This window comes from Hydra vulgaris, chromosome 06, assembly GCF_038396675.1.
Source record: "Hydra vulgaris chromosome 06, alternate assembly HydraT2T_AEP".
Taxonomy (NCBI): domain Eukaryota; kingdom Metazoa; phylum Cnidaria; class Hydrozoa; order Anthoathecata; family Hydridae; genus Hydra; species Hydra vulgaris.
In genome coordinates this window covers 25,493,718-25,637,896 of record NC_088925.1, presented here as the reverse complement: position 1 = coordinate 25,637,896, position 144,179 = coordinate 25,493,718, and the positions used below count along the sequence as shown (strand labels likewise).

General features: G+C 28.4%; 5 protein-coding genes across 5 annotated transcripts in view; 1 reads left to right on the top strand and 4 right to left on the bottom strand.

Moving 5' to 3' along the window:
* The window catches only part of LOC105846383 (EEF1A lysine methyltransferase 2), a 40,183-nt gene extending 26,025 nt beyond the window's left edge, over positions 1 to 14,158 (bottom strand). Inside the window, exons 1-2 of the mRNA XM_065799708.1 lie at positions 14,021 to 14,158; positions 10,197 to 10,262 (exon numbers count right to left, since the gene is read on the bottom strand). Coding sequence (XP_065655780.1) covers positions 10,197 to 10,262; positions 14,021 to 14,064 — 110 coding nt within the window. The 5' untranslated portion in view covers positions 14,065 to 14,158. The remainder of the gene's footprint in view (positions 1 to 10,196; positions 10,263 to 14,020) is intronic.
* Positions 14,159 to 41,383: 27,225 nt separating this feature from the next.
* On the bottom strand, positions 41,384 to 84,847 carry LOC100207659 (glucose-6-phosphate exchanger SLC37A2). Its single transcript, XM_065799706.1, has 4 exons — positions 84,709 to 84,847; positions 73,895 to 73,981; positions 49,158 to 49,646; positions 41,384 to 42,532 (listed from the first exon to the last, which is right to left on the bottom strand). Exons 3-4 carry the CDS (start codon positions 49,630 to 49,632, stop codon positions 41,526 to 41,528), a joined length of 1,482 nt encoding a protein of 493 aa, XP_065655778.1. The 5' UTR covers positions 49,633 to 49,646; positions 73,895 to 73,981; positions 84,709 to 84,847; the 3' UTR covers positions 41,384 to 41,525.
* LOC136081301 (uncharacterized membrane protein-like) lies at positions 71,418 to 81,188 on the top strand. Its single transcript, XM_065798608.1, has 4 exons — positions 71,418 to 71,700; positions 71,871 to 72,019; positions 77,218 to 77,379; positions 81,102 to 81,188. The coding sequence occupies exons 1-4, from the start codon at positions 71,418 to 71,420 to the stop codon at positions 81,186 to 81,188; spliced, it is 681 nt and encodes a 226-aa protein (XP_065654680.1).
* A 22,149-nt stretch (positions 84,848 to 106,996) lies between the features above and the next one.
* Positions 106,997 to 109,352, bottom strand: LOC100210175 (high mobility group protein 20A). The gene is made up of 2 exons (XM_065799705.1): positions 108,732 to 109,352; positions 106,997 to 107,697 (listed from the first exon to the last, which is right to left on the bottom strand). Exons 1-2 carry the CDS (start codon positions 109,084 to 109,086, stop codon positions 107,114 to 107,116), a joined length of 939 nt encoding a protein of 312 aa, XP_065655777.1. The 5' UTR covers positions 109,087 to 109,352; the 3' UTR covers positions 106,997 to 107,113.
* A 27,111-nt stretch (positions 109,353 to 136,463) lies between these two features.
* The window catches only part of LOC101237421 (voltage-dependent P/Q-type calcium channel subunit alpha-1A), a 171,320-nt gene continuing 163,604 nt past the window's right edge, over positions 136,464 to 144,179 (bottom strand). Inside the window, exons 37-40 of the mRNA XM_065799704.1 lie at positions 142,123 to 142,228; positions 141,130 to 141,234; positions 140,836 to 140,933; positions 136,464 to 136,896 (exon numbers count right to left, since the gene is read on the bottom strand). Of these exons, the coding sequence (XP_065655776.1) occupies positions 136,864 to 136,896; positions 140,836 to 140,933; positions 141,130 to 141,234; positions 142,123 to 142,228 (342 nt within the window). The 3' untranslated portion in view covers positions 136,464 to 136,863. The remainder of the gene's footprint in view (positions 136,897 to 140,835; positions 140,934 to 141,129; positions 141,235 to 142,122; positions 142,229 to 144,179) is intronic.

Genomic DNA, 144,179 nt, shown 5'->3' with positions numbered 1-144,179 from the left:
GAAGGTAAATGATTTAGTTTGTATGGAAAGCAAGTTGAAAAGTTGACTATTTGAGTTAGGGATTGCGAAAGGCAAAAGTTGTGGGCTTCAACACCTACAGAGTCACTGACACTAGAGTCAACCCATTCACTGTGATGAGCATTAAAGTCACAACAACAAAAATATTGGCTGATGGATTAAGAGAGAGGGCTTGGTCAATTTGATCAGAAATAACATCATAAAGAATGCAGTCTTGAGATGAAGGAGAGCGATATAGAACAAAGAGAAAGGCGATAGAGTGAAGTGGTGCTAAACGAATAGTCGGTGGATTCAAACATAGTTTCCTGTCAAATGAATAAATTCTTACGAATGTAAATGCCCAGGCCAAGCATATGACTATTAGAGTCTTTACGAATTAAAGGAAGATAACCATCAACACTAAGATCACAAGATGAGACAGCCGAACTCAAATTAATCTCACAAAGAGCAAAAAGGTCTGGTGAACTTTGCAAGAGATAAGACTCAACAGAAGAAAAGTTACTTCAAAGACCACAAATATTAGTGAATGATAGGTTTAGAGGACTTGATGACAATAGTTTTTTGTGTTCTATAGTTTTTGGTACTTTATTCATATATAAATTTGTAAAAGAACTTGACTCAAAGCATAGATAGTACTCAGTACACTGTTTAATAGCCCAAGCAATTGCCTCATTACTTTTAATAAACCCTAAGCCATAACAAAGAGCTTCTAATGGGGCCTTGGCAATGCACACCAAATGTACAAACAGGGACACCATCCATGCGCAACATGGCACTGTTAATACTTTGATATTTTTCAGTTGTTGATGGAATCAGCCTTTCGGTGAGCTACCACAGAGTTCGGGAAACCTGACTACCAGCTGGCTTAGAACCATAAAACTGAGTTTTAGAGCTGTACCCTCATTAGAAGATAATAGATTGAGTTGTTTAGTCATAAAAACAAAAACTCAAGCAAAATCCATGCAATGAGTCAAGAAGATCCAGGATTCAACACCCTAAACTGGAAACAATCTAATAAAAATACATCTGCGCCAGCCTAATAGATGAGGAAGGGGTGCGAGGCTGGTCAACAGATAGAATCTGTTTACCCCTTAATTCTTAGCAGTATTATTGTCAATTATGGAAGATGCATGTCTGAGTTTGTATGCTCTAACTCTTCATCATACAAAGCAGCAGAGAATGCTGTGTTAATGGGTGTAAATGAAATCAGAAACCATATAAATATATATATATATATATATATATATATATATATATATATATATATATATATATATATATATATATATATATATATATATATATATATATATATATATATGTATACACACATTAGGGTGGTTCAGATTAAGGTGGAAATTTTTTTTAAACTAGAGCAGAAGCTTATAAGGTGCGCCGAAACTTGTTTAATTTTTAAAAAGTTTAAGGGTGGCACACGGCACCAAAGTACTTTTAACATTTTTTTGACATTTTTTGACCCTTTTATTGACAATTATTTTTTTCTATATTTATTCTCACAATGACTAATATTAAAAAAAATTTGACACTATTTTTATATATATCTTTTTAAATTCATGTTAAAAAAGTTGTGTTAGAATAAAAGACTCAAGACTGACTTTTTTTTTAATTTAATGAAGTTTTTTTATTATTTCTGTAAACAAAAGCATTTCCATGACAGTGGTGTGATTTCATTGTACTAATGTATTAAGCATGCTCAATTATCAACATCTGTTGTTTTAATAAGATTTAACAAAACTTAAACATGGGTAAAATGGTTCTTGCATGATACTCAATGAAGTTTGTTTTTAGAATTAAAAAATATATTTAAATTTATGTTAATAATAAAAAATTGTTATGAAATAAAACGTAAAATAAAGTTATGCCAAAATTTTTTGGTAAAATAAGAAACAGAGGCAAAGAAATATTCTTAGTTAAAAAAAGCTAGGATGAAACTATCATTTATTCAGTTTTCAACTGTTGAAGAAATAATCCAGTATTATCTTTGCCTACAAAACTCCAAACCATCCATTTCTTTTGAAAACTTTGTTCAAACAAAGGTTCTACATTAACACCAAATTGTCCAGAAGTGGAAGAGAACTGCTGCATCATATCTAAGCTAAAGGTTCCCTGGGAACTTGGAGGACACAGAACTTGTAGCATACAACGCGTTCAACCAAAAGGTATTTTGATTGGGACATGGCAAAAAAATCATGATTGACGAAATAACAATGGATAGAAAAAGAACAAAAGAAACTAAACGTATGGACATTATGTTTTTGAAAATGCATAAGGAAAAAAGATATGGTTGTCTAGGCTGTTCTAATATTAGCTAAAAAGGATGCTGAGAGATCTGCAAAAAAAAAATCTAAAAAGAAATCCTCAAAAAAAGTAGAATTGTATCTTATAGCTCAGAAAGTGATTTCACTGGTTATTTATGCTCAGAATGCATGAATGACTCTGTTAAAAATAAGCTAAATGATAATACCCACAAAGAACAACAAGTATTATATTGTCTAAATATATTCCAAAGTGTACAGTGATAACTGTAGTAGAAGGACTGTCTGCTGTAGTAGAAGGACTTTCTGTCAACCAGCACACTGCTATCATAAGCAGTGTTATAGCTTTCTCATGAGGAGAAATAAATAATTTTGTATTATCTGAATCATCATCACATTTCAGCTACAAAAGAAAGATTAGCTGTACTAGTGATTAGGAAAAGCTACTAGGCATTCCTCATATTGAGTCAGGTGCTGTAGAAGTGCAGTTCAAAGCAGTTTAAAATCTAATAGAATCTTATAACCTTGGTTATTATACAAGGTGTATATGTTTCGATACTACTGCTTCCAACACTAGAAAGCACGACAGAGTAATAGCAAGAATAGTGCACAAGCTTGAGCAGCCACTACTTTTCCTTGCCTGTAGACATCTTGTTTTAGAAAGACATATTACCCACTTTAACAAGATTTCTTCCGGTAGAAAAATATTTGGTCCAGACGATCAGTTCTTTAAACACATAAAATCATTAAAGGCAGTTTCTTAAAAAGAGAGGTTCAAATTTTATATTCCTGGTCCATTGCATTATGCAAGAGTCATGGCAAAAGCATTGTATTACCTTAAATTATATTTACTGTTGGAAATCATTCCAAACTTAGTTAATTAAATTAACTAAGTTTGGAATGATTTCCAACAGTAAGAATTAATCTAATTTTGTTAAAATATCTTGTAGGACATGAAAATGCTGTGGCAGATGAAGAGGTTCATGGATAGCCTTACATATGGATTCCTTAGTTTTGCTTGCTTTAGCAGATAAACATTGCCTGAACAGAAAAGATGTTGCCTAAATATTGTACAGTACACTTCCTGCAAAACCTAAAGTAAATCCAATTGAACATGTTATGGTCAATAAATAGCTTCTTCACTCTCTAGATTTTGCACAAGATCAGTCTCCATCTCTTAGCGCTCTAGTAAATGAGCAATCTTGGCTTATCTTTAATGAGATTAGACATAAAAAGAGTGAGTTGCAGTGGCTTAAGATTCCTTCACAGTTCTGGAAGTTTAACTATTTTTATCTTGAGTTTGAAATTAATATTTAATTCCTTGATGTGGTCAATGACTAACCAGAGAGGGCCATTAAACTAGTTAAAGAACTGATTGCAAAAACAACCAAAGGAAAAAAGACAGGATTTTTTTTTGTTTGACCATTTTTACAAAAGGAGTAGGCATGAGGAAAAGAAAAGAGATTTAGCATCAAACACAACTGATGGTATTTTTAATCAATAATTTGTTATTAATTTTAAAAAAGTTTAATATTGCGTTAATTTTGTTTTTCTCACTTGTCCTCCTGCAACTTCAAAGAAAGGTATATCAATAGGGGAGAGCTGATCCACCTTTAGATACTTCACTAAGTTTGAAAGTTATAATAATATAGCATATTTTAATAACTTATTTACAATTTGACTAATTAAAGTGGATTTTGTAATAAAAAAGACCATAGAAATATGGAAATTTTTTTTTGTCTACTTTATTACTTTTTCTATAGTTGAGAAAACTTTGTAGTGTTGAGAAAAAAATATATACCGAAAAAGTGCCTAATTTTTTTAAATATAAGTCATCAAGAGAATAAACATATAAAAAAATAAAATATACATATATATATATATATATATATATATATATATATATATATATATATATATATATATATATATATATATACATATATATAATTTAGGGGTATGACTAAAAAGCACATTTCATTTTTTCGGAAATGGCATAGTGGCAAAAGAAGAACTTTTACTTGTATCAACTTAAAATAATAATTCTTTTTTCCAAATCAAAAAAACTCCCCCACCAGTGCAGATGAAAATTTGGTTCCAGCTGTCTAAAAATGCAAAAAATTCCAGTTTTTGCATTTATAGTTGGGGCAGGATCACTTAACAAAATTTCAAAAATAAAAATACCATGAGAGATTATTTTTGTAGCTTGATCTATCTATTTTTAGTTTATGTTTTGATTTTTGGTAAAAATGATGGCAAGAAATGATCTTAACCATTTGCAATCATGTGTCTATTGGAGAGGTTGGGGAAGGGAGGGGGGGAACTTTATAATTTTTTTTTTCATGTACTTTAAATATAAAACATCATTGTAATTGTACATTTTTTATTTCAAGAAAGACTGTTTTATGGTTTTTATCCAAGATTTTTTATCAGTTGTTTTAAATTTTAAACAATGATAAGCTACAACCATTAAGTTTACTTCTCCATCTACTTTTGTTTCTAAAAATTTCAATGAGGTCTTGATTATAATTGAACCTGTCATTTCAAAAAGGACACAAGTCCATTTACTAAAACTTTTCAAAATCAACAAAAATATGATTTTTATTAAAATAATGTCTAGGTTGCTAAAGAAATTCAACATAGAAGTAGATAAATAAAGAACGTATATAACTTATGTATTTTTTATTTTTAATAAAAAAAACATAAATCATACAGAAATTTTTAATTCAAACTCATAAACTAACTGTTAAAAGTTTTGGACTTATATCCTTTTCGAAATTACGGGTTCAATTAGAAGCACGTTCTGCACTGTAATGAAGAACAAAAAGACCAGAGACAAATTTTTTTATAATCTGGAAATAAGATATATACACATAGCACATAGCCACAACAAGTTCCAGTTTGATGAACTGGTTTTCAGCCATTCTGTCTAAAGTAATGTCATTTTTAACAAATCAAAGAAAAATCAGTTTTCAGGTCTAAAAATCTTTAATTGTTATATAACTTGCAGACTTTTCTGTTTGAGCTAATTCAAGAGCTAATTAATTCAAGAGCTAATTTTCTTTACAGAATAAAAATAGAAACAACTTTTTAAATTTGCTAAAAGGCTGGAGATACTGTCTATCTTATTATCTCCGTTATTGCAAGTATCTAAACATTTTATTTTCTCCTCAAATTTTTTACAAACTAACCTTTGCTTGTTTCCTAATGCAGTCTTATAACCTTTAAATTTTATTCTTACTTCACTTTCTACTTTGCACAACATTTTTTGAACATGCAATCCTGATCATTGAGAAAATTTACATATTCTTGTCAACTTTTTAAAACTTGTGTTTCATCTTTTAAGACGATGAGTTTTTTTTATTTTTCATTAAATATATCTTAATTTAAATTTGGACTGAATAGTAAATTTATAAGAATTTTACTATAAATATAGTAAACATCTGATATGTTAGTCAGTATTTTCTTCACCTAAAAAAGGGCGCATGGTAAATTTTTTTACCATGAGACAACCTCCTAACTCAATACATTAAGCCATAAAAAAATAGACATAAAGCTGTAGAAATGTTTGGAAAATTAACACATAGGATAACCTCTGTAATACAGTTTTCTTAATAAGCCAGTGTTATTGGTTATATATTATGTGTAATGCATTATATATAACTTCAATTCTTTTTCCAACATGAAAAACTCCAGAATGAGATATTTTGTTTTAAAAATTGCTTGTTGACATTTTTTTTATTTACAAAAAAATTTAAAAAATTCACATAATTCTTTTTTAACTCCTCCCCCTCTCAACAACCCATTGAAATGTTTAGAAACAAAAGTAGATGGAGAAGTAAACTTAATGGTTGTAACTTATCATTGTTTAAAATTTAAAACAACTGATAAAAAAATCTTGGATAAAAACCATAAAAAAATCTTTCTTGAAATAAAAAAATGTACAATTACAAAAATGTTTTATATTTAAAGTACATGAAAAAAAAATTAAAAAGCTCCCCCCCACCCCCACCCCACCACCAACCTCTCAAATATACACATGATTGCAAATGGTTAAGATCAACTCTTCTCATTATTTTTACCAAAAAACAAAAGATAATCTACAAGATAGATTAAGCTACAAAAATAACTCTCATTGTATTTTTGAAATTTTGTTAAGTAACCCTGCCCTTACTATAAATGCAAAAACTTGAATTTTTTGCATTTTTAGACAGCTGGGACCAAACTTTCATCTGCACTGGTACGGGGAGTTTTTTTTTCAATTTGGAAAAAAGTATTATTATTTCAAGTTAATACAAGTAAAAGTTTATCTTTTGCCGCTATGCCATTTCTAAAAAAATGAAATGTGCTTTTTAGTCATACCCCTAATATATAAATAAAGTTCTTGAAAATATTTTTTGACGATGCGTTTACAGTTTTGTATGGTAAAGAATTCCAATCATTTACGACACGGTTTGTGAAATAATGGAATTGTTCAGCACAGTTTAACACATTCTATTTTTCCACGCCGAGGTTTTGGCCACATCAACTTTTTCAAAACCATGTATTATTTTATACTATTGTGTAAGATCTAAATTTTATTTTTGCTAAAACAATAATAATAAAAACAAATGACCAGACTAAAATTATCTTAATTCTAAAGAACTCTTTTTATGATTAATTTTTGAATTTTAATTTAGTTGATGCAGCTTCCTGGTTGCAAAATAACTACAGTTGTTACTAGTGATGTACCAATTAATTGGCATCGGCTTAATTGGCCACATTTTGCACAACCAGAATTGGTATCAGCATCAGCCTTTTTTTATTAATTTACTGATTTTCCAACCGATGGCATTTTAATCTGTTTATCCTGCATTATTATAATAATTAAATAATAAATAACTTAAACTTTTTGCATTACTTAGAATTTTTTTGATAAATTTTTATTTTGACTTTGTTTACAGGCAAAAGCTTTAAAAACAACCTATTTAAGCATTGTTATCTATATATTTTTTTTATCTTTATTTACTCCTAACAAAGCTGCATGAACCACTATTAAGTTGAGAGTTATTAGAAAAAAAGAATAGAGTTAAAGCAAGAAAAAGAAAAAAAGAATAGAGATAAAGCAAGGAAATGGTCGACAGAAGACTTATAAAGTTAAAGGTTGTATGAGTCAGGAAAACATGAAGATGGGAGAGAGTTCCAAAGGGTTAAAGTGCGGAGAAAAAAGCTAGAGGAATAGAAGTTTTTGGAGCATACAGGGACAGATACAGTACAAGAATAAGAATTTGATGAATGGCAAGTCAAGCGAGAATGAGTTTTAGTTGATGAAACTAGAGATGAAAGCTCCTTTGAGCCATGAAGAGCCAACTGAAGTGGCTACAAGCCACTTCAGTTTTTGTAGAAAAGAGAAAGAGATGCAACTTTACGATGATAGGAAAGAGGCTCAAGCTTAGCAGATAGACCGGGTTCAACTCTGTTTACAATTCGTTTTTGGACCTTGTCTGGAAGAGAAAGAGCATCATTAGAAGAACCAATCCAAATATGACAACAGTATTCCATACAGGGACGAATAAGAGATTTGTAGAGGTCAAGAATGGAATCAGGAGAGAGAAAATGGCAAGCAAGATAAAGATAAGCAACCTTAGCAGATGCTATTTTAGCAATCGATTGTATATGGTTTCCATTGAAGGTCAGTAGTAAATGACAATCCAAGAAGATGTAAAGAAGAGGACACAGTGAGAGGGTTACCATTCATCAATATAGGAGTGTCGACAGCACTGCGATAGTTGTTTGCAGTAAATAACTGAGTTTTGTTGGAGTTATAATTTACAAGCTACTGTAAGCCTTAATCAGTTACAGATGTGAGATCAGATTCAAGAGCAGTTGTCTGGTATAAGCGAAGGAAAAGAGAAGACATTTTGTCAAAGCATGAGTTGAGTCATCAGCAAAAAGAGCTACTTTAGATGTAAGGTTGTCGGGAAGATCATTAATGTAGATAAGAAACAAAATAGGACCAAGGATAGAACTTGGAGGTACCCAAGAATTTACTGGAAATAAAAAAGAATGTTGACCTTTGAGGATGACTTTAATAAAGCAGTTAGAAAGAAACGATTTGAATCTCAAAAACTTTCCCAGATACACCATATGAAACAAGCTTTTGGAGAAGATCAACATGCCAAACTTTGTCGAAAGCCTTAGATATGTCAAGAGCGACAGCCCTAGCCTCCATCTAATGCCCAATAAAATCTTTCAGTCACAGCAGTTAGCAGGTCAGCCATAGAGCGAGAGGATCAAAAACCATATTGATTGTCTGACAGCAAGTTTTTTGACTCAAGATCCAAGACTCAAAGAGAACTTGACTTATAGTTTATCAAAGACTCAAAGAGAACTTGACTTATAGTTTATCAAAGACTCAAAGAGAACTTGACTTATATTTAAAAACTTGCTAATAACAAAAAGAAGACTGATTGGACGATAATTGGAGGGGTCACAATGTTCACCAGAGTTTTTGAAAATTGGAACAACAGATGCCATCTCCGGCAGGCAGGAAAACTAGATTCAGTCAAGCACTTATTAAATAGTTTAGAGAAAATTAAAGAGAGTTCTGGAGAACAATTTTGTAAGACTGTGACAGGAATGCTGTGTGGTCCACAAGTCGTAGAAGAGTTTAATCAAGATATAACTTTAACAATGGAGGCTGAAGTGATTTGAAAGTCTAACAATTAATTAAAATAGAAGTTAGAGAATGACCACAAGATTCGAGATTCGAATTAGAAGAGAATTTCTTTGCAAATAGTTCAGTCTTAGTTTATGTGTTCATTTATATCAGAGGTGTACACTTCTGGTTGCCCAACAGTACCAGACAACCAAAATTTGTGAAGGGCGACTAAAAATAATCTTTTGATGCAATAAAGTCACCCAAAAGGACGACTATTGATTTTTATCTGCAGTTCTAGTTAGTGTTTTTGTTTTTTTTAACTTCAAGAATTTTATAAAAAGAATTATAGAATCTAACAGATTCTATCAATAACTTTTATATTAGTCTAAATGATTTTTAAAGCGGTTTAAAATTGAATTGAATTACAACATAGTACTTTAAAACACTTTTAAAATATCAATAGTTTTCAGGCTCCTGTAACAAATAAGATCTTAACAATTACAACAATAAAAACAAAGAGTTTTAAAGTATTTGTAGTATTTTTATATTTTTCAACACTTTAGTTGTAAAGAATAGCGCTTAATTTTTATAAAAAATAAGCGCTCAATTCAAGTAAAATAACTAATGGCAAAAACATTGGCATGGTCTTTATCTGAAAGTAGAAAAGTCAATGTTGTCAATATTTTCAAATATTACTTTTATTTACACAAATTAACACCAATGAATGCAAAAACTTTTATAAAAAATAGCCATAAGCAACTTAAAATGTCAGCAGGTGACCAAAAATAACAATCTGCATACTTTCAGCCACTTTCCTGTGGACCGACGAAAGGTTCGAGTGTACACCCCCTGTATATATACATATACCACCCTCAGAATTAGGAAAAATGAGGTCGGCAATAATTTGCCAACCTCAATCTTTTTGAGGTTGACATCAGGTTGGCAAAAAAAATTTGATACAAAGGTCTTACCGTAAGACATAGAATCGAGGTCGGCAATTTTTTGCAGATCTCAAACACTTTCAGGTCGGCATTGCCAAATGCCGACCCTAATTCTGAGGGTTGCATATATATATATATATATATATATATATATATATATATATATATATATATATATATATATATATATATATATATATATATATATATATATATATATATATACGACCTATGACTTTATAACACCCCTTGCACAACAACATATGAATAAATAAAATTTTGGTAAACAATACCAGATTATAACTGTTATAAGTAAATTACCATATCTCGCCTTCATCTCTATTTTCCTTAAAATTTGACAATTCTTTGGAATAAAAATCATCCCAGCTAAAATTAAAATCAAAAAATAAATTTATTCAAATAAGAGAAATAAACTTATCAAATATAGAACAAAGTTTTTTTTTCTTAATTATCATTATATTATCAATGTAAAATGATATGATATGTAAAATGAGATGATTCACTTAGATTAAAATGAAGATATATCTAATGTTTAATTAAAAAAGACATTTTTTTAATTAAACATTAAGTATATCATTTTTTAATGTTTTTAAATAAAACTTAATTTATTATAAAAACTTTACATTAAGCGAAATTAGAAATATAATGCTAATCATTATAGGCTGCAATTGCTACTTTTAAAGCCAATTGTTTGTCACAATACCTTCTAATAATACACCAGTTTACACAAGAGAATATAAAATTACCGATTTTTTAAGGAGAGGAACTTGTACATAGTTTGCTTCTTAAAGAGCATTATCAACAGACTTATTACAGAATTATTGTATCGAAAACTTACATTTTTATTATTATTTTATATCTAATCTACCACTATTTTATCTTATTTTATTCAATCTACCACTAAAACAGGCCAAGGACAACAGATCTTACATTTATGACATTACGAGACAATTGAAAAAAATATTCATATATAAATGTTTATATTTATATATAATATATATATATATATATATATATATATATATATATATATATATATATATATATATATATATATATATATATCAAAAAAGAGTTAAAATTATAATGTCAATTAATTAGATTAATTAAACTTTATAACTCATAACTTCTTACAACTAATAATATGAGAATCCTGAAAAATTGTACCAATATAAATTACAACTTAGTTGGAAAAAAAAATCAATTTCTAACTAGTATTTCAAGAGATATTTCAAAAGAAAAAAATAAAAATTTTAATTTACAATGGTCTATTCTAAAATCTGCCCCTGCCTATAATAACATTTCCAAAAAATGTATGCTATGTTTGCATAAAAAATTTGAAATAATCACTCATTTAAATCAAGAAAATTTATTAAATAAAAAATCTGAATTAATTTCTAAATGTAGGCACGAAAATAAATACCTCTTAAAAAATTATAAAAACAAATGACCAAATTAAACTATCCCCAACTAACTTCCTGTTAACAAAAAAATATAGTAATTAAAAAATTTTTTATAATAATTTATAACTTCCTGCAAAATATTTTTTTCTATAAATTGAATTTTTTTTGAGATTTAGTAACTCTTTCTGATGATCCAGCAATGGTGAAACTTAAAGTAGAAGATAAAAGTCAGATAAGTGTTTTCTACTAATTTATTATTGCTCTGTTCTTTAAAAACATTGAGCACTCTATTTGTAAAATACACTAACATAATTTACCTATATATATATATATATATATATATATATATATATATATATATATATATATATATATATATATATATATATATATATATATATATATATATATATGTATATAAACTTTTTGTTAAGACAAGAGTATAAAGTTGAGGCATCAGCAAACTTAAGATGTAAGGTTGTCAGAAATATCATGAATCTAGATAAGAAACAAATCAGGACCAAGTAAAGAACCTTGAGGTACCCCAGAAGTTACTGGAAATAAAAAAGAGTCCAAGCCTTCTAAGATAACTTTAATAAAGCGGTTGGAAAGAGATGATTTGATGATTTGATAACCACAAAAACTTTCCCAGATGCAAGCTTATGGAGATATATAAGAAGCAAGCTTATGGAGAAGACGAGCATGTCAAACTTTGTTAAAAGTCTTAGACATGTCAAGAGCAATAGTCATAGTCTCACTGCTTCCATCGAAAAAACAATAAAATATTTATGTCACAGCAGTTAGCAAGTCATCCAAGTAGAGCAAGAGGAAAAGAAAATGTAGAAAATCATATTGATGGTCTGACTGTAAATAATTTGACTCAAGAAGTGATGTTAGAAATTTGTTGATCAAAGATTCAAATACCTTGCTAATAAAAGATAGAAGATTGATAAGACAATAGTTAGAGGGGTCAAAATGATCTCCTGAGTTTTTTAAAATTTGAACCACAGATGCCATTTTCCAGCAGACAGGAAAACAAGATTCAGTCAAGCACTTATTAAATAGTCCAGAGAGGAATGAAGAAAGTTCTGGAAAACACTTTTATAAGACTATGACAGGAGTGTTGTCTGGACCACAAGCCATAGAAAAGTTTAATTGAGATTAGCAATGGAAGCTGTTTGAATGTCTAACAATAAATTAACCTATTTGATTGGAATGGAAGGAAAAGTATGGGATAAGATTCAAGAGTCAAATTAGAAAAAATTAGAGAAGGTTTCCATACCTGCCTGAATCCAGGAGGTTATGTAGAAAGCGCATTTATCAGTGGAGAGAGTAAAGACATCCGCCCAAGGACCATCACGAAGAAAATAGGGTAGTAGTAAGTATAGGTGAGTCCGAAGAAGTGTGACATAAAAAATTTATAGAAGTAATTGCATAGTCTGAACCATCTCAAGGAAAAAAAAGAGAAACTGAACACAAGCTAGGGTAAGAGACAAGACACAAATCAAGGAGTGAAGGTAAGTGATTAAGGTTATCTGGAAAACAAGTTACAATGTTAACTATCTGAGTAAGAGACAGATTATTAACTATGTATGCATCTGATTATTAATTAAGTATGCATTATAGATTATTAATTTGTTTGTATCTGATTAAATTTTTGTGTAAGGGTGTTTAAGCTTGCATAAAAGCATGTGGTGGTTTTGCAAAATACTGGATTAAAGCATGACTTTATATTTTTGACACTTTTTTTTTTTTTACTTGATTCTCTTATTGAAATAATTTTTTAAATATTTTATTTATTTTTGGTATTTAATGTATTCCAAACAAAAATAAAAAAAATCAATCTTTTTTTTTATATTTTTTAAAAAGCTTGAAAATAATTTTAATAAGTTATCACTAAAAAATCTAAGTGACATTATATTTTCAAAAGCCACTAAATATTCATATAGTTCATTCAACTCAAAAAATTAAATTAGTATTTGAACATCTTTATCTTGGTTTGTCTGTATTTGCAAGATTTTCAAAATATGCTTCTTTCCTTCCTCCCCTGTTTGCCTTAGCACTCCAACAACTTGACAGATGACATTTTTTAAATCATCAAATAAATTATTAGGATTAAAATGTTGAATTTTAAAAAATTTCAAATTAATAACACCTTTAAATGAAAAACTTCTATCGAACTGAAACTGATTATATTTTTTTAGAGTAATCTATCAAATATTTCTATCCCAGTAAAACTCAGGGTTTAGTTGTATTAAGTAGATTACAATTTATTAAATTTTACTAAAAGTATTTAATATATTTCAGATTAATTTCTTTCTTTAAGAAAAATTAAAAAACATTCAAGATCTTTCTACTTAAAAATGATGAATTTAATCTTTAGTATCATTGTAATATTGCTAAAAAAATGTTTAGTACTATGTTATGCATATAATATTTTAAGATCAAGACTAAGTTTGAATAAACTAAACTAAATCTTCTATAACTGAAATTTGAAGTACCAAATTTCAAATATACTCTTTGAAAATCAAGAACATATTTTATCACCAAAAAAAAATTCAATATTTTTTGTTTAGCTTATTTACTTTAGCCTAAAGTAAAGGAAACGAAAATTCCTAAAGTTTAGGAAATGCATATAAAAAAATGAAAAGCTCTGACCGTACGTTTGAATAAAAAAGTACACTTCACGTTGACATAACAATCAATAATTTAATATCTTACAAACGTTCTGTACCAAGCTTTGAGCTAGAAAATTCTTCCATCATTCTTTTAGTATTTTTTATGATAAACTAATAATAATAGAGTAAACAGGTTGTTTGTTTAAAAAATAAATATTTTTTATTTAAAAACAATTTTAAGGAAACATTACAACTAAATAATAATAATAAAAAATTCTTTTTTATTATTATTATTTAGTTCTATTTTAAAATACTTTTTTTAGTAAATTAGCGCAATTGTTATGTTCCGTGCAAAACCAATACAAACAATGGGGGGAGTGGGAAGAAGTGGGACGCGGGAGAAGTAGGACATCTCAAAAATTCCAATTGAGATTAGTCCTTATTCACTGTTTTCTTAAGTAAACAATGAGCTTTCTTCCCCTCTATTTAGCAGACCTCGCTTTGTCTTCCAGCATGTAGTAAAAATCACATTTTTGAAAAGTACCCATAAAAACAGTTTTTTAGAAGCCGATGTGGACAAAGAAATTTTTTTTGTTTAGTTTTTTTTTCCTTTTTGTTTACATTAGTTTGTCGTTGTACAATTATATAGAAATAATAATAAATAATAATAATAACAATTACCTATCACAAATTTACAATGATAAACTATATAAACAAGGTATATAAACTATATAAACTGAAAGAAGCTCACGAAGATCTTGCCATCAGAACCTAAAATAAGCCGTTTTTTTTTACTGCATCAATAAACTTCTAACAATAACGAGATAAAATAAACTAATAACTCTCTTACAATGATGAAAGAAAATTAACTTTATAAAGTATATAGACTAATACAAAAAAAATATATAAACAAAGTAAAATGACTTAATATAAACTTTAAAATAAATTGTTTAGTAATAATAGAAAGTTTACAATTTCAAAATGTTACTATTAGTAATACATAAGTTCGTTGTCCATGGAAAGTATAAAATTTTTAAGTTTAGCTTTAAAAACAGGGTAAGAAGGCAAATCAAAAATTTTGCAAAATAACCTTATTCCAAAAGATATGGTGTACAATAATCAATACAAAACTGATTAAACTTGGTTCGACAAAAAATTTGGTTAAACAAATCATTATTTCTAAGGGTATATTTATTGACAAGTTTTAAAGTAAAGATATTTGTAAAAATATTGGGAACTAAATTATTTTTCCATACATATATGAAACATAGGATATTGAATATATTTAGTTCATGTATATTAAGTAATCTCATTTCGTTGAATAAAGGCTTCGAATAAGTAAAACGATCCGCAAAATTAATAATACGAATTGCGTACTTCTGACAGTTACAAAGACGTTTCAATCTATTTTTATTAGTACTTTCCCAGGCAATATTTACATACTTTAAATAGTTATGGATAAACGAGTAATAAATTTGGGACGAGCTCTTTTTATTTAAATAATCTCTAGTTTTATACAAAATTCCAATATTTTTAGAAATTTTGATATAAATGTAATCAACGTGATATTTCCATGTAATGTATTTATCCAGGAAAACTCCTAAAAACTTTATAATACAGTCTCTTTTAATCTCAATTTTGTCGATAAAAATTGGAGGCAATTTTATGGGTAGATAATGGAAAATAGTATATTTAGTTTTATTAATAGTTATAGTTAATTTGTTACATTTATTGTAGAAAAAAGTTTTTAAAAAGTATTAGAAAAAAATAGGCTAGTGTCATCCGTAAACATAATACTAAGTAGATTTGAGGATTTATTTAAGTCATTTAAATAAATTAAGAAAAAAAGTAGCCCTAATATAGAGCCTTGCAGAACAACACAACTTATACGTAATAAATCCTTTTTGATAAACATCATTACAGGAAACATGTTATTTTCGGTTTGATAAATATCTTTCGAACCACTTTAGTACTCTGTTATTAATTCCATAGTACTTCATTTTATGAAGTAAAATGGTAAAATCAACTGTATCAAAGGCTTTTGAAAGGTCAGTATAAATACCAAGTGTGTATTACGAATTTTTAAAATAGTTTGATATCTCACGTACACATTGAATAGTTGCATGTTCAGTAGAACTGTTTTTTTGAAGCCAAATTGGTTGCTATATAATAGTTATTATAATGTAAATAGTTATATACTCTATTATACATTATATAATTAATCTCCCACTTTTGCCCCATTACTGTTGTGTAATTGTAGTGCGGAAACCTCTAGAATATTTTGATGAAAGTTGTATGGTTTACGATTTTATTAGTTTTGAAGTAATAAGTTTTGCTAATACGTCGTTGATTATTCGCATGCCACACTTTATCCCACACCTGTCCCACTTTACCCCAACGGCATGGTTCCACTTTATCCCACACCTGTCCCACTTTACCCCAATGGCATGGTTCCACAATAATCATAAAAACTTATACTTTATTATAACTTGCTATTATATAAAAAAAGTAGTAAAAATATTTTTTTATCCCACTTTTACCTACTCTCTTATTTTAAGTATACTTATGGACGTAAGATAATATTGTTAGACGTTCGGCTTTAACGGAGGAGAATGCAGCTAAAAAATCCAAAGCGAATTAAAAAAAGCATTAAAATATGGTAATCTTTATTGTTGATCTTGCAATATTTTCATGGTTAATTTTGATCTTTAAGTTTTAACTGCCGCCATATATTTGTAACGCGAAAATATATGCCTTAAATATATGTATTTATCTATATTCTATTATTATTTAATTAATTTTGTCATCTTTTTTTTTTTAAAGGATGTTGAGCTTAGCAAAATATTGAATCTCACATCTATTAATTGTGAAACATTTAACAATGTAATTTATTTACTAAATATTATTAGACTCTTATTGAACAACTTAGAGACACAGTTCAAGTTATATATTTCACAGTTTAGAGAAAGTTTATCAAACGTGCATCCCATTGAATTTTAGGAAAGTAAAATTGCATTATGAAATTGAATTCACACATTCACCCTTTTGTTTAGGGTAGAGTGGAGCATTTGCGAACAGCTAAGCGGGAAATCTAAAAACGTTCTACTTAGCTGTTGTTATCGGCCTCCTACTGGAAAAACTGAACACTTAAGCAACTTTTTAAAATATGACTTGATTGACATGAAATGACATGAAAAAATTTATCAAGAAAGAAAAAAATATCGCATAGTAGGGGACTTCAATTTGGACTGTTTTGAGTATAATAAAAACCAAAACATAAAAAAATTTTACAACGACTTATTTGAAACGGGAACAATATCAAAAATAAATAAACCTACAAGAATAACAAATCATTTATCTTTCTTAATAGATGACATTCTAACTAATGATTTTTTTAACAAGCTGCTAACTGCTAAAAAGTTATTGTTAAAACAGATGTCTCAGATCGCTTTCCTATTTATTTTTTTTTTGTATAAATGCAAGTTATAAGTTAAATCTCCTGAATAAAACAACTATAAAAAAGCGTGTATACAATAACAATAATTTGACAATCGTTTAAGGAACAAATTTCGAATCAAAACTGGAGCAATATTAACTTCAATGATGATATAAGCCTGATTTACGATTCTTTTTTTTAAACATTTAAATCCATCTATGACGCATACTTCCCTATTCGTAAAATAATCCTTAACGCCAAGGACGTATCATATCCTAGGATAACTAAAGGACTTGAAAAATTATCGAAAGTGAAACTAAAACTGTATATTAAATATCTAAAATATAAATCAGTCAATCATAAAATCTAATACTCCGACTTGTTTGCAAAGCACAAACATAATTTAAAGCGTATTCTGCAACTAATGAAAGAGATCACGGGAAAAAATAAGAAAAGTACAATATTAGTATCAAATTCAATAAAAGTTAAAAATAGATTATTTAATGACCCTAATAAAATTGCTTCTGAGATTAATAAATTTTTTTCTTCAATCGGAAGAAGATTTTCAAATAAAATTCCTTATCTTAATGACAAATCAATTGATGAGTTTATAACATCACCTAATTTAACTTTAAATTTTTCCAACCTAACATACAGTGAATTTGAAGCAGCGTTTAAATCATTAAAACGAATAAGGCAATTGGGGCTGATTGCATCAATGGAAATGTTGTAATAGACTCCTTTGACGTTTTGAAAGATATACTCTTTAAAATTTGTAAAGCATCTATTGCTCAAGGATCCTTAGTAACTTATTGAAGCTCACACAAGTACAAAGAGACACATTCTCTTCCTATAATTAGAGAGAACTAAGATGCAAACAGACAAACTCAATTTTCAATGGATTTATGTATTCATTGAATAGTATTCTTGCAACATAAATACATTTAGTTTTTTATTTGTGTTATAAAAATGCTAAAGGATATTGTTCCAAAACTGCAGTATTAATGAAAACATGAGCTCTTGCATCTTCTGAATAAGGGTCTCAACTTGGCGTCTTGTTTCTCCATTTTTATTCCTTTCTTCTTAGATGGCATCTAGGGCGTATGCAATCAGTGAATACCGTTGTTTTACGCAAAAATAGTTTTAGTAAGTGCTTCACATTGTGTGTTTGAAAAGCACTTCACAATAGTTAAATCATTCAAATGAAAATTGAGAATTGTCTAACGGTATGTAGAAGCCGAGAAGAATGTGTATATGTTCTGAATAATACCGAAAAAGCTGACTGCTTCCAGACAACGGTAATTATTAGGCGCGAAGATAAATCATTAAAACTTTGTAAGAATTGAAAAAAACAAATAATTTATTCCAATTCAATAGTAATGTTTCAACCAGAGCCGTGACTAAGCTCCTCCACACCCCCAATTGAGGGACCCATTTAGATATTTAGGGGCGCTTTTGCAAATTTAAGGAGCTTTTTTTTTTTAGTAACACCTGGTGGAAAAATTTTTAAGATTTTAGGGCCCTAATGGCAGGTTTTGGGGTAAGGGGACCTTCAACCAACTAGCCATTGAACTGGTTTCAACAATTTTTCTTTTTATTCCACATAATGTATATATATACTTTTTTAACAAGGAAAGATTGACAATTCATATTTTTTGTTTTTAAAGTTGATATTGTTTATAGACAAAAATTAATATTATTTTAAAGTCTGTGAAATTTGTTGCAGAAATTTGTTTTATTACAATAATTATTGATATTATTAGTACCATTTGATGACAAAGATATATTGCAGTAACCGTTATGAAAACTTAAATAATCAAAGATTATTAAAGAAAAAAAAAACACTTTATGTTAAGCTTTATTTGGAATAGCGGTGTTACAAAAAAACACCGCCATTCCAAATAAAGCTTAACTTAAACCAAGAATAATTTGATAAGAATGAAATTGCTGAAATTTTTAAAAAATATTTTATAAACATAATAAAAAATTTTGCAGCAGATATATCACCTAGAAATAAAACATTTCAATCTTATTTGAAAAAAAAACTCACTATGTAATGGATGAGTTGGAACTGTCTGTAAATGAACTTCAGGCATCCTTTAATTCACTGAAAATAAATAAAAGTGCCGGGTTTGAAGGTATCAATGTTAATGTTCTATAAGCTGTTTTTGATGTTATCAAATTACCTCCTTTTTATCTTTAATCTTTCAATATTAACTGATTTTTTCTTTGTCAATTAAAAACAGTTTAAAACATCCGATTGCTCAATTTAATAAAGAGGACCTTATTTTATTGTTACAGTTTATCATATCTTACATGGCATACTATATTCACGGCCGTATATCTTATATTTTTGATGGGGAAACTAAGAGGCCGGTTTTAAAAGCTTTAGACATAAAATACGCTAAAACATTATTTTTAAAAACATTCTTCTTTCTGAATTTACTGACTTTTAAAGACTTTATATTAAAAATGGTCAACAAATGTTCTGCACTAAAATGTACATTAGGATACCTAAGCGACAAACACAAACAAAATGCAACTTTTCAATATCCAACAGATCAAAACTTAAACGGATCAACTTTGGATACGATTTGTTAATCGTTAAGATTAGACTCCAATAAAACATTCCATTTTATGTAAACTTCATTTTGAAGATAAATGTATAATTAGAGATTATAAATTCACCCTGAGTTGGCTTTTAAAACCTGAAAATTGGCTTTTAAAATCTGTTCATTCTAAGTGTTCTTGTGAACCTTTGCAAAAAAAATCATTTTAACAGTTTTAAAAACTTCTCGAAGTCCTCCTAAATTAAGAATATTTCAAAAAGATCAGTTTAAATATTTAAGAAAAATGATACAATGACAAATGTACATGATTTAAATGAAGCATTAGCACCACAAGGGTTTCAATTTAAACGATTTGAAAAAGGTGTTGTATTTTACAACATAGTATTTCATGAACAGACTTATTTTCCAACTAAATTAAAATCAATAACAGTTGATGTAGACCTAAATGTACGTTTGCAACACAAAGAAACACCACTTCAATTACCAAGTTGGTTTGTTAAATGACATAATGCAAAACTTGATAAAATTGGTATGCTTGAAAATTTTCGTTCTTATATGAGAAAGTACACATTAGAAAATCATAACAATATTTTAGATGAAATTAAAGATAGAGAGCTTTATCAGTCACAAGGCAGGCCAACATACTCAGCAGAGATGATTCGATATGCATTACTTTTACTTTTACGAAATACATCTTTGAAGGTATACAACTACTACTTAAAAAGTTTTCTATACCATCAATACCTTTATTAAATAAAGTTCAACAAGTAGGTATGGATTTTATATAGGCTTTAAAACTTCAACGTGAAAAAGGAAAAATTTCTCCTGATTGTACTATGATGGTAAATGAAATATATTTACAAAATGCAGCACAATATCAAGGAGGAGAGTACGTTGGTGCTGACAAAGAAGGTAACTTTTACAGAGGAGTTATCGCATTCATGAAAATAGGACTAAAAGAGTCTGTTTCTTTTATGGTCCAGAAGTCATATTCTCTGGAAAATGGCTGACAACCTTAAAAATCTAATAGGTGCTGGGTTCACTGTGCGTGGTGTAGTGACAGACAACCATTCCACTAATGTTAATGCATTCTGATTGTTAGTAACAATTTTCAAGTATGAATCAAAAAAATTTATTATTCATCCACAGAATCATGAAAAGAAGACATATTTGTTTAATGATAGTGTGCATTTAGTCAAAAACCTTCAAAATAGTTTAGTAAATGGTAAAAAACAGACTTTAAATACCATAATGCGAATATCAGTAATGATTGTCCATCAGGATATATTATTTGGGATGATTTATTCAAGGTTTACCATAATGATCTGAAAGGTCTGATAAAGGTAAACTTAGATATATCATAATGATCATAATGGTCTGCAAGGTAAACTTAGAAAAGCTCCAAAGCCTTCATATGAGCTATAACATCCTAGAAATAATAAACAAAGTGTTCAATTTGCATTAACAATTATACATAAAACTACAATTGCAGCTTCAAAAAGCTATTATCTAAATCAAAAAATGTTTCAAATTTTTTAACTATTTTTAACACTTAGTGGACTATTGCTAAATCTCAGCAAAGGCTGATTGGATCAATCAGTGATCCCTTTTACCTGCATTCACACTCACAACTAAACTGTATCAGCATTTGTAAATACCTTACATGCTCAAGCACTGCATGTTGAGGAGCTCCTGAATGACGGAAAAAAAGTATTTGACAATACTTGATGAACTGTTTGAAAATTGAAGTGAAGAAGCTATGAAAAGTTCCCTTGTTTATAACAGTCAATAAGTGGCAATAACTATAGCAGGCAATTTTGCAAAAAATTGTCAAAAAGCTCTAAACGTGAAATCTGCAAAGCATGTTTGAAAGCTGGAGACATTGATCTTGAAAACAACTCTTATCTATCTCTCTTATCACGTGGTGGGCTATTTGTTCCATGCAAACAGCTTGCAGAATTTGTTTGTAGTGTATTTGCTATTTTTTCAGGTATCATTAGTATGTCAGGTCAGGTTTTGTTATCGATATGTCAGGTCAGGTTATCCTGCTGCTCATAACATGTAACCCAGTACAACCTGCTTCATGTTCTGCTGCCTTGTAGGATACGCTTTTTTAGGCAAAGGCTAAGAGAAGCCAACTTCGATTTAAAACACCCCCTGCCTTGGAGGTCTTGGTTGGATAAAGGCTAGAGATGGTATCTCGATAAAAATACTTATCTTGGGCAAATGTTAAACGCATACGGCTACTGTCTTGTAGAAGGCCTCTTAGGCGAAGACTTAAGGGGTAAACAGATTCTATCTGTTGACCAGCCTCGCACCCCTTCTTCATCTATTAGGCTGGTGCAGATGTATTTATAAAACATTGTTTCCAGTTTAAGATGTTAAATACTGGATCTTTATGACTCAATGCATGGGTTTTGCTTATATCTCTGTTTTTATAACTTTGCTTATCATTCTAATACTCCTAATAAGGGTACAGCTCTAAAATTCAGTCTTATGGTTCTGAGGTCGTCTGGTAGTCAGGTTTCCCAAACACTGTGGTAGCTCTCAGAAAGGCTAATTCCATCAACAGCTAAAAAATATCAAAGTACTAACAATGCTCATGGATGGTGTCCCTGTTTGTACTTTGAGTGTGCATTGTCGAGGCACCATTTGGAGCCTTTTGACACAACTTAGGGTTTATTAATAGTAATGAGGCTTGGACTATTAAATAGTGTACTGAACACTATATGTGCTTTGAGTCAAGTTCTTTAACAAATTTATATATGAATAAAGTACCAAAAACTATAAAACACAAAAAACCATTGTCATCACCAAGTCCTCTGAACCTATCATTCACTAATATTTGCGGTCTTTGAAGTAACTTTTCTTCTGTTGAGTCTTATCTCTTGCAAAGTTCACTAAAGACCTACTTGCTCTTTGTGCAACTAATTTGAGTTCAGCAGTCTCATCTTTTGATCTTAATGTTGATGGTTATCTTCCTTTAAGTTGTAAAGACTCTAATAGTCATATGCTTGGCCTGGGCATTTACATTTGTAAGAACTCACTCATTTGTCGGGAAACTATGTTTGAATCCACCGACTATTCTTTTATGCGCCTTCGTTTAGCACCACTTCACTCTATCGCCTTTCTCTTTATTCTATATCGTTCTCCTTCATCTCAAGACTGCACTCTTTATGATGTTATTTCTGATCAAATTGACCAAGCCCTCTGTCTTAATCCATCAGTCAATATCGTTGTTGTCGGTGCTAATCACACTGAATGACTCTAGTGTCAGTGACTCTGCTCTGTAGGTGTTAAAGCCCACAACTTTTGCCTTTCTCAATATATAACTCAAATAGTAAACTTTTCAACTCGCTTTCCATACAAATCAAATCATTTAACTTCTCTACTCGACTTATGTTTTGTTTCTGATCCTAGTCAGTAATCAGTTTCTCCACATTCAACCTTAGGTACTTCTGATCACGTTTTAATCTAAAACTATTAACTTCTTCATCATCATCATCATCATCATCATCATCATCATCATCATCATCATCATCATCATCATCATCATCGGAATCCCCCTATCATCATACCTCTTACAACTACCTTAAAGCTGACTGAGACTCCTTCCGTGGTTTTTTTCGTGATGGCGTATGGGTAAAAATCTTTCGTCTTCCTACTGACAAACGTGCTTCTTATGTAACTTCTTGGTTTCAGGCTGACATAGAATCTTTTATTTCTCTCTCAACAATTCCAAGTCAAGTCTCACTCTTCGCATCGGTTTAACTTACCTTTTGCTGCTACAATTTCCAATCGAAACCGTTACTTCCATATCAATCAGAAAAGCAATTCTCCCGAAAACAGACGTCTGTTTATTACTGCTAAAAGCCATTGTAAAAAGATTTTGTCTAATGTCAAAGCCTGCTATTTTCAAGTCATGGAATCTCGTAATATATTTAAAAAATTAGGCTCTCGTGACTTCTGGAGAATCTTTAACATTATCAATAAAAAGGGCAAATCTGTTATTCCACCTCTCTTGTACAGTTCAGATTTTTTTACCTTACCTTAGGACAAAGCTTAGTTTTTTGCTAAAAACTTTTCATCAATATTATTTCTTTATTCCACTAGTTGCGTTCTACCTGATATAGCCAAGAAACAGGTTGTTCGATTGCTTGACATTCATAACACTCCAGCTTCTGTATCTAAAGTGATTTCCTGCTAATACTCTTCTGCAGCTTGTGTTCCGGACAACATACTTGTTGTAGTCTTGCAGAAGTGTTCTCCGGAGGTGTCGTCTATACTTTCAAAACTTTTTAATAAGTAATTATCGGAGTCTTGTTTTCCGTTATGCTGGAAAACGGCATCTGTTATCCCTATTTTCTGAAATTCTGGAGTGTGATCTGACTTGTTTAACTACCATATCATTGGGCTTCCTTCTATCATAAGCAAGGTTTTTGAACTTTTATTTAACAAACACTTAATCTCTCATCTTTAATCTAACAACTTACTTTCTGACCATCAATATGGATTTCGATCTTCTTGTTCTACAGCTGATTTGCTTACAGTAACAGCTGATAAATATTATTGTTCATTAGATAGAGGTGAAGAGGTTAAGGCTATCTCTCTTGACATTTTTAAAGCTTTTGGTACAGTTTGGCATGCTGGTCTTCTCCATAAGCTTTCTTCTCACAGTGTATCAGGTAACGTTTTTAAGATAATTGAATCCTTCATTCCCAATCGTAGTATAAAAGTTGTCCTCGATGGACAGCACTCTTCTTCATATCCTGTAACTTCAGGGGTTCCTCAACGTTCAATCCTTGGCCCTTTACTCTTTTTATTTTACATTAACAATCTTCCAGATATTCTCATCTAAGGTGGCATTGTTTGCTGATGATACTACCATTTATTCTTGTCTTGATAAGAAGCCAACACTCTCTGATTGCTTGGAGGGGGCAACTGAGATTGAAGAGAATCTCACTTCTGCTACAGCATGAGGCTCACAGTGGCTGGTGAACTTTAATTCATATAAAACTCAATTTTTTTTAGCCAATCATTATCGCAATAATCTAGATCGTCCTATATTTATGAACGGTAATGTACTCGATGAGGCATCTACCTAGGATTAACTCTTACTTTTGATCTTTTTTGGAAACCGTATATCAAATCCATCGCAAAATTAGCAGCTGCTAAGGTGTCCTTATCGTGCTCGCCACTTTCTTACTCCGGATTCTATTCTTTTTCTCTATAAATCTCAAATCCGTTTATGTATGAAATAATGTTGCCATATCTGAGGTAGATCTTCTAATGCTGCCCTTTCTCTTTTAGATAAAGTGCAAAAACGCATTGTAAACATAGTTGGACCTGCTCTTGCAGCCAACCTCCAACCATTATCGCATTGTCGTAATGTTTCATCTCTTTCTCTTTTCTACAAGTACTATAACAGGAACTGCTCTAAAGGGCTAGTGTCTCTTGTGCCTTCTACTAAGATTCACTCGTGTGTTTCTCATTATTAAATTAAGTCTTATCTTTTTTCTGTGACTATTCCTAATTACTCCACAAACTCTTATTTTTCTAGCTCTATAGTTCGCTTCCTTCATCTTTCTTTTCTAATTCATATAATTTGAAATCTTTTAAGTCGTCTGTCAATCGTTATCTTGCTCAATAAACTTCATCTTTTCTCTCCCAGTAACTTCCAACACTAATAGTTGTTGCTTGCAGTCTTGTTGGAAGCGAAGATGTTGAAAATAGGAAAAAAAAATTGGATTTAATTAAGAAAGAAATTTCATCTCGATCATGTCAGTTGCATAGCATTTGTTTATATAAGTTTAATAAAACTTACTTATTATTCAATTTCTTTGAATTACTTCTTGACATTTTTTTCATAATGTTAAAATATACATGAATATAGATATATATTATAGATATATATAATATGCATTGATATAAGTGTTTATTGATTTGAATAATTTCTGTGACAATCCTCTAACAAATATTACACAAATGTCTTTAAATCTTTGATACCTCTTTTATCTTAAAAAATATATATGATAAAAACCAACTGCCACTTTTACATTAAAAAACTTTAAGTTAAAAATGAAGATTTGAGTTACTTTTTAAAAGTATTATATTCTGCGCAGCCATTTTTTCAGTAAAAGTTGGCCTTTTAATTTCCCCTTTAAAAATGTAAGATATATGGCCGTGAATATAGTTGAATAAGTATTGGTAATAGTAAATAGTTTTATAAGTAGGCCATGGTATCTTATTGTAACTATGTATTAACTTGTTTTATAAAATGAGTACTTGTAAATTTATATAATGAGAAATTTGTAAAAATACTTTACGCTCACTATAGAGGCTTGATGACTAGACTTTTGTCTTATAATTGCTCTTGTCTTTCTTAATTTTTATTTAAATTTTATTGATAAAACTTGTAAATTGTTTATATATGACGAAATAAGTAATAATAATAATAATAATAATAATAATAATAACAATAATAATAACAATAACAATAATAATAATAATAATAATAATAATAAAAGATTTAGAAATATATAAAAACACGAAGATTTAATAGTTCATATATTAAAAGATAATTATATTATTAGTAAAAGGGCCAATCTTAGACATAGGCATACTAGGCAACTGCTTAGGGTTTTCCGATTGGTTGAGGCTCTCAGTCGCACTAAACTCAATAAATTTTGTTTTTTCTTTTGAAAAAGTAATATTGTTGAACTAGTTGACAGAGCTAAAATAAAAAATTGAATTGGTTTAATAAATCTGGAACTAACCCTTGTTGCTTTCTTTTAGTGAAAATATTAAAACATTCCTTTGAGTCTTGGGCATCAAAACGCAAAAAAAAGCGGCGAAAGAGGCGTTTTTTCCAACACAGAGAAATACATTATAAAATTTTGTTACTCGCAAGCCGCCACAAAATTCGGTAGCATTAACTGATGTTCAGAATAAAGAGGATACACAATTATTTTTTATGTTGTCAATGTAGTCAGATGACTTTAGAAGAAGTGATCAATGAATTGGCTTATTTGCAGGAAGAAGTCATGAGCACAAAAAATACAGGTTCAAGCAGTGCAAACGAGAGCCAGAATGTTGATTTTGGTCAAAAAAATACAGATTTCTGGTTATCTTTAATTAGCAATAAAAAAAGTGTTTACTTGGTCGAAAAAGGTCGTTTCGTGACTCTGGAACAAGTAAACACAGAACTTAGTGTAAAAAGTACTTGAGAAGTATTTCAAAAAGAATTACTTGTGCAGTTTCTTGCAGAAAGGAATTTAGCACTTCGTGGCATTGTGGATTGATTGTTTCAAACAAATTATGTAAATATTTTGGCATTGTTAGGAAAGGACGATTAATACCTAGAAGATCATATACGACTTTAAAAAAACAAAATTCATGTTGATTATCTGGGCAAAATAGTTTAAAATGAGGTAAGTAAACTAATTGATGATGCTGCATTGCATAAAATTATAAACAATTTTCAAAATTCGAAATATTGTTCTATCATATTGAACTGCACTCCTGATGCGGGTCACCAAGAGAAAATGATTATGATTTTGTGAATATGTATTAAGAGTACACAAGTAGAAACCAATGAATTCTTTACGAGATTCCTTCCTGTTAATGGCAGCACTTTTTTAAATTTTACAAAAGCGCGTTCAAACAAGCTTTATAATCTGACTTTAAGTTTGCAAAACTTCTGAGGCTTCAAAAACGTATACTTGAAGTCAATCTGAAATCAATTTATGTGCCATGTAGCTGTTACAGTCTTAATCCAATTTTTGGAAAAATAGCGTTTCCAAAAATTGGATTAAAAGATTGGATGAAAAAACTGAAGACTGAAAATTGAATTAAAAGATTGGATAAAAAAACTGAAGATTTGAGAATAAGATCTCAAATCTTCAGTCGTTGCAAGACACTTTTTGGTTTTTGGAATCAAATTTATCTTATGTTTGCTCTTCATCACAAAGGTGATTGATCTTAAAAGCTCATATTAAAACCTGAAAGTAAATTCTATATCCGATACATTCTGGAAATGCAGGATTAATAGTGTGAAAGCTGCTTACTTTTGAATAGCAACAGTGTACAATGTGTACAAATCAAAAATTTCCATTTTGAGTTACTTTAGCCATTTGGAACAACTTATTGGCTCAAATGAATATTGTAAGCAAGTTGATGCAATCAAAAAACATGCAATTCGGCGTTGCACTTAAATCTATAAAAAGTGCAACCGAGTTTATAAAAAAATGCTAATAAAATGGATTTGTATCCACCCAAGTTTCAGCCAGAGAATTAGCTCAAGAATTAGAAATAGAACCAGATGAAATCATATTTCCAGTTGCCATAAGCTTGAGAAGAAAGAATACGCACAAACAGTTTGAATATGAAAGCATAGATGAATCACTGACAGACACAAAACAAGATGATAAGTTAAATTTTTTAATGTTTTGTTAGATCAAGCAGTTATGTCGTTAACTACACGTTTCAAGCAAGTGGAACGTCACTTTGGCCTCACTGGATTTCTGCACAATACCAAAAAAAAAAACTTACACCAGAATCATTTGATAAAATGTTGTGTGGATTTAAATATTATACTCACAAATGCATCGATTCAATCATTAATGATCCAAAGGATTTGTGTTATAATTGTAAATATTTCCCAACACTGTTCCAAAGAGTGTCTTGTTTTCTCTTTATTCTTTACGTTTTATTTATGATTTAGGTTTAAATGCTGCTATCCTTAATGTCGCTATAACAATTTGATATAGATTTATTATAGTTTTGACAATCATTGTTGCATCGGGTAATTCTGATCATTGTTGGATTGGGTAAAATAAATTTTTCAAAGTTAAAATTAATTAAAACCTTTTTCAGAAAGACCATGACGCAAGTACGCTAAAACAGTCTGGGAATGATATCTGTCAAACCAGATAAAAGTCTTTACATTACTCACAAATAATTTGAGACTTTTCTACCATGGAAGAACGAAAAGTTTATTTTTGTTGAATGTTTATTAAATCTGCATGAACATGAAATTTGCTGGTGTGAATAATCCAATTTCCGCGAAATATAGGACAAAAAATGTATATGTTATTTATGGAGAAGTATAATAAATAATAATAAAAAAAAATAAAGTTTTTAGTTCAATTTTTTACCTCCAACGAGTTTCTATCTACAATTTTAACGGGCAAGACGAGGAACAAGCTCCAGCCCTGAAAACTCTCTTGTGCTTTTGTCCCTTAAGCGGCCTCTTTGCGTCTGGATAGAAACTTATTTTTTATTTCAGGCCACCAGTATTTACTTTACCACTAATTACCCAATGCCGAAACTGTAACTACTGAGAATAATAACTAAAGTTGTATAACTAAATATACTAAAGTTATAGGAAACTCGACAAAACCGAAATAAATCTAAATTTCAAGTATACTTTTCGGGGATACTGTAAATTGCGGCTAATTGGAAACAATGAGACTATTTGGAAATAACTATTTTTTTTTTACATAAACTGCTTGCTATATAAATAATCTTTAGATCAAGTAGTTATGTTTGCAATATTTTATTAAACTACTTGTCTGCTGTTAAAATAAAAAAGTTATCTTTATCCGCATTCGGCTTGCGAGTAAAACAACCATATTTTTAAATTTGAAAAAAATTACTTGACTAACTTTATTCCTGAGCAATAAATAAAGAAATGGTAATATTTTAAAGACCATTTGATAAAAATGTATAACAATCCGACAATTTAAATTTGACAGTGTATTTAAAGTATAACAAAATAGAGTATTCAGTAAATGAAGTAATGAATTGAAGTAACGCTCTTTCATTTTTCTAAACTATTCTCTCATTTAAGTTAACACATTTTCTATAACCCTGCAAAATTTCGTTGCAAAATTTTCAAGCACACCCTATTTACTCGCGCACTTTTGGTATCTAATTTTTTTTTTTTTTCAAGCTCAATGGTGAGAGGTGGTAGGGTGGGGTGGGGGGTTCAAAGTAATAAAAAACATTTATAATTTAAGCAATATAATATGATTTTGATCAAATGTTTACTCTGTACCCTTTCATTGTAGACGAGTGCAACGCTAGGTATTTATTAAAAACTATTTAACATTTTTAATATATCAATAATTGAAATTTTATAAAAGTTATAAATTGCATATAAACTTTCTACAATATATTTAAATATATATATATATATATATATATATATATATATATATATATATATATATATATATATATATATATATATATATATATATATATATATATATATATATATATATATATATGTATATATATATATATATATATATATATATATATATATATATATATATATATATATATATATATATATGTATATATATATATATATATATGTATATATATATATATATATACATATATATATATATATATGTATATATATATATTTATATATATATATATATATATATATATATTTATATATATATATATATATATATATATATACATATATGTTTTATAGTTATGTGACACAAAAATTTAAAACAATTAAAAAATCGCATAATAATTTATTTGCAATTTTAAAAATTCACTATAAATTTAAAAAGATATTAGTCACACCTACCTGCAACCACTTTTTAGTTTTGCGATTTGACCCCGGACAATGTCATACATTGTTGGATTTGTTACAATGAGTAGATTTAGGTTTGATATGTCACCGAAATCATAAAATTCCTTTTAGCAAAATATTTACGCTTTAGGGGCCAAAAGGGCCCAATTTAAGAATATTTTCCCGAATTCGTGGATTTTTTTTGTTTATTTTTTTAAATAAATTTGTTTAACAAAATTATCAATTATTTAAAAGTTATAGTCATTTAATTTGTCAAAATAAGTCATAAATAGAATATATCGTTTGGATATGACTGTCATGAATATGTCATTTGTAAAATACAACTACATTATATATATACAAACCATTAAAATTAACTTATGTTTTATATTATTAAGATTCTGCTTATTAATAAACATATTTTTGTGACATTATCATAAAAAAGTTATAATTAAGTAAAGTTAAAACATAGATTCCCATTTGCAATATTTACAAGGTTTTTTCCGTTAAAACTGATAACAGCTTTTTTCAAATGTTCAGAAAAGTGTTACTTTTGGAAACTTTGAGTCTATTCCAAGATTCATTAACAAAACTGTAATGAATTGCTTCAACAGCTTGTTCAGAGTGGCAGCCTAATCCAAGCCCTCTTACTGCACAAAAAGCACCTATATGTTTTACAAGAAAATGAATTTTCAATGAAACGGTTATTCCATAGTCTTCAACAAGTGTTCTGTAGTGATCTTCAAAGTTTTTTAAATGTGTTTGAAAATTGTTATGAAGTTTTTTGTCCAACCAAATTGTTTAAAATTCTAAGCCCCTCTGTTAATGGCTTTAAGTTAATTGGCAATGCACCCATGTACTTATAATAATTTTTAAGAATTTTACGGGAGGCGTTGCCATTAAAGGTATTATTCTGGACCTCTTTTGAAATGTTTAAAATCATTGATACTTTGGCCACTTCATTTTCACCACCACATTTCTCTATATGAATATAAATATGATTAACATCTCCCTCCATTAGGTGTAACTCTGGCGGGAAAAGATAATCTGCCACTAAGTGGTCGCTTGTTTCTACGTGTATCAATGGAGGATTAATAACATTGCAAAATTCTTTAGCATTACGTTATATTGCACCTGATTGAAAAAATTTTGTGTACTGTTCCTTTAATGAACCAAAAGTTCTAAGCTCTCTACTTTAAATGGTTGCATTCGTTTCCATTCGCATATATGGCAAGGTTTGTAGCCATAGCGCTTGGAGATAAACCACACATTACTTAACAAAGCTTCAGATCGGCTACAAATGAGTTTTTTTTTTTTATCTAAATTTAGACAGTTCATTAATATAGAAACATTGTACGGACTTTCTGGAACATTCGAAACTAAAGCTAGTAAAAAAGAAGCTTTTACAGAATTTTCTTTATATTTTGAATTCTGAGGTTCTTCATATGTACTCATGGTAGCTTTGTCTTCATGATTGTATTTGTCAAGTTCAAAACCTTCGCTCTCACAATCTGACAATAGGTTCAAACAGATCTAAAATAAGATATTTTTTATTTTTACAATTTTTCTATAGTTTTGACTGAATCATAATTCTCATAAACATATTTAGAATGAAATTATTTACCTTCAGAAAGCCTCTTCAAATTCACCTCTTTAATCACAATAAGCAAATTTACAAACTCCTCAATATTGGTGCACTTAATAATAGGGAGATTTTCCTTTACTTTTAAATTTCCTTTTTTAAATTCAAATTCTTGATAATCAATTATAAATAAATCTTCAAGTGCACTATCAATTACTGGAAGTACTTCTTGTAGGTTTGTTTGTATGCAAGTTTTCCCTTTAATTTGATGTTCTATTAAAAGTATATATATACATTTAGGCTAACTATACATGCATAAAAAGAGTAAGAAATACTTTATTTAAAAATCGTTCTTATCTGAGTTCTTTTGCTAGCTGTATTAGTTTCTTGTTGGACAAAGTAAGTCTTGATTGAATTCTTAATAAATCAGTCAAGGTGATCTGTCTAGGTTTATTTTTTAAGGGCCCCACTGATATTTGTAAAGGTTTTGCATCTGTAGAAAGTTTAATTCTTTTTGATCCTTGTTCATATGATTTTTCTGAGATGACTTGAAAAGCAATTTGATCCTTAACTTTAGCTGAGGTTTGAAGTTTTTTATACATTTTTACAGCTAAAGTTTTATTTCCACATTTGTGCTTCTTTCCCTTCCCAATGTTTTAAAGACAAGATTTACATACTTTTCGTGGGGTGCACGCGAAAACTTACTACTTCTTTTTCCTGTTCCGTTTTTCCACGTAAACTGGTTAGTTTGTATATTTTACATTGACAAGTAGTAGAATTTTTGGTTAAAGGTGTAACAACATTTTTAGTCCAGTCTATCACTAAATCCGGCAAGTAGTTTTTTCGACATATATTACTTTTACATTTATCACATATGCCGAGTGGATTTTTTGTACCATTGCAATCTAAATCAAAAGTGGACACTTTCTCTTTTATCGCTTGCTTATTTAATAGTCTTGATGTGAACGCAAAAATAACAAATTTTTGTGAACGCAAAAATAACAAACTTTTGTGAACGCAAAAATAACAAATCTTTTTTCGGTTTGTGTCACGATCACACTTTTTTTGTGGATGCGACATTATAAGTATTTTTATTTATCTACAAAGAAAAACAAATATATATGCATATGTATATGTATATATATATATATATATATATATATATATATATATATATATATATATATATATATATTTGTATATATATATATATATATATATATATATATATATTTATATATATATATATATATATATATATATATATATATATATATATATATATATATACATATGTTATATATATATATATATATTTATATATATATATATATATATATATATATATATATATATATAAAATTTTCATACTACTTGCGTCCTGAATTTGGGGGATAAATTCCTAAATGGGGCCTTTTTTTATGTCATACAAAAAACTTTGTCAATCTAAACAACGGTAAACTTTGCTTAAAGAACAAGAGGAAAATTCCTGATATGACGACTAGAGAAAAAAGTGTCTCTTAATGGTTAGGGCTTTACTTATAATTATTTTACCCGCTAATAAACAGCCTTGCCTCATTGTAGTCAGCTGTTTAAGAATATTAATTTTTTTTAAAAGTTGAAGGAAAAAATTGTGGAAAAAAATAAGATTTTGTGAAAAGTAATAACAGTATTTGAATTTGTGAAGATTGATATTTAAATAGTAACAAAGATGCAAAAATAAAAAAAACAATACATTTTGAGGTATCTGAAGGTGCTACATATGTATATATGTATAATAATGAAATAAAGATTGTGCTTTCATTTTTTTTACACTTTAATCGTTAAACGCCAGCTTGTTTAGTTTCTCCTCCTTTTTTATTTTATTTTTTTTATATATTTTGCTGTTCATACAATAATATAAAAAAATTGTTCCATAAAAAAAAGAAATATATGTATATTTATATAGACAGACAAGGGCTCAAAGAAGATATGGATGACCAGAGTCACCACAATCTTTTCATAGAGCCCCTATGTGAGCTTTAACAAGTGCAAAGAAAATAAAGTTATTATAACAAAATTAAAAAAACAAAATAAAATAAAATACTCCGTTAAAATTTTTTAAAAAATAACAAAAAAAAATAAAATAAAAAATAATAAAAAAAATAAAAATAAAAAAAAAATAATAAAAAAAATAAAGAAAAAAAGACAATAAGAGAAATAAATTTCTTTAAATATATCAAAAAATTTGGTTAAAAAACGATAATGTATATTAAAAAACGATAGCGTATATGTTAAGTCACAAGCTGTTCAAAATTTCTTTTTTTATATAAAACTTAATGAATTTACTGTTTTCACCATATTGATGTGGTTATATTTAAAACTGTTCCATGTATTAGGCCCTATATTATATTATATATATTATCCATATACTATACTTTAGTCTTTGTAATTAGTTAGTTTACAAGGTAGTGTGTATGTGAGCCTCTCATTTGATCTCAGAGAATAGTTGTTGTTTTGATTTATCTTAAATTTTTTTTATAAGTTTTTCGGTGTTAGATTTTTTAAATGGTAATACATAAAGATCATGTGTTGAAATCTATTTATCTCGTATACATTCATCATCTTCATTTCCCTTATTAATGGCTTTGCATTCTCAAATTTGTTTTTCCGTATATAATTCTGCAAGCATGTTTTTGTACACTAAATATCCACTTAAGTTTAGAGGGTTGTGTGCTTGCCCGCGCAATGTTACCATAATTATTCCTGTTATACACGTTATATTATGTTATATATATTATACACGCAATATTACGATAATTAATTCTAAAAAATATATAACTTTTTATATAAACAATGAGTGGTGTAAATATTCATACTACTATACCAAATAAATATTAAATTTTTAAAATCATGGTCGCTTGAGCATAGAAAAAAAACTTATATAAAACAAGAAGCTTTTCCTAATTGTCTTAACATCAAAACCCTATTTAGAGCAAAAAAAATAATAAAAAGTTTGTTAATTTTTAAGAATGAGATTGGGGCACGTTTTTATTTTAGGGGTAGTTAACAAATTAAGTAACCAGTTATTAGCTTGTCCCAACCCTGTTATCAAGCAAAACTATTTAGTAGACTACAAAACCCACCCACCCTTTTTCCGCGAAAAATAAAAAAATTTATGTCATTAACTATTTATTAACATTATCGATTCTGCAAACAAATCAATTTAATAAACTATTTTTATTAACAAAATCTTACATTGAAAAGCTGTTATAGTCAACACTATGGAGTTTTGACTCACCAAACTTAAATAGTATTTAACATTTTTTTTAACATTTAACAGTACAGCATTTTTTATATTATATATTATAACAAACTTACTCTTAAAAATTTAAGGATTAAATAACTTGTAAAGTTTAGATTTTAACGAAAAACAAGAATAACCTTTTACACTTATACTTGCTGTCATTATACGACAAATTTCATTTAAATGTTTCAACTATTGTGAAAACTTTTCAAACACACAATGGGAAGCCCGCACTAAAGCCATTTCTGCGTAAAACAATGGTATTCACTAATTGAAGATGCAATCAAACATTTCTATTTTAAACTTCAATTGTAATTTATTTTTTGATTGTTTTAAATATAAATTGTTGTTATTAAAATTTTTTTTTTATTATATAAATCCAGCTATTATATGAGTATAATATGAAAAATGTTCTTTAAATAACTTCATATTAATAAGATTTACAATCAATTTCTGTAAATTTATTTATGAATATTGATATTTTGATGAAAAACAATCCATATAGTACTGCACTTACAAGTTGCCCTACTGTCGGGGTTATTTGGAAAGCCAACAAAAAATTACTTAATTCTTTAAAGTATAATTTGTTAAATTTTGAAGTGTAGCTTGAACTTAGTTATATTCAAAATAGCTGCTTTTTGCGATTGTAATTTACTTTTAAACAAATTATCTTGTATTTATATTTCTTTTCAAATAGCCTCGATTACCCGATTTTGATCCGTATAAAACGGATCGGATATCCGTTCCGCCTTTTCCGGTTTAGATATCAACATTTTTGAATTTCTTAATTCGATACCGAACCGGAAATTAGAGTTTCCGGCTATTCAAATATTTTTGCTCACCCCTAATTTTTAAGATGCGGATGAACATGCACTATTTACTAACTAAAGAGTTAAGTAATTTGTGAACGATGGGCTTAAAATTTCATTTAGAAACGGTAAAATACTTAGTGGATATTGTCAAAAATAACTACTTTTCTAAATTAAATAAAAATTTAAGATATTACAAAAATTTGAGTTTTTGGTATGTTTTCCAATTTCATTTAACTCGCCGTTTTTTAAGCTAGTTAAAAAGTTAATACTGGCATCCCTCCTATAACATTGTACTTGGATAACACGTTTTTGATAAAACACAGTACCAAGTTTACGACAATTATAACACGTTTTGATTCAATACAGCAAAAAAAAAAAAATTGCGACTATTATTACATGGTTTTGATACAACATGAACATTTTCTTATTTTTCATAAATTTTGCTCATATGTATGTATATATATATATAGCGAACATGTACGTACTTCAAAAATTTTTAAACCGGCCAAATAATTTGAAGGTTGCAAAGCAAACTCTGCGTATGTACATCGCTGAAAATTGCAGCATGTTGCAGCATGAACATGAAAGACAAAAAGACATGTCAAATGAATGAAGATAAAAATTCACATACGGCATATATTAAACATAGTATGGCATATATTAAACATAAGTCGTATAATAATTTTGGGAAATTCCATAATTGTTAGTAGTAACACTAATGTATTAATGTAAAAAGACAGTATCTGCTTTGTTCTTGGTACATGAAAACGTGTTCAAAATATTATTATACAGTTCTGTTTATAATATCTAAATTTTTTTGATTTATTTTATTGGAAATTTATTTAATTTATTTTAGTAGAGATAGTGCTTAACAAAATAGTTTGTACACTAGGGATATGAAATTTTGGTATCTTGACCCTTGATTACACACTGGCTCCCATATATCAGTGAATTTTTTTTCTTCAAAAGTATATCAACCTGGGTCTCAAAAGAACCAGAACTTCATAAAGGTTTCAGAAATAATAATGGTTTTAAATAAAAATGATTGCTGAAATTTAATATACAAAAAACAACAATTTTAACTAAAAATTGAAAAGGTCGTTTTATATGACATTTTGTTTGCAATATTTTATTTTTTAATGTTTCAGTAGAAAAGATTATGAATTTTGAAATCACTCCACTTCACTTAAATAGCTCCACAAAATTTGCTTAAGGTCATCCGGTACACCTGCAGATCTATTTCAAAAAACCAATGCCAAACAAAAGCATGCATATATATATATATATATATATATATATATATATATATATATATATATATATATATATATATGCATATATATATATGCATGAATATATATATATATATTTATATGTATAGTATATATACAATATATATACTATACATATATACTATATATACACACATATATATATACTATACATATATACTCTCTCTCTCTCTCTCTCTCTCTCTCTCTCTCTCTATATATATATATATATATATATATATATATATATATATATATGTATATATATATATATATAGTATATATGTATAGTATATATACAGTATATTTACAGTATATATATACTATAAATATATACTATATATATACTAAATATATATATATATATATATATATATATATATATATATATATATATATATATATATATATATATAAATATATATATATATATATATATATATATATATATATATATATATATATATATATATATATATATATGTATATATATATATATATATATATGTATATTATATAGTATATAAATAGTATATATAGCTAACATAGCTCAAAGTGAAACATATTAAGTTGAAGCTGTGCGAAAAGTTTATTGTGTTTTGTTGTCTTGGGAGCAAACTTCTTGTTTAACACTCTGTTTTACAGGCTATAGGTTTCAGAATTTGTTTTATGATATGAAAAGTTTGCTAAAATTTACTTGTTAAGTAAAACAGTAACCAAATATGAATACAATGGGTATGATGGACCTAACTGTCACAAAGTTTTGTATTGTTTGGATGAACTTAAATATGGCTCATTATACCCACATAATACCTTGCATTGAAACATTGAGAAAGTTTAGAATAGGTAAGAATGCCTCCGCATATAATACCTTGCAATGAAATATTGATGAAGTTTAGAAAAGGTGGTATTACATATTAATTTTAGATAATAACTGTAACATATGTTTTAAAAACGTATTGATCATAAGTTTCTAATTTTTGCTTTTTAGCCTCCAAGGTCTGTTTTAGAATGAATTGGTGCAGTGTGCACTAGTTATCATTAAGTAACACCCAGGGCCGTTCGAGAGGAAAGAGGGGGCGAAAGGAGTGTCTAGCTCCTAATCGGCAAATTGGACATTAGAGTTGGCAAAATCGGATCAATATCTTGCATTTGGCAACTGCAAGATATAGATCCAACTGGGAGCTTTTTTTTTTTTTTAGATCGGTAAAAAAAATTTTTTTGGCTTTAGTTTTGGCAATAAACACAAACTTCATCTCCCCTCATTTAGACCTCTTTGGTACGGCCTTGGTAACACCTTTTCTAATTTTCAATTTTTTCAGCAAAATATGACTCAAGCTTCAGTCAGATTGTTTATATAATTCAAAAATTTCTTTAAAAAGATGTTGTTCTTGCAGCTTTGAACAACGATATTGGAAGATTAGGCAAAAACACATCGTATCTCTTGTTTCAGGTCTCACTTGTATTGAATTAGTAAAAAACTTCTTTCCCCTTTTATTTCCTGCACAATGTAGTTCTGCACGATTCACGATACAATGTAGTTTTGCACAATTCTGCGTAATGTAGTGCTGCACAATTGCACGAAGAGTACTTGTGGTACCCGAGAATCACTGATATTGATCTTGGTTTTGTACAGTCGGCATATTCGATCTTCTCGGAAAATAGTGTACTGTCTTAAACATTTTTTCAGACAAAGCAAGTCCACAAATTTTTACATGTGAATAAGTATGAGTGTATAATTATTTATGCGTATATATATGCATGGTTGTGTATGTGTGTATATATATATATATATATATATATATATATATATATATATATATATATATATATATATATATACAAATATATATGTGTGTATGCGTATATATTTGCATGTGTATATAATATATACATATATAATATTATTAAATGTGTGTATATCTATTTGTGTTTGTATATGTGTATGTTAGTATGTGTTTATGTATGTGTGTATATGTACGTGTGTGTATATTCATTTATTTGTGTATAGTATATATGAATCTACAAATATGTGTGTATATTATGTATGAATATAAATATACATACCTACATTTTTTATGATTATTGTAATTTTTTTCATTTTATTTTCATTATTATCATCTCACTTTTATCATTGTATTGTTATTATTGTTACTTCTACCACTTTTATTATTATCATTATTAGTATTTTTACTCATTCAACTTTCAATGTTCGTTTTGTTATTGCTATACGATTAATATTACTATTAGCATTAACAATATATTTATTAGCTTTTATTTGCAAGGTTTTTACTTAAGATTAGTACATGTACTATTTGCAAACTTTCGTGAATGTAACAATTTCAGAATAAATATATGAATTGATTGATACCATTTTTTATTGAGACTTTTATAGAATGAAGCATGTTAGTAAAACTGATAAGTTTTACTAACTAACTTATATTAAAATACGACGAAGTATTTTCAGAACATAACTTCGCAATTTGCAGATTGTTTTTTTCTTTGTTTTAAACTTAAAAGAAGCGGTTTTTTAAGATTTCTCCCAATAAGTTTTGCGACTTTTTTTTCTGGTTTTTTCACTGTTGAGTACACCCTTTCATTAGACATGCAGGCAGTTCAATTGGTTGTTTTCTGCTTAAGTAATTTATTTAAGTTCTAGAAGTTTATTTATAAAAAAGTATTTTGCAATATTTTAAAGATCTATAAGGGAAAAAGCTTACCAGCCAGCTGGGCATTGAATAGTGGTGCTACGCAAAAAAGATCTGTGTCGGAATAGCCGTCAAGGATGTAACTTTTCTAACTCAAAATTTAAAATATTTTTTCAACCCACGTTAGGGGTCATCTGTAAAAAACGTACGCAAACTTGGAGAAGGGGAAGTTACCTAAACACGTACGAACACGTGCCAGAGGGGAGGAGGTTAAAGACACCAAATACGTACGCGATTTGATCTCTCGTTGCTTATCTCTAATAAAACTTTCTTTTTTTTTTTGTCAACAAAAGCACTGAATTTCGCGAGTTTAAAAAAGCAATAATATGTTATGTAACAGAGAAATATCGAACTAAAAATTTTTTGTTTTTAAAAATTTGGATTGGGGAAGGGGTGGTGATTTTGTAATAAATCATGCGTATGTACGCAGAGGGGAAGGAGAAGAGTCAATGAAAATACACAGATACGTACAAGAGGGGATGGGGGTCCTAAATCAGTGGTTTTACTGCAAACGTACTTTATGGATTTCCCCTTACCTAAAATGTTAATCACGGAGAAAAAAATAATAATAATTAAACCAAAAGATCTCATAAATATGTTTATAAATCTCTTCACAAATTCAAATATCATATTATTTAACACAAAATATCCAAAAATGTTTGTTTATAACAAAAAAGAAAAAAAAAAGTTTATAATTCATTCAAACGCGACCTAAATAGAAGAGCGTTTTTCTAAAAGGAGCTAAGTCACACTTTCGTTTGAAAAAAAATTTATAAAAACAACTAATTATTAAGCGAAGTATCTTTTTAAACCTCAATAGTTTTGTAATCGTAAATAAAGATGATGAACTATTTTTTTATTCATGCTAACATAGATGGATTGTACATTTTATAATAAAGAACGCGAATATTGAAAAAACTCAATTTTGGAAAAAATGGCTCTCTTTTAGAAAAACGCTCTACAATTCTTGTTTGTTTTAACTTTATTTGAAATGCTTTAACTTAATTTTTAATTTAGTTAACTTTTTATAAATTCAGGGCATTCAAAAAATGCAAAACCTAGATTCAGTAATAAAAAAAATCTTTAAATCTAAAAAAAAAATTTTTGACTTTTTTTTCAAATGTTTAAATTATATATAATATATAAAATAAAATAAAAATCTTGATATAAATCTTGAGTCAACAAGTCTCTTTTTTAATGAATCTTATAAATTACTTCTATTACAAAAAGATTTTATACAAACAAACAAAAAAAAAAAAAGTGAAAATAATTATAATAACAATTTACACTTTTAATAATAATTTCTAACTTTAGAAATAAAAATATATTTTGTAACAAATTAGTTAATTTTCATTGATTACCAACTGATTTGAATTGATTTGAGATTTATTTCTACGACCACAAATAGCTTTAATCTCACAAAACAACTGTCTACTTAAAAAAAGTGCTGCTAGCACATCAGCTAAAATAAGCATATAAAAGACAAAAACCCATGAATTCGTTTTTGATGAAATGACACCAGCTAATAGTGGGCCGACCGCTGCACCAAGAGATCCTGTGGCGTCAATAATTGACGTCACAACCGCCATTGCTTTTGTATTACCGTGTAAACAAGGATGTGCGCCTAAACTTGCAGATACTGCAGTAGTGATTAATGCATAAGGACCGTTTACAAAAAATCCTGTCATCATTAGATAACCTATAAATGTTGATAAACTAGTTGATCCATAAATTTGTAACAACAATAAACAAGGAGCAGCGCAAACCAAGAACAAAAAATTTACTAAACCAGGTCTGCCAGATAAATCATTTAAAGCACCAGCAACAACACCACCAATAGCGCCCCCCACATCAAATAATGTAGCGTAATCTGCAGCTTGAGATTTACTATAAACTTTGCCTTGTATAGAAATACTGCCAATGTAAAAGGGTAACCAGAATAAGAAGGTATAACTTACTAACTTAGCAAAAAATAAACACATTGAGTATTCAATAACACCGGGAATCCATAGAGCTTTCCATATTCCAATTGGGTGATCATTAGAGCCAGCCTTAAAGTTTTCTTTTTCTAATAACATATCTTCTTCAGAATATACTGTATCTTCAAGGTTTGTCATATTAACTTCACGAGGATCTGGGACTAAAAAAAGAAACACTAAAATTCCAATTCCAGCAATCAAGCAGCCTGGAACAACAAAAGATAATCCCCAGTTGTATTCAACAAAAGGAGCAGCAAGAGCTGTTCCAACAATGTTTCCGACAGATATATGGGTATTCCAAATTCCCATTATTAAACCACGTTTACCTTCTGGAAACCATAAACCAACAGCCTCAACAACGCATGGCCAACCTACAAAAATTATTTTTTGTGAAAACAGAAAAAACTTTTCATCTTCTTTATACACACTTAAAGCATTATATCACATTTACACTAAATGTCAAATTAAATTGTCACAATAACAAAAGAAAAAAAGGGGTAAGTTGGCGCAAGGGGTAAGTTTTTTTGAGTACTCGGGAAGGCCCCAAGATTTTTTTGTAAACAAATGTAAATTTTACCCAAATTCATACTCTTTGAGACTACACTTTAATATTTTCAAAAAAATTTGCTGTTTGGGCTACAGAGCTCATAGAGTAAAAACCGAGCCAACTAGCCCCGGTCTCCTCTATATATATGTATATATGTATATACATATTTATATATATATACGGAAAAAGATAATCTCTAAAAGAAACACCAGAACCTTATAGAGAAGAACTGCTAACTTCTGTTTTAAGCTATGGGAAGTTAAAACAAAAAATAAATTTCTTAAAGGCCAAATTGAGGACAAAAAAAAAAAAAAAAAAAAAAAAAAAAAAACAGTTAAAAAAACTCAATTAAAAACTAAAAAAGAAACAGTACAAACTCAAAATACTTTTATCACAATTTACAGTTGAAAGGGTTAAGCATAGATAATAACATTTCAAATTTTAAAAGGCTTTAAAAATTTTGAACTGTTTTAGAACCAGAAATGTAACACTTAATTATTGGGGCTCAACATCTATAATCGCTGATGATTTTAGTGAAACTTCTTTATCTAAAACAAGAAGAAGGACACGTTTATTAAATGTCAAGAAGAAAATTTTTTAATCTCAACAAGTATTAACAGTTGGATATTAATTACTTTGTATGACCTTTTGGATATCAAATTTAGATCAATTACAATCTGATCAACAAGAAAAATCGATAATGAAACAGTGCCTAGTTGCTTTAAAGATTTATACCCAAACACTTGTGTTATTTGTATAGTGTTTGCATCAACATAACTGACCCTCACAAACACAAAATTATGTATTGCAATCTTTTTTGGTTTTAGACTGTACATAAATTTTTACTATGATGATAACTAGGTATCGCAGTCAATCAGCAATGTTCAAAACTCTAAATATCATCACACACAGTAAAGGGTCTGATTGATATTACAACGAGTGGCACATCAACATTTGCTTCAAATTTATATGCCAAAAGATCAAGCAATGAACAGATAACAAAACACTACAGCATACTAAAATTATTAGAAAAAGGTTATATTTGGATGGCATATCAAGGTTTTGATTTGATTTAACAAACGAGTTACCTAAAGAAAGAAATTTCAACATAAACTTATTCTTAAAGGAGATTGATGTTAAAAAAAAATCAAAAAAACCAAAAAATTGCAGTTATATAAATTCATGTTGATTGTGCTTTTGCAAAAATTATTAACTATGAAATTTTATAAAAAACATATCCAATCTTGACAACTCCTAACATGAACAAAACATGTTATTTAGTTAACTTTCTAACCTCTCTAATTGAACCTGATGACTTTAAAAAGACAAAAAAAAAGTATTATATATATATATATACATATATATATATATATACATATATATATATATATATATATATACATATACATACATATATATATATATATACATATATATATATATATATATATATATATATATATATACATATACATATATATATATATATATATATATATATATATATATATATATATATATATATATATATATATATATATATATATATATATATATATATATATATATATATATATATATATATATTGTAAATGTTTATTTTGTTTTGAATATTTCGGTTGACATTAGCTGAAATAAAAATCTGTTAACTCAGGAAAAATTTAACTGTATTCCATAATACTGCATTAAAACCTATTATTTCAAGGTGCAATAATTTTTCTGTGTAACCAATTCATTGAATTAATTGTTTTAATTTCTGTTAGTTAGACTCAGTCTGTTTCTGTTTTAGTTGCCTTGACACAGGTTATAAAATATTGAGTATATTTTTTTCTACCTATTCATTACATTACTAAAATTTGACACAATTAATCATTTGCTTCTTTCTTGATATCATTCATTACATTACTAAAATTTGAAACAATTAATCATTTGCTTCTTTCTTGATATCATTCATTACATTACTAAAATTTGAAACAATTAATCATTTGCTTCTTTCTTGATATCATTCATTACATTACTAAAATTTGATACAATTAATCATTTGCTTCTTTCTTGATACCATTATCTACTTTTGGATTTCTTAACTGTATCAATTTTAATATCTTTAACTTGCCTAAATGTCAGCGCCTAAATGTAAGTATAAATGCTTTTTGTCCTTATTTTTTGTCAAATAGATAAATAACTAACCTGTTGTCTTTTTTGCAAAAAGGTTCTGATATATCATTATCTATAAATGTTGACAGAGATGAATTAAAAAATGTATGTCTCAAATTTGTTATCAAGAATTGTTGCTTCTGCAACATGTATCTGTGTATACCCCTGGCAGAGATTTTCTAAACCTTCACAAAGTGTTTGAATTTATGAAGGTGAAGTTTCATAAGAATTTAGTAATGAAAAATATTTATGTACTCCTGAAACTAAAGGTGTTTTTTGAGTATTATTTTTGTCTTTATAAGAATCAGATTTTTCAAAATTTATGTTTGAAAATAAAACAGCTTTCGAGTTGGTTGATTCACCTACTTTACAGATATGGAACATGCCATACCTGTGAAATCTCAGTGCATGTTTTACTGAGACCACTGCCTGACTCTTTATATTCAACTAGTTGGTACAATGATGCAGCAACATGCATAAAATAGCTCCTCACACGAGTGCAATCAATTACAATTGCATTCAGTGTAAAGTACTTCACCAGTAGACTGGCACAAGTACTTAAGAACTTCCTAATGCTTACATTTCATAGAGGAAACATACAATTTATACATACTTACAACAAGCAAACTTATGGACGTAGATTTTTTACATCTAATGTTCTTTAAATAAGCAATAGCCATGAACTTGATGCTTTTTGGCGCCTATTTTACAATCATGTACAGAAATAGTCCTATAAACAAAATAATTCTTGATGTAATTGTGAGTTATATATGGTAAAAACAAATTATTATTGACTGCAACAAGTTCATTATGTTTAAGTTCACATAAAACAGCTTTATATGGCAGACAAGAACTTTAAAAAAAAAACAGCCACAATTTTATTTTCAAAATAAGCATCACTATAATGATATTTACTTCGAAAAACTTTAATCGGATTGTTTAGATTTAAATAAATACAACTACCACAAAGCATTGCGTGTTTAACGATTTATGGGAAAGGGCTATTAAGCAAATTTATTGGAAAGGTCTATTAATCTTCTTGGTATGTCAGACTTTTTGAAAAGGTTTGACTAGTCAAAATAAAAAAAAAACCACATGTTCTTCAATAAACATTCATATTCTTCAATAAATCAGAAATAAATGTGTTTCATATACTGACATAACTCTTTTTCAAACAGCTTTAAAGCATTCAAAGCTAGTTTTCCAATTTCACCACTCTGAGTAAACATCAAAAAATTGATTAGTATAACAATGGTTTTATGAATTTTTTCAGTTATTGGTTTTGTCATCATTTCATAAGTATTTTCTTTTTTTTCTTCTTTCTGCATTTTTTTCTTTAACTACCTTAACATATCTTGAACAATTTTTTCTGTCATTACTCCTGCCATAATCAAAACATCTTTGTCAAACAATATATCTTTAAGTAAAGTCATTCCCAACAATATCTTTATCACTTTATCATAAATGATCTATATAAACTTTTTTAATGCAGAGAAGTATTCATTATCTTTGTTGGATACTCCTTCCATAAATCCTGTTTACAAAAGCAATTCATAATAGCTGTTTCTGACACTTCATTCCTAGAATAAACTTTTTCATAGTTTTAAGTATTGAGATTGAAGGCATTTGTTGTCTGTTGCCAACAGCATTTATAAGCTTGAGATTGAAGGCATTTGTTGTCTGTTGCCAACAGCATTTATAAGACTAAGGTAGATACATGCAAGTAAAGTTTACTTGCAATAAAATTAATGTTGCTAATTAATTGCTACAAAAACATGCAATAAAATTAATGTTACTACATTAATTTTATTTTGACTATTATTAGCGCTGTAAGAATCACATTTTTTTGAATTTCTCTTTATTCATCATAACAAAACATACTTTTATTGGAATCAACTACCTACTAAGATAAACTTGAAAAATGGATTTTAAATAATATACCATAAATACTTTTTTTACAAGAAAAAAAATGATGAGTTATTAGGAAAATAGAGAATTAAAAAAAAGAGAACTTCATTTAGGAAAAAAGCGAATAACTGGGAATCCTTTGGTTTTAAAAACATAATTTTTTGTAGAAGATAAAATCTTATCAAAATTCAAAATACACAAGAAACGCGTTTGATAAAGGAAAATTGTTTTTGGAAGGATACCAAAGAATAGTTAGTTAAAGAACTTTAATTTAAAATTTAAATTAAAAATTTCATAAAATAATTTATTGTATGTAGTTTTGAATTAATAAATAAATATAAAGTTAAAAAAAAAATTAAAAAAATCATAAACTTGCTTTCACATTTGGGGTAGGGGTGTAAGCAAATATTATATACCAGGAATTTTTACATCATAATGAGCTTATACAACTCAGTCATGATATGCCAAGAGACAAAGTAAAGAGGTAGATTTAGCATTTTTAGAAGATCAGAATAATGGAAGCAAGATTGAACATAGACAAAAGAGGGGTAAAGTCAAGGTTAGGGTAAAGAAGACTAATCTCAGAACAAATAACACTAAAAAAAAAGAAAACTAATAATGCACTGTCAATGCTTTGATCTGATTCAATCCTTGTCAATAATGAAAACATATTTACATAACAAAGTCAAACAAATACTTACAAAAGATAGAATTGTCAGTTGATAGTTCTGAGTCTCAACTAAGGACAATCACATCTTAGGAATTGTTCCAAATGATACAGGTAAAACACCTGATCAAGCTTTAAAAATTTAAAATTTATTTCAAATTTTAATGTTTCAAGGTTTCAAACAGAGTATTTACTGCGTGTTGATAATTCAGCTACCAACACTGGAAAGTGGGTAAGAAAGAGAGTGCAGATACAATATTGAAAAGAATATTTCAGAAACTTTTATTATAGCTATTATGCTGGCTCCACATAAATGAAATAAAATGAAATACATATAAATACAAGACTATATCTGGAAACAAGATAAAGAAAAAAAGACACAAAAAACCTCTTACTCAAATTTTAAGAAAAAATTGGTAAAACTCTGTTCTGTTTTTTTTTTTACCTTCTAGTGTCACTTTTTTTAAAAAAAAATTTGATAAGAATACTCTCATAATTGATTCTGGAATTCATAAATTATATTTGGAGGTAAAGACCTATATCAAATTTGATCTTGAAATTGATATTTCCTTAAGAAGATTATAGGCATCTTAGGGAATACTTAGCTTACTTCTTAGCATTCTGTCTGACAAACTAAAAACTTTTAAAATTCACCAAGCAGGTGGCTGCCATAAAACTAGATTCATGCTAGATGCTCTGTATCATATAGCTTTGGAATCAACACTACTAGTCATTTACTATTTAAATCAAGACAAACAGATTCTATTCTCTAGAGTTTACTTCATTACTATACTTTATGCTCCAGAGTTTTATAAATCCAATCTTACTCAACATTTAGTATTGAATGACTTCAATTCAATAAATGCTGCAAAAATCATAAACATTGATGTATTTTATTTCACGCTTAATTTAATAACTTTAAAAGGTTTCCTGATATCTTTTACCTCAAGCACTTTTTATGGCTCTTTTTGATCCCTTGAAATTCAAATGAAATCTCACATTTTGAAGGCACTGTTGAGGCACAAGGTTCCTAACACGTGTAAAATAAAAAACTAAAAACCCCTTTCTGTTTTAGTAGATAAAATAGCCTTTTAAAAGAAATTTGTATTTTTATCAAACAACTCATTGTCTCAAAGGATTATGATGAAAGGAAAATTGAAAAAATAACTTTTTAAAGCTCATGAATTTTTCACACTTTGTTGTTCAAAAAAAAAATCAAACACAAATTTCAGTACATAATTATCAGAAAAATTTTTTTAATTAAAAATAAATATTTTACTTGAAATACAAATATTAATCATTTGGTAAACTTTTGTCAATACTACTAATAATAAAACAATTAAACAATTTACCAATGCTTCTGTACATATGTTTGTTATTAGCAGAAATAATGATTATTCAAATTATTGAAAAACCACATCTATCTGTTTCTATGATCCTAGTAAGCTAAAATTTTCAATATAAACTAGTACATAGAAAAAGAGAAAAAAATTTGTCACTCTAGTGTACATGAATTGACTGTGGGTTTTGGTATAAAATATATTTCAATAATTATTAGTTTAAAACTCCAATTAAATTTTAGAATCTTATTTTTTATCTTTTTTTATCATTTTAATAGTTCAAAATAATGACATTTGCCAAACCTCAAAAAATGTTTTAATATATACTACAAGATATCAACATGTAACTTGAAATATATCTCAATATATAAAAACTTTACCTGTTGATTGTGTAATGCCAGTGAGAATTTGAATCAAGAAAAAGAAATATAAGGAATGAATCTTCAAAAAAAAGCCCAAACCAAATAAACTAGTAAAAATTCCAGTAAAGAACATCCCTAAACTTAAGTAAATACGCAAATTAGTGTGTTCTGCAATGTACCCACTTACAAACATGGCCAATGCATAAGTGAGAAGAAATGCACAATCTAGTAAACCAAACAAATCTTGTGTTTCAGTTGGATTTGAAAATGGACGCCATGCAGTACATGTGTTATTAATTGCTGTTATGGTGCAGTTTGGATTCAATTCACCTTTAACAACGCTGAAAGGTCGTTTGGCTGCATGATATGACATATAACTAAGATATGTTATTCCAATAACTAAAGCCTGGTAGGTGACTAACTTGAATTTTGGTGTTTTATGTTGTAAAAGGTAATTATAAATAGGAACAGCTGGTGCTTTGTGAAAAACCATATTTGATATTGTCACTAAAAAACAAAAAGATGAAAAAATAATCTGGTCTCAGTAGCTCCAAAATATTTAGATTCTTATAGTTAAAAAAAAATGTCTTAAAAAATTTTTAAGTGATTTTTAAGAAACAATCTGATTTATTGACAATGTATGTCATTCACAGAACAGAATGAGAAATTATTAACAAAATGGGAAATTATTAAAACTTATAATCTACATTAATAGTACAAAAAAAAAAAAGTATTTAGTAACGTTAAAGTTCTTAAATTCCAGGCTCAACATGGGTTTCAAAAAATAAGCAAAATTAGACATTAACAAAATTATAAACATTATATTGCTATTGCTTCTGCACCTAATTGCCAACTTTTTTTTCCTTTATGTTTATTTTAGAAATCTTTATTTTCTTTAAGCACACCTAATCCAAATGAAGCTCTTAACGATAGCTATTCTGTTCATAGCTGAGCAATATAGATGAACAATATTGAGGCATTTAATGCCTCACATAAACATCAAAACATTCAATCTGAAAAAAAACTGATAAAAAAAAAACATAAAAAAAAAACACTATGGATCTCTAAGTAACAATAATACTACTTCCTCATATCAATAGAACCATTAAAGTGAACTTTAATGGTTCTTTGACAACTTTTTTCTACTATCGACTTTCATCGTAATATGATGAATTAGATCTTCCAAACTGCATCTTTCTAACTTATCCTATAACAGTCTCTACATTTTAATCTCCGGAAATTAGTAAACGACTGGGGTTGATTTTGACCGGGGCCGGGTTTGATAAAATATAGCAGGGGCCAGGTTTGTGACCAGGGCTGCATAAACATTTATGCATCCTCAAGTATATTTTTTTAATTCAAAACTCATGTTTAATTTTTCATATATATGCCTATATAAACATCATTATGATCAACATGATCATCATTACCATCATCATTATAATCATCATCTGATCATCTTCTCTTTCGGCAAATACCACACCATATAAATACTAAAGTTTATATAAATATGTAATATGTATTGTATGTCAGCATCTAAATAAATAGCAAACATGTATGTTTATATCCATAATATGTATGCATAAAGCATACATATTATGGATATAAACATACTTGATGGAAATCTTGTGCTCCAGACAAGATTTCCATCAGTCTTAAAAAAGTGTTCTCCAGAACTCTCTTCAATTTTTTCTTAATTTTTAACAAGTGCTAAAAAAGTGGCTCCAATTTTTCAAAACTCTAGAAAAAACTTTGACCTCTTCAACTATCCTACGATTAGTCTTTACTCTGTTGTTAGTTTCTTTATTTAAAGGTTTTGAGATTAGTTTCTTACTTTCTAACTGCAGTATTAAAATTATTCTATCTTTACTCCTGTTTTATTTCTTATCTACAATATCGATCTTCATGAAAATTTTACATCTAAAGTGGCTCTATTTTTAATCGCTTAGAACAAGCAGCCGATTTTTAATCTGATCTCCTTCTTGTAACAGCCTAAGGCTTACAGTGGCTTATGGATTTAAATTCTGGACTTGAAATTCACAATTTTTGTTAGACAACAAAACTCATTTATTTATTGTAAAAAAATATTGCAATAATGTTGGCATTCCTATATTGATGAATAACAACCCTTTTACTCAGACAAAGCACATTGTAAATGTAATTAGACCTGCTTTATCTGCCAACCTTAAGCCACTCTCCCATTGTTGATATGTTGCATTTCTTTTTTTCTACAAATACTATCACGGTGAATGCTTAAATGAGCTACCTCTATTATGATAAGCTAAAACTCATTCTTGCTTGGCTTCTTATTCAACAAGTTGCAACCTTTTACTGTATCTCACTGTGGGTCATGATGTACCAAAAGTCAAAATTATTTTTATTCAATTTTTGTATAAAAAACTATTTAATGAACATAACATTGATTTACATGAAAACATAAGGATTGTTGATCAAAAAATGTGCCTTAAAATTTTTTAATTTTAAGTTGTCACCCTAAACAATTTTTTATGCGGTCAAGCGCTTTTCTAAAAAAATTAAAAATTTTTTTTTTTTAATGTGTTGCCATTTAATTTTAGGTAATTTATATTACTACGAATTTAAATTGTAAATTTAATACATATGTCGGCTATTAATTAGCATTTCTGTTTATCTTCTTGAACGAATTTGAATCATTTTATGTTCAATCAAAGATTGTGTGTTTAATGGTTGAAATAATTACTTTTTTTTTGCTAATATAATGCTTTTATTTTTTCAGCCATATTTGGCCAGGGTATTGATGGCTGATATTTACTGAAAATAATATATTTAATGAGTTAAAAACAGTTTTGGTTGCAGATGTAGACTATGTAACAAAAACATTACACATGATTTTATACCGTGACAACTGTCAATAAAACATTTTTTTTTAATATTACTATATATTATTGATTATACAAAAACCCTATATAAATAGGTTGCTTAGATATTGTTAGTAAAATATTCGCCAACTGTATTTAATTTATATTATATTAGATTATGCACAATATGTTATGCACAAGATCCAACAATTTATGATCAATTAGTTATTAAGTTAGATTAATATGATTCTAAAAATATAAGAAACAAATATTAATTGTATTCTTAAAAAAATGCTAGAGCATTTGAGAAAAAGTATGCAAAATGGTTGGATTCTGACTTACGCCTTCTGCATATGTTTCACCTGCTACTCCAACAATTCTTAGCACTCCTCTTGGTAGGCCTACTTTAAATTTTGACGAGTCCTCTTTGAGATCTAAGTATAGAAAAGTTGCTGAAATTGATCAATACTCAGCTAGCCAACTATTATTTGCGACTTAAGTCAAATTTGGAAAAAATAATGAGCCTAAAAAAGCCAAAGTAGCAGAAAAATTGTTAGTGGATACTATATCTCCATCTTATATGTCTACTGATGAAGCTTAGGCACTTATTTTGAATTGTAATTTGACAAAGGCATCTTATCAACTGATGAAAAGGAATGTAATCTCTACCCAGAAAATAATAACGTAAAGTAGCAAAAGATTGATGCTATCCTAAAAACATTTGTGTAATTGACTACACTGCTAGTGTTCCACTTCAAAATCTACTGGATCGCACTACAACAAGACTTTTGGAGACACAGACTGGTGTTGTAAATGCAAATGAGTATAATAAAGTAACTCTTATATACAAAGCTGGTTTTGATGGCTCAAGAGAGCATAGTATTTATAAACAAACATGTAATGATAATGAGTGTACTAAGAATCTGAACAGTGAGGAATCTCTGTTTATTACATGCTTTTATGCCTTTAGAGCTCTCATCTATTGTCAATAATAAAAATATCATTCTTTGGAGAAATTCTAAACCATCATCTATTTTGTACATCTATGTTGTACTGCAATATAAATTTGTAGAGGAAACTGCAGACCTTCTTCATAGTGAGGAATTGACATTAAAAAATGAGATCAAACAGCTAACTAAAATAAGCTCCAACTTAATGGTAAGTCTATTGGTGTCCTACTTAATGGTAAGTCTATTGATGTTGACCATAAAATTGAAATTACTATGTTTGATGACAAAGCCTATACTGCATTATCAGATGTAACTGACTCATCACAGTGCTGCTCTCTATGTGGTGTTAGTCCTAAAGAAATGAATGATATTGACAAGGTATATGGCAAATATTTTGTACACAGGTATAAACATTAGTGATGTACCGATTAATCGGCATCGGCATCGGCTTAATCGGCCACTTTTTGTACAATCGGAATCGGTATCGGCTTTTTTTTATTAATTTACCGATATGCATTATCGATGGCATTTTAATACTTTTATCCTGCATTTTGATAATTATTAAATAATAAATAATCTAAACTTTATGCATCGCTTAGAATTTTTAGAAAAATTGTTTATTTTGACTTTGTTTACAGGCAAGTTTATTTATTTGGGTCCAAGTATTTGTTTACCAGTATGGATTACATGAAAAAATTTACCCAATTTAAAGCTCTATGGCTTTATATCTTCAAAACTTTAATAATTAGTTAATTCATCGGTATCGGCCTTTTCCTATCCATCGGCATCGGCCGAAAAAGTGTTATCGGTACATCACTAATAAACATACAGTATCAGACAAAACAAGTGCAAAGAAATAATGCTAATTTAGTTTCTTTATATAAAAGTGCTGCATTTTTTCAATTTAGAGAAATAACTATGTAACTGTTTAAAGACAAAGTTCTTCAAGTTTTATTTAACACAAAGTTCATTATTTGTACACGAAAGTTAATAAATTAATCAAAAGTATTAAAAAAAGTTGATTTCCTTCTCGACAAAACGTTGACAAAGCTGTATTTCGCTATCAATATTTCGTGGCGAATCCTTTGTTGTTGATCACAGCCTTGCATCTTCGAGGCATAGATTCGATCAGGTGATCAATGAAACTTTGTGGAATCGCTGCCCAGGCCTTTTTTTTAATTCTGCGGTTGACGATCTCCCACAGGTTCTCGCTAAGGTTGAGATCCGGAAATTGAGGCAACCAATCCATCACCGATAGGTGGTTGTCTTGAAACCACTGCTTGACTACTTTTGCAGTGTGTTTCGGATCGTTGTCTTGCTGAAAAACCCATTTTATTGGCATATTCCATTCAGCATGAGGTAACATAACATCTTTCAGGATGTTATGTTACCTCATGCTGAATCCTTCTTGACGGATCTGACGATCATAGAATCCTCACTAGAAGTGGTGGAACGCGGTCTTCCACCTTTGTTATCTGCTGCCAACTTCCCCGTAGTACGATATTTGGAACATAGTCTTGATATGGTCCATTTTTTCAAGCGATATTTATCACAAATACTTTTTTGTGACATTCCACTTACGTAATCGCCAATAATTTTTTTTCTTAGTTCCAATCCAAGACTGTCGGGAGCCATTTTTGCACTTTAAGTCATAAAAATATTAAAAACAAATAACCACGCTTCTCAAGACTTACCGTGTTACATTTACCTTGTGATGATACAATAATGCTCTGTGGAACACAACGCCTTGGTTTGATGTGGACTGTATTGATGTAATGAAACACTTAATGAATTTCACTTCTTGTATTGATGTTCTTCGATAAAACACTTTGATAAAACTCACTTCGATAAAGTATCTTGGTAATACTGACTGATTGACTTCCAGATGCTTTTTCTGGAAACTTCTGGAATCTTCTGCATGCTTCTGGAAACTTCTGGATACTTCCTTTAATTATTAAAAACTTTCATGACGTTGACACGGACCAGATTTAAGAAAATGAAACAAACCAAAAAAGTTGCACTTGTTTTGTCCGCTGCAAAATGGCACTTGTCAACGAAATTCTGCCTGTGTGTTGTCACCTGTCAGCTGAATGCTCATGTCATGGTATGCTATGACTCCAGACTCCTGAACTGTTTGCTGTGGTAGTATAGTTCGTTTTGTTTTTAAGACATGTAAAATTAGGAATACTTTTTAGCATTGTTCGATGTTGGTTGCAAATGTTTTGTCCAATACTGTATGTGTGTATATATATATATATATAAACACATGTATATATATATATATATATATATATATATATATATATATATATATATATATATATATATATATATATATATAAAATAGTATAAAATCACTTAATAAAATTATTTCATTCAACACTGTGCTTCATCAAGAAGGACTCATCAGAAATGATAATGAGCCAATAAAAACTCATCAGAAATGATGCATTTCTGATGAGTCTTTATTGATGAAACACAGTGTTAAATGAAAAATTTTTGTAAAGCGATTTTCTACAAACTTAATTTATTATTGCTCTGTCCTTTTAAGAACATTGAGTACTCTATTTTGTAAAATACATTTAAAAAATTGTTTATATATATATGCAGGTAATTATATATATTATGTATGTATGTATGTATGTATGTATGTATGTATGTATGTATGTATGTATATATATATATATATATATATATATATATATACAGGCCTTGTTAAGAAGCATTACGCAGCTCGCATTTTGCTTGCGAAAAGGCGATTTGCCAACGCGTTCAGCAGTTTTGCGCTACGCAAAAACTTATATCTTTTAGAATATTTAAATTATCTTTTGATTGTCGTTAACGTGACGTAACGTTTATTCAGAAGAAATAAAGTCGTAAGTAAAAGCATTTAACCGCAATTGTAAACTAATAGATTTTTTGTTAAAGAAACAGTTTGTTTTATAATTTTTGTTGTTGTTATTTTATTTGTTTTAACTAATTTTTAATTATTTAAAAAAAATAAAGTGTTTTAAGTTTTATCTTAAGGAATTAAATATATAAATTCCTTTTAAATATAAAAATTATTTTTAGTCATAATAGTTTTAAAAATGCACGCTTTTGATGTAAATATTTTATTAATAAGATATATTTTGTTTATTGCTAATTCAATAACGTAAAGTTTTAAAGACGTTCGTTTAATTTATGAAAGTAAATTATGATCACGAATATGTTATCGGTAACTGATAACAAAAAAAAAACTCTTTATTGTTTAAAAACATTATTAAAAAGGGTTCACAAATTAAATAAGAAAAAATTTATTAACAGTTAATAAAATAACCAAAAACCAACTGTAAAATCATAAAAAATAAACAAACATTATTTTACGTTTCATGAAAAAAATATTTTTTTTCAAAATAAAATTTAGTTCTTATTTGAAAAAAATAATAAAAATGATTTTTTAAATAAGAACTTTTATTTTTAACTTTTGTTATAGTGAGAAAAAAACACTGTTTGTACGATTTTTAACGCGTTAATAAAATAACTTTAATTACAATGCGGTACTTAAAAAGACGCTAGTGAGCAATATAACTTCTAACGATGCAAAATATATTTGCTGAGTTGAGTTACTTAGAAATGCGTTACGCATTTTCGCTACGCAGCGAAATCTCGTAACAAGACCTGTATATATATATATATATATATATATATATATATATATATATATATATATATATATATATATATATATATATATATATATGGCCAATTCCATAGTTCAGTGACGCATCATGCGGAGAGATTTTTTTTAATAGAAATTTTTCTATAACTCAAAAATAATTTTTTATTACTCTAAATCAATCTTGAATTAAAATTTTATAATATAAACTAAACACAATTGCATTAACATAACACTGCTACATAGCAAAAATTAAAACATGAGTTAAGTGACGAAACGCGGAAAAAAGTGTTTTTTTATCAGCATACTTTTAAATGGAGTTTTCGCTGAAATTTTAATTCTTGCTTGACTTATTAGATTTTTTTGTTGTAATTTATTCATTTGGCAATAAGGTAGTCATAAAAAAAGCCACAAACAATAAAGTTTTCATATCGTTTTATTTTACAGAAAAAAAACTATCAGTTCAGTGACGCAACGTTCAGTGACGAAACAAAAAGACGAAATAAAAATCATTTAAAAAAGTTTTGTTATTTTGTAATAAATTTTAATTATACTCAGGTGAAAATAGCATCGGAACAACGTTATTATTCTGAACATAAAAATAATGTGATTTTGATATATCTTTGATTTTTCTTGAATAACTTAAAATTGAATTGAATCCAAGTTCATTTTTTTGTTGTCTTGTATCGTTTTCTGACATGTGAATTACAGATATTTGCAAATCTTGTAACGCTAACGCAAAATCTGCTGCTGACCTGATTTCGTATTGATTAGTTTTAACTCTCAGGGCTGCGATTCGCTTAACAGTAGCACCTATTCCGTCAACCACTCCTTTCCTGTGCATCGCTGCAAAGAAAGGCCAGAAAAATTTTTTATGAAAACATTTTCAAACACAACCATTGCAGCCATAATGCTTTTGTTTTTGAACTGAGAAGTGGCATTATCGCTGAACATGTGTACTTCATTGACTTGATCAGGAATAAAGTGAAGGATTTTGTCAATGTACGGTATAACGGAAGACTTAGTATGATCAGTTGAATCTGAAACTATGGCAAATGTTTTTAACTCAATGTTCCAGGTCAGGATAGAAACCTGATTTTGACCAAAATGAGCCACTTGTGGCTCATTTTGATAGAAACACCTAGTGTTTTTAGCCCAGTCAACTTGGATTACCGCAATTTCAGAATTAACACTCATCGAAACCTCCTTCAGTTTATTAAAAATTGTTGATTGGTTTTTCTTTACAAATGCGTGTTTAACGGAACATCCAACACATATCACGCATCGCTGATATGTGTTGGATGAGTTCTGTTACAGTAGACTTTTTTGAAATTTTTTCAATGTTTGCATATGTTTTAGTTTCAGGCTTTCTCCACTCAAAACAGTTTGCAAGTGTTTATCGAACTGTTTCATACCTTTGCATGCAACGCATTTGTCATAGGCGCAATCGTATGTGTACGGTTCACAAACAAAGTTATTTATCATTTCAGATTCAACTTTGATTGAAGGCGCTTGAACTGATTTTGTTAATGCATTTAAGGCAAATCGCATATTTTCATGCAAACTACAAACACAAACATTATGCGGAAATTTTGTAACTGATTTTACATTGCGTGGACGAAGGTCGCAAAATTTGCTGAGTCCAATTTTTATGTGCAGATGCTTTTCCTTGAATAACTCGAAAGCTTCTTATAGCGTATAATATAAATGACGTATCTGAATATTGTTTGCTTTTCCGTCAGATAATTGAATTCGAGCGACATCTTTTTTGTTTGGTGATATATGGGAAACTTCATCTTCATTATAAAAGTTTACAACTGCTAAAACATCGCTTTTAGAAAGACCATACAGCTTTGAACATGCTGGAGGTAGACCCGAATTATCTTTACAAGCAGAGCTATTTGAAAGAATAGAAAGAATTTCAGATTGTTTCTCCTTTGAAGTTGGTAGTGCTTTTAAAACTTTTTTTAATGCTTTTCCTCTTTGTTGAACTTTTTTAAAAGATGAGCTTGGTCTTTGATATTGATTTAAAAGTTTTGCTTTTAAAGCGCAACTTTTTAAAACTCTTAATTTTGCTTTAGCAGCATAAGCTGCTTTTTTATTAGGATTGGCTTTCAATTTTTCTCGATATCTCTTAGATCTAACTCTGGACGTTTCTTTTTATCAGCATTCCGAGAAACATAATTAGCTTGGTATTCTGCATAACGTTTTTTTTTTACTTCTAATTTTGATTCCATTTCTTAAAAATTTACAACTTTATAAGAAAATGTTAACATAAATCCAAAAGTTTACTAATATTTACTAATAGCCCTTCACAATACTAAAATGCAAAAATTTATTTGAATTTGAAAAATTTGAAAACCCACAACGAAATCTGAACTTTTGGATGATATTTTGACTTCCTTACCGCACTATTTTATAAAACGCTAATTATCCCGTCGATGGGTTCAGTGACGCAACAGCTTTTAAACTATAACTATATGTTAATACAATGCTTTTTGACCAATTTTTTTTTTAGTAATGATTAAAAGTTTACATTAAAATATATAAATTCTAAACAAACCTCGCCATAAAGCATAATTTCATTGAGATTATTAAACTTTTTTAGCTTTTAGTTTAGTGACGCAACCTAATTTTTGCAGATGTGTATGTGACAAAAAAACACTTGAATTATTTTTAAAGAGTAAAAGTTTTTTTACTCAAGACATATATGTAATCTCAAAGATTCTTTCTAAACAAAAATATGGATATGTTTTGTTTAAAATATTGCAATAACTCTCCCTCAAATTTTACTCACTTTTTCGAATAATAAAAAGAACAAACAGTTGCTAGCATTCATTAAATTTATCTACTCAGTTCAAACATTTTCTACTCAAAATTTATTTTAACAATAATTTTAAGGTGTTTAAACTATAATTAAAGAAATAAAACCTTTTGAAAAAAGATATTTTTAAACACGAAATTTATCTCTTCCATCGTGGAAATAGCCATATATATATACACACACACCTTTATACATTTGGTTAGTTTAAAATGCAGCTTTTTATTTGTTACAGGTGTTACTGAAGTTGCACCCTCAAAATGGATTACAATATGGGATTTCAATTCTACATGATACGAACACTTGAATGCTTAATCCACCTTGCTTACATTTCGCCAGTCAAGAAATGGTCATCAAGATTACCAGCTGAAAAGCAACAAATTGAAACGCAAAAGAAATAAATTCGCCTTGGTTTTCAAGAGAAGATGGGACCCAATCGATAGACCTAAGGCTGGCAGCTCATGAACATCTAATGATGGCAACACCTCCAGAAGAGCCTTTCAGAATGAACAATTGTTTTCTGAAATCACAGGACTCAATTTTAAACTTATAAAAATGTTCTATGTTGTTCTGGTTTTGAGCTTGATGCAGATTTATTTAGGGAATACTGTGCACATACAGCTAGGTTTTATGTGGAATGCTATCCATGATACTATATGCCACAGAGCATTCACAAAATGCTAATTCATGCTCCCAGTGTTGTTGATTACATGACATTACCAATTGGGCTCTTAAGTGAAGAAGCTAGAGGCCTAGAATAAAGATTTTAAAAAGTATCGTGAGCATTTTACATGCAAGTGTGACCGTATTAAATGTAATGAAGATTTATTTAAGCGATTATTTTGTTCTAGTGATCCAGTCATTTCTTCACTAAGAACAATAGTTAGTACTAAGAAGAAGGTTTTGCCAGAAGGTGTTCTGCAACTGTTAGCTTTAGCTTTTATGGATTTTTACAGGCCAAATTTTGGTTTCTTGCTTTAATTATTATTAAAATTCAAATTATTTTTTTTCCTTTTTTTTTCCTCCCGCGGAGCACCGCAGGAGAGCATTCAACTAGAAGTTCACGCCTCCTTCCTTACCAATGTCGCTTATTGGGCTAGAGCCGGCATCGAACCCGGGACCTCTGGGTTCTGAGCCAGAACTCTAACCACTGCGCCACGGCTGCTCAAATTTATGCATTGTATATTAAAATTGTCAGTATTCTATAACTTAGATAAATTAAAAAGTTCCGACATTTATTTGGAACACCAGAGCATTAAAACTCCTATTTTTTCAATAATTTGCAGTTAATAAGTCAAGAATTTGTATAAAATTAACTGTCACTATAAAAAGCTTGTTGCTATGCATAATAAGGTATCCATAGCAACCAAACTTAATATCCTAATATAAAATTCAGACCTCATATTGGTACGCTTGCCAAATTTAGTGTATACGACACACAAAAACAACTACAAGTAGGTTAATGCTATGCCAAAATAGATATCCATAGAAACCAAATAAAAAATAACACCTTCATAAGAAGTGCAGACCCTGCACTGGTGCTCGTGGCAAATTTAGTATGTATAGCACACATAACAAGTCTGCAACTACGAAAAGTAGGTCGCTGCTATGCAAAAATAGGTACCAATAGCAACCAAATAAAAAGTAACGCCTTAACAAGAGACGCAGACCATACACTGGTGCTTATGCCAAATTTAGTGTATATAGCACACATAACAAATCTGCAACTACAAAAAGTAGGTTGTTGCTATGCAAAAAAATAGGTATCCATAGCAACTCAATAAAAAATAATGCCTTCATAAGAAGCTCAAACCTAATATTGGTACTCATGCTAAATATAGTGAGTGTAGCCCTAATATTAAATTAGTTATTAATTTTGTCTCGAAATTGGCGATTCTGGCCCACTGTGTATCTGTCCCTTCATGCTATAAAAACTTCTATTAATCCAGTTTTTTTCCTTGCACATCTAGTATATTTAATTATTCTCTATTAAAAGTAACTCAAAACTTAATAGTGGTTGCTTGCAATCTTGTTGGAAGTAATTTAGAGTTTTAAAATATATAAATACATGCCAGTATTTAATAAATAATAAATGTAATCATAAAATTATAATATATAAAGTATCAAAAAAAATTTTCTAGCCCTGGCTATCAACCCCTGCTAAATCTTACAATTTTGCCGGGACCGGAGCTGGGTTTGCAAAAAGTCTTATTTTCAGCTGGGGCCGGGGCACCAGTTACTTACTACTGGAAATAGAAATATTATTCTGTATTATCTGTATCTTACAGCGTTATCACTTAGTTAAAGTTTGCCAGCACTAACTGCAGCCAAAAAAATGTATTCAAACTTTTGTCTGTTCAAAATGGAAGAAAAAAAAATTAAAAACAAGTTCCTTGTGCAATAAAAACTTTTACCTTTGATGTGATCAAGAAAACCAGTTAGGAGCATTTTAATACAAAACCAAAGATAATAAAAAAATTTTTTTTAATTAAAGACTCATATTTTAATATTCAAGACCGGTTTACATAGAACTTTTTTTTTCAGTTTTGAGTTTATTTTTTATTTTTTTAAAACATCTTTAATGAAGAAACTTACTGAAAGAAAAAAGATGAAATTTATAAAGTAAGATAACAATTAACAGACAACTTAAAAAATTGCAAATTATATAAATCAGGAAAACAAAATGAAGGGAGCGAATTCCAAAGAAAGGATGTTCAAGGAAAAAAAGACTTAATTGAATGATGACTAACACAAGAATGAATTTTAGTAGATGGCACAAGAGACACTAGCTCTTTAGAGCAGTGCCCATTATAGTATTTATAGAAAAGAGAAAGAGAAGCAACATTACAACGATGTGATAATGGTTAAAGGTTGGCTGCAAGAGCAGATCCAACTATGTTTAAAATGCATTTTAGTTTAAAAGAGAAAAAGCAACATTCGAAGATCCGCTCCATATATGGCAACTGTATTCTATACAAGGACAGATTTGAGATTTATAGAGATAAAGAATAGAATCTGGAGTAAGAAAGTGGTGAGCATGATAAAGAGATGCAACCTTTGCAATGGATTTGATATATGGTTTCCAAGAAAGATCAAAAGTAAGAGTTAATCCTAGAAGACGAAGGGTAGATGACTCATCGAGTATATCACTGTTCATAAATATAGGAAGATCTAGATTATTGCGATAATGTTTGGCTGAAAAAAATTGAGTTTTATATGAATTAAAGTTCACCAGCCACTGTAAGCCCAATGCTGTAGCAGAAGTGAGATTCTTTTCAAGCTCAAATGCCCCCTCCAAGCAATCAGAGAGTGTTGGCTTCTTATCAAGACAAGAAAAAATGGTAGTATCATCAGCAAACAATGCCACCTTAGATGTGAGAATTTATAGAAATTTGTTAATGTAAATTAAAAAAGGATAGGGCTAAGGATTGAACCTTAAGGAACTCCTGAAATTACAACTTTTATACTACTATTGGTAAGGAAGGATTCAATAATCCAAAAGATGTTACCTGATACACCATAAGAAGAGAGCTTAAGGAGAAGACCAGCATATCAAACTTTATCAAAGGCTTTAGAAATGTCAAAATTGATAGCCTTAACCTCTCCACATTTATTTAATAAAACCTATCAGTTATTACTGTTAACAAATCAGCAGTAGAATGAGATGATCAATAAACATATTGATGATCAGAAAGTAAGTTATTAGATTAAAGATGAGAGATAAAGTGTTTGTTAATTAAAGATTCAAAAACCTTGCTTACGATAGGAAGAAGACTAACAAGACGGTAGTTAGACTAGTCAGATAACTCTGCAGAATTTTTGAAAATAGGTATAACAGATGCCGCTTTCCAGCAGGCTTGAAAACAAGACTCTGATAAGCACTTGTTAAATAGTTTTGAAAGTATAGACGACAGCTCTGGAGAACACTTCTGCAAGACTATAACTATAACTTTTTTTACATAAATTATATAACATGTAAAATTTAATTACTTAAGTTAAGTTTTTTAAACGAGTAATTGTTACTTGAAAAAGTAATTTGCTTTTATAAGTAAAAGTTATTTGCATTTTTACTTTTACTTGTTAATGTAACTTACTTTTAATAATAAATCATGTAAAGTAAATTACTTTGAAAAGTAATTTTGGTTATAATTATGTAAAAATTTACATCGAAATTTAAAAATGTTATTTACCTATCTTACGTAAATATAATATTTAAAAAACATAACATTTACTTTACAAAGTAAAATAAAACTACATCATAACAACAAATTACTTTTATGTGTAAAAGTAACTAATTAGCAAAAATAGCTTACATAAAAGTAATTTGAAAGAAATTGTTATTTATAATTACAAATAAAAGTAATTTTTTTCTTTGAAATTTTATACTTTACTTTGTAAGTAAGTAAAATGTAAGTTATATTATTTACTTTCTCAAAGAACAGTCATTTCATGTTGATTTAACATAAATTTTGAGATAGGTAGCATATTCAAATCCATTGCCTGTTTGAGGGCACTTCTGGGTAATACTTCAGGTAATACTCTGATGTATATGGGCAGTGTAGTTCTATTATAATTAGGGGAAAATATAGTCAACATGCGGGTATACCAGTAGTGTAGAGATGAGCTTCCTGCCACATGAGTGCTGATAGGGGCTGCTAAATAATCATTGATTTTTTATTTCTTCTTTTTGTTGAGCAGAAATAGGTTAGTGGCCATAATGAAACTTTTTCGGGGGAGGAAGGGGGAAAGGGGGCTTAATTTCTAAGCTATGGGTAATTCATGCATGTGTAAACCTTGACCAAGTCACTTTTCGCTAGAGCGCGCTTTTTCTCCAGTTTTTTTCTTTGTATTTTATCTTTTCAATCAAGTATTTTGTTATGGTAATATGATGAAATATAATATTTTCGGTATCCGCAAGGATATCGACTGCTAAAACAGTTTTCAAAAAGTTATAAGTCATTTAAACTATCTGATATAATTTATATGATTAAAGGAGTGTTTATCAGATATAATCAGATGTAATCTTTTATTTTATTTTATAATAATCAGATATAATCTTTTATTGCGTTTTATCATATATAATCTATTTGAAAAAAAAATGGTAAGGAAAGCTGTTCAATCTTATACTATAGGTTTTGGGCACCCTAATAACTTCTTTTTTGTTGCGTTGGTGCCCAACTCGCACAAGGATGATTAGAAAAATAAAATCTTATTCAATTAAAATTATGCTTTAGAATAAACTTGTAATTTTTTTCAAACAGTTTGACTTCACAAAATGTTTGCTGGCTATCAGTTGTCCCGCAATCTCGCGATTGATTTTTTACAACCTTCCAGACTAGCTAGCGCTCCAAAACTTCCAGCATTTGTGTAAATTTATTAAAATTGCATCTTAAAATTGTTTTCAGAGCCAACTGGAGAACTCCACTTTTTTGAAACTCATTTCTTTTTTTTTGATTTTACTTTATCTTTCAGAACTTACTTTGATTTTACTTTATCTTGACAGCATTTGTGTAGTCCCGATGGACATGCATGTTAAATTTGTTTCCTGGGCAAAGGGGATGTACCCTTATTTTTTTTAAATTTGATTTGATTTAATTTGATTTGAATTATTTGTATTAATTTTTTTGTTGGGAGGAAATACGTTAGTGGCCCTGATAAAAATTTACTATAAAGGAGCCAGGCATATTTGTAGCAATGCTGCTGCTTTTCGCAGCAGAATAGCTTAATCAGCTATGCTGCTGCTTTTCGCAGCAGCATTTTTTTAATCAGTGTGGTCGTTGTTAGGGCCATCCTGAAGAGGTCTCTCATTTGGGAAGGAAAAGGGGGAGGGGAGAGGGGGGTCGTATGTGTTTTTTGCCAAATAGAGACACACACACACACAAAAAAGAAAAAAAGCGGTCCTCCATATTTGACATTTGCCAACTATACTTCAAAATTTGCCAACTGAAATGCTAAATTTACAAATGTGCTAACTCAAATGCATATATAACATCTTGTTGGAGGGGGGAGACCATGTCCGAACCACATTCGGGACAGCCCTGGTCATAACAACCACTTTAACAGAAATGAAAATTAATTTTTTGTTTTGTTTATTTATTAATAGCTATTCATAAAACAGTTGTCTGAAATGAATTAATTTCAATTAGTCTATTTCAGACAACAATTATTTCTTTATTATTCTATTATCTAACAATTATTCTAGTAAATTATTTCCAGAAATAACTTTCATTTTGGTTAGATTGGTTTTTAGCAACAACTAGGGTAAATAAAAGAAGCCAAAACACAAAACTGAGAATAAAATTTCTTAAGTTAACAATAAACCTCTGTTAACAATAAACTGTTAAATATAATGTTAACTTCACTTTTATACCATTAATATTATTATAACATTTATATATAGATTTTTTTATCATTTTATACTAAATTTAAGTTGATTAACAAGTCTCTAATGTTGTGCAATAATCTTTTAGTGTTCAAAAACTATGACCATATAAATTTTGAGCAACCTCCCCAATTATTTAGGGGATTTAAAATATTTAAGTTATAAGTTTGTCTGACAATCAAATTATGTTTCTCATTAAAAAGTTCGGAGCAAAAGTTAATTTAACTCTTCTTTTGTGAATAAGTAACCAAATATAAGTGACTTTACTCTACAAGATCATTTATATTTTTCAAAAAATAATATAGTAATGTTCAAATTATTCTTTTTATTATTATCAATTTGATAATTATCAAATTAATTTTTTTTTTTAATTTAATTTCGCCATTGATTTTTTTTTTTATTACATAAAGGCTATCTTTAATGCAATGGTTAATTTTTAATTTTTCTAAATTTGCCGTTACAAATTATTACTTTTCTTTTATAAAATATACGAATGGCATGGACAAGAGGAAGACAAAAATAGTCTTATTGCTAAACCCCTAAATAAATCCGTACATAATATAGTCATTATAAACTTGTCATTAAAAATTGATGATCATGTGTTTTTCTGAAGTTTGAGTTTAATAAATTTTAGTTGACAATTATAGTTTTGTATTTTTTTGGAATATTTCTAAAAAATTAATATATGTGCAGCTGAAATACCAAATTCTCCTGTTTTAGTATGTTATTTTAGAAAAAGAGAAATCATTTTCTAAAAAACATACTAAAACAGAAGAAATATTGCATAAATAACAGAAATTTTGAATAATTTTTTTTTTAATATAAATAAAATGGTTTAAAAAATATTATCCATGAAAATGTAAATTAAACAAAATACAAGATTTAATTTTAAATTGATTTAAATACAAGTATTACATGGTATTATACCACGTCAAAAGCAATGTAAAAAAATTTCATAATTTGAAAATGCGGCGATTCCTTTTATCACCAAACCGATTAGAATTACTTAATCAACAGCATCTTTAACTAATAGTATTATTAATAGTTACGTACAAATGAGATCTTTTAATGTGTTGTTAAAAACCATATTAAACTCATTTAAAGACTTTATGGTAACCAATAATATAATGATGTCTAAATTTTGAGATGTAATATAATTATGATAAACCAATGATTTTGGTTAATAAATATACTATTGGTAAATAAAACATACTTAGGTGCCATACTTAAGTAAGTTCTTGTTTATATCACATAAGAATGTTTAGGAAAATGTTGAAACAACCAAAAAAGTTATTAATATGTTGCCCTCACATTTGGGCTAGGGATGGTAAATGTTTTAGGGTAATTTTTTTTTTCCAGGCTCCAATCACCACAAGTTTTATTTCTTAATCTATGTATAAATCATTGCTTAGCTACAGCTCGGGTTATACGTATATTACATAGTGACGTAGCAAAATATTTTTGGCCAGTAGACATACTGGTCCAGGTGCCCAATTTCTGTTTCACTGGAATAATAACTTTTCTAAAAAAAACAAAAAACTCTTTAAATATATCTTAGGGCTCCTAAACCTTGCGGCTCTAGGTTCAGTTGCTTGTGTGACTATAAGTTTTGCTTATACTGGACTAGCAGTAGCTAGGCCACTGATACTACATGCAGATAAAGATATCTATGTGAAAAGTTCTAAATTTTTCATGCCTATATAAAAGTAACGCAGTTGTTTGAACCAAGACTTACTTATAAAGAATATTCTTGAGCAGGTGGACTTTTTTCGTATCAAAGTGGCAAAAAATCTTTACAAAAATGTCCTCTTAAAAAGTTTGAGGCTCCTTAATCTTCAGGACATGGTGTTATAGCCCCCATAACACAGGACAGGTTTAAACTTTCTCTACTTAGTTTTTAAAAAATAAATGCATTTACACAAAAAACTTGTAAAAAAGAACTAACAATTATGCCAATTATTTTCCTTTCAAATAAACTACCCTTTCTGAGTCTCCCATGGGTATATACACCTTCTGCTAACTGTCTTGTTTCAGCTTTGTCTAAATTCCAGACCTTTCAAATGGTTGGTCAGAGAGTGAATATTTTTCAGACGGTTTGATTCAGAAAATGGTTATTATAGCTAAAACTATAATGGACCGGAACTAGAGAGGGTTTTAATCATGGGCAGAAACCTATTATTGATATTTTCAAACTTTACAGGGAAGAAATACCTAAAACTGTGCAAATCAAATGTTGTGGCAAACTAAATTTTAGTGACTTAAAGTTTTACTTTTTTGCATTACTTTAGTACAAGATCCTGTCAAAGTTATTGTAAAATATAAGTAAATTTAATTACTTTTAAATTAGTTTACAAATGATATCAAACGTAAGCTTATATAATTTAAATTTATTTTATATAATTTATTTTAATAAAGATTTGTTATTACTTTTAAAATCAAAAATTCCTACTTATAAAATATTAATTTATTTGTAAATTTAATTTAGATTAGGCAGCATATATGCAAGTTACTTTTTAATATAATTTTTTAAATTAGTTACTTTTATAGGTAAATGTAAATTACAGTTTAAGGAACTTTTATACTATGTAATGTAATTTTTAAAAGCAATTAACTTTTAAATGTAAAATTAAACAGCTTTTTCATCTGACTTTTACATGTAAAAGTAAGTTACTTTTTTGATGTAATCTTCCTTTACATAACTTACTTTTGAAAGTAAAAAATTTTACATTATAAAGTAAAAGTTGTTTCAAAAAAACTAATTACTTATGCGGAATTGTAAATTTACATAAAATGTTTAAAATTACTTATGTAATTTACTTTTTGATAAAATTCTCGTGTAAGTAAAAAAAAGTAGGTAAAAGAGCCATCCCTAACTATAACAGGTATGATGTCCGGACCACAAGCTGTAGAAGAGTCTAAGCAGGAAATCACTTTAAATACAGAAGCTGGAGTGATACAAATGCCAAACAAAGGATCAACCTGTTTGTCGGCTATATCAGGTAGGATGTTATTAGTGGAATTAAGAGACGAGATTGATGAAAATTTTTTTTTAAATAATTCAGATTTGTATTTAGGTGAGGTAACAAAATCTGAGTCATGAAAGAGAGGAGGAATAACAGATTTGCCCTTATTATAGACACTGTTTCTCCAGAAGTCTCTAGAGTCTAATTTTTAAGATGAAATACGAGACTTAGTGACCTGAGAATAGGGGGCTTTAGTGTAAGACAAAATCTTTTTACAATGGTTTCTAGCAATTGTAAACGGGGTTTTAACTAATTGTAAATTTAGATTTCAATTAGTTAAAACCCCGGAAAAAAGAAAGTTTGTATTTGAGATTGTCGAGGTTCTTTGTGTTCACCGCATTTTGGGTCAAAGCATTCCATGGGTTGACAACACGGTCAGTAAGGATATTGTTTCTTTCTGAGCAGATTTGAACAAGTTGTTGTTTGAGCTGCTTTGTGTGTCCACGCGGTCAAAGGCTCTACTTTAAAGACTCTTTGCTTGGTTGACGCTGAGTGACTGAGAAGTTAACTTTAATATTTAGATAAATTTTAAATTACGAAATGCGCGTTTGCTTTTTTTTTCTACTATTGAAATCTTAAAAAAATATATATTGTAGTATAAAGTTTCATTTTAAGTAACATAAATAATTTTGATAGTATTTCATAAGAAGGTTGTCATTATTTTCTTAAATATTAGTTCAGCATCTGCCGGCGAGAGGTGTTAAAATTATTATCAACTAATTAACATTAGCAGTTTATAAAATGATTTTAAATGAAAATGAATGAAAGATATAAAATGATGCAAACGAGATATAAAATGTGCAATCATTTTTCTTTTTCAACGTCGGTAACGATTGAAGTTCTTATTTAACTATTATTTAAAATTAATGCTTGTAACTAAGAACATTTTCTGCTTTTTTTTTTTCATTTATTTTTCTCATAACCTTTTCCCACAATTTCCAAAGTCATAGCAATAAATGACTTATTTTTAAATAAATTTCAAATTAACAATTGAGAATTTGCACATTTTTTATATTATCAAATTGTAAGAGAATCGTCAAACATCAACACTTCAAAATAAAGGCGACTAAAAAGAGACAAACAACACTTTCATTTTTAACACAAGCGGGATCTGAATTAAAACCACCTGTTGAAAAGAAGAAAAAACTCAATAGTAGAAAATTACAGCTAACAAAAGCTCAAAAATGGGTAAACACTACTCTTGCAAAATATAATGCAAATGAATGACTAGAAATATTAAATAATGGAAATTATGTTACAGCATTTAAATGTACTGTATGTTGTCAGTATACTAAACAAATTGATATTTATAAAGGATATACGCCAGAATGGGAAAGCGATGAAGGTAGTTGTAAGATACAGCACAGTGCTGCAGTTGATCATGCAAATGGTTTGCCACATCAAAGAGCCTACGAATTAGCAATGAAAAGAAAAGGAATGGATGTAAGCGAACGAAATGATAAATTAAGCAACCTGCAGAAAGAAATGCGGCAAACTGATATTTTATCGGGCCTGAAAACCATGACCACAAAAGATCTAAATTTAACAAGAAAAAAAATTTGAGGTAGCATACTTTATTGCCAAAGAACAGCTTCCGCTTAGCATTTATCCTAAAATACTACGTTTGGAAGAAAATCATGGTGTAGAGTTTGGCCAAGCATATAGAAATAAAATAACTTGTAGAACTTTTATTGATTACATTGGATTGAGTTTGTCAAATATTCTCAGAAATTAAAAACACAAAATTACTTCAGTATTTTAATTGATGCATCAACAGAAGTATCTATAATTGAAAAAGAAGCTATATTTCTTATCAGTTTTGATCCTACTCCAATAGGAAAGACCGAGATATGCGTTGAGTGTTCTTTTCTTTCTATTTCTGATCTTGAATATGGAACATCTGAAGGAGTTTTCAATAAAATCAGTCAATCCCTTGAACCAGAAGGTATAGAAGATTTTAAGACTAAATTAGTTGGTTTTGGTGGTGATGGTGCAGCTGTAAATAGAGGAAGTAGAACAAGTGTAAATTATTACTTCAGAAAGAAATTCCATGGATAACTTTTGGACAAGTATTACTTCAGAAAGGACAAGTATACAAGTATATCAATAGGACAAGTATTACTTCAGAAAGAAATTCCATGGATAACTTTTGGTTGGTGTGTTGCACATCGCCTTGAGTTAGCGTTTAAAGATAAATTTGCAGAAATAAAAGCGTTTAATGATGTCAACAACATCATTTTGAAAATGAATAACATTTATAAAAAATCCCCCAAAAAGTTACGACAGTTAGGAAAGCTTGTTGCTATCCTTGAAGAGGGTAATTCATTTGACATTGCAGGTATTCGCCCCTAAAAAGCATCAGGTATATTGGATTTTTTTTTTCAATTTATCTATAAAAAAACCTTATAAAATAATATACTTTATTACATGCTCGTTTTTTTATACAACAAAAGTTCTTTATAAAACAGTGTTTTGAGCAATAAAAACTTTTTATAAAATAAAACACTTTTGCAATAATAAATAGGAACACAATGGATTGCACATAAAATTCAAGTACTTGAGATGATCTAAGACAAATATGGAATATATATGAAACATCTCGAAAACATGGCTGCAGATTTCAGTTTTACTCAAGCAGAAAGAGCAAAGTTTAAAGGGTATCATCAGAAGTGGAATCATGGACGAATATCTCTTAATATAGCATTATTCATAAAAGTTTTATCGCCAGCAAATTTGTTATCTTTATCTTTTCAAAGCAACGAAATTGACTCCGTAGCAACATCTGGATTTATTGAACAAACTAAAAAACAGTTAAGTCGCTTGAAGAAAAACGAATTTAATGATTTACCAACAGTCAAACGTTTCCTTGCAAAATTAACAAACAACAATTGTATGACTTTTATAATATGCCGTTACGTTATGCTGGCTTCGCTGGGAGTGTAAATAATATGCTAGATACTTGGCATAACTTATTTGATTACATTGTCAAGTATTTGGCACCAGATAAAACTGAGTACCGTAAAGTATGGTATTAAATTTTTTCGAGTTCTATGAAAAAAGATTGGAGTCCAGTTCTACTTCTTGTTGAATTGTTGCTCGTATTGCCTGTTTCGAATGGAAAGGTTGAGCGTCTTTTTTCACTTATGAATAGAATTAAAACTGACACAAGAAATCGCTTAAATGAAAAACGGCTAAATAATCTGATTCAGGTGTGCACTGATAAAAAATATTGAAGAATTTGATGTGAATCCTGCCATTGAATTATGGGCCTAACATGCGGTGCGAAGGTCTACACAAGAAATTCAAAAAATTTATTCAAAAAAAAAGCAACAAAAAAAAAACTATAAAAACATTAATCGATTTAAAATCCTCATCAGACGAGTCTTTAGATTTAAAATCGTCTTTTGATGAAACTTTGGATAATGAATCAGATGAAATGTATCTTCAATAAAACATTTTTAAGTTACATAAAACTTTGTTTTTTGTAACTTACGCAATTATTATAGTAGCATTACATAAAACGATACTTGATTAAGTATTCAGTTTAAATTATTTTGATATAATATACAAATGTTTGTTTTTTATTTTTTTTTTAAATATAATAAAAATGAAAAAGGAATACTAGTTCATTCATTTTAAAGTATCAAGTTATTTTTTTTAACCAAAAAATAAAATTAAAATTTTGACCGCCCAAAAAAAACAATTGACCGTCAATTTTATGTATTAGCCAGTCAGTTTGACCGCTCGCCTTTGATTTCTTATTTTCCACGCTGTATATATATATATATATATATATATATATATATATATATATATATATATATATAATATTTATAATACAAATATGTCATATCAATATTGTAATATACTTTTGATTGCTATATATTTTTTACTCATTATCTTATTTAGATTTAAAATTATTAAATATTAACTGAGATACTTCTAAATTAAACTATAAGGTTTGAACTATTAAATGAGATGCTTCTAAATTAAAAAATATTATTTTTACCCTTTTATTTTTTCTGGTTAATCCTTTATTTTATTTATTTGGTTAATCCTTTAGTTTATTTATTTTACCATTTGTTAAGTTTGTATTCCTTCTCTTTGATTTCAAGTCAAGCCTCATTCTACTCCACATTTTTCACCATCTTGAACAGTTGCTTTATTAAACATTAATCAATTTTTACATCTTTTTTACAAGAACATCTTTCTTAAGAACAAATGTCCTTTTACTATTCCAAGAAGCTTTTCAGTTTATAGTTTGTTTATTTTTAATTTTTTCTTTAAATTATTTTGGTTTTTTTGGTGCATTTTTTTAACGCACAAATTATCAAAATATGCAAAAAATCAAGGCCAAGTTGTCAAAAAAAAAAATATATTTGCTTGCATGGTCATATAAGGCGTGTGAATGCACACCTTTCATGAGAAGATTTATAATGAACACTTTAAATTGCATTTTTGCTATTTTGCTAGTAATGTGACTTTTAATATTCCATATAGTACTATTGGATGTTAATGTTCCAAAGAGTACCATTGGACAAAAGTTTCTACCTCTTGTAGAGAAAACTAACAAGTTTTGCAGCAAGCATCTTTACATTTAAATAGTGCTTTTTTTTAATTATGTTACGGAATTTGAAAGAAGTAAGTTGTTGCAGTAAATTTTTTGGTTGTTGGTAAGCTATTACTGTATAGTTAAAAAAACATTTATACACTTTTAGTAGTGGATAATGTAAGTATTTCAAGAGTATTTCAAGATTTTTTTTAAACCACACTAATCCTCCTTTCTGCGTATTGATTATTTTTAAATGAGAAAACTTTCCTCATTTAAAAATAATCAATACACAGAATTTCTATCCGAAAGAAATATGAGGTTGTGATTTTAAATAAATATAGAAAAATATAATCTATTACTGAAATTTATTTCAACAATTTATTGAAGCTAACTCAATAATTTTAATACAACCATAAAAATAAATAATTTCAACAAATTTCAGAGTATCATTTACCTGATTCTATTCACAGAATGACATCCCTTATCACTCTGAGCATTACCTAAATTTTAAATAAAGATATTAAAAAAATACCTGGAGTACTTTCCAAATACTTTTACTTTAGTACCACTGAGATGCCAAACTAAAGCTAAACAATTCCAAGCCACGAAAACTTGGTACCTAAAAATTAGTAATTACTAAAAAATTAGTAAAAATTAATATTAAAATGCCTAATTTCTTAGGGTGAATAGAAATTAAAATTGCTAAAAGCAAAGTTTTGCTTTCATGATCAAAAACACTAAATGCTGTTGGCATTTAGTTAGTGAGCGGGGTCCCTGCCCCAGCTCTGGCTTAAAATGAGACTTTTTGCAAACTTGGCCCTGGCAAAATTATAAGATTTAATAGGGGTTGATAGCCAGGGCAAAAAAAAAAAACTTCATAATACTTTACATATTATAATTTTATGCTTACATTTACTATTTATTAAATAATGGCATACATTTATATACTTTTAAATTCTAATTTACTTCCAACAAGATTGCAAGCAATCGCTATTAAGTTATGAGTTACTTTAAAATAGAGAATAATTTAAATTACTAGGAAACATATAACTGAAGACATTTCAAAAGTTGTAAGAGGTATAAAAAAGGAAAACATGAAGATGGCTAAAAGTTTTTTTTGATGTGCAAAGAAAAAAACTGGATTAATAAAAGTTTTTATAGCATGAAGGGACAGATATAGTAGAAGGATGCAACATATTGAATAAAAAACCAAGCAAAAATGAGTTTTGGTTTATCGTTATAGTGATGATAGCTTGTTTGAGCATTGACCATGATTGTTTTTGTAGAAAAAAGAAAAAAATGCAACCTTATGACAATGGGAGAGTGGCTCAAGCTTGGCAGATAAAGCAGGTCTAATTACATTTACAATGTGCTTTTAGACTTCGTCTGAAAGTAAAAAGATTGTTATTCATCAATATAGGAATGTGAAGAATATTGCAATATTTTTTTGCAGTAAATAAATGAGTTTTATTATCTAACAAAAATTGTAGACTTTAGGTCCAGAATTTAAATTCATAAGCCACTGCAAGTAGTAAACGACCGGGGCTAGGTTTGATAAAATACAGCCAGGGCCCGGGCAAGGCCGGGTTTGTGACAGGGGCTGCATGAACACTTATACATCCTCAAGTATATTTTTTTTTATTCAAAATTCATGTTAAATCTTTATATATATGCATATATAAACATCATTATGATCAACATGATCCTCATAATCATCATCATTATGATCATGATCATCATCTGATCATCTTCTCTTTCAGCAAACACTACACCATATAAATATTAAAGTTTATATAAATATGTAAGGATATTATATAAATATGTAATATGTATTATATGCCAGCATCTAAATAAATAGCAAACATGTATGTTTATATCCATAATATGTATGCATAAAGCGCATCTCAGAAGCTTTTATTCTTTCTGGAATAAAAGTTTAAAAGCTTTTATTCCTTCTCTTTATTTTTAAGTCAAGCCTCATTCTACTCCACATTTTTCACCATCTTAAACAGTTGCTTTATTAAACATTAACCAATTTTTACATCTTTTTTACAAGAACATCTTTCTTAAGAACAAATGTCCTTTTACTATTCCAAGAAGCTTTTCAGTTTCAGAAGCTAATGTAAAAAGGTGTTAAGCTCTGTTATTCTCAGTTTACTCTTATCTCAGATGTTAGGTTCTAGGAACTTTTGGTTAGTCTTCATCAGTTTCAAAACTATAGAAAACACTTTGACCTCTTTAACTATCCTACGATTAGTCTTTACTCTGTTGTTATTTTCTTTATATAAAGGTTTTGAGATTAATTTCTTTTTTTCTAACTGCAATATTAACGTTATTTTTGAAGGCCTACACTCTTTTTTATTTCAAGTCACTTTAAGGGTACCACAAAGCTCTATCTTTGCTTTTGAATTGTTTCTTATCTACAATATCAATCTTCATGAAAATTTTACATCTAAAGTGGCTCTATTTTTAATCGCTTAGAACAAGCAGCCGATTTTTAAACTGATCTCTCTTTTGTAACAGCCTAATTTCAGATTTAAATTCTGGACTTGAAATTCACAATTTTCGTTAGACAAGAAAACTCATTTATTTACTGTTTAAAAATTTTGCAATAATGTTGGCATTCCTATATTGATGAATAACAACCCTTTTACTCAGACAAAGCACATTGTAAATGTAATTAGACCTGCTTTATCTGCCAACCTTAAGCCACTCTCCCATTGTTGATATGTTGGATTTCTTTATTTTTTTCTACAAATACTATCATGGTGAATGCTCAAATGAGCTGTCTCTATTACAATAAACTAAAACTCATTCTTGCTTGGCTTTTTATTCAACAAGTTGCATCCTTTTACTGTATCTGTCTCTTCATGCTATAAAAACTTTTATTAATCCAGTTTTTTTCCTCGCACATAAAAAAAACATAACTCTTACCTATTTTCATGTTTTCCTTTTTTTATACAACTTGCAACTTTTTAAGTCTTATGTCAACGGTTTCCTAGTATTTTAACTTATTATCTATTTAAAGTAAGTCATAACTTAATAGTGGTTGCTTGCAATCTTATTGGAAGTAAATTAGAATTTAAAAATATATAAATATATACCAGTATTTATTAAATAGTAAATATAAGCATAAAACTATAATATAAAAAGTATTGCATAAAATTATTTGCTTGCCCTGGCTATCAACACCTGCTAAATCTTATAATTTTGCCAGGGCTGGGGCCAGAGCCAGGTTTGCAAAAAGTCTCATTTTCAGCAAGGATGGGGACGAGGCCCCGGTCACTTACTAACTGCAAGGCTGAGGCTGTTACAGAAGAGAAATCAGATTTAAAATCGGTTGCTTGTTCTAAGCAATTAAAATATTAAGAATTTTTTGTCACAACAAGAGTATAAATTTGAGTCGTCAGCAAATAGGGCCACTTTAGATTTCATGGAGATCGTTGTTGTAGATGAGAAACAATACAGGAGCAAAGATAGAACCTTTTGGTACCCTTAAAGTTACTTGAAATAAAGATGAGGGTAGGCCTTCAAGAATAACTTTAGCAAGATAAAAAAAGAAGGCATAATAATAGACAGATTAGAAAAAACATTGTATTAAACAATGTTTGTTAAGAAAGATTAAAAGAATTTAGGTATCAGCATGTAGAGAGGTAGCAGCTTCAGTAGATAATGGCAGTGGTAGAAGTAAGAAAACTTGAAGTGAGTGCCTTACATATTGTATGAATGAGCTTTAATTTAAAAATAAAAAAGCTCGACATTGTTTATATTAGAGTTATATCAACAACCATGATCATGATCATGATGTTCATCATCATGATAATGATCATCATCACGATCATGATCATGCTTTAGGCTTTAGCCTTCCTCTTTTATGCTGTTGATGATGATGATCATGAACATGATAATAATGATGATGATGATGATCATCATCATGACGATGATAATGATGATTATGATAATCATCATCATGACAATGATAATGATGATTATGATAATCATGTTAATCATAATGATGTTTATATATGCACATATATATATATATATATATATATATATATATATATATATATATATATATATATATATATATATATATATTACAAGTTTTTAATAAAAAATATTTTAGGATGTATAAACGTTTATGCAGACCCCATCATAAATCTGGCTATATTTTATCAAACCCGGCCTTGATCAAATATTAACCCCGGTCACTTACTATTGACATTACCATTAAAATTAAATTAATAATACTTTAATAAAAAGGGTTAAATTTTTATAAACAAATACCCATATAAATATCCTAGAATTGTAAATTTTCATTCTTCTAGCTTTTTTATTTTGTACTTCAAATGATAAAAAATAAGATAGAAATGTGAGATAAAACAATATAAAAAGATTTCAAATTAAATATTAGCGTTAACTTATGTTTTATTTCACTACTTTTTTCCATTACTATTGTTATTAGCAGTAGTTGTAGTATATAGTCTTTACTACTGTACATAATATTAGCTTGAGTCTATATAGCATACTTAATGATACACTAAAAGTAAATTTGAAACAGTGAAACAATATTTTATGTTAAAAGTTTCTTTTTTTTTTGTCAGTGTAATTAAAACGTGATAAAGATAAGACATCAGTCTTATGTTTGCTTTTATAAATATAATGAGATCAGATTTAGTAAATGTAAAAAAACTTGATAGAGATGATTTTAACGCCAGTTTGTTGATTTTTTTATTCATAAACCATTTATTAGTATTTTAACTTTTGTGAAGTGATCAATAAATGAATTTTATCTATATATGTGTATATTGTATAAATTTTATTTGTTCATTTCAAAACTTATGATAAAAGCGTTTATAATAATTTATAAACATTAGTTGAATTTGTGAACTTTTAATTCAACAAGCATTTGAAATGTCAGTATTCTTACTTTTAGTTACTTTATTTTAGTTATTTTACTTTATTTTAAATATTTGATTTTTTTACTCAAATGTTTTTGTTATGTGAACATGAGAGTGAATACTTTAAAATGTAATTATTATAAAACTATAACTTTTTTTAATTTGATGAGTGATATAATACTTTCGAAAAAATTGCTATCCAAAAACTCTAACAAATATTGTTCAATGATGACATCTAAGTCTAACTTAAATTAGTCTATTTCACAGATAAACTGCAGTTTCTGTAGTGGAATATTGCTCGGTCTATCTTTTTTGGTTTAACAGTATACTCACAGTCATTAGTACCATAATCAGAAGTTTCTGGATATTCTGATATATTAGAAAAATTTCAGATTCTACATTTCTATTTGATAAAGGAAGATTGCATGCACTGCTACTTTAACTATTTCATTAGTCAACTTTTTATGGATGCAGTTTAAAATAACTTCATTATCTTGTACCATTATTGCAAAGTTGTCCTTAAAATTTAATCTGCATTTCATAAAAACTTTTATCTTCAGTTGCCAACCAGATGCCATCTGTTTTTGTAATATCAAACACATTTGAGAATTTAACTATAGAACATTTCTGATGGTATTTCAAAAAAGTATAATATTTTTTAATCTCATCAATTTTCCACCTTATTGATTTTCTTGTTATGAGTGGAAATTTCAGTTAAGTACTTTTTCGTATTCTAGTTTTAATGAGTTAAAAGATTTTTTACGAATAAAGAATTTTTCCAAAGAATATGAAGAAACACAAACAAAATGGTTTTAAAAACTTTAATTTAAATTACAATCCAAAAAACAAGATACCAAAAAAAAAGGAATATAATTTGGTTTAACTGTACAATAAGAGCATCTCTACCAATATTGGCCAAATCTTTTTGCAATTAATAGATAATTTCCTATCTTCAAACCCATTACATAAACTATTTAATTGAAACATCAAAAAGTATAGCTATAGTCGCTCAAACAACATTTCAAAAATCATAAGCCACAACAACAACTACAAAAAAAAAAATATATATATATATCAAATAGCACGACTAAACATTTCACTTGCAATTTCAAACCAAAAGAAATCTGCCCATTGAATAAATATTGTAGAGCAACAAATATAATTTACAAATGCATAACATCTTCTTCAAACACACACAGCAAAGCATACATTTGATTATCAGAGGGCGGGTGGAAAAAGAGATATGTGAATCATAAGCAATCATTTAAAAATAAAAAACTTTTAAATGCAACAACTGTCCCAAAAAATATATATGGGAAACTAAAGAAAAATTCAAAGAAACACCTGAGTTAATTTGTCTATCCTAAAAAAAGCCCGTGCAACAACACCACAAAAAAATGTTCACTTTGCTAATATGAAAAACTAATTTTATCTTAATTTATAAAAATGCTGAAAACTATGCAAATTCATGAAGTTAATAATAACCTCTCAACCGGAAGTATAATGGCAAAACAACAAATGTTTTGTTAATATCTCAATAAATAATTTGTTTTGGTAATTTTAATAAACTCAAAACTTATTTTCTACTGTTTATTTGCAAAATAAACAAAACTTGTCTCGGCACTTGGGATTTCCTTTAAAGAAAAATAATTTCACATTTTATATCTCTGCTCATTTAAATCAAAACTGCTAATGTTAATTACTTAATAATAACTTTATTAGCTCTTGTGCGCAAATACTATTTAAACTAATACTTAATACTAAGTAGACAATCATTTTATAAAACACTAATATAAATATTGTTAATGTTCTATAAAACCAGATTTAAACTAATTATCTATATATTTTAATTATAATGTGCAATTTAGAAATTTTAAAATCATCTATAAATCATATAAACTCATTCATATTTTTTTTTCTAATCATTTTAGTTGTTCCCAAGTTATTAATAAATTAAGTATTGTATATAAACTTTATTTTTTGAACTTTTTATTTTTCAAACAAAACAATATTGAAGTTGAACACACAGCTACGTTAATAAAATACATAATTTTTTTAAGTAAATTCATTTTTTTTTAAAAAAACCAAAGCATTACATTTTTACAATCAAGTAGCCCGGTTTTTATCATTCATATTAAAACATTGCAATTAGTTATTAATTTCAATTTATAGTTTAGTATTTATTTCATTTTTGTACAAAAGTTTTTATAAATTTCACACAAATATTTTAACTTCTAAAACCCCTTTTTAATCTATTTTATAAAAATTTTAATGTAATAGTTATTTTAAAGCTTATATAAACCAGTACTTTTTATTACACTATTAAATTTAAGTTATGTAACACTTGTTTTCACGCTAAAAGTTTTCACTATTAAAAGTGTTTATAAAATTAACCCTAGAAAAAGTTTGAAAAGATTCATAAAAAATATATATTTTATAAATGTAATTACGTATGATATTCTTTGGCCATTTAAATACGACGGATTTATTGTAAACATAATTATTTTGTTACTATATTTAATAAAGTAATAGGTAAAATTAATAATTTATGTATTTAATATATTTACATAGTAATTTATGTATTTAATAATTTTGTATTTATATTATACATTTTTTATTACATATTTAACTATGTATTTAATAACTACATAGTTTATTTATTTAATATATTTAGGTAATAATTTATGCATTAAATAACTTACAAAGCATTTTGCATAATATAGTGATTTTTTAAAAATGTAATATAAATATATTTTTCTTTTCAAATTTTAGTTTTTTGAGCTTAGATTTTTTTTGTTAGATAATATATCTTACAAATTTTCTTTTTATTTTCAGTGCATTTCAGTTGTCAAAACATATTGTGTAAAAACAAAATATTTTGTGCGTGTTCAGGAATGGCATTCAAACGCACTTCTTAAATAATTATTGGACCAGTAAACTTGAGTCTTTATTGGACAAATTGTTCAATAGAAAAAAGTCTGTTATTTCAAGCCCTGCATAAATAATATATTTGTCAACAAGCGAATTCAAGTAACATATATAAATAAAACTATTTTAAACGCATTTTCAAAATTCAAATGAATTTTATGAAATCTTAGTATATGCATTTTCCAAATTACATCTTGATTATTTTTCAAACCATGTTTTTCAAAACTCCAATTTTTTTTTTCAACCAGTTAATCATGATCAGCAAGAACTAATTTTGGGAGGTCAAACTATCAATTTTAGAGATTATTAATATATTATATATATATATATATATATATATATATATATATATATATATATATATATATATATATATATATATATATATATATATATATATATATATAGATAGATAGATAGATAGATATAGATATAGATATAGATATATATATATATATATATATATATATATATATATATATATATATATATATATATATATATATAAATAGCTTGAAAAAGATCTGACTTCTGCTATAGCATGTTGAGCTTTAATTCAGTAAAACCCAACTTTATTCAGCCAATCATTATTGCAATAATCTAGATATTCCTATATTTATGAATGATAATGCACTCAATGAGTCACCTACCCTTCATCGTCTAGGATTAACTCTTACTTCCAACCTTTCTTGGAAACCATATACCAAATTGATTGCAAAATTAACATCTGCAAATACTGCATCTCTTTATCGTGATCAACACTTTCTTACCCTGGATTTTATTCTTTATCTTTACAAATCTCAAATCCGTCTTTGAATGGAATATTGTTGCCATATCTAGGGTGGATCTTCCTGATGCCCTTTCTCTTTTAGACACTTATATATACTATAATAGGCACTGCTCTAAAGAGTTAGTGTCTCTGGTGCCATCTACTAAAAATCGTTCTCATGTTATTCATCATTCAATTAAGTCTCATCCTTTTTCTGTGATTGTTCCTAAGTGCTCCAAAAATTCTTATTCTTCTAATTTTTTCCTTTAACATCAGTTATTTGGAATTTGTTTCTTTTATCTTGCTTTTCTGATTCATATAATCTGCTATTTTTTAAGTCGTCTGTCAATCGTTTTTTTGCTCTATAAACTTCATCTTTTCTCTTCCAGTAACTTCCAACTTTAATAGTGGTTGCTTGCAGCCTTGTTGGAAGCAAAGATGTGGAAAAAAATATATATATATTAGCCCTTGGAATTAGAAAAAAATGAGGTCAGCAATAATAGTCCAAAGTTCCATGATAAAAACTTTAGAGTTTACCATACTTTAGAGTTTACATAGCATACAAATGATTGACCAAAGAGTTCAGGTGCAATATAAAAATAGTTACAGTCATAAACCTAAATAATAATACTTTATTTAATGACATTTAATTAATAAAATTAAAATGTCATAATAGTTCTTAAATTCAAACTATGGTTGAAAGTATGCTAGAGTTGTTAGTTTGTATTAATCAAATTAAAAATGTTTCATAGTTGAACCATCTTTAAATTGTTTCATAAATTGTTTCATAATTAAAACATTAATTTAAAAACATTTATTCCAATTCCAAAAAAAAAAGGTGTTCCAATTTCAACAACTCTTCCCGACTAAAGATTGTTAAATATGCAAGGATATTGTATGCCAGTATATAATAAATAGCGATGTATTTTTATCTATATATATCCTTATTATATGCCAGTATCTAATAAATACTGAATGTATTTATACAATACATAGTATATATTTTTTGAGTAAATTTTTTCCTAGTCCTGGCTATCAACCACTGCTAAATTTTATAACTTTTCCGGAGTCAGGTTAGTATAAAGTTGCAGATAAAGATATTACTTTTAACCCAGCTGCTAGATATTTGTGCTAGATATTTGTAAAGATGAAAAATATTGTAGAAAAATCCAGCTGTTAGATATTTGTGCTAGTAAGTGACTGATGCCCCGGTTATTTACTAGTACAAATATCTAGCAAATATCTTAGAACAAACATGAAAAAGGGCGGTTGTGTATTTCAGGAACCCTCTATAGTGAGTCCGTAAAAAATGAGTTATCTTTTATGCAAAACATTTGTTAAAAAACCATACCATAAACCTGAACCCAACAATAAAATTAATTTCATTGAAAGCCATACCCAAACTAAAACCCTGGGTCAAATTCTGAAGGTATGATTTACAACAATATTTGTTTCGTATAAGACTTTATTACGGACTTACCAAAGAGGGGTGCTTGAACTACATGTCCACCTAAAAAAGATTTATTTGCTTAGCGAATATTTTTGGTCTGTGTTTGCTTTTGAACTGTTAGATCAAATGCCAACTTTTGAGAAAAGAATAGAAGCAAATCCTGCATCCTGATTGAAGCTGAAATAACACCTACATCTGTTCAGCAAAAGCTAGAAGAGTTCATTGAGACAAAATTAAAAGACTACAGTGGCACATATATATATATATATACACACACACACACACACACACACACACACACACACACACACACACACACACACACACACACACACACACACACACACACATATATATATATATATACACACACACACACATATATATATGTATATATATATACATATATGTATATATACATATATATACATATATATTTATATACATATATATATATATATATATATATATATATATATATATGTATATATATACGTATGTATATAAATACATACATACATACATACATACATACATACATACATACATACATACATACATACATACATACATACATACATACATACTTACATACGTACATACATACATACATACATACATACATACATACATACATACATACATACATACATACATACATACATACATACATACATACATACATACATACATACATACATACATACATACTTACATACATACATACATACCTGTGGTCAAATTATGATAAGTGCAAAATTGGTAACTTTGAGATAAGTATACAGTTTTTTTATATTTTGTTAGATTTTTCATTTGATTAAACTATGATTGCTGTAGTTTAAAAAAAAAAAATTTATTTTCATGAAAAACAATTTATTTTTCATTATTACCCGATTTATGAAAACAATCAAATTTTCAAACTCTTCTCCTGCAAAATATTTGCACTTATCATAAATTGAACAATGGGTCACAGATACATACATACATACATACATACATACATACATACATACATACATACATACATACATACATACATACATACATACATACATACATACATACATACATACATACATACATACATACATACATACATACATACATACATACATACATACATACATACATACATGCATGCATACATGCATACATACATACATATATACATATATACATACATATACATATTAAATATGATATTTATCGAAATTATTACATATGATATTTATCGAAACCAATTACATTTTTCTATATAAAATTCTTCCTATACTAAAGTTTACTTTGATTATTACCTTGCAATAAACTTCTGAAACAAATTCTTTACAACTTCAAACCTGTATTAAAACTCAAAATTTTTCACGGTTTTGAAAATTATATATTTTTTTTATATCATACTAAGGCCGTCGTCAATTATAAATCAGTAAGTTTTCTATTTCTTGCATTAAAATTAGTATTTGATCGCATCTTATATAAATCTATCTAGTATCCAATCTCTTATTTCTATTATTTTTTTTTTTTAGTCAAAGTCGCGATTTTTAAAATTATTTTCAAAAGCTATTGTTTAATGAAATTTTAATCTCAATAAATAAAACTTTTAGCGAAATTCAAAAAGTTTTTGTAACCACCACGATCTTAAATATTACAGCCTTTCAAATAACGACACTCTAAATTCGTTTTTTTTTCCCGCTACACTCTCACTGGTGAAGCACAATTATTTAAAAATATTGCAATTTGTAACAATGCAATATCCCTGGAATGGGAAAATCGTGATCTGCGTAATTTTAACAGCGCCAATAGCAGGGCTGCCAGATTGGCCATTTCGCGGCCAATTTCGTAAAACTAACCATTGCAAAATTTTTGGCAATTCTTCTCGGCAATCTTAGTTTCATCATTTTTTTTTTAATTTATTTTTTTCATATTTAATTGGTTAGCAAAAGAAAGTATCACTCAAAAGGCGATCAAAGTCCAATTGCTAATTTTCACTAAAACATTATTTTGACGTCAAAGTTATTTTACAAATAAGTTATTACTTAAACAAAGCTTGCATATCAATTATAATATTTTCAAACACGAGACATTCTTAATTACATAAAATGCATTTATATTTCCCAATAGTTAGAATTTTACGGTAATAAAGCGTTTACTGAAAGAAGTTAGCATTGCAAAAATGTCGATTATAAGTCGGTTTATTTTGTATAACTATTTCAAAAAATGACGCTAAAGGTTATGATCCTCATAGACATTCGATAATTGGCAGCGCCTTTGATCTATAACAATGTGTTAAACGTCATCTATTTATACGTTCTTGCTAAAAGTAAACAATATAAAAAATATCAGCATGGATCTATTTTTAGTTACTCTTAGGTGTTTAAGATGGTTTTAATATGGTAAAAACTAAGCGATTTCCATTAAAAAAATTAATTTTTATTTTATTGTTAACTTTTTATAAAATTTAACTTTTCGACGACATATGACATATGGAGAAAAATGGACAAAACAAAAAAAAAAAAATGGTCCTTAATCCTCCAATATAATTTTTGTTCCTACGGGCCTGTAAACTACTTAAAAACCAAAGTTGTAATTCTAATAATGTTGTTAGTTAAAATGAGTGTATGAAAATTTTAATTAATATATTGTTTTTAAACTTAGAAGCTTGATTTCTCAATTGTATTTTTTTGTCTGACTGCGAACAGCAAATCATTCATATCTTAATGATATAAATTAAAAGTGCTGCCATTTTAAAAATTATTATTATTTTAAGTTTTTCTTGTAAGGTTTTGTTAATTACACTATAATCTATCAGTGCGGTAAGTTTTAGCTTGTAATGTCATAAAAAAATGCCGCAAAAAAAAAATTTTTTTTACTGCAAAAAACATAGAGTAAACTGAGGTAAGAGTAAACAAAAAAAAAAAAATCGAACGGTTTAGCAATTTTGTTTCTTTTGCATTCATAGAAAGCTAAAAAAAAAAATCTTTAAAAATGAGAGGCACCGTTTTGTAGAGAATTTTGTGCTCTATCGAAAGGTGTAAAAACTATTTTAAAAAATTTAATTTTGTCTTTGCAAACCTAGTAATTCTCACTCACGTAAAAAATTTTTTTTTTCCAAAAAATCAACTTTAAAACTCCCAAAACAAAAATTAAATTTTACTAAACAAAAAAGGCCATTTTGTAGAAAATTTTATGGTAATCGAGATTCTCTCTTCAAGATTGAATTTGCTAGTTCTGGAAAAAATTTATGAGCAAAAAATTAATACAAATGTTTTTATCTAATAATTTTAAAACAAATGACTCGTACTTACATTCGTAAAGCGCAAACAACTTACAATGTAGAGCAATTGCAACTTGCAGTAGAATAAATCAAAAAAGGCGAAATATCTCTCAGTAAAGCTTCAGAGGCATACAATATACCAAAGGCAACTCTTAACAAGCGTGTGCACAACAAAGCCCAAATACATGGTAGAAGTACAATTACCGTGCTAAGTACAGCATTTGAATTTGTTCTTGTTTCAGTACTTATCAGTTTAGCCGATTGGGGTTTCGGCAGAACATTCGCAAATGTCATCGCAATAGTTAGGGAATATTTAGTAACTACAAATCAAAGTCATCTGGTTCCTCCAAATGGTATACCAGAATGAGAATGGTATCAGGGTTTTACGAAACGATGGAGTCATAAATTAGGCGTCAGAGTAGCAGGCAATATTTAGTCTCACAGAGCTTCCTTTTGTACCGAAGACAAAATAACAAGTTATTTCAATACACTTCAAAAACAATTTGTTGAAGCAAATATCAACAATAACACTGCGTACAATGTGTGGAATTTTGACGCAATTGGATTTTCAGGCAATCAAGGTAAACAGCACATAATTTGCCGGCTGGGTGTTAAACGCCATTTAAAATTGGTTCGTAACAACGAAAAAATTAATTACGCAGTCGGTAATTGTGTCAACGCTACCGGTACAATTCTGTCACCATTCGAAGTTTACAAATCAATATCACGTTTGTACAAAGATTAGTGTATAAAAGAACCACCAAACACCGTATTTACAACATCCAAGTCGGGTTGGATGGAAGAGAAACAATTTATTCAATGGCTCACTATTGTATTCATACCGGCAATCGAATGGTCAACTTAAATTAGATAGTTTAAGCAATTAATCAACTAATCAAATGTTTTTTTAAATTACAGGTATTTACATTTTTGTCTTGGACGGACACATCACACATGTGACTTACGACGTTGCACGTATTTGCATTGACAATAACATAAGGCTGATATGTTTATCGGCTCATTCGTCCCAGATACTTCAACCGTTAGACGTAGGTGTGTATTGTCAGGTTAAACGAGTTTGGCGCAATTACATACAGAATTTTAAGCAGCTAAAAATTTCAACAACTTAGCAAAATTCATTCGACAACAAGCAAAACCTTTTAGCTCCGGTGACGCATTTACACGAACACAAATAATCGCTGGATTTCAAAACACTGGTTTGTTCCCACTTGATATTAGCAAAATTAATTAACCAAAATTACAAATTGCTCAAAATTTTAAGTACCATCTCAGCCTGCTTTATTATCTTCAACCGACCCTGCTTCATCATCCTCAACTGAGCCTGTTTCATCATCTTCATGCAAGTCTGTTTCATCATCCTCAACCGAGCCTGCTTCGTTATCCTCAACTGAGCCTATATCTTCACCTAACATCAGTCAGCATCAAACTCCAACAATTTGCCGACTTTAAAGTTTAACAACGACTCCTGCTCAAACGTATCAAATGTTGCAACACTTCGCAGAAAGACTCAAAGGCAATTTGGAAAATGTTTTACAACGCCACCATATTGACATGCAAAACAAACCCAAAAGAGTCAGCATTCCGTAAATATATATATATATATATATATATATATATATATATATATATATATATACAAGGCCAATATATATGTATATATATGTATATATATATATATATATATGTATATATATACATATATATATACATATATAAATATACATATATAAATATATATATATATATTTATATATATATATATATATATATATATATATATATATATATATACATATATTTATATATATATATATGTAAATATATTTATATTTATATTTATAAAACCATTATTATTTCTGAAATCCTTATGAAACTCTGGTTCTTTTGAGACCCAGGTTGATATACTTTAAAAAAAAAAAATTCACTTGTATATGGGAGCCAGTATGTAATTAAGGGTCATGATGGGTGACCTTTTTCAAATATTAAAAAAAAACCAATGATTTTTCAGTTACTTTCAAACCCAAGTTCATCTGTTTTTTATATTGGAAACTAGAGGTACAAAAAAGTCACATCCCTAATATAAATTATAATAAAGTATTTATAGTAAAGGAAGGAGGGGGGGGGTTATACTTCTTTGATTTAGTGGATCCTGATAGTAGAAAGATTTTTAGATTATAGGATTTGTGGGCAGGTAAGGGCGTAAACTTTTTTTATGATTTCATTTTTAAACAGTCTGCCTATTAGACATAACTTACTTCTGACTTTTTCAAACGTAACAAACTTTTTCAACATAGCGAGTTAAATATTTAGAAATAAAAAAAATTAATTTCAAAAACATGAAGGGGAGGGGGCAATTGCCCCCATCGTTCCTCCCTATGGATCAACCCTTGAAAGAAATATTGTTATGGAATTTTAAAAAAATGATATGCATAATTTTCCTTTACAAATAAAACCAAAAAATTCTCTAAACATTGTATTTCGCTTTGCTCGAGATTACAAAATGCTATATGTAAAGAGTAAGAGAGAAAGTTATGTTTGTTTTGTATCAATAGTTTCATCCTAAGAATGTACTTATATAAAAACTTCTATGTGTTTTTTGAGAATCTAATTAAAGTTCTAATATTGCATTATCCCCATTCTTCTTGTTACCTCAATAATACAAGTCACTTAACTGTTAAACATCTAAACCACTCCTGCTTCTGGTATGAAGTTATTTCTCGCTCATATTCTTTTACAGTTTGTTGTCCGGGCAACACTCATCAACAATCAACTCTCAAGGAAACTACGTCAGTCAAAACCGCCGTATATAATTTCTCCCACGCAATTCAATTACACTCCTCCTTGATTCTCAGAGATCGCAGTCGGAAGAGCAACAATCTTCAGAGTATCGAAGGGGTATCTGTCGTTCTCGATTACTCCTCCGCAGGAGCACTTCGGTTTCCTGGACCTCGTCGCCAGTCTCCAGATAATTCGTGTCCTCGCTTACCGGCGTGGTCTCCATGTTTTCGCCGCAACTTGTACTATTATTGCCAACCTCTATTTCTATATTGGTCACATTATTTATTCAAGTTTGCTGCCTTCCGCTTCTCGATCTGATGTGCTTTTCGTGGCGCGGCATTCCGTCTACATCAATCATTTGTTCCGACACATCCCGAGTAATGGTACCTAGACACCATTTAGTCACACATTGTGCCTCAGGTGGCTTCAACCACACACTTTTACCAACTCGTGAGTTTTCAGGCACATTCATTATTAAATGCTCATCCTCTTTGTACAATCCTTTGATCCTTTCGGCATAGGCGTGCAGTTTACTCATTGGATTTGCTTCCTCTTTGTCAATTGAGAAGTTGTACCAATAAACAGCCTCCAATATGGAAATATTTGATTGCTTTGCCACTCTTTTGACAGATTGGTGGTTTCTTTCAATGATGCCATTGAAAGAAACCACCAAACTGTCATTGCACTCCCGAATTACTTTTTGTACATCTTTCTTTGTTGCAGTTGGGAACTTCTTTTGAACGAAGTGTAAAGTTTTTCTGACTTCAAAAGGTCCAGTCAGCTTGTATATTTCCAAAAATTATTCTCTATCCATCAACGCCATTCCGGCACAATTCGTAACGCCGTTATGTTTTAACATTCTCATCCGCCAACCGGGTATTCTAGTTAATAAGTCGGCCAAAGTGTCCTTCGACAACACCAGATTTACGTGGACATCCAAATTATAGTCGTCAACCAACTCCCGGAACAAGTTCACATTTAAACGAGAGCTCCTAATGCCAACAATCTAGCATCAACCCATGCTTTACCCTCATCACTACGCACTTCCTCATCACTACGCACTTCACAAACAGGGTCATTTTCTTTCACCCTCTTTGACACTTCTTCCAGCACACACCTCATCCCCACATCATGGACCTCATCATCCCACCCATTCGTCAAAGAAAAAATTTGTCCTCCTCGATAATGTCCTCAAAATTTCCTCCAGCCGATCCCTTTTGACAACATTATTTTGTTGCCAACCTTCATCACGGCCAATCTGAGCACTCGTGTTTCACTACCATTAATCCTTTCACCACCCTTACTTTTCAAGCCATATTTTGAAAAATGCTTTCTAACTTATTCCATTTTAACCACATTCTCATCAACAAAAATATCATCTACATATGTCGGTGTCCCTTTTTTCACTTTTTCATCTTGTTCAACGATGGTGCTCACTACTGATCTCATGATTATCGGTGCCACATTAGGTCCAAAACCAAGTCGCGTCAGTCAACACCGTTTCCTCTTAAACATCACCGTTTGATACGGCCATAGTATCAAACGGTGATGTTTAAGAGCAAACGGTATATTAAAAAAAAAAAAGCGTATCAACCTGGAGATATGCTTTTCGCAGGTCAATAATTGCTGCGTTGTTACCCATTTGTCTTCACTGCCTCAACTTCTCAGCAGAGATGTCCAAATCTCTTGTGAATGCCTCAATGAACCTATTGATTTCCCTCCAGTTTAGCATCGGCCGAACTTTGTTTTAATTGCGTTGAACCACTGCCATGAGTAGCAGTTGACCCTTTGGCGATCCCATCGTATGTTCATTATATTCCAGTAACCATTCTTGCTTTATCCACTCCCGTAATTTGCTCTCATACTCTTGCTTAACGTCTTCTGGAACCGCGTAATGAGAAACTGTCTTCGCAGATAGCTTTGGATTGTCTCCTTTTTTTCATATCTATTTAACTGTCCAGTCCACTCCATCGAACACTGCTTTGTGGTCCCGTTTCTTGATTTCAAGTCGTGTGTTTTCTTCGTTTTTTGCCATCGCACAAACATTTACCCTAAACCTTACTTTACCTAACGGAAGAATGGAAACCACTCCTAGCAATTGTATTGAACTCATTCCAAGCATTACATCTGCTCCAAACGGTCTGAAACTTGCCACTAGAATCCGACCCCATGCAAAGACATTGCCAACCCCAAGCAAAACCATTGCCGTTTAAACACATCTTTGAACTTCACCTGCGAATGTTGTAACCTTTACATTACTCGATCGCTCCAGTTGGTCGTTCGAAACCAATTTTTGAAAAATAGTTATCGTTGAACATCCAGTACCGACAATAGCTCTCGCGTTATTACCATCCACCTTGATTTGGATGACCACAAGTGTGCTTAACCACGGGCATTCGAGAGCGAGCTAGCACACACCGAATCTTGAAGAAACTGCTTCCGGCAATCCAACAACAAACCCCAGTCGCACCGCCTAGTCTGGCAACTTCGCAAGACACGACAAACGTTTCAGATTCGCCAAATAGACGTTCACTCGTTCTTCATCGCTCACCTTTCGCTTCGTAAACAACCCATATGCTGTATAGGCATCCAAAGAAAAGGTTTGCAGCAAGACATCCTTAATTTTATTCGCATCTTTATTTTCTTCTTCTCCCAAGCCTTCGTAGGCTGCGTAAGCATCACTTTGCAACAAAACAAGAAAGAATACTGTCAACTCAACGTCTTGCATCTTCGCAATCACTTTGGTTCGCTGCATCCAAGTTGCGGCATCGGACGTCCCATCATATTTTTCAAAGATATCCAAAAATCTCAAAGATGACTCCATTACTGCCTGGTTAGCTAATAAATTTCTCGCAGGCAACACAACGTTACAAATTTTAAAATTTTTCTTTTTACTCATTTAAAAAACTCCCTTTACAAAAATTTCACGTTCAATTTATGAGGTATAAAACAACAAACCACCTTGAATATGCATTAAAAAAAAGCAATTGAAGTGTAAAACTATAACTTTAAGCAAAGCTGACATTTATAAAAAACTGTATGCAATGAAGTATGACAATGACGGTTTGCTCTTTGTTACAGTTCTTTACAAAAATGAATGCAAACAATAATTCAATTGCATTTAGTTTTTAATTAATTCAAAAAAAAAAATTTCAGTGTTACAAGTATAATACTAATTTTAAAACAATTAACATCTGTTTGCACATATTAAGAAATAGATTTTTGTTGTTGTTGTTGACATTATTTTCATTTATTTTTACTATTGACTTTACCAAATGTTCTGTGTTACTAATGGTTTACTAAATGTTCTATATTATATATTTTTGATTAACAAAAAAAGTCGAGATTTTAGAAACTTATAACTTGCGCTGTTGGTAGTAATGATTGCTTCTGAAGTCATTGTTTTACAGACAATTTATGATTTGAATAATTTGCTTTTTGTTTTGTTTTACATTTGCAATTGATGTGTTTGATATATATATATATTTATATATATATATATATATATATATATATATATATATATATATATATATATATATATATATATATATATATATATATATATAAATTATGCATATCAAATGTATGCGGTAGTGGTGTAGTGGTAGAGCGCTCGCTTCATAAGCAAGAGGTTCCGAGTTCGATTCCCACCACGTCCCTAGTAGTACCGCGCTCAACTTGTCTCTCCGCGAAGCGGCCTTGCTCGTCAAGGTTTGTGTTTCGGAGTTATAGAGTTGAGAGAGGGTTATAACCACGAGTAGCCTCATCATGTAGTGGCCTTCTCGGCCTAGGGGAGGTGAGTTACGAAAATATATATATATATATATATATATATATATATATATATATATATATATATATATATATATATATATATATATATATATATATATATGTTGCACTTATTCTCACTTGATTTCTATGATAAATATTGTACTGCGGTATGGAAAGAAGGGTTAAAAACCATACAAGAATACATTCCTGTTTGTTGGATAGATATGATAGAGAAGTGTGTATGTTCCTTCTGAACCGGATAGACCTGTCATTCAAATGATTACAGATTGCACAGAGCCTGACCTACAATGGTTTTCATTTCCTCTACAAAAGTGGATCGTTTTAGTGGTACTAATGTTTTTGATTTTATTAAAAAGATATATATTTTCTATCAAAATATTTTTTCATAACAATTTTGTTTTATACTTCTAAAATCATGTACATAGAAGAACCAAATACATGATACATAACAAAGAGCAACGCAAATAATTTATTTAACTCTTTTGTTTACAGATTCTTTAGTGGAACTTGAAAATTTATGTAATGCAACTACTGGGAAGACACAGGGTCAGCAAAAGTAGAGCTAACAAATACAAATAAAAACGACGATCTTCAATATTTTTTCAGGAAAATGTACATTAAAATTTTTGTTTAGTTAAAAAGTCTTTTTTTAATAAATAAGAAGAAAAATATTATTTGTGGTGGTGAATTGTGGCATTAAAGCTAAAAGTTTTAGTATAAGTTAGTTAGAATGCTCCTGTTATTTATGTTTTATACTTGACTATAATTTCTAAGTACAACAAGTAATGTTGTAGAACACTATTATATCTATTTCATTGTTTATAATTATTTTTTATAAATTCCTTGTATTCCTTGTAGGAAAAGTTCTTAAAGCTTGTTATTATGTTATGATACAATAACAGGTAAATTATTCCATTCCTTGTTGTGGTTAATAGTAGTTGTAGAGTGTGACAGTTAAATTCTTGATTTCACTATGACTTTTAAAAGTCATAAATACATAAAAGTGGTTGTTGCAAGAGTTTTATGTAATTAATGTGTTATGTTTTAGTGTTTCCTAAGTTAAAAGTAAAAGTTCATTGTCATTATTTGAAGTTATCAAACTTATTATACCTTTCAGAAACACTGGTGAATTATCTTGTGATTCAAAATTTTTTGAAAAGATCCAATAATGGATTCAAAATTTTTTGAAAAAACCCATTAATGGTTATTTTTTGAAAAAACCCAATAATGATTATAACAGTGGTGTAACTTTTATAGATTTTTAAAGAGCATTTTCATAATCTTTTAACACACATCTCCGGCCCTATATTATTATAGCATTAAGAGTGGATATTCTCTTATATAATTTCTCTAACGTTTTTTAAGTTTACCTTTCCAAAGCTACCAGAACAGGGTGTAAACCAGGAATAAAATTTTATATCCGTTTGCTTTGATTGGGAAAAAAAATCCATAAATAAACTTCACATTAATGGTTTTTGTTTAACTATTTTGTATTTATTTATTGAGCACTTATTTGAAAATGTTTTTTCAAGGTAAAAAAAGAGAAGGGTTGTTGGTTAGATCAAATTCACCAAAAAAAAACGAAAACTGAACATAAATGAGGAAGCTGTTGACAACTCATCTGATGAGTTTTCACACAATGGGGATATACACTTTTAAATATATATCCCCATTTATTTTAAATAACCATAAAACATCACTTAAAAATAAAGAAGACAAGATAAATAGTTATCTCTCTGGCAAAAATTTCAAAGGTGGGCGACAAAAAAAATTCAAGTTGACCAATTTCCCATTGAAATGGGAAACTTTCAGCAAAAAGTTTTGCATTGCTTAAGCGACCTTAAAGAAAAAATGCAACTAATCGAAAAACAACAGTTAAAGATTCTGTCATTTCTATCAAAAAGTAACAATAAAGATGTAGACGATTTCGAACAAATGACCACCACCGAAGAACTTTTAGCACAGAAAAAAAATTAGTTGACAACAAAAAAAATTAAACTAATGCTTCAGAGGTGGAAGTTATAAGTTTAACATGAATTCCATGAGCGAGCGTTTGTTGTTGTATAAATGCAATTATATCATGCAAGTTGCAAATAAATATAAATGTTATATATGGTAATAATGTACCGTTAAAGTCATATACGGACCATTTGTCCTGGTCATCATCTTCCAACTGTGTATTCATTATTACTCAGATCAATATCCAATGCTTGGAATTCTTCAGAAAAAGAAACCAAACAAGTTATATCAGAGTGGCTTAAACACGCAGGAAAACGTTTTAGCAGACTATTACCATGTCAGGCTGTCAAACTCTTTATTAAATAATGCTTTTAGTTATTTTAATAATAAAAGTATCAAATACTTATTATTTAATTTTTATTACATTTACTTTATTTTAATGAGCGAATTTACTAAAAATAACAATTATTAACATATGTTGATAATTAATATATATTTATGCATATAATGTATAAATCATAGAACTAATGCATAAATAATGTATATATAATGTATACATACATGCAGAGGCGTAGAAAGAATTTTTTGGTGTTCGAGATAGGTAACTTCCAGACATGGAGCAAACTCCAAACATTTATATGTTTATACTTATGTCAAATAATGAGTGTTTTCAAATAATTGCGATGATTGGAGGCTGGGAACAAAAAAGCCCCAAAATTTTCGCCCCCCTGCCCCAAACGTGAGAGCAACAAGTTGATGAAGTATTTTTTGTACTATTCTTAACTAGACTTATATTCATCGATAAATTTTAAGTTTCATAGTATTATCTATTAGCGTTTAAAAATTATTACTATATAAAATGTGCAACCCCCTCAGATTGAGGGGGGTTTAAACTTTACATGGTTATAATTTTTGAACGCTAAAATATTTTTAAATGAAATCTAAAATTTATCGATGAATATAAGTCTAGTTAAGAATAGTACAAATAATACTTCATCAACTTGTTGCTCTCGCGTTTGGGGCAGGGGGGGGGCGAAAATTTTGAGGCATTTTTGTTCCCAGCCTCCAATCATCGCAATTTTTTGAAAACACTAATTATTTGACATAAGTATAAACATATAAATGTTTGGAGTTTGCTCCATGTCTGGAAGTTACCTATCTGGAACACCAAAAAATTCTTTCTACGCCTCTGCATACATGTATAAATAAGAAAAAATGCGTCTAAAACATTACCAAACAAAGAAAAATTTAAATCTGACACGTTTAAATAAATAGCTTAAACGCGTAATATGAGCGCAAATAAAAATTTTTTTTACACGTGAAAAAAACTTTGAAAAATACGTTGCAAACACTAAACAGAAGTAGGTTTCAAACGGACCGTTACCTTTGTAGAGAAAAACCGCAGGACATTTTGGTCTTTATATTTACTGAAAATAAAAAAATTATCAAAACATATTATCATGTCAGCAATAAACTAAGTTGATAGCTATGAAATTAGTTTGGAACATGATTCAAATGATATCGATATTGATCCATGCTTTTTTAAAAACATTTCAATTGCTACTCAACCAGTATTTCGAGATATATCTAGTCAGTTTAATCAAATAGTTGCTGAAGAAGTTGTACAGGAACAAAGAAGCTCTTGGTCAAGATGTGTTTCCTTTCTACCTAATATAAGCCAAGAAAAAATACACAAATACTTAACTATAGATGATAGTTCGACTGATTTCGGAGCTAGAAGTGCTTCAAGGCATAAAATCTCTGGGTATCATCTATTTAAGGAGAACTTCGTTCAAAATTTAGTTATTAAACCTAATATCAACATTGAAATAAATTCTTTTTTTATTAGAGCTAAAATGATAATTTTAGCTTCAATGAAAAAAAATCAGTATCTTATTTATTTATTTATTATAATTTTTTTTTTTTGTTATGTATTTTTTGTTCCATAGTATACATTTTCGTGATTACATAATAAAGATTCGTTAAGATTGAATATACATATAAATATAAAAAAAAAAAAAAATCACAAACATAAATAATAAACAAACCTCTGTAATACGAACTGTAAGAAGAACGCGGGAAACTTGCAGAAGACCAAAAGGTCTTATCATCAAGAACCGCTTTACATTGTCATACATATATATATATATACATATAGAAAAATTAAAATATTTACAAAATTTTTACGTTAAATTGTTACATTATAATTGTATTAAAGTGTAAGATTATACAAACATGTATCGTTACTTTTTCTTAATATTACCACGTTTATTGCTAACGCAATGTTTGAAATATATATTAAAGTATATTAAAAAATAAGAGTTTAAATAAGAAGCTAGCAGTGAACAAATTTAGAAAAAATCAGTAAGTAAATTTTTATACTTTAAAATACTCTTTTTAATTGTTTTTTTAAAGCCATTTAAGTTTTCAAGGTTAATAATATTTTGATTAAGTAATAAAAACTTATTCCAGATATGAGGTACACAATAAGTAATTTTAAATTGCACAAGCTTAGTTTTGCATGAAGGCTCAAAAAGGGTACTATTTGTGCGCAACAGGTATTTATACTCGGTCTTTTGTTTATAAAGACTATAGAAAATTGAAGGAGTTTTTTGCATTTTACTATTATACATAAGACTTAGAACATTATATATATTTAGTTCAAACAATGTTAGTAAAGACATCTGTTCAAAAAGAGGCTTTGTGTGTTCGTTTTTATTTTTAAAATTAATTACTCGTATAGCATGCTTCTGTTTACGATAGAGAGGTTCTAGTTTGCTTTTATAGGTACTACCTCATGCTGTATTACCGTAATTTAAATAACTTTGAACAAAGCTATAGTAGATTTGTTTGAGTAGCGGCTTTTTCAATAAATGGCGTGATCGGTATATTATTCCGATACTTCTAGATATTTTACTACTTAAATAGGCGATATGTTTATTCCAATTTAGATTTTCGTCAATAAAAACACCTAAAAATTTAGTAGCATTATCCCTACTTATTTCTCTATTTTCAATAAACAATTTTGGACGAGAAGATTCAACTTCTTTTTTTTTATAAGTAGGATGAAATAAAGAAAACTTCGTTTTACTTAAGTTAATAGAAAGTTTATTTGCCCTAAACCATCCAGAAATTTTTCTAATTCTTGATTCATTTCTACGCACAGTTCGTTTATAATTTTTCCGGAGATAAAAAAGTTGCTATCATCAGCAAACATTATAGATGAAATTCTTTTTGATTTTGATGATTTATGTACATCTTTGTCAAAAAGAAGGAGATATTTTGTATGCTAAATGTAAATGTAAAGCTGGTATGGGAGGATGCTGCAAGCATGTTGCTGCAGTATTATTTCAATTAAAGGAATATAAACAATTAAATTTAAACTCTGTACCATTCGATAAAACATGCACAGAAGTGTTACAGCAACTGCATGTTCCTACTGTAGGAAAAAACTCAGAACCAATTAAGCTTTCTAAAGTTTCCTTTGAAAAGAGTGATTTAGAAAAGGATCTAAGCAACTCACGAAAGCGTCCAAATTTTGCACATATTCCAAGCAATGAAAATCAAAAAACTGTCTGATAGTTTATATAATCTGGGAGTAGGACTGGCATTTGCAAGTTTTTTAAAAGAAAACAATTATTATTCCACGTCCTACAATGTAACAACAATATCTAAATATCAGCTAAAAGTAAAAGAAGTCGATTTAAATTCTGACATTATATTTAAACTTGTTGATACCATAATTAATGGATTTGAAGTAAAATTCAGTGACTCATTTGAATTTGGTGAAACTCAATGTTTATTTCAAATTATTTAGTTCTATCAAAAGAGAAAATAAAGACTTTGGAAAGAGCTACTTTATCACAATCTACAAGTTTGTGGCTTGAAGAAAGAAAAAAACGCTTGACATCTTCAAACTTTGGTTTTGTTATTAATAGACAAAAAAAGTATATTTCCTGCCTCTATTTTGAATAGAATTTTGAAAAACAATGAAAATAACTTATGCAACAAAGCTTGTAATTGGCGTAAAATAAATGAAAGCACTGCAATAAAAAAGTATGAAAATATAAAAAATGTATCCGTAATGAGATGTGGATTTATCATTAACCCAAAATAGCCTTGGCTCGGTACAAGCCCTGATGGAGTTGTATTAGTAAATGAAAAAGTAAGGGATATTGAAATTAAATGTCCTTATTCAAAAAAAGATTTAACTATAGCTGAAGCTTGCCTAGATAAAACATTTTTTCTTGCTGTTGTTAATGGCAAAACAATGCTTAAACAAAATCATATTTATTTTTATCAATGTCAAGGTGTTATGGCATTATTAGAGGTCAAAGAACTTGAATTTAAAATTTATACTAAAAAAGATGTTTTTATTGAGAGTTCTTAATTTCTTAAAGGGGTCCCAAACCTCCGTGAGGTGTTGTATTCATATTAAAGAGAATGATTAAAAAAAATGTTTGGGCTAAATTTTTTTGATTAAAACAAAAGAATAAATGAATACCAAGAAAAACCAACCTTTTAATTTTAGTTAAAGCATGTCTTCTCCGTTTTATTGGAGGCCTATAAGTCAGCATAATATACGCTACAATCTGCAGACTTGATAATTTATTCAGCGCGTTTTATTCCCAAAACTTTTAGTAAATGACATCATTAATTTTTTGATTGTTTGCGCAAGAGATCGATTATGTACACAAACAAAAGTCAATGACGTCATGTACTCTTAGGAATAAAACGGAATATCTTAGGAATATCTCCTGGTTCAAGCAAGTTGTATATGCCACAATCTTAAGTAATTTGTTTGTCCGAAAAACAACCACAGTATAAATCAGAACAAAAGTTATGGCTCCATTTGGTGCTATTCCAATTAATCCTTTTCCTGTATTTTTATGTTTATAATTAGAAAAAGTTGCAGACTGACTTCGAAATGATGTAGGTTTTTCGATAAATAGTTCAGTGCAATCTAAAATAACCCTTGTTGATTCATATTTTTCTTTAAATCATTATGGCATTGTTTCTTTTACAGTTTGTTTTGTTGCCCAAATTGATAGCATACTCATTTGAGAATGCAAAAAATCAGTCCATATCACTATGATTCTACTAACATGACTTGAGGACATGTCAAAGTGCAGTGCAATGACATATCCTCAACCAAAAGACTTCAACCAAAAGGTCAACTCAAAATCTTGTTTAAACTAAAAATAATTCAGATTCTGAACTCATTATGCGTCCGCTTTCCTTTTTATTGTAATTAAAATCTGTTGTTTTTTTAATGTTTGAATTTGACCCCCAATATATAAGTTTGCTTGCAACAGGTTCTAAATATTCTAGTAGAACTTTAAATAGATTTTATGATTCAAAGCCAGAATAAAATTAAAGTGGGTTTGATTATGTTTAAACTGCCAACTGTAAATTTTAATTCATTGATAGTGTGATTTTGGTTCATAAAAATACTTTTCCTTTTTTTCTTTTTAGTTTTATAATGTTCAGTTTGCCCTTCAGGATAATAATTTCTTTTTTTAACTATTCAGGCTCAGTTTCTTCGAATGAAAAGTTAACATCATTTTTTTGGTTATCTATTTCTTCTATTTTTCTTTTATATCCAATAGAACTACACCCTTTCAAGATGTAATTGAGAACTTGAAAGTTGTAATAAAGAAAAGTAAGATGTAATTGAGAAATACAACATGTGATTTAGAAGTCGCAATTTGTAATTAAGAAACACAACATGTAATTAAGAAATTTTAAAATGTAATTGAGAAACCCAACATGTAAATAAGAAACCGCAATATTTAATTTGAAAAACAAAAGTTGTAATTAAGAAATCGTAATAAGTAAATGAGAATACATTATTTGTAATTGTGAATTCAATGTAAGCTTAAAGGTCGTTATGAAAGATCTTCTTGGACATGCATTTAAATAAGTTAGTAGTATCAAATTTAGCATTTGTATGCACCAGCAATACAGTAATACAGATATGGAATTGAAAGATCGTTGTGTTATTTGTCAATACACAATGAATAGAAAGTCTGTTATTAAATTGAATCCGTGCAAGCATTTATTTCACCAAATTTGTTTACAACCACTTCTGGAACAACCAAAACCACCTTGTCAAATTTTTAAACATGAAAAACATACAACTGAACAAGTTGAAAGAAAACATTATGTTTTATCTTCATTGAATGATAGAAGAAGAGTTATTGAATGTGCTGAGCGAAAGGACGATTGAGTCACTCTGGCGCTAACCTTAGGTGTAAAATATAAGACAATTGGGTCCGCAGCGGAAATTTAAATTGTATTGGAAAAGGTGGTTTTAAACCAAAAAAATTAACAATGATCAAATTGAAGAAACACTAACATGGATTGAAAGTGACTTTCAGTTGACATTGGTGGCCATTAAAACAAGGATATTAAGACAATTTAATGTTAGCGTCAGCACAACCACAATTACTAATTACCTCGAAAGCAGACTTTTTTATTTTCATTAAAAAAAGTGCACAAGGAGCCTTCTACAATGAATAATAATGAAAACAAACAAAAAAGAGCTGAATATGTTAGAAACATTAACAAACACATCACAAATGGTCATCAGATAGTTTGGTTGGATGAAACAAATTTTAATCTTTTTTGTAGAAAAATGCAAGGACGTGCCGAACAGGGGAAAAGTGCTATAATGAAAATACCTTCTTCAAAAGGTGCAAACATACATCTGATTGCAGCTATATCAACAACAAATGTTGTCATGATGGAAACTCGTAGAAGATCATTTAAAGCAGATTCTTGTTACGAGTGGATGTTGGCTTTGTTTAACCAGTGGGTTACAACCAGGAATCGTTTAGAGGATTTGGTTGTCGTAACAAACAATGCTCTATGTCACGCTCGTTTGAAAAGGGTGTTTGAAAATTCACTGGCTCAGTTATTACGATTAGGACCCTAAGGCTCAATGTTAAACCCAGTGGAAGCTATCTGGTCCAAAATAAAAATAAACGTTAAAAATGTTATTCGCATTCCACCTGTATTCGGTGCTGGGATTATGGAACAACGAATGCAGTATTTAGAAAGAATTTTACTGCGGTTACTGCGGCAAAAAATACAATAATGGCAGGTGATTGTACACGCGCTGTACAACGTACGACCACGCATTACGCAACGATTAATAAAATTAATACGCAACGATTAATAAAATAAAATATGCAAATAAATAAAATACGCAAGTAAATAAAATACGCAACGATTGATAAAATATGGAAGACGTCCAAGTTGGTGCTTAACTGAATATTGCAATGATTTTTAATGACGTTGTTTAAATTTTAAATTTTTATGTAAATAAATTATTTGTGTTTTATTTATTATTCATCTGAAATCGAAATTAAATTTTTCACAAGCAAAAATAAAAGAAAGTTTTAATTGACACCAATAGGATTTTTCCAGTTACCGCCTAAACCTCGAATGCCTTTTTCATGACTTTTTATATTTTATTGATATTATGTTATTATTTCCAGCCTTAAATTACAAAGTATATTAGGACTACAAAATTCAAAATACAAAGAATTTTGTATTCTTTATACTTTTCTCAGTTACAACTTTTACATCTTGCAATTTCTTACTTACAACTTTCATGTTCTAAATTACATCTAACGTTTCTCAATTACAACTTTTATCTTCTCAATTACATCTTACGTTTCTTAATTGCAACTTTCAAGTTCTCAATTACATCTTGAAAAGGTGTATTTACTGTAATTCTTATTTTTTTTTATGTTGTCTTTAACTTGTTTTGGCAGTAAAGATGGACAGTTGTTCATATAAGTCTTTTTTCCTCCTGTAAGGTGGACTGAACAAACCCGATGAGAAATAGAAGGAATAAAGTTTTTCCTACTAATTTAACAGTTTTTTCTCAAATTTTCTTTGGGATGATGTAAAATGATAAGTAATTTGTTGTTGTTGTCGACTCAACAGTAATATTTTCTTTAATAGAATGAGTTATTAGTTTATCAGGAGATATTGCATTATTTGAAGTCATTTTGAAAAGTTTTTTTAAATTAAATTACTTGACTGTTTATCTTAAAATTTTTTAACTCTAATTTGTTTATTTTCGGTGAGTACAAAGACCAAAATGCATTGCGGTTTTTTTCTATTAAGGGAACGGTCCACTCGTGAAAAAAGTTTACAAAATCATCGTGTCGTCACGTAATTAAAAGTTGGTTTTGCACGTGAAAAAAAATTTTTTAAACACGTTCCAAACACCAATTAAAATAAGGTATTATAACTTGTGAGAAAAGTTTACAAAATCACAGAGCCAACTACGTGTCATTCACTGGTTTTCACCACTTAAATGAAACTTAATGTGCAGGCTGGGAAAATATACGATTTCTATTGGTAACGGCTTAGAGCTTTTACAACGAAGCAAAAGCTTGTGATCTAAAGCAAAACTTTGTTCAAGAATTCTTGAGCAATTGCTTTTAAAATGAGCATTTGCATTTAGCGTTTACTTTTATTCAGAACAAGGATATAAGACGAACATTTAACTCATTGTTTAAAAGCCAAGATATTCGTGCTATCAGTTGTTATAAATAACAATAGCAAAACAATAGAAAACATTGGTGTCACGTGGAAACACTTTTATATGATTATAGATCAAAATGACAACTGTGTCTCATCTATCCTATAAATAAACCTTATTATGAAAAGTATTGTGGTTAATATAATTTACTACGTTGTTAAAAAATATTCTATACATCACCTTTGTATAACTATATAACAAAAATTTTTTAAATTAAGTGTTTATTCTAGAACTCTACTTGTAAAGGAAAATAAAATACTGAAAATCTCTAGTTCAATCTATAAATGATCTATGATATGACCTACAAGACGTAGAAAATTCTTTTTACTTTGCAATATCCATTTTAGTATATCATATATTGCATTTTTTTAAAACATCATTTTTGTCGTCCAAGTTTTTTTAAAAATAAGTTATTATTAAACAAAGCTTGCATACCAAGTAAATCTTATCAAACAAATGAGACATTCTTAATTACATAAATTGCAACAATATATTTCACTAAAGTTAGTGTTTTTCGGGTAATATAAAGTTTACTGAAAAAAGTTAGCAAAGCAAAAATTTCGGTTTTCTTTTGTAAAATTATTTCAAAAAAAGAAGCTGAAAATCATAACTCACATAGATTTTCAGTAATTGGTGGTGCCTTTGATCTATAACAATGTGTCAAACGTCTATCTTTTTACTCGTCCTAGCTCAGAGCAATTGCTTTTTTTTCAGCTGGCCTAAAGACCAAGGATAAGCTTTGTCATTATAACAAAGTTTGAATGAAGCAAATTTTGAGACATCTGGTGAATTTTGTTACTACTATGTGTGAGTAAAGTACATGTAGTAACGTAACGCCGTAAGTAAGTAAAGTAACGCCGTTATTCTTTGCTAGATCAAGTTAATGTTAACAGCTAATTAGTTATTACAAGAACCACATGCCGACATTTTTTAAAAATAAATTTTGTAAATATGTTGTACATTTTTTGGAATAATTATTATACGCAAGTGCTGTTTTAAGGATGAATCAATCCACAATAAAATCATCAATTTTTTTATCTTTTAATTCCCATATGTATTTTGACAGCATTGTGACTTTTGAATACTTTTTTTTTTAAACGATTGGTTACGATTATTTTGTGATTCTTGATATATGATTGCTTTAATTGGCAATCCTTTAAAAATAAAAAGTAAAGTAATAAGAAGTAAATAAAAAGTAGGGGAGATTGGGGCACCATAATACTTGGGAATCATGAAACAGTGTAAGTGTGGAGGCTTTTTAAGAGTTGTGACAACCACTTTCATATTGTAAAACAGTTACTACTTGAGCTATGTTTGACAAAAAAATTTTATCAATTGAGTTCATTAAGTCTGCGAGGTGTCGAATTTTGTGTTTTTAAAACACAAAATTCGACACCTAAAAACCTTTAAAACCTAAAACTGCGGGGGTTTGATCGAAACACGGACCAAATTATGGACAATGTTAAAACTACAAAGCTGTGAGATCATTTCCTTGAAGAAAGTATGTGACTTGATCAAATCCCTGAACTGTTTTATTGAAATAAGCAAGTCGTGTACTTGCATTCCTTTTTCGACACCGGAGATATCAAAATAACGACCTTCAGTTGTACAGGAGTTTTTAACGCTGTGCACTATGTGTCAGCCAAATTTTCTAAGAATTGTGCCCAATTGCATTTAGCAACTTAAATCAACGTTACTAGGTTGATTTAGGTTAATTACAACAACCCCAAAATAGAAATTACAAATAGCGCTTACACTATCACAACCATGACGAAATTCAGCTTTCTTCGAATGTTGACATTCGAAGAAAGCTGAATTTCGCCTGAATTGTTGCTCTCATATTAGAGAGCAACAAAGGACATGAGTTTAAATTAACCAACAATAACACTTCAATGTCATAGGTGATTTTAATATTATACGCGATTTGATTATTTCCCAGCGACAGAAAAAAACAACTGCTTTTTGCTTTTTATAATATATTTTCAATAAATATATTTATCATACTGAAAAGCTCGTGGAATAATGTTTACAAAAAAACAGCACTTTTCAAGGAATACTTTGAATTATACACAATAAAACGCAACCGAAAAAACATAAATGAGCATATTTTACTGATATGCTTTGACTTGAATAATGCATTAAATAATTCATCAATAACAAAACTGATTACTCCTTAGAAGGATTTTTCACATAACATTTAAATGTCCGTATAATCACTTTGATTTCGGGGCGGTTTTATGGTAGGCATGTGCCTTTTGTTTTTTTAAAACTTATGAAACGTTTTTTTTTATTATTATTATTAAAAAACTTAAATAACTTTTGAAATAATCGAGATAACTTCATTCTATAAAATTTTTACAAAGACCAATACAATTTGTCACCTTAAAATTCAATTAATTTATATAATAATAAATAATTAAAACCTATTTCCATTTTTGAACAAACGTGATGGTTTTTCCATTTTTGAACAAACGTGATGAAATTTATTAGCTTATTGTTACTTTTTAGCAAGAATAATCAGAAAACATATTTGTAATTTATCATCTAATATAAAAATTAAAACCAATTTTGAAACAAAAAAAAAGTTTGCTCAAACTTAATAAACTGATACAGGGTTTCAACAGCAAAATATAAAAAAATACAGAAAATAATTTAAAAGAAGATTGAACTGGAAAATAAATACATTTTGAAATTCTTTAGATATTTCAATTTTGTAAAAAGAATTATACATAGCTAGTGAAACTTGTTACACAAACAAAATTACACTAAGGTTGGATTTTAAAATATCTAACCCAAACAATGGGAATGCGCTTACTTTTTTGAATAACTTGTGCGTGCGTGTGTTCACATCATTATGACAGTAAGCTGGATGAATTCTATTTACTAATAAATACTCTCTAAACTAAGCTCAATTCAACTACTCTATGGCAAAAAAATCAAGAGTAAACTTTTTGACTTGAACTCTTTTTTGGTAATAGAACAATATAATTAAACTAGGATTAGTTAAACAATTCTATAGAAAAAATATATTCGGTTTATATACATATAACAACAACAATTTACTAAACCAATGCAACAAATGCTTCGTCAACCCACACTAGGCCAACAAAAATTATTCAACCAACAATAATCAAAAAAGTGTATTAATCATTTTAAAATGCTCATTTTATTATGTTCAAACAATGATAACAAACAATTGATAAAAGCTATTGTTTGAGTTTAAAATAAACAAATAAATTATACAAACAATATACAGCATTTTAAAAAAAGAAACTTTATCACGCTTAAAAACTCCAACAATGATCAGAAAACTTCAGTATTTTAAAACGTTGATAATGTCTTTCACTTTTTGTTGCATTTCCAAAACTGGTTCACTGTCACTGGAAGTTAAATATTCAGATAAAACAGCTAACTTAGTCTCAACATTACTACAACTCCATTTTTGTGGCTCACCTGGCAATGAAGATGGCAGAACAACTTGCTCAAAAGATGACACTAAAGTTTTTTTAAATTGATCTAAATATTTTTGCATAGATATGTTTTCATTTTCCTGTTGAATTATTTCTTTTTTAACTTGTTCTACTACATTTTTCATATGTTCAATTTGTTTAATAAGTAAAGCATTTTGTTCCTCGAGGACAGAATTGTCTTTCCTCAATTGTCGTAACTCAGATTCTCGTTTTGTAGAATAATCCATAAACTGCTCTGTAAATATAGGTATATGAACATCTTCAGTAGAAGTTATTCTTGGTCCTCTGATCAATTGTTCAGCACTTTGCTTTAGAGGAGAACAACTATTCTCTACATCACATTTAACTTTCCCTGTATCATTCAAAAAATCAGCTTCTTGTCGTTTCTTTTTTTGAAACTCTTTATATGCTGAAGACTGCTGGTAGCCTAAAACATTAACAAGAAGAAAAAATAGTAAATAAAATTTGCACAAAGCTACTTCATAATTATATTTAACATAATTATATATATAATTAATACCATAATATCATAAGGTAATTTAAAATAATTGCACAAAGTTATCTCATAATTATTATTATAAAAAAATTTATAAGATAACTATTTTCATAAACTTTTAAAAAGTTTTAAATCATTAAAATACCATTTTTTTAAGCTCTATATTAAAAGTTTTTTTTCACTTATAAATTGCTACAAATTTATTTGTATAATTATATAATTTACTTAATATAATCATGTTAATTTACTCAATATAATTATGCTATACTATTAATGTAATATTATTACATACATAAAGTTGTCTGACTTTGATAAAAAATAATTTGTAAATTATTAACACAAACAACATCATACTTTCTTACATAGAAAAATGCAGTTAAAATGGATTTATTTTTTTATTATAAAAATCCATTTCTGGCACCATTTATTTTCTTATTTAAAGCAATATTATTTTTTATATTCATTTTATTTTGTGTATTATATTTATATTTTTTAGATAAAATTATACAATTTTTAGATTAGACAAGATAATGATTATTTTTATTAAAAGTAAATTATAAAAAGTAGAAAGAACATAATTACTAAAAATTTAAGATCAAAATAAAAATAAAAATCATCCTTAAAATGCAAAAAATCATTTTTTTTTTCTTTTCTAAATTATTATGCTATAAAATATACAGATTTTTGAATATTATAATTTTAAAAAAATAATAAAAAAATAGCCTTTTTCTGAAAATTTTATTTCCAGAAGAAGGATTTTGTTATTGTTAATCTTAAATTATCATACTTTTTTTATTATTAAATTTTATTAAGTCATTAAATAGTCTGAAATCTTTGAGTATCTAATTAAATTGTTAAAATGATTAGTAAAACGGTGAATTTAACCAATGCGTTATTTAACTATTTAGACTAGTCAACGGATGGTCGTGATCATACATATAAAAATATATTGAATTTCAAATTACCTTGTAAAGCTTTCATATACTTTTCCTTATCCTTCTCAGCTTCATACAAGTATTGCTGTTTTTCTGACTGGTCTAAACTTGACCACTTTTGACCTAATATTTTAGTAACTTCATGAAAAGGCATATCTGGATTTTCTATACGGAATTTTTCTCTGTGCTCGTTTAAATAACGAACATACCCAGTAAGAGGTGCTTTAGGAGCATTGACATCCTTTAAAATTCGCTTACGTTTTTGCTTCGTAATTTTAGTAGGCTTTAAATCTTCACCAGTAACACTTGGACTACCATTACTAGAGTAGTCACTCAATTCTTGATCAACTGTTTCAACTGTATGTTTTTCTTCACGATCAGACATTTTATCCGATATGTTTAAAAATAGATTTTTATTTAACCCTGATTTAAGAGTTTTTTTCTTTTACATTAAACGTTTGGCTTGCATTGACTTAAACTTGTCAACACTAATCTATAATAAAACTCCAAAAAACACAATCGATTAAAAAGACTTCAGCAAGTGATGCTAACTTGCTAATTATAAGCTTTATTTTATTTATGAACTTAAATATTATTGTTGAACTAGATAACTCTTAAGGCTCTTCTTTTACGTCCGAAGAAATCAAGAACTATTTTTATTGCGGCTCGAGACTCAAGTCGTTTTTTTGGTTCTTGTTTTTTTACAAAAAAAAACTTTTTTTTTTTAAATAGTTTTTTATTTAAAACGCTAAACTAATATAAAAATTTGTTTTTATATAACATTTACTGAAAGATTTGTTTTCATTCTTGTATTAAGGACGTTATTTTATTATCCGAATATGTTTAAATAAAGAACAAATGTATCTGTTGACTGAGCAAATTAATATAACTTTAATGCATTTTTTAATTAAGTAATAATGTAATGCAAATTAGTATAATTGAATGTACTTTTTAATTAAGTAATAATGTATTAATGAAACAAATAAGAATAAGATAATAAATATTTTAATTTTTATGAAAAAAATACCATTACATTGCAAATGCATTTGAAAATATTGAGTTATTATTAGAAGCAATTTTTATAGTATTAGGTTTTATTTATTTACTTTTGGATAGTTCAATTGTTGTTGTTTTTTAAATTTTATTTCTGTAATTACAAATAACTTTTATTTGTTAACATTATATCTTAAAAAGCAAAAATAATATTGGTTCAAAATGTTATAAATAGAGAATGATAGGGCCGACAACGCGAGTTTCGAAGTGGAGGGGCACAAATATTCGTTTAACGAATAAATAATCGTTCAACGAATAGGTGGTAACAATTTTTTTTTTGCAGTTGCAGGAAATTTAGGGGTGTATTTAAATATATAAAATCAAATAATTTTTATGAAAGTTTTATTAGAAAATTTTTGTAATTGAAATGAAAAACTATTTCATTCTACCCTCACATTCGGGGAGAATAAATTTCGCAGATCAATGAGTAATTAAAAGAACAATTAACTAAAAAAAATCATTTTGTGTAAATTGTAGAATGAAGATTTAGAAGACATTGCCTGAGATGGTGCAGTTAATGGTGCTGGTCATGATGACGCTGGTATAGGTTCTGGAGGTTGAGATGATAAACATTTTAACATTTTATCTAGGTTTTTTAACATTTTTGCGTAAATGTGTATTTTTATTTCACTATAAACATGGTATTTTTTATCAAAAATTAACCATATATTGCAAAGGGTATTATGACAAGATTTACATGATCTTCTAGAAATCCTGTCATTACTAATGTAAAAATTGTAAAACATATGTGGTTTTTGTAATAATTTAATGGCAAAATATATATTAAAAAATTAAATCTGTTTTTCAATTAGTACTTCCAAAGTTTGAGACCGTTTCAAAAATTTCCCATTTAAGACTAAATTATGAGGTATTTTAATTTAAAACAAATAACCGCAAAATAAATCATAAGCTCAGTTACATACATAGCCTACAAGAGCAATACATAACGCAGACTTATCACACTGAATTCTTTAATTTTTAATTAATAATCAATACAAATGAGGTTCCTGAAGTAACATTACACTGAGTAAATTTATTGACACGTAATTTTTTATTAAGTCTCCAATAAATTTTCCTTTATCCAAAACGATTGTTAGTACTACACAACATTTACTGAAAGTGTTATAAAAAGAACACATGATGTTTTTTGTTCTAGTTTTGAAGCAAGTGTTTAGTTTTGGTATTGAAGCAAGTCTTTAGTTCTGTTATTGAAGCAAGTAGTTTTCTTCGAATGTTTTAAAATGTATCAAAAAGTCTTCATTTTCCATAAGTCCTCATAAATTTTTTCCTAGAATAACCAAATCTTTTACAAGATTGTCATATACATCATAAGGGTATGATTTTATAAATTTGGTTGCTGCAAGTTTCATTTCAGTATGCGCCAAAATTTTATATGCTGATGCAAAAATGTGAACAAAGTTGTTGCAGTTGTTTTAGTGCAGTATGAGTAATTGAGTAAAACAATTTTCATATTATAAAAAGTTTGCTATTTAAAATCTTATTGCATGTTGTCATGAAATAACCTAGTAAGCGTGTTTGAATTGTTTTCCTGTTTGTGCTTTTGATGTTAAAAGTATATTCTTCCATAAATTACAGATAAGTTGAAGCACGAGAGAGATCTATTTGTTTACTCGGGAACTCTACAAAAGCTTGTACTACATTTGTCTACGAAAAATGATTTTTCGTAGACAATAAATACAATAAATTCAACATTTTTTTTTAACAACACGAACTGCATACTATCGAGAAAACGTTGTTAGACTAAGCCTTCTGCATTTTAGTGTCATTACTTGCTGCAATCAGAAAACTAGCTCTAACCAACGTTTTATTTGGCACAAGACGTGATATTCATTTCGAAATTATAGACAAAACCAGAAATTAAACTCTCAAAAAAAAATTGCTTTTTTAGTTGACACAAGCACCCCAATCACCATAAACACCACAACCGATAATTAAAAATACTAACTTTAGTAGTTGTGATATACACCTTATGGTCTTTTTCGAACTTTCATGTTCTTTATTTTTATTTTTTATTTCTTAACGATATCTTCCTTTGTACTTTATTTTACTTGTATTTTAAAGATTGTAATAGAAGAGTTTTTTACAATTTTTGTCGGATAAATTTTTTACAAAATTTGTCGAATATTTACTTATGGTTTAACTAAATAGCTCTATAATAATACCTTTTTATTTAGATTAATAAATCTAATTAACAAATATGGACTATAAACAATAATCAAATAAGCATAATATTTTTCCTTCAAAAAGTTCATTTTGTGAGCTCATGACCATGAGTCTTTATTTATTTTAAAATTGAAATCAATAAATTCGAACTTCTTCATACTATTAATAGAACAATATTTCTTTATTTTTTAATATAAATTTTGTATGCAATATAAATTTATTAGTTATTTTATTTTATAAATTATAGAGATTTACATAAATTAGTTGTAGTTGTAATATATTTTTTAAATTAACAGAGATCTCTAATAAAGATTTAATAGAAAATTATTTCTTGTATACGTATATATATATATATATATATATATATATATATATATATATATATATATATATATATATATATATATATATATATATATATATATATATATATACAGTGGTGTGCAAAATATATATATATATATATATATATATATATATATATATATATATATATATATATATATATATATATATATATACAGTGGTGTGCAAAATAATAGGTAATAATAAGGATAATGCATTTATTACATCATATTTATGAATTTGCTTGACATAAACGCGGAATCCCACATATATTTCTAACCTCACTTTCTTATGTATATTGTGTTGTTTGCTGGTGATGTATAAACAAGTTTGTGCGTGTATTTATTTGATTTTTTATGAACACTTTAATTTAAGGTGTGCAACGCGTGGGCTGGCCATCTTCAAAATGGCGAAATATTTTTTGGTCAGATGAGACCAAATGGAGTAGATCCCCATTTTTCGGATTAAAGAAAGTATGAACAAAGAAATATATTTAAATATACTTCAAGATGTTATGCTACCCTTCGCAGAAGAAAACCTACCTTTGATTTAGGTCTATCAACAAGATAATGACCCAAAGCATACAACAAAGGTAGTAAAAAATTGGTTTCATAACGAGAAAATTCGGATTTTAAAGTGGCCAGCCCAAGCACCAGACATAAATCCGATGGAAAATCACTGGGCTCACGTTAAAAATGAATTAGGAAAACTTCCTAAGACCAAAAATAAAGATGAGCATTGGAAAAACATTAAATACATTTGGAAAAATATTCCAATAAGTACATGCCTATAATTGGTTGATACCGTGCCGAAAAGATGTGCAGCGATATTTGCGAAAGGGTATAAAACCAAATATTAATAAACAATAAGTAAATTGAATTTTTACTTATTATTGTTCATTATTTCCAAGAAAATATGTACTTAATTTAATTTACCTATTTTTTTGCACAGTAGATAATTTTTAAAATTATCTAATTATATAGGGTAGTAAACAAATTTTGTTTTTTAATTGTTTCCTTGCATTAAAAATATTAGTTAATAATTGAGTTAATTGTAGAATAACTAATTAAATAAATTGGATTGCTATCAAGAACTTATTTTGTATGAAAAGTCAAATTATTTAACAATTACCTATTATTTTGCACACCACTGTATATTAGTACTTATAAAAACTTGTTGAAAAAGGTGATTAATTTGCTCACAATATGTTGTGACTCTATATGGTATTTAAATTTGATTCAATATTTAACATGTTTTTAGTTTATTTTAATAATTTTCAAGTTTACTCAAATATGTGGGAGGAGCAACTCCACGGAAAACAGTTAAAAATATTTTGAATGCTATCATGGAATACCGGCATTATTTAGCGAGGATCGAAGAAAAGGAAAAAGTAAATTTACGAGCACTCTTTATTATAAATGCATAAAAGGTGAGCGTTGAATGCAAGTTTGTACCCAGTCGGCATACCTAGTATTGTAAATACTCGGAGTATTGATCACGTATAACATACCGCCGTTGATTCCAGAAAAAACGTATTTAGTTTTAAGTTTCGAATTCGAGTTCAATACCGCTTATTTATCAAAAATACGTATTATTTAATATTTGATCAAAATCGGATACAATATTGTACCCGATTTTGATAAAATATCAACATATAACGGAAAAAAGAAAATCTTTGCTTTAAAGCGCATGCTTAAACTGAAATTGTGAAAGCAAAATTTAAATTAAAAAGTTTTCTCTTGAGAAATTAAGTAAAAAGTTTGTCTGGAATGAAAAGGAATAGTCAGGAATACACGAAAAGTTGTATGAAGAGATATCGTTCTGCTAAAGCAGAATCGCATATCTCCAATACAGTTACAGTACTTTTTTATACTAAAAAAGTTACTAAAATTTTATCATACAAATATTTATTACTACTTTTAGATTTGTTTAGTTTTATGAAGTCCTAAATTAATATAATTCAAATATATTATAAATCCTATCATTTCATACCTTACTTATTTTATTATGTTGATTATTATTTTATTAACATTTCTGTTATGCCTTTACCTTTTTTTGTACTGTTTTAAATAATTTAGAAAAATAAATTAAAATTTTGAGCCAACACTGACATTTTATTGTTGCTAAATGATAAATTTTGTTATAAGGATTGCAGTTCTTCTATCTGTTTTTTGCTCTTTATTCAATAAGTATTTAAATTAGATATGATTATAATTTGATATTTTATTACGAGATATATGTTCTTATATATGAATATATATATGAATCTTTTTAGATTTTTCATGTTATTTTTAAATTTTTTGTTCGCGCAATTCAAGTTATATATGTTTTGTTTATAGTTTAAGTTTATAGTTTATAGTATAAGTTATGTTTATAGTTTGCATATATGTTTATGTTATGTTCAAAGTTAAAAAGTTTTTGATAAATATGTGTTATGTAATTGTTTTAAAAATGTGTCATTAAAATAGTATAAAATGTATCTATTGTGTATATAAACATTATATGAGGTGTTTATATATGTTTTATAAAGTTAAATAAATGTATTGTGTTTTATAGTTATTATATATGTTTATGCTATGTTGTTTCTATGTTTTCAAAGTGTGTGACTTGGCAAACTTGTTGAGCAAGATTTTGCGTAAAGTTGTTATTTATGTTACTAATGTTGTTACATTGGCTTACCTTTATGTTGGTGTCTATTGTTAAAAATTATAAGTGGTTTTATTATTAAAGCTCACTGCTTTTAATCATTCACTAAAAGCCATCCAAGAAATATCATTTTGCCGTATATACATTTTGTTTATATCTCAATTTGAATTTTTAGAACCATGAAGTACCAACATGGTTTGTTTTCTAAAAGCTAACATGAAATAACAATATTTAACAACTACTACTCTCTTATCATGACATCTTATCTCTATCAGATGTATTGATTTTCAATTCATATATGATGTTTTTCTTTGTATTTACTTATCCATTACATTTTTTCATTTCAGATTTATCATATGATAGATTTTTGCGATATAAAAGAACAAATGTATGTAAATTTTTATGAATTTTTTCTAGGCTTTTCTAAATGTGTTTCTTATTCACATTTTATTTTACAAGCAAGGTCTGCTAGCAAATTTGAGCTGAAAGTTTTTTTTAGCTTTTAAGGAGAATTGGCGTTATTCTTTGTTTTATTTAATTTGTTTAACTATAGTAGTTCTAACAAACAAATGTTTGTTTGTTCTTGGTTTTTAACTTATCTGTTTTCAGATTCTTATAAACTATGCAACTCAGCTAAGCAAGTTTTGTTTTATTTTTTAGTGCTATTGGAAAGAGCTGAAAATTATTTTTTAGAGTGATCGAAATAAACTGAAGTGTTTTTTATTTACTTCACACGGTGTAACTGATACTGGTTTGAGTAAATTTACTATTTTGTTTTATTTTATATTAGATTTATTTGATATTTGATATATATTATATTAGATATATATTTTGTGTATTTAACATGGAAAACTGACTGTAAAAGTTTATAAACTTAAATCTGCCTATATTTCAGTGTATATATATATATATATATATATATATATATATATATATATATATATATATATATATATATATATATATATATATATATATATATAATTACTTTAGAGTAAAATATACTGACTGACATTGCTTCAATTTTTTATACAAGATTGTGCATTTATTATTTTTGTTCATTAAGGTAAAAATAATTTTCTGCATTGTAGATTCTTTGTTAAATTAAAAATAATTGATGTAAATAAATATTGTTTAATATTTTTGATAAACGACTTATGTATATAAACATATAAAAAGATATGGTTTTCAATAAATCTTAAGTTTAAATAAAGTCTTTGATTAGAAAAGATCACACTTTGTAAGATTCTTTTACGTTCATTTATTCAATTGTAACAATAGTAAGATTACTGGTAATATGTTTAATGATAACAGTGAAATTGAAATAGATAGTATTAGGCTCAACGAAGTTATTAATGTAAAATGCTAATAGGCATCTTGAAAATAGTTGTCAAATGAAAAAAATAGATCAAGGCAGGATAAAATTAATCGTTGTTGAAATGTAAGAAATGCAACTCAGCGTGCAGAAAACTTACTTGACAGAATTCAGTGTCAAGCAGTGTTAATGTCTGTTAATTTGATTTTATTTTAGACACTTCAGAACAAAGCAAAGTATGAGTTTAACAATTTATAGTAACAATTAACACTTTTTAATCTAAATATTTTTTTTTATTTATATAATTTCTATCATAATTATGTTCTTTTTTTCATTTTTTTTTTAGTTTGTCTTCCCTTTGTCATCTTTTGATTAGTTAGCTAACTGTTGAAACATGGTTTTAATTTTGTAAATTTAGTATGATGTGAAATTTACTCTATTAATCATTAGTCAACAGTTAGAGAGAAGCTGGTGCTTAATTAAGAAATGCTGTAAATTAGCTTTTAATCAAGGTAAAAATAATTTTGTTTACTGATAACATAATAAAACCAGTTACTTGTATTTATTCCGTGCTTTTTTACATTTGGTAACACGCTGCTTTGGAAACACTTTCTCTCTCTCTCTCTCTCTCTCTCTCTCTCTCTCTCTCTTAGATGAGAGGGAGATTTAATAAATCTTATGTAATTACTGAGCTCTTACGTATTTCTTAATACCACAAATGATAATGACCATTTATAAGAAATATTTTACGAGTTGCTTGCTATTTTATGATATAGTTGCTCAAATTGTTTAACTATAATTGTCCCTTGATTGTTCAAATATTGTAATAAATAAAATCTTTTTAGTCCAAGTATTTAAGTTAATAAAATATCTTATTAAGTTGTGGTATTATTTGCCAGCGTTACTATAGTAACAATGTATACATTGCGTTGTCTAGCCTTTTTATAATCTTTTTTAATTATTCTGTAGACAGAATATATGAACCTGTCATTTCGAAAAGGACATAAGTCCAAAACTTTTAGCAGTTAGTTTATAAGTTTGAACTAAAAATTTCTGTATGATTTATGTTTTTTTTATAAAAAAGAAAAAATACATAAGTTATATAGGTTCTTTATTTATCTACTTCTATGTTTAATTTTTTTAGCAACCTAGACATTATTTTAATAAAAATCGTATTTTTGTTGATTTTGAAAAGTTTTAGTAAATGGACTTGTTTTTTCATGTCTTTTTTTAGGTATTTGCAAGCTTTACTTGACTTTCCTTTTCTGCGGTCTTTATGTCGTTACCTATAAGCAATGACGTTGCTGATACGGAGTCAAAGTTAAAATATTTATAGATAAATTTGTATTTAATATTTTAGATAATATATCCAGTTATTAATGTGTTTTTATTGTTATTAATGATTTAATAACTCATAACCCGCATTACGGGTTGCTTACTGCTGGTCATTATCATTATGTTATGAATTCATATTAGTTAATAAAATTGTATTGAATATTCTCTGGTTATCGTGTTTTATACGTGTTTAAATGCGAGTTTGATACTCAGTAGGCGTCGTATTGTATACCTGTCTTTATACGCATCTGATGTCTATTTTTAATGCGCGTTTGACACGATAAAATGGCTAACATATATTCGTAAATAATGCGTATTCTGGAAAGTTTCAAATGCGCATGTAATACCAGGAAAATATCGTGTTAAATATTCTCTGGTTATCGTGTTTTATACGTGTTTACAAGAGTTTCAAATGCGAGTCTGATACTCAATAGGCGTCGTATTGTACACCTGTCTTTTTACGCATCTAATGCGTATTTCTAATGCGTGTTCGACATGATAAAATGGCTAACATACATACCGCATCGATACGTATTTAAACGAGTTTCTAATGCGCATTTACAACTAAATTTGCCGACTGGGTAGCTATTGCATCTTGTATAAGACTGAAATATTTTTTAGTAAAAAATGCTCTATGATTGGCAGACAATTTTGCGATAAATATTATTTCTTTAGATAATATTGTTGGTTACAAAATTGTTTGTGATGCAAGCAACATTGAGTGTGCCTTTGTCGACATAATAAAACGAGCCAAAAATAATTTTTTGCTAGATTGTATTTATATATTAATATTGTCAAAAGTATTATTCTTTTTATTTTTTGTAATGATTTGTGTCACTTGTGTTGAATCCCAAAAATACGTGTATATTAAATTTAAGCTTTGTGGGGAAAAAAAGACTTCATTTCTAATATCAAGACTCCATTTTTTATAGTTTTTAGAAATGGAGTCGGCATAAGAACGAGCTGATTAAAATTAAACGCTGAATGAACAGACAAAATTTAGACGTCCGTAAGATGTCCAAAAGCGTCTATTGTGGATCTCCGAACGGACTATTTGGACGTCCTTGGACGTACTTTATAGGTCGAAAATGGACGAACGAAAGTCGTTGCATTTGGTACGTACAATGGACGTCCATGGACGTCCGAACGTCCATTTTGGACGTCCTTGGACGTACTATTGACGCCTGTGTGCCCATTGGGTTGACTTTATGATTAAATTCATCAATGAAACACAGATTTGCATTTACTTAAAGAATTGGAAATATGTAGAACGTGTACCAAATAACGTAGTTTTTCACGACATGTTTTTTCTACAAAGTATTTATGGAATCCACGAGTAGTTTGTCTATATTTTAATTGAAGCCTTATTGACAAGTTTCTCGTTTTAGTTTTTTCCATATGCCAGATTGATCTCTTCTGGACAATATTTTTGGTCTAAGATGCAAGCTCGCTGTGCTAATTTAACATCTTTGTCAACAAGCAACCCTTTCTCAATTGACTTTTTTAAAAGCATTGAAATCAATAGAAAGATTGTACATGCAATTTTCTTATGAAGTAAAACTCTATATAAGCTAAAATTCTGTTAAGCACATTTGTAATAGGGACCAACACTTTGTCTTCTTTCTTCGAATGATTGTACACGTCCTATTTTTTTTGATTTTTCGCCATGTTTGCCATGTCTAATGCACTCTTGGAGATCCATACTCAACTCCAATAATACTTAGAGAGAATCACACACAAATCCTAGATCCATCAAAAACTATGTAGATGTTTTTTTTTTCATTGGGGCATTTATCATTTATTTCAACCATTGTTTCTTCAAAATGATTCACTAGCGTAAGATCTAGTAACTCCCCATATGAATGTAACTACTTGGTATTATTGTGGGAAGCATAATACACAACATAAAGCTTATCAATAAATATATTAAATCCTAAAATTTTTATAACAATATTGCCTTCTGATATTTTTAATCAATCATTAGCACATTGCCAAACTATAATAGAAGAAAATTTTTTAGTGTGCTGTTGTTATTGCTGCATTTACATCCTAACATCACTTTGGCGCTATGACATACTACAGAAACAAATAATTTTTTAAGTATTCTTCTATTACTATAAAAATGAAAACATCCGAATAAAATAGCAAATACTTCAATAATCATAACGATTTCAAGTTCCACTAAATCTATAAATAAATTGATTGGTGAAAAATAAATCGATCCGACCTTTTCTGTACAGCTTCAAATTACACTATTAGCATCAATTTTTGCTATTTCTTGGTTGACTTAACAACCATTACTGAAATTTTACTCTTTACCTTCACAAATACTACAAACATATTTTGTAGTATTCGTAAAATTTTGCTAACTATATGATTGACAATATTAATGCATGTGTAAAAAATACTTAATTATTGGTATATTCTTTAGAAATTTTCATTCCCATCTTTGCTTCTACGCCATGTGTTTTTACTTTTTGGCAGGTGTTGCAGCTAATATTTTTTTTTTCTAAAATAATAGGTTTTTAGGACAAAATCTGTTTTATTTTTACTCTAATGTCGAGCAACTTAAGCATTGTTGCGCTAATCAAATCGCCATAAACGTAAATCGTTTGGATTGGCTGCTTATATAAAACAGTTAATGTCCCCCTGGGGAATATGTATAAATATCGTGATTATCGAGGCCTCTCTCTCTTGAAGTAACCTTTCAAACAACAACGGACTCGAGCAACTCTTCTACTACTAGCTGTGATCTACGATTTCTTTGTATTTATCGCATATTTGTACTTATTAATTATGATATATTAAACTCGTTTTACAATACAACTCTTACGTAAAACAACAGGCAGTCTTCATTGACGAAATCGTCTGCAGAAGAAAAATGTGCTTTGTAATTTCGACTTCTACCGTTTCTTCTGAACTCGATCTAACTGTGCGGCCGTGGCGCAGTGGTTAGAGCGCTTGCCTTATAAGCTGGAGATCCAGGTTCGAAACGAGCTTTGGACATATTTTCGCGTCACGGTAAGGAAGGAGGCGTGAACTTTCTGGTTAAATGCACTTCCGCGGTGCCCTGTGACAAGACCGTTAGGACTTCTTGGGGCACCTAAAAATTGAAAAAAAATAAAAAAAAAACTTTTTCTTAACTGGAGAGTCAGCTGAGAAGAATCTGTTTAATTTTATCATTTTTAAATATGTTTCAAACTAATTTGTTGAATTAATATTACTATATAATTTTAAAAAATATATCAATTAATTTACAACGCTAATAACAGTGCCCAACAGTGATTTTGTTTCGGAACCAAAATTAGTTATTTTATATAAATTTTTTTTGCTTTTGGCTATCCATAATGTTTTATTCATGCGTAAAACTTGTGATATTTGTATCTGTGTTTGCTAAAGTTTCTGGTCTAATCTATTTTTAGTTTTTCTTTTCTTTCATTTACTAGTGTAAAATTTACTAGTGACAAATCGACATGCCAAGGAAGTGTGTAAATTTAGTGGACAATTTTTGTTACATATGTGGTGAAATAACATTTTTCTCACAGAAAAGAACTATGATACCTCTGGTGATGAATTCTTACCAGCATTACTTCAATATAAAGGTAGGGATACCAGGATAAGTCATGGGCTCCACATATATGCTTTAGTTCTTGTTCGGTTACACTACGAGAATGGTTGAAAAATAAAAAAAGAACTTTGGCTTTCGCTGTTTCTATGGTATGGAGAGAGCCTAAAAATCATACAGATGACTGCTATTTCTGCTTGACCCCCACCCTTTTAGGCAGGTTTGTCAATGAAGACAATAGGAATAGTTTAATATCCGTATCTTCCATCTGCCATTCGACCTATTCCACATTCACATAGTTTACCAGTTCCTACTCCCTCACAAAGTTGTGAGTTAGAAGCTGAAAATGAAGGGAGAAATGAAGTAGAAATAGAAGAAAAAGAAGAAAACAACCCATCCACATTAAATTATCCTGATTTTGAGTTAACAGATGTTGTGCCACACAGATTGAGTCAAGCAGAATTAAGTGATATTTTTGAGATCTGGACTTGTCAAAGGAAAAAGCAGAATTTCTTGGGTCAAGACTAAAGGGGTGGTCTTCTTCAATTTGATGTCAAGGTTTCACATTACAAAACGACTTTTTTTTGAGAAGAAAAATAATTTTGTTGTTTGCATTGATGTCTTTAGATTAATATATTGTCTTAACTTGAACTATGATCCAACTGAATCGAGATTATTCATAGACTCATCTAAGCTAAGCTTGAAAGCTGTATTACTGCAAAATGGAAACCGTCTTCCTTCTGTTCCTATTGGCCATGAAGTTCACATGAAAGAAACTTATATAAACATGAATATCTCTTCAACTCAATTAAATACAATGAACACAAATGGAAAATGTGTGGTGATCTAAAAGTTATTGCTATACTTATAGGAATGCAATTAGGGTTTACTAAATACTGCTGCTTTTTGTATGTGAGGCAGTAGATACAGAAGTTCACATTATATAAAAGAAGACTGACCTGCAAAAATGTTATAGTTAAACCTTTGATGGACCCAAGAGATGTTCTTCTTCCACCATTACATATTAAGTTGGGTTTAATGAAAAATTTTTTCAAAGGTATGAACAAAGAAGGACAGGCTTTTAGGCATCTAAGAAACAAATTTCCAAAAATAAGAAATGCAAAAGTTAAAGAGGGTATTTTTGTTGGACCACAAATACTTCAACTTATGAAGGATCCTGCATTTGACAAAGTTTTGAAGGGGCAAGAAAAAGAAACTTGGGAAGCTCTTAAGGGAGTGATTTGTTGATTTTTAGGCAACAAACGAGATGATAACTACATTCAATTGGTAACAGTACTTCTGCAAAAATACCATCAACTTTGGTGTAATATATCCCTCAAGATTCATTTCCTCCACTTACACCTATACTTCTTCTCGCCTCCTCCCCCCCTCCTCACAATTGTGGAGCTGTTAGTGATAAACATGGGGAAAGGTTTCATCAAGTTATTTCTGAAATAGAACAAAGATATCAAGGTCGCTGGAATGAAGCTATGCTTGCAGATTACTGTTGGTTTGTGTGTATGAACGCTCCAGAACTATTCTACAAAAGGAAAGCAAAAAGATCACAATCTAGTGATGATACCTCGTAATCATCTTTATACCTATTAGTTTGATGACCATGATTTCTTTGTTCAAAACTGTTAAAATATATCTGTAATAAAAAAAACCAAATATCCTTTAAATATTATTAGAATATGTAATTTATATCATATTGCTCTGTTGCAAAATAACTGTAATAAAAATTTATTGCTATTGTATATCTTAGAAACTAGAGCTAATAAAAAATTTTCGTTGTCATTTTCTTTTTTCTCAGCCCAAAATTAGTATAATTTAAATAAAATTACTAAAGATACAAAAATAAAATATATTTTTTTGTTGCCCAGTCACAGTTGTTCAAAAAAGGGTCCTAACCTCTTTGGAAATGACCAGAAAAATCCCTTTGAGGGGTGGTTCTATAGGTAATAGGGATCACTTTAAAGAAAAAACTAAAATCTTTTTACTACGTCTGCAGGAGAAAATTGCATTTAAAGTTTCCGCCTAAATACACCGAAAACCTTTCTTTTACAAAATTGTTTGCACAATTTATTTTTGCTTTAAATTTTACAAATATCACAAACTAACATCCCTTAAATTCAAAACGATGTTTAAAAAAATATTTGTATATAAATTCCAACACTAGCATATCAATATACAATATAGTATATCAAAATTCTTTTGATTTTTAGTCGGATAAAAAATTAAAAGAAATTGATATTAAAATTTTATTTTTAAGCATGGCATTATTTAAAAAACAACTTTTTTCAAAGAGATGTGCATATATTTCTAAATATATATATACACTGAATTACAAAGTAGCTTAAACCAATACAAATTTGAGACTGTCGATACTCTTTTAATATTGAGACTGTAGATCTTCTAAAAAAAATGAGTAATTATACACACTTCCGAGATCTTTCCTAAACAAGCTTTTTTAACAGATTGAAGCTTTTTGAAGCAATCAATAAAAGGCATTGCTTACAATCCACCATGCTTTTGGCCAAGACTCTGAAGAATGTTAACAATCTTCAACAGTTTGTTGCATATGTTTCCATTGAACTGTCCCCCATAATTTGCTTGCATTTGAAGGTGCAAGAGATTCGGCCATTCTTGTGCTTTAATCCTATATTTCAAGGAGTTGCTTGAAAATATGGTTAAAGATTCCAAGAAAAAGATGGAGTTCCAATGGAGAAATTACATCAAGAATAAGCTCAGATTGCCTGTAGGGGTTAATTAACGGAGGATGGACCATATTTAAATAATTCTTAGCTGATTGAAGTTTTGCGCCTAAAGAGAGAAATCGAGCATAGCTGTTGCATAAAGAACTAAATGTTCTTAATTGGCCAGAGTTTGTAAGATTGGTAGACTTGAAATCACACCAGCAACATGGGTGTTTTCTAAAGTAAGACTGGATACCACATAAAATGTTGGCTACTTTCATGTCACATGAAATTATGTAAGATACATCTTCAATTTCTATGAGGCCTGATATTGTCCTCAGATTTTCATATTTTTAAGAATACCTTCTGCTTCTGCAACAATCAGCTGTTTTTTTACACCACCATCCTGGCCAGAAGAACTTGAATGGAGACATAATGATCCTTGAGTATAACTTTGGTTAAAATATATGTCAATTACGCTGAGGGTAATTTTCAAGAATGAACCACCTCCATCAATTCCAAGTTTAACTTAATAATGTGATGTAAGTCCTCTTACTGAGTGAATATGGTTGATTAAGGCATTCAAGTTTTTGCAGTAAATAACTTTTCAAACTTGTTTTTTTAGTTCTTTGTCCAGAATGACAACATTTAACATCATGATAAAATCTGCTAATTTTTTCCAGAGGTTGTCAAGTTTTTGCTTCACTTTTACCTCAACAGCTCTTTTTTCCATTGAGTTGTTTAGAGTTAATGCATGCCTTTTCACACCAACATTGGAAAGATTCGTTCTGTTTTGAACTTGGGCAAGTGTTTCAGCAGTACATAGCTGGTGTTTGTATTTCGCTGAATGTTCTGGTAGAACTTTTAAAGATTTAACTCCACTTGCTCGACTAAGTTTGACAGTATCTCCTAGAGAGGCCTCTTTTTTAGAGATTAAATCAGCTGCTATTTGTTCAGTACACGTACCATCCTCTGCGGCAAGTTTATGTACATTTTTCCGCCTTGTACCTTCTAGTACAAAAGTGAGGATGTTCTTCTGTAAGTAGTAAAAAACAGATACTGCATCTTTTTTTCAGCTGGCTGTGATGATAAAGGTTTGGGGCTGAAAGCTTTATAGGGTTAGTTTCAAGACTTTTGTTTTGTGACTCAATATTTCAAGCTCAAGCTGTGGCAGATTTTCTTTGAGCTTTGATTTTACCACCCTACAAATTATACACTGGCAAGCGCCTGAAGATCTTGTCGATGGCTTAATGATAATCGAATTGAAATTGTGCAAGTCTGATATCTGTCCAAAAAAACTAACAGCATCGAATCTTTGTAGTTTGCTTCTACATAAATTGCAAATGCCAGTTGGACTTTTCTCATCATTAAAGTTTATACAACACTTAAAAATATTTTTGACTCTTTCAATCAAAAAACCAGTTAATATGTGATTACTTTTCTTCAAACACAAAAAGCAAACAGATTTTCTGCAACCACCATGAATTTTTTTTATTTCAATTTTATCGCAATTAAATTTGAATTTTTATTTAAGAAGGAAAAATAAAGTTAAACATTAGGTTGACACAATGTTGTTTAGAGATACTTGCAACACTTATGATAAAACAAAAGATTTTTTAAAGGACTTTTAGCAGTGCAAACGCATTTAAAAAATTAAGTTTCTTAGTGTAAATTAGGCAAAAACTTTAAAATGCAATTTTCTCCTGCGGACGTAATTAAAAGATTTTTATTTTTTGTTTTAAAGTGATCACTATAACCAATAAAATCCCCTTCCAAGGGATATTTTGGGTTATTTCCGAAGAGGTTGGGACCCCTTTTTGGATAACTGTGCAGTGTAATCGGAAACGCATTATTGATGTAGTAAAATTTATTGTCGCAAATTTGATTTTCCCCTTTTAATTATTTCAGGAAACGCATTATAGTGTTTAACGAGCAGAAAAAAGAAAAAATAGATAAAGCGTTGATCGCATTTTATTTTAATTTCATTTTTAATTCGTGAATTGTTCTCATAAAGATAATATTTTTTTCTATTAATAATTTTTTTCTTACTGGCGTCTTTATACTTCTCTATACATAATATATGCGCAAACAATTTTCTGGTGTTAAGCAAACAATACGTTTTTCGTAGAGCATTTCTTGTTTTGATTTCAAATATGCAAAGGTGGGCACTTCCGATAAAAGTTCCGATAATCGAGAATCGATAACTATCGGATTAAGAAAAAATTATCGATTATCGGACTAACCTAACTATCGGACTATCGATTATCGGACCGGCAAAGTTGAACTTCCGATAAAGCGATAATTATCGGATCAAAGAAAAATTATCGTAATAAAATTTTTTTTTAAACTATCGGACTAAATTATCGGACCGACTCAAAACTATCGGACTAAATTATCGGACAGACTCAAAACTATCTGACTTCTATTTTTTAAAATGTTCATATATTTAATATTTTGAATTTCAAAATTGGAGTATTTTTCACGAAAAAGACGACATTTAGACAGCCTTCCGCGGCATTCTTGGACAGGTGGCGCGTAATTTGAACAATTTATAATAGTAACTCCGCTCTCGCTGGGTCCTTGCTGCATTCATTTCATCGTTCTGAGTATCACCAGAAGAGTCTGAGTGTCTCTGTGCTTTTAACAGCAGTTAAGTCTGTTAAGTTAAGTTTTTTTTTTTTTTTCAGTTAAGTTTTTTTTCACCGCAATTTTCACCGCGAACAGACGTGTTTTTAAGAGCGTTTTAAAAAACTTATAATAATGGCGAAAAACTTTACACCAGCACAACTTAAAGAAATCCTTGAAAATCATGAGAATACTATGATGAAAATTTTTAATGATCGGATAGAAAAAATGGAAATTAAATTTAATAACTTAAAAGATGAAAACTTTACGTTAAAAAAAGAATTATCTGAGGTACAGAAAGCTGTTGAATTTATAAGCAAAAGCTATGATAAAATAATAATTGAACTTACAGAATTAAAAAAAACAGAGTCGAAAAAATCACCAGATATAAGTAATATTGAAAATGGAAACAATAACATTGAAGAGAAAATAGCAGAACTAGAAGACAGAAGCCGTAGAAACAGCTTGAGATTTGTTGGGATTGAAGATAAAGCTAATGAAACTTGGGAAGAAAGTGAACAAAAAATCAAAGAATTCCTCAATACGAAGCTTCATATACAAGAAAATATTTTAATAGATAGAGCCCATCGAGTTGGAAAAGAAACAGGAAAAAACAGATCAATAGTTGTTCGATTTCAAAACTACAAAGACAAAGCCCTAGTGTTAAACAAATATACGACGATGAAGCTTTGGAACGAGCGGTTGTACGTTAACGAAGACTTTAGCGATTTTACAATAAATTTACGAAGAAAGCTTTTCAAAGAAGCGAAGGAATTGCGAGCGAAAGGTAAGTTTGCTAAAGTAACTTACAATAAATTAATTACTCGTAACCTATAATTATAAAGGAGTTCTTTTAATATTCTATAATCAAATTTAAAAACAAAAATGGATGACTACGAATCCTTTACTTTTAATTTTCATGATAAATACTTAAAATCAGATCTTAATTCAGATCCAGATGTCAACTTTTTTAATGATGTGAACACACGTTGTTCTTATCTTTATCCCAATAAGTTAAAAGAATTTCTTAATAAAAACGGCACTGAAAATCAAAAAATCAGAATCCTTCACATTAATATTAGAAGTCTGAATAAAAATTTTGAAAAGTTTTGTGATTTTTTAGATGAAACTGAAAATATTTTTAATATAATTTGCTTAACAGAAACATGGATTTCTTACCATTCTCTTTTTTGTCGAAATTTTCTAATGCAAAAATTTTTGTTGTTATTTTTTTTATATGCTGGACAGCAATTTTTCTATATACCACCATGGCATACTGCTTTGGGTGACAAGATAAACTATAAGATGCATTTAGTTATTTATGTTTTTGATATTTTGAGATAATTATGATCGGAATATGCATTTTGGAGGTCAACATGTTAAAAAAAACCTCAGAGGAAATTTTTTTATTCTGGAATTTTTTAACATTAATACACAAGATCTTTCAAGAGAAGAGATAATTTCATCAATTAATTTTTTTAACTAAGATTATCGGACTTAAATTATCGGACCGGTAAATCTGGGAAATTATCGGACTTAAAATTATCGGATTGGTCTTTTTTTTGAACTATCGGATTATCGGACTATCGATTATCGGACCGGTGAATCTGGAAAATTATCGGACTATCGATTATCGGATTAAGAAAATAAACTATCGGACTATCGATTATCGGATTAAGAAAAAATTATCGGGTGCCCACTTTTGCAAATATGCAACTCATTTTTCACCATCACATCAATATGTAAAGATATTTGGGTTAAAATCTTTATCGTTTTGGGATAAAATCCCTAATGTTGTCAAAAAAAAGTTATTCAAAAGTATGTCAACCTGGGTCTCAAAAGATTCGTATCAGAAAACAATTTTTTACTTAAAATTTATTATTAAAAAAATTGTTGAAAAATGCTTAAGACTCTTATAAGACTTTTAATGTTTCTTTGCAATAAATTATTCGGTATTCGTTTTTATCAAAAACGAATATTATTTTTAAACTTCTTGAAAATACGCTTTTGATGAGACCCAGGTTGACATACTTTTAAATAATTTTTTTTTTTGACAATATTACGGATTTTATCCCATATGCTAAAGATTTGAACCCAAATATCTTTACAACTTGACGTGATGATGAAAAATGAAATGCATATTTGAAATCAAAATGAGAAATACTATGCATAAAAACATACTGTTTGTTCAGCACCAGAATAATAATTTCTTTGTTGCCTGTGTTATATAATACAATGTCTGTGTAATATAATGCAATTGTTGGCCTGCGTAAGATAATGCAATATCTGACCTTGTGATTTGATTGATGAGAAAAGTTTTATATCGATAAAATCAAATAAATAAACGATACTTAGAGTGCTTTCAGCAAGAGTGTTATACTTTCTAGAGTAATAGTTTCAGTTTGTCAGGTTTAAATAGTGTCATTTTATATGTCTACATTGAAGTATGGTAGAGAAATTGAAAAGCAAATAGTAAAGCAGTTTTCTGAAGTTATAAAATCTTTTCACCAAACTTCAACCGCGAAATAAATGAGGATATTTTTAGGCAGCCAAAATACCATATCTAAATGCATGCCCTAATAGAAATGTAATCCATTACCTGCATGAGGTTTGCATTTTTTAAGTAAAAAAAGTTGTAATAAAATTTAAAATGCAAAGTTCATAAATTTTTTATCTGGTTACGTGATCAAAGAAAGATGGTATAATATGCGTTTTCTGTCCCTAACTTTATAAAATTTTAAAAACTACCAAATATTTAATATCTATAAAATAAAATAACTAGAAAGTTCACGCCTCCTTCGATTCCGATGGCGCAAAATATGCTCAGAGCTTGCTTTGAACCCTGGATCTCTTGCTTCTAAAGCAAGTACTCTAACCACTGCGCAACAATTGCATTGGTAATTGTAATGCCGTCATTTTTATACAGCAAATCACTGAGCAATTTATTGTTTGTCAATTTTTATTAGAAATTGCGTGCAATTTTACATCGCTTTTTATCGCATAATAAAAATAGAATCGCTTTTCCGGAAACCGGCAATGCGATAACGCCAGCGCTTGATCTAAGTTGTTGCAAAAATAAAGAAACAAATAAAAACAAACGTCGGTAAAAGTATCCCAAAAAAAGCTACAATTGTTAAAAAAAACCAATTAGCAGTAACACTAACTGTAGTATTTTCTTTTAAGGATAAAAAAAGACTGTAGCGCATAAAACGAAATTAACATTATTTAAAAAACAAATTGATATTTTAAAATACCAGCTATATATACAATTTTGCTCCTTTTTTCTACTCAAAATCAATTAGCGTACCTGTTGGCCTCATTAACTGCAGTATAAAGCTGTATTTATGCGAAAAGTATTTTTTTTTTATTGAAACAGCACGATGGTATCCGGTGTCCCTTACAAATTCTTTTGAAATAAGTAACATTTTTACAACTAATGTACGACTAAATTTATAAGCATTTATATTTTTAACCAAATAGTTAGGAACTTTTTTTAATAAATTGCATAAAACTGGCTTTAAATTACATAAAGCTGCACGCGATAAAATGATATATTTGTATGACAAAGCATTGAAATGGGTAATACATTTTTTTTATAAACCTAAATGTTTTTAGTCTGTTTATTTACGTGGATTCCCTTTTTATATGAATTCTTAAGTTAGCAACATCAGTTGCAATAACGAAATAATAGTTCTTTTATTTGAAATCCACCATCTACAATCACTTCATTGTCTATATCCAACAGGTTATAAAAACTGGCTAGAAGTGTTTTGTACCCATTTGGTGTTATACAATAAATATCAAGTATTGTGGTCCTTTTAATCAGACTGTGTCGCTGCTTGGTTTATAAAGGTAGTAAAGGGAATTTGTATTCAATAAAAATTTTAAGAAAGGGGTAAAATTATCAGAATACAAAGATTTAGAAATATCGAAACAATCAGCCACATAATAGGTAATATTTGAAAACAAGTTTTAATTACTAAACTTTGCTGCAAGAATACTTTGTTCTCTGAATGAATGGAGAGTTTGTTCTCTGAACGAATGGAGAGTAAAAATGGTTTTAATAAATTAAAAGTAACGTTTAAAATCTCAATGGAAGACATACAAATGTAAACAAATTTTTTTTTTATCATTATCAACTAATTTCCAAGAAAGTTTTTGTTTAGGCTCGACTATTTTTTTTATTTTCAACTTTTCCAACTAACTAGTAAGATTATTAACTTTAATAACATTAAGAGTTGAGAAGAATTGTATTCATATGAACTACATTTATTAGATAGTATTAAGCTTAACGCTCAAAACTAGTTTTCAAGTTTTAATTTTTAATCATGTTTTAGTTTTTAATCTGCATTAAAACTAAAGCTTGATAACTCTTAAGGTGGTTAACTACAAAATAAACTCAAGTTTTCAGTTTAGATGGTTTTAGGATAATTAATAATCCCTGAATTCATTTCTGAAATCTGTTTTTTAGTAAATAAACATAAAAAGGTTTATTTTAAGATTTAAGCAAGGTGGTTGAACATATTTTGCATAGCAACGGCAACATACTTTTTTTACTTATTTTAGACTAATTTTTGTATATTTGGCATACTTTTCAAAAACTTGAATTTTAGTATGATGGTCAAGTATCGTAAATTAAAATAAAATAAACAAACTACATTTACTTTCAGTGTTATATAAGAGCTTTTATAGAGCACTTTTTATTTCTTGAGTTGAATTAGTGAAAAAACTTTATATGATTACACAGGTCAACAAAAAAAATTTTTTTTTCTGGTGCCGAGCAAACAATTTGTTTTTTGTATAGCATTTCTCATTTTGATTTCAAATATGCAACTCTTTTTTTACCATCAGGTCAAGTTGTAAAGATATTTAGGTTCAAATCTTAAGTATTTAGGGTAAAGTCCCTAATATTGTCGAAAAAAAAGTTATTCAAAAGTATGTCAACCTGGGTCTCAAAAGAAGCGTATTTTCATAGAGTTTTTAAAAACGTTATTCATTTGTAATAAAAATAAGTATTTTGTGTATTTTTGGTAAATAACATTCTGTTGACTTTTTTTTAAGAGTCTTTAGCATTTTTTCATATAATTTTTTTGTCAATAAATTTTAAGGAAAAATATTTATGTTTTCTAAAATCTCTATGAAAATACGCTTCTTTTGAGACCCAGGTTGACATACTTTTGAACTTTTTTTTCGACAATATTAGGGACTTTACCCTAAATACTTAAGATTTGAACCTAAATATCTTTACAACTTGACCTGATGGTAAAAAAAGAGTTGCATATTTGAAATCAAAATGAGAAATGCTATACAAAAAACAAATTGTTTGCTCGGCACCAGAAAAAAAAAATTTTTTTGTTGACCTGTGTTATTTATCTTTCTTAATAAAATTGCTTATAAATTTTATTTATTTCATTTTAGCTGATAAAAAAAAAAAAAAAAAAAAAAATGGAAATAAGAAGAATTGTTTAAGAAAAGTTAAGAGAACAATCTCTAGAAAGAAGTTCCGAAAAGCAAGCGATAAAGCAAGTAAAATTAACTTTACTATAAAAATCATGTTTGCTAAAAATCTTAGCAAACTTAAATTGAATGAAAAACAGTGATTAAATGATTTTAATTTGATTTGAAATTTTAATGCAAGTTGATAGTTGCTCAGATTGTCAAAAAAGAGTAAACATACAAAATGACAAAGAATTTTTATACAGATTGAAAATCAAATGTATATCTTGTTTATATAAATAGTGCACTTTTACATTACTTTTACAAGTATATGAATATAAGTAATTATGGGTAATATGTTGCGTTTTCGTGTTGTTGACTTGCTCAAAGTAGACACTTTTTAGTATAAACAAATGGAATGTTTATTGGCTTCAGTACATACATCGACTATCTTATAGCCTGCTGCCACAAGGAAGTACCGCTACATCGACTGAGGGTTTGGCATGGGCAGCAATCTTTTTTCAATCTTTTTTCGATAATTTCATTTCAGCAATCATTGGCAGCAATCTTTTTTCTTTTATTATTTCAACTAATGTTCCTAATGTTTAAAAAGCCTCCACTGATGAGAGCGCAACAAGCGAAAAAATAAAATTAATTTACACCGCTATTCTGCAACGTTACCTAATAATGCGGAAAAAACACACAAAATAAAGGCATGAGTACATTTGACATTAACTTTAAAACGATTGTTACTTTTTAGAGCAGTACATTTCCACTGTACCAATCTTAAAAGTCAATTATGAAGAAATGTACTTAGAAATTAAAGTAAATTCAACTTATTGATTTTCAACAAAGGAATATCTAGCCTTAAACATGTTTTTAAATATTTTAATATACCACGCAGTGGTAAGACTGTAACTAGATCATTGAAAAAGGACAGGGGTTGTGTCAGCAATGTATAAAAAAGAAAATACTTTTAATAAAAAAAAAAAAAGAAATCTATTAAAACTTACAGCTAAAAAATTGTATGCTTTTGGGAAGTTTTTAGACTGTTTTTTATCTTTTTGTTTTTAAAATGTTGCTTTCTCAGTTTGTCATTTTTCACTACTTACCTTTATGTGGAGTAAGGTATTTTAAAATTGGGTTAAGATATGGAGCTAAAATTTTCAGCATTTGCAGTAATCACTTAGATCTGGAGACTGAACTAAAATCAAAACATAAGATGCTCTATTTATAGTGTTATTACTTATTGTTCATGATTTTTTCATGTACACAATTCAAAAATTGGCCTTTCTACTTGTGCAATTAACTTCATTTTTAGTTCAGGAACTAGATAATATAAGTGAGATTATCTGTGCAAAATTTTTAGAGAAATAGATATTTTATTTTTGAGTTTTCTTGTTTCATTTATGTGTTCAGTTCTACGCCTTTTTCGGCAAAAATTTGATGTTTTTACAAAAAATTCAACTCTTTTTTTGTAACTTGTAACTAAAATTTATTTTGGAACTATTTTATTTAATTTTTTTAAATAAAAGGTTCAATTTGACAAAAAAAAAAAATTATTTTGTGGCAAACCACCTTAACAATACTTTTTTAATCGACAAAAGTTAATAATCTTACTATTCAGCTGCAAAAGTTGAAAATAAAAAAAATAGTCAAACTGAAATAGTAGCTATCTCGGAAATTAGTTGGCAATGAGTCTTCTGCGCGTTCCATTATTTCATTTCTGCGCGTGATTATATTTTTTCTTTGTATTTATAATTAGCAGCACGGACTTATAGAAATTTATATTTTTATCATAACTTAGATCACCTGAATGTTTAAATATTACATTTTTTTTTTATTATGTTTTTTTGTGTGTTAATGTCGCAATAGTTTGAAAAATATACAATTTTTAAAATTTCTCTTTTCAGCTCGAAATATTTGATGACTGCTATTTCTCATCAAAAATAAATATGACGTAATATGACTTATAGAAATTTAATATTTCATTTGAAATACTCATAAGCAACTTATTTTATATAAAATAACTACATTAAATCGACAAATTCGCAATTTCCGTGCGTGGTGACAAAATGATAGGAGCATACTCTATCGGCAGTTCCAGGTTTTCCTGCACTCGCATTCTTTTTTTCTTTTCATCTAACCTGACTAGTCCAGTGTTCAATTTGTAGCAATTTTTTTAATACTTTGGAAATACATTCGAAATGGCCCTCACATCTGCACTCAGATTATATTTTTTCATCATATAGAAAACCCGTTTTATCTTTTCTTTTTTTTAATCAGTGACGTAACAACGGTATTAACATTAGCCAAGGGTGCCGCTTAATCTTTATTTAAAATTTTATTTTAAAATTATTATTAAGCAAATTGTGCGCGGTAAGCTGGAGTTGCTATTGTCTTTTGCATTTTTGATATTTACGTTTTATGACTGTCAACAACATATTACGTAATTATAGCCATAAAAAAAAAAGAAAAAGCTGAAATTTGTCTATTTGTCATGGGCGCCAAAATAAATTGGGTAAGGGCGTTAAGAACCCAATTCCGCTAAATATTTAACCAACGCGCTACGTTAAGAGTTTAGAAGGGACTCTAGTATTAAATCACGTAGATAAGATTACTTTGTAATATATTTCTTGAAGATACGACTCGTTATTTACAATAAAATCTTGGATCGCTCCATGTGCATACGCCAAGTCACACGTTGAATAATATGAAACGCAAAAGAGAGAGAGAGAGAGAGAGAGAGAGAGAGAGAGCAAAAAGAGCGCTTTTTCTTTTATATATATTATCAAGAAACCAACTAGCAGCTACGTTAGCGAACTAACGGAATACTGCAATTGGTATTTTCATAATAATAAGGAATTAAAAAAAATCAGGTAAGTTTACCCGCGAGTTTTATTTGTTGCTTGGGGCTCCTGGCATTATCTACTCTGCAAAGTAAGATAAAACTGTTGAAAATATTGTTTAAAACTCCGTAAAAATTAATGAACAAAAACTAAAATAAAAATTAATGAACAAAATTTAAAAGTTAAAAATAATAGAATATGATCTAATATTAACAACAACAAGTTTTTTAAACTACATATTAAAGACAATTTTAAGACGTCTTTTAGACATAGTGTGTTCAATGGGTTTGCATGCTCAAATCTATTTTTTCCTGCAATTTAACTTGGCTCGCATGTTTTTTCATACGTTTGAAAATAAGTGGGTTGCGTTTATTAAATAGATTATTACATAATTCCCCATATTTAAGAACACTTGTTATATGGTTTTTAATATTAATGACGTTCTTATCTTTGACTGAGTTTTACAAATTTGTTGACAACATCCTTAAACACATTTTTGAATACTTACTCAGTCTGGCACAATAAATTTGCAAAAATTTTGGAAGAAATTTTAAAACTGGTTTATTTAAAACTTTTTTTTGGGATACAAACAAATGCACCACTGATAGCTAAATATAGAAGTAAGCTCTAAACAACAGTATTAACCTATCAAGTCTGAATTCTTTTTAGCGCAGTTCATAATCAAAAGTTTAAAAATACTTAACTTTAAAAAAGAAATGGATGACTTAGCGCCAAACCAGCCAATACAACGAATATGTTGAAATGAGATAATTTGACGCAGTCTTTAACAAAAGCCACTAAATCGAAAAAATTAAAAGTAATTGCAGTTCAGTGCACTTAAAAATTTTAATTATAGTAATTTAGTGTTTGCAAAGAAACACTATATAAATCATTTTTTAATGTAAACTAATTTTTTTCAACTTTGTTGTATAGGCTGGTTTGGCGCTTAACCATCCAAATATCCATGCAAATTTACTGAAGCATCGGAAAGCAAACTGATTCATACCTTGCAAAAGAAAAAATTTTTATCTAAAAAAACTAACAATTATAGTAGATCCCTAGCATAATTTTATTTGACCAGGTGACCAACATGACTTTATTTGACCAAATAGCCAGCTATATTTGACCAGAAAAACATGTGATTTATAAAACCAATTATATAACTAATTATTTTAAAAAAGTACAGCACCTCCATAGTTTTTAAACTGTATAAACTATAAATTCTAAAGGATGTGAAGATATATAAAACCTTAAATGGGATAATATGCTTGTAAAAAGGAGCAAAATTTGTTCAATAATGATAATATAAAAAAACTGTGACCAGACAAAAAAAAAACTTATTAAAAATGATAAAAAAAATATGGTAAATGAAAAACCTGGCCGAAACCATAAAACTAAACAAAATTTTTTTTTCTAAACAGTATACTACATTGACCTAGGTATCAAATGCAAAAAAAAGCATTAAAAATTCTTTTTTGGAAATATGTCAAGAGGAAATTGATAAAAAAAACTTTTAGCAAAAAAAAACGATACAATTAAAACTAATATTTTATAATTTTTTTCTTTTGGTAAACTTTTTTATGGAAACCAATTAATATGAACCCACCGTTGTTTTGGTATCGTTAAACATGTTGTGGTAAAGTTAACCATATTCCTGATAAAGATAAAACTCTTAGTTTAGTGGCAGGGCAAGGGAAAGAGAAATAAAAAAAACAATCACTTGTTATTTATTACATTTTTTAAGCGTTCAATTGTTTTTTAATTTAACCAAATTAAGTTAACCAAACCAATGTTATTTGTCATAAAGTCAAATTTTGTAATAAAAAAGTTGTTTGTCATAAACTCATAAATTTGTAATAAATAATTAATTTAATAACTTGTTTTGTTTGTTAATTTGTTTAAGTCATATTCTTTAAATTAGAACCGTTGCAATATATTTCCGTCACTGTTTTGCGAAGGATAAAACTTTATTGTCTATTATTTTCTATTTATTGTCTATTTTCTGCTTTTTGCGGAGATAACAGCAATCTGTGGCAAAATGCTTATCGTGGTAAAAATAAATAACAGAGATTTCGTATAAAAATAGAATTCAAACCGAGCTCAATAAGTGCGGTTATGTTTCATTCGCAACCAGTACAGGATCAATCTATAAATATGAAAAAAAAATAAATAAAAAAAAAATCATTAGCATCGAAAAAAAATTTACTTTTTCAATAATAATAAAGAAATAGAACTGTAGTCCCGGCTACCACGTTACCTTCAACCAAACCACCCCTATACTTTTATCTAACCCCACCATTAATCACTTAAACTCTGATACAAGTACAATACAATTCGACACAAGTACCATGCAACTTCTTAATTTTACATAAATTAAAATAAATAAGAAGTAATAAATATTGGGAAATGTTTCCGAGTGGGATACAGCTTTTGCAAAGGTCTGTTAATCTTTAGAGCTTAATTGTTAGATAAATTTTACTTTTAGCAAAATTAAAATGAAATGAGTAAAAAATAACAATTTAACTGGATATCGTGCATTGTGCGTAACCGTACACATAAAATATCTCATCTATATACGTTACCTGTGATAACAACATACTAATATGTTTGTTGCAAGTATCTTATCTTATGATAAAATGTAAAATGAGCTGATATTGTTGGTTTTCGTTCCAACAGTCCTCCTTAAAATGCATTTTTAATAAAAATTTTGAATTTAAGAATCAGCTAGCCAAGAGCTCGTCAGTTTTTTAGTTGACTTGCGTTCTCTAGAAGTCAAACTGGATTAAAAAAAAAAGACAGTTTGAAACATTTATTGATAGAAGGCATGAACAACGAAGTTGAGACGAATTAGTAAAACTTATACAAGTTATAATTTTTTATCAAAATTTCACCTGTAACTTTTTTTTTGTTTTTATACAACGACTTCTTCTTGTGTTTTACAAAAATTTCTTAAATTGTTTTTGTTTACACAGAATTTAAGAGTTTTATAAAGTCTCATTAAACTTCTTTAGGATTTTGCTCAGTCGGTGTGCTTCAAATTATTTTAAATAAAGTTAAAAAACGCCCTTAATTTGGACATAATTGTAGATCAAAAGAGCTAGAACTTTTACAAAGTGTCTAAATCCATAAATTTTCTAAAAAACATGTGTTTTTTTCACTTAAAGTTATAATGTTTTCCTCTTTCCTCAAAAAACAACAACAAAAAAAATTATATGCTGCCAGTAGTTTTTTAAATTCTATTTCCTTCAGAAACATTCTATTGTCTAAATGTCTTTGTTAAAATAATTCCAGCACCGAGGTAAGCCCTCACTTAAGAATAGCATTCAAGAACTTGAGGTTCCACAGGCCTGGAAATTAAAGCTAAAGTTCAGATTCCATAATATTCCGCAATTATTTTACATTAAGTTATATAACATAAAATCTTTATAGACATATTACATTTTCAATAAATTTTAAAAACTTGCATGTACTCCACAGTAAGATTTTTTTTAGTTTGCCTTTAAACAATCTAATCGATTATTTTGCAAACCAGATATTTTACGGAAATATCTTGATTGTTTAAACTAATAACCGACTGACGCCAATTTCTTAAAAACCACCTTGGTAAGCAGAAGATAGTATGGCTCAAAATGAGGTTTTTTAGCTTTCAAAAAAGCAGACCAAATAATATATTAATATATATTGAGAACATAAAAAGGAGAGCTGCTGTATCGACTGATTTAGGTAGAATATGCAAGGGGATGCAACTACATCAACTGAGGGTTTGGGTTGAGGCAGGTATAAATCGGTAAATTTAGTAGCACTATTACATTTCTCACGAAAACAGTATGATATCTGGTCTGCGTTTTTTTAAAAACTCAAAACCTCATTTTGAGCCATACTATCTTCTGCTTACCAACCACCTTAACTACAATGAGAAAGCTTAAAATAAAAGTTAAATAAAAACTTAAAAAAAAGATAGACCATATAAAAGAATTTTTAGAGAAGATTTTAAAAAACAGTTAGCCAATTATATAATTAAAATAGAAAACAGATTATTTAAATTAACATGCAACAAACTTCAGCAAGTAGAAATTAATTATGCAGACCAAAATAACCCGTTATATATACAAAGTTGTCATATATTACAGAACGTTTTGATATTTGAATATAAAGTTTTTGGTAATATATAAAGTTGTTGAATAATTTTATATAAATTTATATATTTTGGTAATTAAAAAGTCTTATTTAACAAATTTGTATTACCAAAAAATTGAATTTATAGACTATTGTCTATAATTTCTATATTTCCATTCAAACCACATATAAATCATGATAAACCATTGTCGTAGTTTATTCCCAAAACAATCGGAACATCTTGTAAAACATACTTAAACAACAACCTAACCAAAAGTACCGATTTGTTTATTGAGCTTAAAATGTTAAAACTTAAATTAAATGTTCAAAATTCAAAAAATTAAAAAGAAATTTGTACATTGTTAATAAAAGAAATTATAAATAATTTTAATTTATTATAAATAAAACTAATATTTTCTGAAAAAATAATTTTTTAGATTGTTTGCAAAGCATCTTGGGCATTAATAAGTTAATTACATAAAATCTAGTTAAAAAATAATGCTGAACTTCCTTTTAATTTCATTAAAATGTTTAAATATTGGTTGAATATGATGAAATTTAGCACCCTTTAACTGTTAATTTCTTGAAAACTACCTAAAGGTTTTTCTGATTTTTCACACAACGAAGCTAAGTTGTTTTTTTTTATTTCAATAATTTTTTACATTTTTCATTGGGTACTTAAATAGAAATTGAATATTTTTTAGAGTAATTGACCTTAACTCTTGTATTTAGCTTTGAGTTAATTTTTTTAAATCTGTTATCCATTTTTTTCATCTGAGAAAAATGGATAACAGATTTAAAAAATCATTTTTCCATGAGAGAAAAATGTTTTAGTTAGAATATACTTAAACATGTTGGCAAAATATCTACCTTTTAAATAATAAAAATATTGCTGGCCTGGCAATCATGAAAAGTCCTTTCTGCAATAGGTTTTATTGCCTTCTATTAAACTAAAGTTTTCTCAATTTAAAAATTTACATGGATTTTTTGAACAACAAATTTCTTTAATTTTTCCATCAAGTTCTTTTGATGGAGAAATTAAACTTTTTTCAACTTCCTGCTTTTCTTTCAATAAGTCGAGTCTCTTTATATTGCCGTAAAATAAATCCAACTCCAAAACCAATCATCTTAAAAATGTCAACTTGCAAAAAAAAATTTTCCAAAATTTCTCGATATATTTCTTTACTTATTTTAGGCAGATAACAATGATAACCAATAATTAACACAATCGATAACAAGAGCAAGGTATAACAACACTCGATAATTGAAAATTCTTTTCTAAAACTAAATTAAAACTTTTTATGTCTTACTAATAAAACAAGGGTTCTACCACTTGATAACTACCTCCTTGATCACTACCACTTGATCACTACCTCCTTGAAAATTGACTTGAACTTAAACTTTTGGTTTAACTACCAAATGTAACTAAATTCACACGCCTAACATTCAATCAGCATTCAATATGAGTGTCTGGTTGTACTTATCAGCTAGAAAGCATCAAGAAGTGAATATTTAGCATTTAAAAGATATTCCTATCTGGATTGTTTTTTATTTTTTTAATATAATTTTAAATATTTTATTTACATTAATGCTATTCATACTGTATACTATATACAAATGTTTGTTCCAGCAAGGTAGACATGCGTAAAAAAAAAGAGAAAGCACAATGATCAAAATACAGAACAATGATCAATGATATTCAAGTCAAATTAGATTAAAATTAAATTATTAGATTAAAACATAGCTACTTTTATATTATTCAAGTAACTTGAAGAATTTATATTATTTATTCTATAATTTAATAAAAATGCGTTTGAGAAAGTAAATTGAAAAAACTTCTAAGTGAATTGGGAGTTGTATAAATATCCAAAATGTTTAGACATGTAATAAATAAAGGTAATAAAAAAAACAACAACAACAAAGTTTCTTTTATTACAGTTTATTTAAATACTCAAAACTAACAACTTACGGCTGACTTTTTTCTTTTACCATTTCTACGAACACTCCTGTAGTTCTCCAAAATAAGTTTTGCTGCAAAAATTTTTCCAATGGACATGTGCTTGGAATCTACCAATAAATTAAAAATTCTTAACTTTTCTAAATGAATAAATAATTTCTAACTTTTCTAAATGAATAAATAATTTTTAACTTTTCTAAATGAATAAATAATTTTTAACTTTTCTAAATGAATAAATAAACAAACTAATCGATAATTACACCAAAAAAATATTTTTTAATAAAATTTTTACATAATTGTATTTACCTCTTGGGTTTCTGGGAATAACTAAGTCTAAGGTACGCTTGGAAATATTTGGAAACTCTGACTTTAACATTTTGCGTAAAGCTAAATCGTTGCTTTTCAGATTTGCTAAAAATATAAACCTTTAAAAAAATTGAGTTTTGATGATGATTGCAATGACAATGATAATAACAATGTCAATGATAATGACAATACTGAATCATCTTACTACATACCTTTCAACTCCTAATTAGCTACTGGTTGGGGTCAAAAGAAAGTGTTTTTTAAAGTCATATTAACAACTTACAACCTACATCCATAAGAATAATGACATTTTCTTTTATTAAATCAAATACACAAAAAAAGCTTATTGCACTAAAAATTTCAAAACATTAAGTTCAAATATTTTAATCTTAAGATATAATTTTTCTATTTGATTTTCAACTTAATATTTTTATTAAAAAATTTTTATATTAATTATTATTAGTAAGAGCTTTACTTTTATCAATTTATATTTTAGTTATACTTTTACAATTGTTATAATTATTTTTTAGTTAATTTTTAAAGTTATTAACAGTTATAAATATTTTTGTTTCTTCATTTGTTGGTGATGATAATAATAATGATAAAGATGATGATGATGATCATGATGGTGGTGATGATAGTAGTAATACAAAATGCATTATTGTTAACAAACATAAAATTCTTAAAAATTTATTTCCAATGTTTTACAAAGAAATTAAAAGTTTAAACATAATTTTATCATTTATTATAAGGGGTCACCCATAAAGGACATCATACTAAGTTTAACTAATGGCAAAACGTAGGAGAATGTTGGCAATCACTCGCAGAGATTTTAAGAATATTGTAGCGCCTTATGTTCAATGAAAATCTCTGCAGAAGGGAACTAATAAACTTCTACTTTTGGTTAGTAATTAAGTTCTAAATGACGTTCTTTATAGACGACCCTTAATACTAAATAATTTTAAGTCTAAAAAATTAAAAAGTAATTCTAACCATTTTCAGTATAAACTTCTAATGCTGTGCGTACCAATGCAAAAAATGTTCCTGTGTAGTCGACTGTACCATCTTTATATAGAGTCATGTTCATTTTAACCAAACGCTAAACTCACACACAAAATACATAAATTAATATTTAAATAATTAAACAAAGTTGTAAAAAGATAAGTTAAACAAAGAGTGAGAAACCAGGTTATCTTTAACTATATATTATCTGGTCTAGTCCTGGATATTTTTCAATATATGACTATTTTATTTGCAGTTATTTTAACTTTATTGTCAGGTCTCTGAATATCAAAATTTAGTAAAATATTTTTTGGCATAGTGTTGCAGCATTTTTCATTCAACCTTAGTTAATTAAAAAAAAAAAGTTTAAGAAAGTTGTTAAACTTTATTGTTGATCATTTTTAAAGCATTTAAGTAAGAAATTATGATTGCTATAAAATTTAAAATATATTATACTTTTTTATTTTAATCTAAACTTCAATAACAAAAAAGATTACAAAACAAATAAATTTGTGACAATTAAAAAAAAATTTCAAAATATGGATGGTTTTGCAAACAATTTCTTGGTATACCATTTATATGTCAGCATAGAGTATCTAATTTCGAATGTTTTAATTGAAGTAGCAATAACATATCTGAATTCAGATAGCTTGTTATGGATACAGTTGCTACTACATTTGTTATGCAAGACCTCTACTACTTCTCTGGCAGTTCCACACCTAACTTTTTTCTTTAAGAGGCAGCCATTTCCTTAACATTTGTGTTTCAGAGTTAGTGATTAGAAAAGCAAAATAATAGTCTCCTTACTATTAGCTTCATGCAAAATAATAGTCTCATTACTATTAGCTTCATGCAAAATAATAGTCTGCTTACTATTAGCTTCATGCAAAATAATAGTCTGCTTACTATTAGCTTCATGCAAAATAATAGTCTGCTTACTATTAGCTTCATGCAAAATAATAGTCTCATTACTATTAGCTTCATGCAAAATAATAGTCTCATTACTATTAGCTTCATGCAAAATAATAGTCTCATTACTATTAGCTTCATGATCTTGAACAGTGTGACTAAGTAGCGTTTTTTGTGTTAAAATTATTTTAATGGTTTTTGTTGATATAATTGCTATAATAAAAAACAATAAAAAACAAGATTATATTTATTATTATTATTACTGAATCCTTAAAAACCTATAGAGTAAATTTAGAGGTATTTAAATGTATAAAAACCAAATAATTTTTAAAAAAATTTTTTTTAAGGAACTTTGTTTAATTGGAAAAAAAAAATATTTCATTCTAAAAAAGTATTTATTCGACCCTATAGCTACCATTTCCGTTTTTAACAACCCTTTACTGGAAATTTAATCTTTTAAAAATGATTTTATACTGACAAAAGTTATACAAGGTTTTAATTTCTATGCAAATTTCACTTCCAAGAGTTTTATGACAATTTTTCGAAAAAAAAAAAAAAAAACTGAAAATTTGACCATTCATAATAAAAAATTATTTATTTTATATTAAAATTATAGCATCTTATCCAGAAAAAGATTCTCCACAACATGATTAAAAAATATATGCAAAATCTTTATTCAATAAATAAATAGGAGCACATTATCTTTTTTATTCTATCCTCAATTTCATTCTACCCGCTTTTACTCTATAAAAAAATGTAAGTAAAAAAAAATTACAACTGAAAATTACATGTATCTATGTTCATAGAAAAAAATAATTTTTAAAAAATGTAACTAAAAAAAATTACAATTTAAAATTACATTTATCTATGTTCATAGATAAATCAAATTTTCAATTGTAAATTTTTTTAGCTTCATTTTTTTATAGAGTAAAAGCACGTATAATAAAATAGAGGAAAGAATGACTTATTGAAAAAATATGAGGATTGAATAAATAAGAATTCTATGTTCTAAAGCATTTTAGAATGCAGAATTCTTGAAAATAAAATGTTTAAGAACACCGCAAAGAAATTTTTTTTATTGATAAAATCGGTTTTCAATAGAATGAAATAACTGGATGAATAAAAGTCTTCTCATAACT

What these genes read in the sequence shown, in the direction of transcription:
- LOC100207659 (XM_065799706.1), bottom strand. Translation starts at nt 49,632, where the DNA reads ATGGTTTTTCACAAAGCACCAGCTGTTCCTATTTATAATTACCTTTTA. An exon ending in TGGCATTACACAATCAACAG is followed by an intron (nt 42,533 to 49,157) that starts GTAAAGTTTTTA and finishes TAATTTTTGTAG; the next exon opens with GTTGGCCATGCGTTGTTGAG.
- LOC136081301 (XM_065798608.1), top strand. Translation starts at nt 71,418, where the DNA reads ATGGCTGCAGATTTCAGTTTTACTCAAGCAGAAAGAGCAAAGTTTAAA. An exon ending in GGCTAAATAATCTGATTCAG is followed by an intron (nt 72,020 to 77,217) that starts GTGTGCACTGAT and finishes ATCATGCTTTAG; the next exon opens with GCTTTAGCCTTCCTCTTTTA. An exon ending in ATCATGTTAATCATAATGAT is followed by an intron (nt 77,380 to 81,101) that starts GTTTATATATGC and finishes TTTTATTTTCAG; the next exon opens with TGCATTTCAGTTGTCAAAAC.
- LOC100210175 (XM_065799705.1), bottom strand. Translation starts at nt 109,086, where the DNA reads ATGTCTGATCGTGAAGAAAAACATACAGTTGAAACAGTTGATCAAGAA. An exon ending in GTATATGAAAGCTTTACAAG is followed by an intron (nt 107,698 to 108,731) that starts GTAATTTGAAAT and finishes TTAATGTTTTAG; the next exon opens with GCTACCAGCAGTCTTCAGCA.